Below are 130,082 nucleotides of genomic sequence, written 5' to 3'. Positions count from 1 at the left end.
TCTGAGATTAGACTAGTAATGGGCATGTATAGTTGTATTGCTTTGCTTTAAGATTGAATTCAGAGGGACTGATTGTCAGCAAGATCTCACCAGATATTAGATAGGTGTCTTAAAGGATATTAGATAGGTGTCTTAAAGGAAGTCAATAAATCCATCTAGATAGAACTTCTCTCATAAGAAAATTAGTGAGTATGCTAGCCATACCTCATATCATATAATTGAAAAACCTTAGCTATGAAGAAAATGTTAAACTCAACTCAATTCTCCATTTTTCCAGGTGACTTCAGAGAAGGGAACAATGGGAAGATCATCAGCATCCAAAAATAGAGAGGAGGCAGATGTAGTAAAGATTCCATAGAGATGCAAGTGTCCAGGCTAGGGAAAGTAGCTTAGCTGATAAAGTGCTTCCTTGAACGCTTGAGGGCCTGAGTTGGAACCCACAAAAAAAATGCCAGGTGTTGTGGCACAAACGTTTAATTCCAGCACCAGAGAGGTGGAGACAAGGGATCTGTGGGGCCCACCTGCCAGCCAATCTAGCCTAGTTGGTGAGCTCCAGGTCAATGAGAGATCCTGTCTCAAAGTAATGGATGGCTCTCCTGAGAATGACACCCAAGGTTACCCTCTGGCCTCCACATGCACATACATGCATCCCCCACATAAAAACACATATTCAAACAAAAAACAAACACAAGGTTCCAGGGGTTTTTAAGGGTTACAACTGGGAAGCCAGATTTTGTCCTTGGTTCAGCTGGTCATGAACTTTTCATTTGTTTATGTATTATCATAGTAAAACACAAGAGTTTAAGGGCATCTTGTGGCAAAGCTACCCGAGATATATAATAACTTAGGTAAGACAGTGATGTGGTTCTTGTCCAGAATCAGTTAGAGCCGGGATGAAGTTCTGTCATCCTCAGTAACTGCCATCTCTTTCCCAAAGCTCCTACACCACACACGGCACACATGCCTTCTTTGTGGGGTTATCACTCTGAGACAGAATTACTTCTAGTCACATGTATCCCGTGGGCTAGAAGCTAGTAACATAGCATTAATTGTAAGGGTGTTAAGAGACACATCTGATATTTTGGCAGCCATATGCTCCTTACAGTGTGGGAGTTCTAATTCTGTCTTTAAAGAGAGTAATGAATTTTAGTGGACTAAAGTTAGTCTGTTATAATCCTCCCCTCTGGGCTTCTGAATATAGGCACTTTTCTTCCTATACACCCACCCCATTCACTTCTTTCCTTAAAGGATGCAGTTCGAGCACATTACCTATTACTATGGCTAGTTCAAAACCCAAGATTCTCTGTCTGATGTGCAACGGCCCTTATCAGCAGGACTGTCAGTCATTTGCCCCACTGGCCCATAAATAAAAAGTATTCTGGCCTACACCTCAGGCTCAAAATAACAGCAGTAAAAATAGGGTCTCCTCAGCACCTCATCTGTCACAGAGAGGACTGAATATGTGGTAGTCATGAGCTAATGGGACTCATTCCTTGCAGGAAGCTCTGGTGACGAATTCAGGGCCGGAGTGAGACCTGGCCTCGCTGGCCATTACTCTCTATGGCTCATGCCTTTGCTTTTGTGGTCTCTTAGCCTCTTTGAACTTTGGGTTCAAACTCAGGCCCTCCATCTTTTGAGGCAAGCACATAACAGAGAACAGAGCAGCAAGAAAAGATAGCTGCAGTTAAATTTTAACTTGTGTTTATTTCTCTACAACTCTTGACATCTGAGGTGTGTGCTAGAGAGTTTCTTGCCTGGAGAAGACAACTTGTACAGATGATGGGGCAAGTTTAAAGACGCAGATCCTTCGGGATCACACTCAGCTCACACTCAGCACTCTGACCAGGTCTCTCCCTCAGATGCTACTCCAGTTTCACATGCACAGATGTGTTCTAGTCATTGGGAAGATGGACTCAAGCATGGCTCTTGCTCTTCTGAGTGCCCTCAATTTCTAGGAAGCTCTAAACAGACTCTGGGACATTGCTGCAGGAAAAAAAAATCACCCAAATATGGGAAGACACAGCCTCTCTCCCTCATTTCTGCTTTCTTCTTTTCTTGAAATTGCATGGCATGGCAGATGAACTCATAGGGAACCCCAATAGTAAAGAAGTCTTGGAAAGGTCATTGTTACAGTTCCTGTTTTTTAAGCAAGAGGAGGTTAGGTTGTGTGTTGGATTTGCAAATCACAAGGTATATAAGAGAGTAAGTACATCGCTTTGATTAGGAAGTTCACTTTATTGAGGGCTGTGGAGATGTTCTGCCAGTGACATCTTTGCATCACAAGCATGAGGAGTTGAATTCAGTACTCAGAACCCACATTCAAACAGACCAAAATACTGGATATGATGGTACTTGTAATTCTAGCACTAGGGAGGCAGTGACACATAGATCCCTGCGGCTTGTTGGCCAACTAGTATAAAATATTTGGCAAGCTCCAGGCCAAAAAACAAAGTAAGGGCTAGAGCTGTAGCTCAATAGTAGAGCTCTTGCTAGCATGCAATTCCCAGCACTGCAAAACCCAACCAAAACAAGAACTACAAGGTAGCTATCTCCTGAGAAATGACATAAGGTTGTCTTCTGATCTCCACACTCATACACACATGCATGCACACACACAAAAAAGAAAGTTTGTTACCTCACTGATACCAGATATTGAGGCTCAGTAAGTCCTATATAACTCATCTCTCTCTCTCTCTCTCTCTCTCTCTCTCTCTCTCTCTCTCTCTGTGTGTGTGTGTGTGTGTGTCTGTGTGTGTGTGAATCTGCATTCTAAATCCTGTTTGCATTCTCAAAGGGAACTTTTGTGAATGTCAATATATAGTAGTTTATGTCTTTAAGATCTCTAGCAAGGAAGTGGATGCAATACTAAAGGGTCAGTATGGACCAAAGTCAGAAAATGGGAAAGGGATTAAAGGTCCCCTATCAAGTTATCATCAGGGTTAAGGAAAATTAAGGCCTCCTGAATCTTCCTATTTGGGCAGAGCAGAAGTTGTTTGCCTCTCCTTAGTTAAGCAGCAAAACTGCAGGTTGAGTGCTTTTGTCACGATAACAGCCTCTTTAAATCCTAACCATCACTGCTGTCTCTGCTGCATCTGCAGGGGTGAATCACTACTGAGGCTATCATTAACACCCTACTCCACTTTATTTTTTTCTTTTTTAAAATTTATTTAAATTTGAAACAAGCTTGTTTTACATGTCAATCCCAGTTCCTGCATCCTCCCTTCCTTCCCTGTTCCCCCTATCAGTTCCCATCCCATCCCCTTTCTGTTCCCCAGGGAAGGTAAGGCCTTCCACAGGGAATCTTCAAAGTCTGTTATATCATTTGGAGCAGGGCCCAGGCCCTCCCCCATGTGTCTAGGCAGAGGAAGCATCCCTCTATGTGGAATGGGCTCCCAAAGTCCATTCGTATACTAGGGATAAATACTGATCCAGTACCAGAGGCCCCATAGACTGAGCAGTCCAACTAACACCCACATTTAGGGAATCTGGGTCAGTCCTATGCTGGTTTCCAAACTGTCAGACTGGGGTCCATGAGCTCCCCCTTGATCAGGTCAGCTGTTTCTGTGGGTTTCTCCAGCCTGGTCTTGACCCCTTTGCTCATCACTCCTCCCTCTCTGCAACTGGATTCCAAGGGATCAGCTCAATGTTTAGCTGTGGGTGTCTGCTTCTGCTTCCATCAGTTACTAGATGAAGGCTCTAGGATGGGTTATAAGGTAGTCATCAATCTCATTATTGGGGAAGGGCATTTAAGTTAGCAACTCCACTATTTCTTAGAATGTTAGTTGGGGTCATCCTTGTAGGTCTCTGGACATTTCCCTAGTGCCAAATTTCTCTTAAAACTTATAATGGGATTAATATTGAGGGAAAGTAGGGACCATTGATTGTTAATTCTTGTTTGTTTTAGATTTGTTGTTGATGGTGGTATTGTATATTTGCCTCGTTTTTTTTGGGGGGGGTGTTCTGGTAAAGTGGGATTATCTGTTGCCTATGTCTTTGTGAGCGTAGTTAACTGCCTTGGGTTGGAGTTTCCTTCCAGAATTTTCTATAGGGCTAGATTTGTGGATATTTATTGTGAAAATCTGGTTTTGTCATGGGATATTTTGTTTTCTTTGTATGTAGTGGTTGAGAGGTTTTCTGGGTATAGTAGCCTGGGCTGGCATCCATGGATACTAAGTATCTGTAAAACATCTATCCAGGGCCTTCTGGCTTTCAGAATTTCCATGGGAAAGTAAGGTGTAATTTTGATAGGTCTGCCTTTATATGTTACCTGGCCTTTTTCCTTTCCTGCTCTTAATATTCTTTCTTTATTCTGTATGTTTTGTGTTTTGATTATTATGTGGTAAGGAACTTTTTTTTTCAGTCTATTTGGTGTTCAGTATGCTTCTTATACTTTCATAGACATGTCTTTCTTCAGATTGGGAAAGTTTTCTTCAATGATTGTATTGAATATGTTTTCTGCACATTTGAGCTGGGCTTCTTTGCCTTCTTCTATGCCTATTATTCTTAGATTTGGTCTTTTCACAGTGTCCCACATTTCCTGGATGTTTTGTGTTAAGGATTTGTTGGATTTAAGATTTTTTCCTTGGTCAATGAATTTATTTCCTTTAGTTTATCTTTAGCGCCTGAGATTCTCTCTTCCATCTCTTGTATCTGTTGGTTATGCTTGCATCTGTAGTTCCTTATTGTTTACCCAGTTTTTCCATTTCCAGGATTCTCTCAGTTTGTGTTTTTCTTATTGTCTATATTTCAGTTTTCAGGTCTTGAACTGTTTGAATTGTTTTCTTCATCTGTTTGATTGTTTTTTCTTGGTTGTCCTTGCTTTCTTTACAAGATTTGTTCATTTTTTGCATATTTTGCTTGGTCTTTTCCTCTGTTTCTTCCAATTTTTTGTTTGTTTTTTCTTCCATTTCTTTAAGGGATTTTCTCATATTATCTTTGAGAGCCTCTATCATTTACCTGAAGTTATTCTTAGGAGACACAGACTAACAGAATGGATACAAAGACAGAATCCATCCTTCTGCTGAATACAAGAAACACATCTAAGCTTCAAAGACAGACACTACCTCAGGGTAAAGGGTTGGGAAAAGATCTTCCAATTAAATGGACCCAAGAAGCAAACAGGTGTGGCTATCCTAATATCTAACAAATTAGACTTCAAACCAAAATCAATCAAAAGAGATGAAGAAAGTCATTTTATATTCATCACAGGAAAAAACCCATCAGTACAAAGCCTCAATTCTGAACATATATGCCCCAAATAAAAGGCACTCACATTTGTAAAAGAAACATTACTAAAACTCAAATCTCATATAAAACTTCATACCCTCATAGTGGAGGACTTTACCACCCCACTCTCACCACTAGACAGGACCACCAGACAGAAACTTAACAACAAAACAAAAGAACTAACAGAAGTTATGTCCCAATTGGGTTTAACAGACATCTGTAGAACATTCCATCCAAACACAAAGGAATATAACTTCTTCTAAGGTTCACATGGAACCCTCTCTAAAATGGACCACATACTCAGCAATATAGCAAACCTCAATAGGTACAAAAAAAATAGGAATAGCCCCCTGTGTCTCATCAGACCACCATGATTTAAAGTTGGAATTCAACAACAACACAAATCGCAGAAACCCTATAAACTCATAAAAACTGAACAATGTGCAGTTGCACCATTAAAGACTTCCTAGAATTCAATGAGGATGAAGACACAACATATCTAAACTTATGGGACACTTTGAAAGCACAGCTAAGTGTAAAGTTCATTGCACTAAGTGCCCATATGAAGAAAATGGAGGATAGTCATATTAGAGAATTAACAGCACAACTGAAAGCCCTAGAACAAAAAGAAGCAAACTCACCTGGAGGAGTAGACTCCGGGATATAATCAATTTGAGAGCTGAAATCAATAAACTAGAAACTAGGAGAACAATACAAAGACTCAATGTAACAAAGAGTTGGTTCTTCAAGAAAATCAACAAGATAAACAAACCCTTATCCAGACTAAACAGAAAGCAGAAAGAGGACATGCAAATCCACAAAATCAGAAATGAAAAGGGGACATAACAATGGACACTGAGGAAATCCAGAGAATTTTCAGGGCATACTTTGAAAACCTGTACTCCACAAAATTCAAAAATTTAAAGGAAATGGACAAATTTCTGGATAACTATCACTTACCAAAATTAAATCAAGAACAGATGAGCAATTTAAATAGACCTATAACTCCTAATGAAATAGAAGTCATCAAAAGTCTCCCAACCAAAAAAAGCCCAGGACCACGTGGCTTCAATGCAGAATTCTACCAGAAATCAAAGAAGAGCTAATACCAATACTCCTCAAATTGTTCCACACAATAGAAGCAGAAGGTTCACTGCCAAACTCTTTTTATGAAACTACAATTGCCTTGGTACCCAAGCCATAAAAAGACATAAGTAAGAAAGAGAACTACAGACAAATATCCCTCATGAACACCGATGCAAAAATACTCAATAAAATACTGGCAAATGGAATCCAAGAACCTCACAAAAATCATCTACCATGACCAAGTAGGTTTCATTTCAGGGATGAAGGGATGGTTCAACATATGAAAATCCATCAATGTAATCCACCATAAAAAGAAACTAAAAAAGAAAAATCATGATCATCTCACTAGATATTGAAATAGCCTTCAACAACATCCACCACCACTCCTTCATGATAAAGGTCTTGGAGAGATACCTACACATAATAAAAGCAATATATAGCAAACCAACAGCTGACATCAAACTAAATGGAGGGAAACTTAATGTGATTCCTCTAAAATCAGGAACAAGAAAAGGCTGTCCACTCTCTCCATATCTCTTCAATATTGTACTTGAAATTCTAGCTAGAGTAATAAGACAACAAAAGGAGATCAAGGGGATACAAAACTGTAAAGGAAGAAGTCAAACTTTCACTATTTGCAGATGATATGATAGTTTACATAAGTGACCCAAAAAACTCTACTAGGGAATTGTGCAGCTGATATACACCTTCAGCAAAGTGGCAGAATACTAGATGAATTAAAAAAAATCAGTAGCTCTACTATATACAGATAATAAAGGGGCTGAGAAAGAAATCAGAGAAACATCACCCTTTACAATAGCCACAACAACATAAAATATCTTGGGGTAATGCTTACCAAACAAGTGAAAGACCTATATAGCAAGAACTTTGTGTCTTTAAAGAAATTAAAGCATATCTCCCATGGTCTTGGATAGGTAGGATCAGCATAGTAAAAATGGCAATCTTGCCAAAACAATCTACAGATTCAGTGCAATGCCCATCAAAATCCCAGCACAATTCTTCACGGACCTTGAAAGAACAATACTCAACTTTATATGGAAAAACAAAAGACCCAGGATAGGCAAAACAACCCTGTACAATAAAGGAACTTCGAGAGGCATCACCATCCCTGACTTCAAGTCTGTTATAGATTTACAGTCCTGAAACAGCCTGGTATTGGCACAAAAAGACAGGTAAACCAATGGAATAGAATAAAAAATCCTGATATTATCCCACACTCATGTCCAAAATCCATATATTAGTAAATATGAGTACATACCGTGTTTGTGTTTTTGTGACTGGGTTACTTCACTCATGATGGTTTCTTCTAGTTCCATTCTTTGCCTGAGAATTTCAAGATTCCATTGCTTTTTTCCCACTGAGTAGTACTCCATTCTGTAAATGTACCACATATTTTCCATCCATTCTTCAGTTGAGGGGCATTTAGGTTGCTTCCAGGTTCTGGCTATTACAAATAATGCTGCTCTGAACAGAGTTGAACAGATGTCCTTGTTGCATGAATGTGCATCTTTTGGGTATATGCCTAAGAGTGAAATTACTGGATCTTGAGGTAGACAGATTCCCATTTTCCTGAGGAACTACCATACTGATTTCTAAAGTGGTTGTATGAGTTTGCATTCCCACCAATAGTGGAGGAGTGTTCCCCTTTCTCCACATCCTCTCCAGCATAAACTGTCTTTGGTTTTTTTTTTTTTTTTTTTAATTTTAGCCATTCTGACAGGATTAAGATGGTATATCAGAGTTGTTTTTATTTTCATTTTCCTGATGGCTAAGGACATTGAGCACTTTCTTAAGAGTCTTTCAGTCATTTTAGATTCCTCTATTGAGAATTCTCTATTCAGTTCTGTACCCCATTTTTTAATTGGATTATGTGGTGTTTTAGTGACTAGCTTCTTGATCTCTTTTGCAGAGCAGCCCTCTGTCAGATGTAGGTTTGGTGAATATCTTTTGCCATTTTGTCCTGTTGACTGTGTCCTTTACCTTACAGAAGCTTTTCAATTTCAGGAGGTCCCATTTATTAATTGTCATTCTCAGTGTCTGTGTTACTGGTGCTTTGTTCAGGAAGTGGTCTCCTGTACCAATTTGTTCAAGGCTACCTCCCACTTTCTCTTCTAAGAGTTTCAGTGTGGCTGGATTTATGTTGAGGTCTTTGATCCATTTGGACTTGAGTTTTGTGCATGGAAATAGATATGGATTCATCTGCAGTCTTCTACACAACTACACAGCCGTTATGCCAGCATCATTTGTTGAAGATGCTTTCTTTTTTTCCATTTTATAATTTTAGATTCTTTGTCAAAAAATCAGGTGTTTGTAGGTTTGTGGGTTAATATCTTGGTTTTCAATTGATTCCATTGGTCTACTTGTCTATTTTAGTGTCAATACCTAGCTGTTTTCAGGACTATAGCTCCATACTAGAACTGAAGTAAGGGATGGTGATGCCTTCTGAAGTACCTTTATTGTACAGGGTTGTTTTGTTTATCCTGCATCTTTTTTTCCATATAAAGTTGAGTATTGTTCTTTCAAGGTCCGTGAAGAATTGCCTTGGGATTATGATGGGCATTAAATCTGTAGGTTTCTTTTGGCAAGATTGCCAATTTTACTATGCTGATGCTTCCTGTCCAAAATCACGAGAGATCTTTCCATTTCCTGGTATCTTTTGTAATTTCTTTCTTGAGAGATTCAAGCATTACCCCAAGATATTTTATGTTGTTGTGGCTATTGTAAAGGGTGATGTTTCTCTGATCTCTTTCTCAGCCTCTTTATCATCTGTATATAGTAGTGCTACTGATTTTTTTTAAGTTAATCTTGTGTCCTTCCACTTTGCTGAAGGTGTTTATCAGCTGTAGGAGTTCCCTAATAGAGTTTTTTTGGGTCACTTATGTAAACTATCATATCATCTGAAAATAGTGAAAGCTTGACTTCTTCCTTTCTGATTTGTATCTCCTTGATCTCATTTTGTTGTCTTATTGCTCTAGCTAGAACTTCCAGTACAATATTGAAGAAATATGGAGAGAGTGGGCAGCTTTGTCTTCTTCCTGATTTTAGAGGAATCACATTAAGTTTCTCTCCATTCAGTTTGATGTTGGCTGTTGGTTTGCTGTATATTGCTTTTATTATATTTAGATATGTTCCACCACTGCACTTTAAAATGAGATTCTTGCAAAATGTTCCCTATTTGTTGCTCTGACTTTGCAATACACTAAGTGGCTATGATGAAAGATAGAAAACCTTAATTTGAGTTCCTGCATTCCCTACCTTTAACATGTGATTTAGACTTAAATTTCTGGCTCACTTGTTTTTGGTTTCTCACAGGCCACATTTAAATAGTCAAAACCTATCTGATGGTCAGTACTGTGTCTTGAGAACTTCTCTTGTGACTCTTGTATGGGAAACTATATAAATCATAGGTTATGTATTACAAAAGTACTAGAATGTTTTTTAAGATTGCTGTATGTGTTTTGAGCAAGGATGAGTGTTTCTTCCCCACGAACTATTCTGGTGAAATTTTGTAAGTTGTAATTATGTGTGTCTGATCTGCCTCCTATCCTGCAACACATACAACAATATTCATCCTTTTCTTGTTTTGAGAGGCAATGTGACTTCATGGCTTGTGTTTGAAGTTTGATAAAACAGTACTGTGACCAACTCTGGGGCTCTAAAGTTATTTAGCTTCTCTGAGCTTCAGCTAGCTCACTGGCCATTACCATTGTATATTGGGGTCATTAAGTGTCTAAGTAAGATAATGTCCTTAAAGTGCTTAGCATAGGTCATGGCACATAGTAACTGTTCATTAAATGTAAACTCTTCCTTTCATTCTTAGCCACATCATACATTTTTAATCAACTGAACTTTTGTTTAAATGTTTAAAGAGTTTATTTTGGGGAAAATGACATTCATATAGGTGTACACCAATATATTAAGATGATTTTAAATATCTTATGATGAAATAATGGGAAAATTATGTCTACTATTGGTCCCAAAATTCAAGTCTACAGTTTATAATTTAACTTAGATGCGCAGAATGAGCTCTTTTGGTAAACTGTTAAATCTATTAAGTTACATGATATTTAGTTGATGACATTATGGTGATAAAAATTCATAACCCGTATGCAAGTGAACAGAGCATGGCAATGTAAAAGAGTTATTAGGCATGGGAAGAGTTTTATGCAGGAAAGGTAGCTAGGGACCTGGCTGAAATGTATGTATGCTAGCACAGATCTTTTTGTCTCTGTGCTTTTTGTCTCTTTTCCTGAAGCAACATAACAAGGAAGACCTTTCCAAAGGAGACCTAAGGATCAACTACAGAGAGGGAAATATCCATTCCCAAGGAACTTGATTTTTCCCACCAAAAAACCACAGGGATGATGCAAAAAGCCTCTTCCCAGGGTAGAGTGAAAAGAAACCCATGGTTGAGGAAGATGATAGAATCTTAAGAGCTGGGATGCACAATGACATAGATAGGCAGCCAGATATCAGATAATCAAACATTAAGAAGGATGAAGAGAGACAGAAAGAGATGACTGATTTTTGGTCCTGGAACCAAGGACCAAATCATGAGAGATTGCTTCGGATTTTTATGGGCAGAGAGAAATCATAACTTTGAGATAAAGAAGGACCTCAGGTCAAACCAGGAGTCCTGCTTTTGGAACCCAACAGAGAGGGGTCCTGTTCATAGTAAAGAGTTTAATGTGGTGAATCAGTACACATGCTGGCAGGATGAGCCACAAAGTAACAATACTAAAATTACTATGATCACCAGAGAATGGCTGAGTCCAAGGAAATCTAGTGGGAACCCAGCACAGTGCCAGCTACTTTAAAAAGAATAAGCTGTAGGGTTCAAACCTAGGACTGGGTGGTATGACCAGAATGGAAGTGTGCACTTACTTGCCTGTGTCTGGGGTCATATACCAAGTTCCTTAATGAGAAACCACATTGTGCCAGTGTGGAAACCATCCTAAGTGTTATTCACTATTGAGAGTAGGAAACAAGTATTTTCCCAAATTAAATCTTGGCAAAACCATAGTGTACTCTGGATTCCCCTCAATAAATCTCGTTAAACTCTCAATTTCCAAAATGAAGAATTCTGACTGAATGTTACTAAAGAGGAAATTGAGTGAAAACAACTAATTGACACCCAGTGATGCAGAAAACCATTTACTAGGAAAAAGAACATATTTAATTGCAATGTTAAGAAGAGTACTTGCTTTGGAACCAGGTAGAATCCAGTCTGAGATACATCTCTAGCGCTAGTTAGAGGACAGGGGCTCATTTTTAAAATTACTTGCACTATTTACTCATGGGTAGGAAAGGAAAAATGATGAATAAAAGGTTTGTGTGTATAAAAATGTCAAATGATCTTATCTATAAAATTATTTAGTAGTGTGAGTACATGTTAGTCCTTTTCTTCATAACTTTGGTATTGTCAGAATACAGATTCAGCTATTATCCTGCCAGGCATGGCCCATGGTCATGCTAGGCTAATTCAGGCTATATATATATATATATATATATATATATATATATATATATACACACATATATATATACATATATACATACATACATACATACATATATACATATATATATATATATATATATATATATATATATATAGAGAGAGAGAGAGAGAGAGAGAGAGAGCACTAAGGTCTCATGCCACGCTGCCAAGTTTCAGAACTTTTCAGTGTTATGATCTTGGAGGAGTTATTTCTTTTCTCTGTGACTCAGCTCTTTTACATATCGAAGTAGATTGTGACGCTTACTTCACAGGGTGGAATGCGTGATAATATTTCATAAAGACACTTGGGATGACATGGAGATGGTGGGACTGAGGTGAAGCCTAGGAGACAACATTCCAGGGATAAGAGCGGCTGTAGTTAGGGATTTTTCTTAGCTGGCCTCAGCTAAAGGTTATACCGAAAGGCACATATTGACTGTAAGGCTCTTCCTTACTTGAAAACAAACAAACAACAAAAAACACCTGTTTTTGAGATAGACTCTTGTTTAATTCAGTTTAGGCACCTGTGCTTGTATTAATAATCCTCTTCCTTTGGGCACCCAAGGGCTGTTACTATAGCTATGTATTACCATGTCTGGCTCCTGTAGATGATTTTAATGGTAGAGACATTGGTACAGAATTTGGGAATGGTCTTTTCTGCTCCAATATAATGGTATTTAATCTTCTAGTTCCAGTGACATTCCATCTCTAAAGTCTGAGTTTGTATGAGTAATCTTTACTTAAAACAGTTGGAATTCTCCCTTGGTCATTTTCTATTTTCTCCACTAACATGGAATTCTCTGAGAACATGAATGTGGTCTTTTCTATATTTTTAAAAATTCTTTGACAGTTCATATAGGTGTATAATGATTTTACTCATTTCCACAGTCCATTCTTCTTTCTCAACTACCCTTTCTCCTGCCCAAACCTTTTCTTTCCTACAAATATTCTTTCTACTCTCATGTATTTTTTTTTATTGCATGTGGCCCACTGATTTTATTTGGTGTTTCCTGCATGATTATGGGTGAGAAGTTATTTACTGGAGCATGGATAACTCCTCAGTGGTCACATCATGAAAGAAAGCAATCCCTTCCCTCAGACACCATTAACTGCTAATAGTCTTTCAAGGGAAGGGTAATGCCTCACGAGCCCTTTCTCGTTCTGTAATAAATGTTGATGGGAGGGACTCTGAATCTTGCACTTGCATATTCTATGGCCTGAATTAGATGTCTCTGGATATTCCACAATGTCTAGGCACTCCACTGCTGCTCATGAAAGGTTACTTCTGCAACTTGTAATGAATCCCTTTTGGTGAAAATGAGAGAAGCTCAAAATGATACAGTCTCAGTGAAAAAGGAAAGTTATTGCTTCATATAGTCAAGGCATCCAAAGGCTGGATTTGTAGTTCAAAAGAAGGTAATCAGGTTCCTGTAACACAACTTTCTTTTGTGTCAATGTTGGAAGCAGCATGAGAGAAAGGACTAGAGGAAGTGGGACTGGGCAGAGGAAGGAGGCCAGCTCTGAGAGGAACTCTAAACCCAGATAACTCCTAGAGTTGTCTGGCATGATGGGGGGTGGGGGTGGGGCGGGGTCTTTGTAAGCCCCATCCTCACATCAATTAGTCACCGGTTCACAAGGAGCAACTCAGCTAAGAGCCATCAGCTGCCAATATTTAAAGCAGGAGTAATCTAGACAAGGTGCCAGGCATGTGGCATAGTAGGATGCAATCTCAGTTAGTATCTTTCATACATCAGTAAAGATGGCAAAGCAGGTAGCTCACACAATCATGAATGTCCTCAATCTTCTCAGGTAACTTCAGGCAAAGTTCTAAGAAGGGTTCTGATTGGTTTGAGTCATGACCTCGCCACTAACATGCTCCTCTGATTATCCAAGTCTGGATTACACATTTGAAAAATAAAATACTTTGTATATATTATACACATTACTTTTTAAATTCAGGGATTATGATCAATAATAATCTTAAATATTTGAAGTGTTTTGATGATTGTATATATCTGTATAACTATCACCTAACACAGTGGTTCCTAATCTGGGGGTCACAACCCTTTGGGGGGTTGAATGATCTTCCACAGGTGTCGCTTAAGACCATTGAGAAACACAGATTTTTATATTACAGTTCACAACAGTAGCAACATCACAGTTTTGAAATAGCAATAAAAATAATTTTATAGTTGGGGGTCACCACATTACAAGGAGATGTATTAAAGGATTGCAGTATTATGAAGGTTGAGAACAACTGACCTAAAACAAGATATAAAATTATATTAATTCTTCCATAAAGTTGTTCCTTTGCTGTCAACTTGAGAGGAATATTTTCAATTTTTATCTTAAGTGTTCTTGGATTTTATAAACACATGCTCTTATGTGTCAATTTCTTTCATTTACAATTTTAGCTATATTTTATTAACAAGTATTAGCTATGCATATTCATAAGGTTCAGTGACATTTTAGTACATGTGCACTGGTTCAATCAACATGATACTTTTGTGATATGCTTCCATGCTGTAATATGATCAGTGGTTTGTTCATTTTAGTTGATAGGCAGAAATCCTTTCTTTTAATGTGGTATAATTTATAATTAGTTTGCTATTAATGAATATTCATATTGTTTCTGTTTGAATATTATAAATAAAGCTTGAGTATTCTTTCTTATTGTTGCTGTTGCTGGTAACTGTGAGACAGTCTTATACAGCTGAGACTGCCTTTGAACTTATGATCCTGCCACAGCCTCTCCAATACTGAACTTACAGGCATGCACTACCTCTGTCTTCTTTGAGTATTCCTTTAAAAAAGAGTCATTTTTTACTTATGTGTATCAGCATGTGTTTGTGTGAATGTATGCCATGTGTGTACAGATGCCCATGGAGGTCAGAAGAGGTCACGAGATACCTGGAACTGCAGGGATCTCATGCTAGCTACCAACTAGTGTTGAGAATTGGGTCCTCCGGAAGTGCAGGAAGTATTTGTAACCACTGAGCCTCTCTTTGAATATTCCTATAAAAATCCTTTTGTGGATGTATGTTTTCTTTATCCAGTAAATGCCTAGTTTTAGAATTTCTGGATCAGAGAGCTAGGCATGGTTCTAGTCTTTAATCCCAGCACTTCAGAGGCAGAAGTGGGTGGGTTTCTCTGAGTTCAATGCCAGTCTGATTTACATAGTGAATTCCAGGACAGTCAGAGGTACACATTAAAGAGACCTTGTCTCAAAACAAAAAGTAAAACAACGAAAACTCCAAACCAAAAAAAAAAAAACAACAACAACAACAAAAAAAAAAACCTAAATAAACATAAGAGAACTTCTGGATCATAAAGTAGGTGCAGGTTTAACCTTATAGAAGGATGACATTTTCCCATTTCCAGCAGCAGTGAGAGTTCTAGTTACTCCATATTCTATATTGTCAAGCGCTATCGCCTTGCCTGCAAGAACAATGCTCAACAACAGGATTCTTCTGCAGCTATGTTTATTGCACGGCTCATTACAGCAAGTTGAGGGAAGACCCCGAGGAGGAAAAAGGGCTCTGCTTATATATGCTCAGAGGAGTCGTGTCCGTTACTGACAGGTGCAGCCCGCAACGGTCGTAACGGTCACCCCATGACGCGGATCGCGCATCCACGCCTTGCTGGCTTATGGACAAGAAACTGGCACCATCTTCGGGAATGGCACCGGTGGCTCTCTACATCTCCCCCTTTTTTTGTTTTATAAACGCAACAGGCAAGGGTAGTGGTCTGATCTCCAGCAATGAGATGGACATTGTAATGACCCTGAATCCTGGTAGTCAGCCAAGTCAGTGCCATACCTGTCCAGCATCTTTTCCCTGGAGGTGGGGCCTTGGAACCAACCCACATGCAACCACACTTGCCCTGCTTGGAGCTGCTCATGGCCAGAGTCAACCCGGAGTGCAGTGCTAAGCCAAACAACCTGAGCGTGAAGAATTTATTACAGTAGGCTAAACTAAAGAAGCACCTGTCTGCGTGCAATGGGAAAAAACCCCGCAGAGCATTAGGGCTGTTTCTGGTAAAAAATGGACACCCTAATCTGGTGCAATGTCATAGAAGACTCAGGGTGCAAGGGCTGTCCTATTGGACAATTAATGTCCATTTTTAAACATGCTTAGCCACACAGTGGGAGAGGAGCCTATCTCAAGCTAGGGCTTGAGCAATAACCACTTTGTCATGTGTCTGTTGAGCATGTAGCTTACATACCAACCAGAGCAGGAGCACTATCCCACCACATAACAGCAGGCCAAACCCATTACACCCACCCACTCCTTAAAGTGGGAAAAAGCAGTGGAGATCCAGGAGAACGATCCTTCTGATAGAGAGGCGTCCACATGGGTGGAATTCACATGGATGATGGCCATTCGGAGTTGGTCCATCAGGCTATCAAATTCTCCTGTCCATTCACCTAAAAGATACTGAAAAAGTTGTTTAGAAAGGTTTGCAGCTCTTGTATAATTTTCATATTGTACACTGGTGACACATAAACTGGAATATTTCCATTGACAGCCCAGTTGGGCTAGCTGCCAGAGTGTGTCAATTTGTTCCTGCACCAAATCAATTCTCTGATTGACTACCATCAATCCTCCTTTTAATCGTGAATCAATGGAGGCCTGTGATTGGCTAAGATCATGCCATATGGCTTTCCATTCCAAATATTGCCCCATAGTGAGGCATGCTTTTGTGACAAACATCCAGTCTGCAGGGGTCATAGCCATAGCAGACAGTCTCTCTACTTGTGAGGAGGTGTAGTTAGCATTTATGCCATAAGCACGGACAGATTCAGCCAATTCCTTAACCTGCTTATGTTCCAAAGGTTGATGAGTACGATTTTCATCCTCCTCAAAAACAGGAAACATCTGAGTTAACTGCAAGGCTGCTTTGTTATTTCCTGTTGAAACAAAAACAGAAATCCTTTCCCCCAGTAACTTGTTCTTGAACTTAAATTTTGGAGTCAAAGCATTTTTAAAATATATAAATTGAATTAATCCAGCAACATTTCCTTTAACAGTTGTTTCCTTAGCAGTCAAACAATACAAAGACAATATACCGTACAGTTTCCAGATTCTCTCCATCTGTGGCTTTTTTATTATTCTGTTTCTTTTCTATTTTATTTTTTTATTTTTATTTTGATCAGTCTCTTGGGGCTCTCTCACTTTCTCTTTGCTAGCCTTTTTCTTTTTGCGCGCACCCAACTTTTCATCACGTTCTGCTTCTGACATGCTTTCCTGATAGCATGTCTATCAGAACTTACCTTATTTTGTTACCTTTGTGCCACAGTTCTGAATCCTCTCCAGTCTCCTGAAGGGTCCCCCATGTGCCGTTGATGTCAGTTTCCCGGGTCTCGGCACCACTTGTCAAGCGCTATCGCCTTGCCTGCAAGAACGACGCTCAACAACAGGATTCTTCTGCAGCTATGTTTATTGCACGGCTCATTACAGCAAGTTGAGGGGAGACCCCGAGGAGGAAAAAGGGCTCTGCTTATATATGCTCAGAGGAGTCGTGTCCGTTACTGACAGGTGCAGCCCGCAACGGTCGTAACGGTCATCCCATGACGTGTATCGCGCATCCGCGCCTTGCTGGCTTATGGACAAGAAACTGGCACCATCCTCGGGAATGGCACCGGTGGCTCTCTACACTATATAGCTAATGTGAGCTATTCTATGAGGCGTGGAATTGTATCCCTGTGAGTTTGACTTTTCATTCCTCTGATATCTGGTAGTGTTCAGCAACATTTTAGTGTCTAGTTATCATTGCAAGTCTCTTTTGTAAAATAAATTAGGTTGTCAGTCACCCCTTCTAGTGAGTGTGTGACCATGTGTGTATCATCCATGGCTGCATGTGTAAATGCCAGAGGTCAATGTCAGTGCCCTCCTATGTTGATCTCCACCTTAGTTTTTGAGGCAGGGCCTTTTACTGAAACTGGAGCTCATCATTTAAGCTAGTCTGGCTGGTTACTGAGTTCTTGGGGTTTGCCTATCTCTACTTATACCCCTCATGCCCAGTGCTTGAGTTACAAATGCACTGCCATGCCTGGTTTTCACAGGGCATTGGGAATCTGAACTCACGTCTGCATGCTTGCATAGCAAGGACTTTATCCACTGAGCCATCTCCCAGAACCTCCTTCCTTACTTTTACTTTTTTAATTATTATTATTACTATTATTATTATATTATGTGTATGTGTTTTTGCCTGCATGTATGACCTTATGTCCCATGTATGCCTGGTGCCTGGTGCCTGTGAAGGTCAGAAGAGGGTGTTGGACCTCCTGGAATTGGAGTTACAGGTATTTTGAGCTGCCATGTGACTGTTGGGACTCAAGCTTGGGTCCTTTGCAGGGGCAGCAGGTGCTGAGCCACCTCTTCAGCCAAAGGATTTTGTATGTGTGTTTGGGTGGGAGTGTTTGTTTGTTATATTGATTGTGGAATCTGAAACCCCCATGCATGATAGGCAAGCACTCTATCACTAAGCTATATTCCCTATCCTTTATTCTTTCTATAAAAACATCATGTTGATATTTTTGATTAGGATTATGTTAAATCTGTGAATAATTGTGTAAAAGAGTAGACTATCTTAAAAAGTAAGGTGTGCCTTTATATACAAGCATGGGAGATTTATATTTTCCCCTTAATTTCTTTCAATATTGTTGTTTAATTTGCAAAATTGCTTTTAAATGTTACTGTAAATTATATCTATGTATAAATTGCCAGATTTTATTTTCTAATTACTTGTTACTAGTACATAAAAATATAATTATTTTGTATGTTGATCTTGTATTTTGTGATCTTGCTAAATGTACTTTTTGTTTTGGGAGATCTAGAGTAAATGGTAATCCTATAGTGCTTGGAATACACACAGCTATGTTTTTTTTTAAAATAAAGACATTTACATTTTCCAAAACCCCACAGAAACAAAATTTCAAGAGTAGTAGTTTTGGGAGTAGTGGTGCAAAGATTTCAGTTCAGTGAGAAAGTGCAATGAGACTAACCAGGCAAAACCAGTAGTGCCTATCAACATCTGTCTGGTATAGATGGAATAGCATCCCCGGCCCCCTATCAACAACATCCGTCTGGTATAGGTTGATAGCATCCCCAGCTTCCACATTAATCTCTTAAATTTTTCACCTCCACGTTCTTAGAATGTGACCACATTTGGAGACAGAGTCTTTACAGAGGTCAAGGAGCTAAAATAAGATCATTGTGATGGGTCTTAGTCCAGCAGGACTGGTCCTTTTTCAAGGGTGGAATTTTGGGGGGCAATCAAGTAATAACGTTTGGATCCCAGCATCCTCATGACAAACTGGTGAGTGCCCCCAAACTCCTGTAACTGGCTCAGAGGACCCAGCATCTGCCAAACATACACATAAACAAACTCTTTGCTTTTTAAGGTACAGTTGGGACACAACAGTAAGCCAGGGACAATGTCAAGTAAGCATTAAAGTGGCCACCTATAAACCAGGGAGAGAGTCTAGAATAGCTGTTCCCTTCATAGCCCTCGGGAGGAACTAACTTACATTTTAATGTCTTCATAAAGACCAGAGACATTCTTTAAAAAAAAAAAAAAAAGGAAATTATCTTGGTTATTCTTGGCTGTTTTGAACATTGATCTTTCATGATCTGTTTTTCTTATGCAAATCTAAATAAAATTGAATATATTTTCTTTATTTTTTTAAAATTTTTAAAATTTATTTTATATAACAAAGTCAATTTAAATGAAAACAAACATTTATAGACAACATTTGGGAATTTGGGCATTGTTCTTTCCAAACTACTTCCTGCTAGTAAGGGGCGCTGTCATGGGGGATTTGAAGAAGATTCAGAAATCCTGGCTGTAGTCTGTAAGGCTGCTTTGTCCAGCTGTTTTGAATGAAGGATCACCTTGTACTCTGTTTCGGGCAGTCTGGCTTGATCAAACCACATTAGTCTGGAAGGAATATATTTTCAAGAGCTGAAAAGTCTAGTTTCTTTAGATGACTCTATTTTCATTAAAAAAAAAAAACTAACCTCATTCATTTCTTTCTCTAGCAAAAATTTGGAATCATTTGGAGATCTTTTTTCATCTTTTTTTTTTTTCACTACAGTGATGATGAGGATTAAAACAAATCTATAAGTTAATATCAAAATATTTTCATCTTTGGGCTCCTCCTCTATTTTATATGATGTATAAACAACCCTTCTGGTTGTTTCTATTTTGACACAAGCTGGGGGGGGGGGTGGGCTTTAACAGGTCCCTCCTTTGCTTCATGCAGGGTTACCATCTTATTTCCTTTGCATTCAAGCTGGGGGGGTGGGCTTTAACAGGTCCCTCCTTTGCTTCATGCAGGGTTACCATCTTATTTCCTTTGCATTGAAGCCCCCTCATTTCTGAAAAGGTCAATTTCTAACAACAGGATAATGCTGACCTGAGGAGACATGGATAATCAGGACAACTGTGCTCTTCCTAGGCACCAGTCACTGTTTTTCTCTACTGTAGAGACCCCAGCAACATCCATAGTTCTGAATACATTTCACATACACTTCAGCACTCTTGATCATGATGTCTCCAAAACTTTGGCCAAGTATTATTTTGACCAACAAGTAGCTCTTTGTGAGCTCTAATGTTACATGTGCACTACCAGACGGGATCCTGCTGCCTGCTCCTGTATGTTTCTTTTCCTCCTCTTACCTCCTCCCTAGAGGCTTCATTTTTGAACTTGAATCCCAAGAAGTTTTGATAGCTGCATTGTACCCATCTGTGATGGTACTTACCAGTACAACATAGAAGTTAAGCCTCCGTGGGAGAAGATATTTTTCAATGATGGCAGGAAGTATTGGATAGATGGTCCTAATAGTCACTCACACAGCTCCTAGAGAACCTACCAGCCATGTACTAGTCTACTCTTCCAGACTGTCATTTTAGAAACCAAATGAGCACTGGCTTTGTAATGTACTTCTGTCTTGGCTCTCCTTTCTTTCCTTCTCTACATTGTCCCATGCCTCCCTGGGATTGTATGGTCTAATTAAATAGTAGCTCATACTTTGTTGTTGTTGGCCTTGATTTCTTGGGAATCCAACCTAAAAATTTTGTAAAACAGTTTAATTACCCTCATAGTATTTTATTCCTGAATGAAATAGTTAAGAATTTCTTCCTGGAGCTGGAGAGATGGCTCAGAGGCTAAGAATACATACTGCTCTTACAAAGGACCCGAGTTCAGTTCCCAGCACCCATCTTGAGTGGCTAACAACTGCCTATAACTTCAATTCCAGGCAATCCAATGCTTTCTTCTCACCTTTGCAGATACCTATACATATCCACACAGACAAATGAAAAATAAAATCTATAAACATTTTTCTAAAAGTTTTTTCCAATAGGTTTTTAATTTCATGTATAATTATTTCCCCATTTAATTCATATAAAGGAAAAACTATGATACAGACACAAAAAAGCCTGATTCCACTCTGATTACATTCTCCTGTTTTTAAATCTGTTTAAAGTTACAACATACTAATTTGTAGCCACAAATTTCATGCTCATATGGATAGGTATGCAAGGGGTGAAGGGGTGTTACCTGGGAAACAGAAACCAAGAAGGTATTTCAAATAATACTGGAGTGTTTATCCTGAATGTCTCCCAGAGTCCATGTTTTTAAGGACTGGGTCCCAGACTAGTGCTATTGTGAATGATAGAACTTTTGACAGGGGACCTTTCTATGATGTTCTTGATTCTTTGGGAACATGCCTACAGGGAGTTGTGGGGCTCTGGTCCTTCCTCTTTGCTCCCTGGCTTATTGTATAAGCAGTTTTATTCTGCTCCATGCTCCATCATGATGTATTGACTCACTACAACCTCCAAGCAATAGACCTGCCCATGGACTTGAAACACTACATACTGTGTGTCAAAAATAAACCTTCTCTATAAGCTTATTATATTAAGTATTTGATTATAGTGATGACAAGCTAACTACAATGGGCATAAAAGATTTATGTGGATGTTGTGCTTGGGAGAAATAAGATGAGGAGTAAATGAATTGGTAAGGCAAACACTCAGGCCATGACACAGATCTGATGTTTATGAAACTTCAGAGCAAGGAAGCAAATTAGATATGGAATGCATTGTCTTGTCTATATTGCATTGTATATATTGCATTGTATATATTGCATTGTATATATTGTATATATTGCATTGTCTTGTCTAGCCCAACAGAATGCTCTGAAACAAGTTGCCCATTACAGCAGTCTGAAGTTGGGCAGAAATGAACATCCCTGCAGTGAACCTTATCCTTGGCAAGGACTCTGCTCAAGACAGGACTCTGCTTAACAGATGTTGTGGAGTCTAAAGGTATCAGCAGCTGAAGGATCTCAGATACCTATGCAGTTGAGTAAGAAGGCCTATCCTCTCTTCCTCTCTTCCTCTCTCCCTCCCTCCCTACCTCCCTCCCTCCCTCCTTCTCTCCTTTCCTAACTTCTCTTCATTTCTGATTGTTCAAATCTGGATGATAAAATTAAAAAATGTTCTGTTTATTTCATTTTCCTTTCAGTTTTTCGTTTCTTTCTGAAACATTTTTTTTTTAAAAAAAAAACTATTTAATTTTATATTTAAAATTTTACATTATATTCTGATCATATTCTTACCCCACCCCCAACTCCTTCCAGATCCTCCCTATTTCCCTACCTTCCCAACATCATGTTCTCTCTCTTTCTCTGGAAAAAGAAAACAAGAAAAACAAACAAAACCATAAAAATCCAAACAAACTAAAATGAAAGGAAAAGCAATAAGCACCCAAGCAAAAATCAAATAAGAAAACATGGAGTCCATTTTGTGTTGGCCAATTATTCCTGGGCATGGGGTCTACCTTGAGGTGTGGTTGATATACTTAGTGATAACTCTGTTGTAGAAAAACTGTTTTTCCCTATCCCAGCATGTATCAACTGCAAATAGCTTTTTGGTTAGGGGTAGGGCATTGTATCTACTTCCTCTTATAGGAAGGTCTCTCTTGCAGGTGAAAGTGTGCAAAGAACCTTCTACACTGGTCAGTAGGGGTGAAGCTTCTAACTGAACACTAGCTCATTTCCTCCATAGTCAGTGACTTAAGGAACTCCCCTGTCTTCAGTGAAAGGGCCTTAACATCAAGGTTATGGAGAGTAGCCTGTGATGTTTGGTTGTGGGTATCTCTGGAAACTCACTGAAATAGCATTTTTCTGTATGACTTAGTGTGGTCTCAAATCATTGTCCTCTGGCTCCAGTCTTACAAGTGTTTGAATTATAGGCTAGAATATATCTTTATTTGTAAAGTAAAATATTACTTCTTAAACTGGAGTGCACTCCTTATTGGGAAAGAAAATACGTTTAAATACAATTATAAAAAGACAGAAATTTAAAAATGAATGTTCCAAATATTAATCTCTGAAAGTTGGAAAGGAGCAATATAATAAGCCAAAGAAACTAGAAAGGAGCTAAAAATACGCATGAAAACAAAACATGAGAAGTAAAAACTATGTAGCAAACAGAAAAAATGCAGATTATAATCTAATTATTTAAAACAGTTAATAAAATTAATTGTTGGTGAGAAGGAGAACTGGTGTCACAAAAATTAAATAAAATCAGCATAACCCACATATGGTAGGTATTTTAAAAATCCTAACAGAACATTATGAAGAAGTATATGCTGTAATTATGAAAATAGATTAAATGTCAATTTTCTGGAAAAACATAGTGTACTAAAAGTAGCTCAGAAAAGAAACAGAACACCTAAGTCATGAACAGGAACAATCTACCCATTCATGGTATGAGAACAATGCACCTCTGGTTCTAAGGAGTGACCAAGAACAGAAAATGAGTGGCTGATTTCACCTGGGGACACAGGCAGGACTGCAACGGGACACGTGATTTGACCTTAACATTGCTGCCAGAGAACACACATGGAGAAGCTCTGTCTTTCTGGTAGATTTTAGAGTGGGTGAATGTTGAGCCTGCTGGATTAAAGTTCTGGTCCAGAACCAACGAGTCTCTCAAAGTAAGGATGGGCTGGCAGGTTGATATCCATTATAGGTTCAGTTGCTCCCTCTACCTCCCCAAATATATTCAAGTTCCAACCTCTATATCTGTGAATCAGGTCTTATTTGGGAAAGAAAAATGAGGTCATGAGAGCCTTTGGTTCAATTTGGTTTATGTTATTAAAAGGGAATATGTGGGCATAGATATGGTCATACAGGGAAGATGTCATATGAAGAGGCAGGACTGAATTGACAGAGGTAGATACTGTGCCTCAGACAATTATGAAATTGGGTAGAAGGCAACTCCCAAAGCTTTGATTTTGGAAATATCACTTCAGAATTATGAGATGTCAGTTTCAGTTATTCATATGTGGTATTTCATTATGGCAGTTATAGAAAACCAATAGTGTACACATGGTATTTGTTCAGAGGAGAGAACTTGTTGAAGGTGAATTCTTGCTGGTTCTGTTCTCTGTTAAACCGAGCAGTTTCCTAGGGCTCTAGGCTTAGGAGGACAGAATTGTTCAGAATGTTGTTGCCATATTGTATGGGCTTCATTAGGTAGAGATCACAGGAAGGGCACTGAATATGTGTCCACCCAGGGTTATACTTTGGTGAATGAGCTAACAGGTTTGGCTTGTGCCTAAACTTTCCTTTTCCACTCTTACATAGATCTGTGAAGCTAGAGCAGTGACTCTCAGGTGTACAACACCAGATTTTCAGAAATTCCAGGATGAACTACAGCATGTGTCTTCAAATTATATTAAGTACTTTAATTGCTTTAGGCATGGTGTCTTGTGCTCTAGGCTCTCCTCAAACTGGCTATGTAGCTAAGGATGAACTTGCACTTTTCATTTCCAACTTTTACAACCTGAGTGCTGGCATGACAGTCACATACCACCATACCTGGCTTTATGTGAACCCAGAGTTTACGCATGCTAGGAAAATACATTACCAGTACAGCCACATCCAATCCTTGACTTTTACACTTAATTTTAGCCAAAAGTTTGAGAAGTGGTAAGAATGCACTCTACACTGTAAACGTATTTTAAAAGACAATTTATTTTTATTTTATATGTATGGGTGTTTTGCCTGCATATGTGTCTGTGCACTGCATGTGTGTCCTTTGGAGGCTAGAAGACAGCACTGAATATCCTGGAACAGGAGTAGTTACAGATGGTTGTTAGCCACTCTGTGATTTAATAAATACAGTTTCTCTGGAAGAGTAGCCAGTGCTCTTAACTGAGTCATCTCTCCAGTTCTGGTAATTTTTATTTTAAAATAATTGGTGCACAGGAAATTTGCTCTGAATGTACAAAAAACAAATAGTTGGAGTTTGTGTTAGTTTGCTCAAGCTTTCATGACAGAGTAGGACAGATTATGCAGCTAAAACTACAGAAATGTGTTGACTTGCATTTTGGAGACTAGAAGTCCAAGACTACGGCAGGAGCCTTAACTGCTTAGAGTTTGTCTACTTATTTGTTGGTGACGTTTTTTCACTGAACTCCATGACATCAGATAACAGCCTGTTCTGTTCTGTGTCTGTTACATAGGTGGCCATTGTGAATGAATGTGTAGTTAGATGAACGAATTTATGATTGAGGAATGGTGGTACCAAAGACACACTGTTCCTACTTCAATATTTTCTGCTGTGTGGCAGATGGAGTAGGATGTTGAGAGTTCACACCTTGAACATCAAGCACAGGGAACAACTGGAAACGGCAGGGGTCTTTAAACTCTCAAAGCTCACCCCTAAGTGATGTAACAAGGCCACTCTTCCTAAATCTCCTCAAGCAGTACTACTGGTGGGGATCAAGTGTTCACATGCAGAAGACAAGGCAGGTCACTCTCACTCAAACCAACGCAGGTGTTAAGGGTGTTGCTTGGTTTGGCCTTTCCTGGCTGTGTGATGACTATTAATACAATGTTGGTGCTTTCACTTGATGTTAGGAATCACATGGTCTTGAAGAAAATATTTTACAGGAATGTCGTGTTGGACTTTCAAGCAAGTCTCAACATTTCACCCTAAATTAGCCAGCTGTTGACTAGCTTCTTTATATGTCTCACAAACTATCAATATCTGACATTTCTCTCTATAGGGGGGAGGAGATAATGTTTAAAACAGTACAAATAGTTTTTTTTTTTAAAGGAACTAGGCATGACTTTTTAGGTACAAGTAGAGTCTAAAGTTTAGTACCTGTGTTTTTATTAAACTTTAATTCCTTTCTTCCCATCTCCAGAGGACTGGTGTGTGTGTGTGTGTGTGTGTGTGTGTGTGTGTGTGTGTGTGTGTGTGTGTGTGTGTGTGTGTCTGCACATGGGTATGCAGGCCAGAGGCAGGACACAGGAGGTCTTTATTTCTCTTGACCTTATTGCTTTAAGACAGTATCTCACACTGAACCAGAAACTTATTATTTTGGCTAGGCTGGATGTCCAATCAGTTCTCAGGATATGCTTGTCTCTGCCCAGCAATGCTGGGATTAGAGGAAATGTACAATTATGCCTGGGCTTTTCTGTAGGCACTGGTGATTCAAACTCAGATCATCATGTTTGTGGAGCAATTATTGCTCCTTTCCACTGAGTCAGTGACCTCCCTAGCCCCTGCATGGAACTGGTCCTCTATGTTTGGGTAGTATTAAAGGATCTCAAGGTGATATTTTACATTACATTTTTGCTTATTTGTTTTGTGTGCAGTTAACCAAGGCCAGTCTTGGTCTGAAAATATAGTACAAAACAATATAATAAGGTGGTAGAAAGGAGAGAGGGTGAAGAGAGAGGGGAAAACAGAAAGGGTCACATAATTTTAGTTAAAATAAAGTTTTAATATTGTTTTATTACTATTAATTTTACCATGCCACTTTAAAAATTAATGTAGGAATGGATATTATACATGGTTTTAGGCAGTTACTGGGGTCTTGAAATGTATTCATTTTTTTCTGTTTTCTTTTTGATATGGGGGATCTTGCAGAACCTCAACTGTATTAATAAGCAGGACTCTCCAGAGAAACAGTCAACAGGACACATGTAGCCTATATGTCTATAAAGGAGAGAGAGAGAGAGAGAGAGAGAGAGAGAGAGAGAGAGAAGTCCCATACATGTGATGGCCAGGGAAGGATACATTAGTGCTATGAATCTGAGTCCCTGGTGCCCAAATCTAGGAGTACTCATTTCCCTCAGTAGAATATTAATATTCCCAATCAAGCTGAGGTCAAATCTGACCTTTTAAACCCAGTTTAGACCTTCCAGATTGGTGAGGCCAGCTACATTATCGAGACTAATCTGTGTTGCTCAGCTGGCAGGGCTAGATATATGCTAGTGACACTCAGACCAGAAACAATATTTTACCATCTATTTGAGCAGTTCTGAGGCAAATGAGTTTGACATCACAATATTTACCATCTTAGGAGCCGAAACATAAAGATCATTTCTATTCGCTTGTTTGTGCAAATTGGTCACAAAGGACTTGACTTATAGAGCCCATAGATAATCATTAAGAAAATGTCTACTTACACAAGGTGTTTAGAATATACTAAAAATAAATAAAAGGACCTCTTTTATTTTGAATAGCATATCAGAGAAAGATCACAGATCTTTCAAAAAGCCATGATAGAGTGGTCATGCTCTGCTCAGAAGTCATGAAGTCAGTCAAAGTTAGCTCCTGCAGTGCTAGTTAATTGGCTACATATGAAAGCAAGTGAGACTTACTAGTTTAAACTTCCCAAAAATTGTTAGATTGTGAGAGCCTTCTTTCACTGACTTGGACAAGTAAAGAGAAAAGCACTGTTTTCATTTAAGTGCATTCTTATTCTTTCAATGATTTTTGTTAATTATTTTATTGTGCTTTTGTTGGTATAATGAGTGTGTGAGTGTAAGGAGTAAGGTTTTTTTCTCCCACTGCCGGCCTGGTCCCGCCGCCGCCAGCCCCAATTAACGCACAGAGACTCTGTATTTGATACAATGCTATTGGCCCGGTACTAGTTTCTTATCGGCTAGGTCTGTCTTAATTATTTCCACGTGGTCTTACCAGGGAGAGGCGGCTGGTGGTCTGCCTTCTCCAGACTCTCCATCTTGACTCCTCCTTACTCCTTCATCTTTCCTCCTTGTCTCCTAGTCTCTCCTATCTTCCTTTCCTATTGGCCAACAGTGCTTTATTCATTAACCAGTATGAGAAACATATATACATAATGGCATCTCCCATCATGTGGGGACATGGTTGCACACAGGCCTATTTGTAAAAGTCAGAGGACAACTTTTTGGGAGTTGGTTTTCTCCTACCACAGATTGAGGCTCAAGTTCAAGTGGCCAGGCTTGCACAGTAAGCACTTTTATCACTGAACTAGCTTATTAATTATTTTTAAATATCTTTTCCCAGTGTAAGTTGGATGAACATGGCCATTTGGAATAACACATATTACCTAAGTACTTTCTAGTACTCACTGCTCATTCCATTACATCCTTTAAACAAAGGGGGGGGGGAATGCAAGCTCTACTGATATCACAAAGGAACTCATAGTGTTAGCAAACTATGAGCTAATTTCCTAAAGTGAACAAAATATCTCACAAATATATGGTTACAAAAATCCAAAGCAGATAGAGAAACTGGTGATTTTCTGATCACAGAGGAGAGTGAGGAATACAATGTCTGTATGAACTTTGAAGGTAACAAAAAGGCTGGCGTGTGTGTGTGTGTGTGTGTGTGTGTGTGTGTGTGTGTGTGTGTGTGTGTGTGTGTTCCTGCTGCCTTTTCAGTTGGAGCCAGGAAAAGAACAATTATCAAACGTTTTTCTATTGTATAAGGATAAGTAGTGGGACATTAGAAGTAGAAAAACAAGAGAAGATAAGATCTTAACTATGGTCATGAGAGAAGACACTTGCTTCTAACCTCAAAAGCAGGGGAAGTGGTAGAATTTCAGTGTTGCTTTCAAAAATTGAGGTTCTACCCAAGGCTGAAACAATGCATATATCTCCCAAGACCTTTGATTATAAGCAACAATTTTAACAAAAAATTTATTTAACTAAAAACAAGTCCTGTCCCCTAATACTTTAAAAAACACTGAGAAGAAAATTTCCCTAAGTCTTTTACTCCCAAAGTTCTCTGCTTCACATCTGGGGAAGGAAGCTCTAGGGATGAGATCAACACAGGAAAACAAATGTTAATAGGTGAATGTGATTTGAGAAAAGACACTATTTTGTATCTTCTACATATACTTATGAGCTATACAAATCTCATAAATTGTTGGAATAAAAGTGCACATTTGTGTTTGTCAGCTCTCTACCACTATAACAAATACATGAGATAAACACTTCATAATGAAAAAGAGTTATTTGGCTCACAGTTCTGGAGGCTTCTGTCCATGACTGTTTCATTCCAGTGCTTTGGGATTCTAGCAAGGCATTATGTCATGGTTATCATGTAGAGCAGAGCAAAGTTGCTTGCCTCAGGGCCAGGAAGTGAAAGGGATTTAGGGGAAGAGGCTGGGTTCCTAAGTGGTAGCACACCCCAAATGATTTGTAGACATCTTATTAGGTTCCACCTCCAAAAGTTCTACCATCTTCTAACAGCCTGGTGGTTGGGGCCAATCCATCAACACACCAGCCTTTGGGGGACATTCAGATCCAAACAGCAGCAGAATCTATTCACCTTTCTCAATTTCCTACTTTTTGGATCTAAATCATCATTCTACATACCTAAAGCTTTCTCTGTATATTATAACACAGCATCTTCCAGAGAGCAAAACCAGGATCAATGGGTACAAATTATAAGGATGTAAGACTATTTTTGCCATAAAAATAAACTTTGTTTATTGGTTGCTCAGTGGTTATAAATACTTGCTGCTCTTGCAGAGGATCCAGATTTAGTTCCCAGCACTCAAAGGGGACTCTCATCCATCCAAAACAGCAGTTCCAGGTGACCTAATACCCTTTCCTGGACCCTTCAGGAATCATACAAACATGTGATGCACATACTTACATATAAGCAAAACACTCACATACATAAAAATGCTATTTTTAAAGTAACGTTCTTAGAACCCCAAAAACTCCTACAATGTAGCAGACTGCATAATGCAGTGTTAATTCTAGATAAGCCAAGACTAAGTGATCATCTGTTGAGGATGTCTCGAAGGGTCTCTAGATAGAAACTACTGTAATGGCCTCCTCACAGTGTAAGACTACAGGACTAAATAAAACCATCAGTGGACTATCTTGCCACTTGTTGCTGCACTTTTGTTTTCAGATGATAACTCGCCAGCACTTATCAACAAGGCACTAATTTTCAAGTGAGAGAATACAGGGCTTGAGTGATTTATAAACTAGAGATCCCCATCATGCTGGATGGTGGGTTTTCTTAGGGTACTCTATCAGCACTTTTGAAAACTGAAGCTGGGACTGCCGCTCAGTGATAATGCAATCCTAGAATTCCTAAGTCCCCAGACTCCATCCCAACACAACAAATAAACAAACAAAAACCAATCCCACATATCACCCACTTTGTGCCCTTGGGTTCTTTTCCCATATGTTCCTATTAATGTTCTTTACTTCAAATTAACTGGTGTGTTCTGGTTAGTAATATTGCCAGTCGTACCAGATTGCAGGGTGTTTTCATGGCAGATTGATTTCCCCTGTAGATCTGAGTGAAATCACATATATAATTTCACTAACCTTTCATCTGGATAGCCCCTGCTCAGTGTATACCACAAACATTAGGATGGTCCAAAAGGGTAGGTCTCAGTGTCTTGAATGAAAAAATGCATTGCCTAAATATATTTCTTTAACTCATCATGAGTTACCTAAAAGCTAAGAGCAAAGTTTCTTCCTTAATGAAGATGTTGCAGATAACCTAGAGTTTCCCAGGATGCCCATGTTGGAGTAACAGGGGGTCTTGGCATATTCATAGCCAGTCATTGTCCTTGCACATGGCTAGGGATTACAGTCTGAAACTATTAAGCAGGACAGCTGAGGAGGTTGTCAGATCCCTTTGAATCATTTAGATGATCATTTTAGACATGATGATATACTAATTTTAATGAGTTATTTTAGATGTTCAGAAAGGACAAATGATGTAAATGGGAAAGTAAACATATGCAGAATGATATTCAGACAACTTAGTCCACTTTAGCATCACCTTAATAATAATAGAAAGAAACTTGAGATTATGAAGAAAAAGAGATTTGATTAAGAGCAAACCATGGATCTCAACATTGGAGTTTGGGGCTTGGATGATGATTTGGTTGGTGAAGTGACTGCTGAGTAATCACAAGGATCTATGTTTGGATATCAGCACCCATGTAACTGTTGGCTGGTGCCGCATGTCTATAAACTTAGGGCCGGGGAAGTGGACACAAATGATTTCCAGACAGGGCACTCAACCAGTGAGCTCCAGGTTCAGAAAGAGACTTGGCTTCAAAACTATAACGTGGAGAAAGAAACCAATGCTGACATCCCTGTCCTCCACTCATGGATGTTTGCACAGATATCCATGTCCCTATGCAAATGAGTATAGTCATCCCATACACATGGACACCCAAAATACTGATATTTGAATATGTATAAATTCTGTGTGACTTAAGTTCTTAAAGAATATAGCAGATACTCATCCCAAATGAAGTAAATACCTAGTTATGAACAGAGTATAAAAAACTTATTTTGAAAGGAAATGAAGTTGTCATGAGGGCCTGTTATATTATCTACATTTAAAGATACTATAGGATTTTTTTTAGTCCATTCTCTTTTTTTCTCCCTTTTATTATATTCCTTTCTGTTCCTGTTTAGATCCTGTTTTCCCTTTCTCTTAGTTGCTTTTATATAGCTACACAAAGATGTCTGAGACCTGGTCAAGTCTACAGGTTGAAATAGCTCAGAAATACATTTTTACAAATGATTAAAAGATGGCAATAAAAATAGAACTCTCTCCCTCTCTCAGTGTGTTCATGTGAAACCTTGTGAAAACACTTTTGTTCATCAATGTCCTCATACTTTTCTGTTTTTCTCTTATCCTTTTGACCTCATCTATCTTTTAATTTATTTGTAAAGATGTAAAAGCAAAGAATTAGTGTGTGGAATTAAATACTATTGATCCTCTAATAAAATCTGTCCCATGCCAATGTTTAAAGGTTGTCATTTTATCTGTGATGCTCCTGTGTGTGTGTGTGTGTGGATCCTGGTGAGTGGAGGGTGTTACAAGTGTTTCACTGTGTGAGCTATATCTCTTCCTCCAATGCACTTTCCTTCTCCCCAGCCCACTCTGTAAAATTCCAGTTTCTTTCCCTTTCTGATTCCCTCATACCTACCTCTCCCTTATTCCCTTCTCACGCATCACCTAATGCTCTCTTCAATTACACATAGTACTGAAGCTGACATAGGTTTTCAGCAACCAAAAAAAAAAAAAAAATCTTTTATGAAAAGACCCACTCTTTCTAGATGGATTTCAAGTATTTGATGTTTATTGCTGGGAAACACCAAATGTTGGCCTCATATCTAAATCTCTGATGGTTAAAGACTTTAAATGTGGTTCTGTAATCTAAGTAAAGATTCCCTTATCACCCTAAAAGAAATGTGGACATCAACATTTTTGAAGGCTTTGCATGGGCATCCGAGTAAGATCTGAGACAGTTCCTCCCTGTCTCTCATGCTCTGAGTTTTCATCTGTGGAAATTTGACATTATTCTTAGTTGTCAAGTGTCAGTTCCAATCACATCACTACTGAGATTCCTTCTGTCAGGCACCCATCCATCTCACAGAGGTGAGATTATTATTCATGATAGGAAAGCTAGTGAGGGTCTGAAGAAACAGGGAAGGTCTCCCCGCCCCCTTCCTGCTTTGGTACCTGGATGAATCCTGATGAAAAATACTACCTTCATAAAGTCAATATTAGAAACATACTATGTTCCACTTCTTTCTCTTTAAATCAGAACTTATTACCCTCCATTTATTGAATCATTTAGAAATCTATGGCCTTTTATTGTATATTAGATATGTAGATTATTTTATATTCAGAACATTCTTTTATGTTTTGCTTATCTTTTCTCTTACTAGGTAAAAACAATACTTTTGGACACATAATTTATTTTAAAAATACAAATCAATATGGAATCAGAACTAATATTCAAAGAACAACTTCTGTGGTCTGATTCCAGGGGACATCTGCTTGAAACTTGAAAGTCTAAACATGCACTGATTCTTTGGACTCCCACTCTATGGTAGACAGAGTCTAGATTTTTAATTTATTAGAGTTTATTCAGTATTTAGGGTGAACTGAGACATGTAAGGCATGCTATCTTTGTAAAATAAAATTTATCATTGATTTTTCAATGTTGACACTTCAAATTGCTTCCATCTATAATAAGTATCTATATCCAAGAGAGTTAGGTATTTGTAACTGAACCTGCTATTTCCTTTGCAAACTGAATGCAAGTTCTCAGAATATCTCCTCAGGGTTGAGTTCTGTCTGTTCCTACTTTGAATGACAAAGCTGCAGCCGTATCCCATCTGTTGTCACAGAGAACTGCAGGCACACGCAGTTTTTATTCCATACTTACAGTTACAATATCACTTATGTAAGTGCAGCCCTGTAAACTTGCCTTTACTGCACTGGTTTTGGTAATAATCCATCCAACCTCCGCTGAGGTATGACTGAAGTGGCTTCATGCCACTAGTAAGGCTACTATACAGGAAGTTCTTCAATACTCATATAGTGTTGTCTTTGGAGACCTCCTAAGGGGTTTTATTTGGCCTTGTATCAGGAATGCAGGTTGGTTTTATTTTTTTCCTAAACAGTTAGTGTGCTTTTAACTGATAGAATTTGTGAATTGTTTAATTAATAATGACTTTCCCATTTTTGACAAAAATCTGAGAGCTAAATCCCTGGTGAACTGAAGCAGATACATGCAAGTCATCTTACTTTCCTCTCTCGTTTTCTCACTGTATGATTCCATCATGCTCAAGTCATCTTACTTTCCTCTCTCGTTTTCTCACTGTATGATTCCATCATGCTCAAGTCATCTTACTTTCCTCTCTCGTTTTCTCACTGTATGATTCCATCATGCTCAAGTCATCTTACTTTCCTCTCTAGTTTTCTCACTGTATGGTTCATCATACTTTCTCTTTCTTACTTTCACTGGACTTTCTTTCTCACACTATTCTTTTTATTCCCTTCTGAAAGTTCTTCTGAATAAAGTCCTGAATATAAAGGCATTTGCCTCCCATCAGCTATGAACTCCTTGGGAGTAGACTAGGATTGTTTCTTTACCACTTTGCACTTAGATCTCGCAAGAATTTCATTATGTGCTTGACAAATACTGCTCAAGGAAACTAAGTAGGCTTTCTATTATATAATTGAAAGGAACCATCTGGTGATTTGAGCATTGCTACTTTTCATGGTGAGGAAAAAGAAAAGACTAAGAGTGTTAGCTATAGACAAGAAGGGAGAAGATACTCCTTATGTGTTCTCAAGAGGACTAGATAACTCAACAAAGTTCCTTATTTCTATTCCCACTGATGCTGACTGTAGTCAGCATATTTAGTGTGTGTGTGTGTGTGTGTGTGTGTGTGTGTGTGTGTGTGTGTGTGATATCTTTTTAAAGCTGAGTCACCCTAAAATGGCCTTGAACTTCTGATTCCTCCTGGGGCTATAGGCATTTGCTACCATGCAGGCCACTTTCATGGCTTATAAACCAAGGAATAAAGATTCTTATTATTTATCTATAGATTTTTGTATAATTGTTACTAGATGAATATATGTTTAAGTCTGCCTTTCTAAGTACTATGTTGAGAAACTAATTTAGAATGTTTGGCAGGGACACTCTGAAGCTGCCATTTTTCTCAGTCTAAAATTTAAAAACATGCCACTGAACTCAAAATTGCTCTCTTAAACCAAAGTGATCTGGAATGTGTGCCAGGGAATGCCAGACTGAAACACGAAAACAAGTCAGGAAGCCATTGAACTCATCAACTGAAGCCAGTGTGGTACAAAACAATATCTAACTATATGGGCAATGTCTTTCAGTGACAAGCTTCCCCTAGAACTCCCAAGTCTTGATTTACAATAGATAAGGCACTAAGATAACATACTATTTATTCCTTAAAAGCAAACAAACCAAAACAGCAAATACCACGTTCTTCTTCTTCTTCTTCTTTTTTTTTTTTTTTTTTTTTTTTTTACCATCATGGGATTACAAGAATGCAAAGTTCTACCAAGTCATTTGTGGGTATTGAAATTTAAGATAAGATAAATAAAATTTTGATAGGAAGGCCTTTTTATGACCAGTTTTTCCATTGAGTTCAGTCTGTGATTTCTTCCTTTAAAATGTCTCCCATATTCATCTCTTTTCTCTTATTTCCACTTCAATCATTGTAGAAACAAAGTCTCATGATCTCGCCCAACAATACAACACATGGACAGCCAGCCTCCCTGTTTCCATTTTTCCTATGGAGTTGACCCTGTCAGACTATCTTTCCAGTGCTGTTTCCATCCTGCCAGTTCTACCTCAGAGAATAGACAAGAATAACTTCCCCCTTTGCTCTCATAATCTCCTCTCCTCCCTCTTGGCTCCCAGCTTTGCACAGCAGGGTGCCCACTGTTGCAGTATTGGTATTCACTACTGGGGTGGGTTTTGATTGTACCTTTAAGGTATCTGAATTTGTATGCCACAGGACTTGGGGTGAAGTTTGGTTTTGGGTCAAACTAAAGCTATTTTGTTGTAAACTGAAACAATGTAACCTTGAGCCACAACCAGGGCTGCTTTTTGGTCACTTTTAGGGAAGGGGGGGTGCTGCTCATAACTAAAAAGAAGAAAGGAAGACAGGTCAATAGCAACTGGTAGTAGAAGTAAACTCGAAACATTCTCTATAATAAGAACTTATATTTGAGAGCTTAGTATATGCTAGCACTACACAAACATAGCTCATCTGCATAGTGGTCCAGGCTACTTTAGTGGTCCTAGTACTCTAGAGATTTAGGCAGGATAATTGTGAGTTTGAAGCCTGAAAATCTGTCTCAAAAACACAAACATCATCAACAAAAACTTTATTGACTATCTGAACTCTGAATAAGTACCATTATTATTCCTATTTTGTAAGTACCTTGTCCAAGATCAGATACTTATTAAGAATGAAACAATCTGGCTCCATACATGGGTTTTTAAACCACAAAATTAATAATTTGAGATGGAACCTAAAACCAATGTTCAGTCTGAATACCTAAAAATGATTGCTCTAGGACAGCAGTTCTCAACTTGTGGGTTCTGAACCCTTTGGGGGTTGAAAGACCCTTCCATGGGGGTTGTATATCAAACTAAATATCCTGCATATCAGACTTTTACATTATGATTTATAACAATAGAAAAATTACAGTTATGAAATAGCAAGAAAAATAATTTTATGATGGGGGGTCACTACAACGTCACAATATTAGGAAGGTTGAGAAACACAGCTCTAGGAAATAATCAGGACTGTCCTGGACTTATGTACAAGAAGGAATTCCCTCTATTTGAGAGAGATTTTTTTTTTCTAAACAGAATGATGTTCTAGCCTAAACATGACAAGACATATTACCTAGTTAGCTACTTCTCAATTGGTACATTTCACATAAACAAACAAACCAACCAACCTACAGGCTAATGGGGCAACATTTTATCTTATGGCAGACCATTCATTTCATCAATATCCATTTGAAAGTGTTGTAGAATTAGTGAGGAGTGGGGTATTTGCTGTGATTGTCTTGGGAATGCCTTAAACCAAACAAAGATTTCAATGATATAAAATAATGGCCCAGGACAGAAAGAGCATAAAAACAATGAATGTCTCAGCATTTAAAAGGGAAGCTTCTGATAGAAACACAACCACAATATGTAAGTAGAGGACTGACCAGAAGCTCAACAGAACACAGAAAATATCCATGCCCAGTGCTTCAAATGTAAAGCAACACTCTATCTGGCTTGTTCCGTATGTTATCTAGTATAGTAAAACCTAGTTCCACAGGCTCATGCAAGCCAATAGTAAAACCCGTGTCCTAACTGGATTCAATGGCTTCTTGGATTTGCCACAATAAGTATACATATCATGGGAATGATATCAGTCATGGGCCTTGATTTCTATACTAATGCATATTGTCCCTGCTTACTGTAGTAATGTATATTGTGACTCTTAAAATATATAGTGCTTTTAGATTTATTTAGCCACATAAAGGGAAGGATTTCTTCTATAATTAGTATCCCTAAGCTATTCTTTATAGAAATTGTTCCAAATGGACATAAAGAAGGCAAAGTGTTCTTGACAGTTAATTCTAGAAACAAGTACTGCAGCATCCTTAGCACTAAAGAAAATGGGTATCCTTGGAGCAGACCTTCAGACCCAACACTGTGGAACACAGATGTGATTATTTTAAAAGTCAATAGTGCTCTGAATACATGGGTTTAAAACACTTCAGGCAATGGTCTTTTATAACAGTTAATACTGCTTGAGATTTAATTATCTCAAATCATCAGTGATTGATTAGCTTAAGCAACAATTTCAAAATAGTCAGAATGTCTTACCATTTTCCTCTCCAAACTAAGCCTAGGGTCCTTAGGAATTAGTGTATTGTTAAGCTTTTTATTGCCATGATAACACTGAGAGGGAGGGAAATTTTGCTCTGACTTATAGTTGCAAAAGTAGCCAGCATCTTAGTGTCACTGTGTTGATTTGGGGCCTATGGTTAGGTAGCATGTCATGGTAAGGAAAGTGTGTTGGGGCACACTGTTCGTCTTGTGGGGCTAGGAAGCAGAGAGAGAGGGAGGGATAGGGGGAGGGAAAGGTGAAGGGGATAGGTAGAGATAAAGAGAGACGGGGAGAGAAAAAGTGAGAGCGAGAACTGTAATTTCTCCTTCTGGGGCATACCACCACTAACTTCCATCAGTTAGACTCCATCCCCTAATGTTTACCACCTCCCAGCAGAGCCACAGGTTCATGACCATGCTTTCAGTATATGAGCCACTGGCGGGAATTTAAGATTTGAACCTTAAAAAGCGTAATTCAGATATATAGGTAATATTAGCATATTTATGGTAGATAGCTCCTAAGATGAGTTTTAATAGCTTATATCCCCTAGTACTCATGTCCTTGTATAATTTCCCTTTGAAGTTGGACTAAACTCACCTTGAAAAAAAAGTAAAGTCATGAAAAAACAATGGATGCTGCTTCCAATATTAGTTACCTAAGAGATTTGACTTTTGGACCAGTAAGATAGCTAGCTCATAAGGTAAAGGTGCTTGCCACCAAGCCTAAAAACACAAGTTTGATTAATCCCTAGGACCCATAGTAAGAAAGAACTGACTCCCACAAGTTGTCCTCTGATATCCACACTTCTTCTGTAGCGTGCACATGATGCCTTCCAATAAATATAATTTAAAAATCAAATAAACTTAGAAAATAAGTTTGTCCGACTTGTCCTCATGCACTTTCTTGCTTGCTGCCTCCTTGTTATGCACTTTATGTCAGGTGGCAAGGAACTGAGAGACTTCCTGGCCAGACCCTCTAGAATGCACAGTGTCTAGAATGAGTATGGAAGTGATCCTTACCCAGTGGATAACAGTACAGCTGTTGGAGACACCTTGAGTTTAGAGGGTTCAGCTAAGCCATGCCTAGGAACTGACCCCCAGAAACTGAACAACACGTTTGTTTTTAGTAGTGACCTGTGGCGGCCTTTTCTTAGATATCAATATATAATGACTACTGCGTATCCAAAAACGTATTCAGAGAAGGCCAACAGTGTCTTGCCTTAGGAAGGATTAAGACACCAATGTTAAATCATGCATGAAATACAATATTAGAAAGACAGTGGCTTAATTGTGACAAAAACCTAGATCTTTCATATGATATGTAGGTGACAAAAATCTTTGAGTTTTCACTGACACTTTTAAAGTGGATGCCAACATTTTAGCTGTGGAAACTGATAATTCTATGGTCACTGCAATAGGGCCAAGTGAAAGTTATGATTTAGTTAGTGATTTCAACTGGTTTGAGATAAAAGCAACCTTCAGATTTTTGAAAACCATTGGAGGAACATTATCATTGTGACCATATAGCAGAGGAATTATGGCTAGTATAGCTAAGGGGAATCTACTAGATAGCTACAGGGTCTCTAAAACTGATGAACCAAGTAAGTAGTTAAAAACATGTGAAGCCAGCGGGTTTATTTAGGTTTTCCTTCAGTTTCAATTGCACATATTCACATATATTTTGCATATGTGGATACAGCCTAGATTTTATAACACATATTTCATAAAAACATTTCTGCAAGCAGAACTCTACATGTAGAATGGGTATTTTCTGTTCTGTTCCAAAATGGATAGAAATCCTATGAATAATAAAAGGTGACTCAGAGTTTGGAAGACACTGGCAAAGGCAGGCGTGGAGTACAGGGAGTACAGGGTGTGTATCATGAAGGAGAGTGGAGTGACAGTGTCTAGGGAACCCTGTCTGGAAAAAGATTATTCATCATCTCTTTCTTGAACAGTGTCCTCTTGGGATTACCGAGGTCTAAGGTAATGCTGAAGCCAAGGTGAGACAACACTATGAACAAAAAAAGCTCAGAAGTTAGGAAAAAAAATCAAGTTTGGATGTTATGGGGAATAGAACTCTGACCTTGTAGTAAAATCATGGAAATAATATAAAAATTGTAACTAAGAGACTGAAGAGATTTTGAAGCAAACGTTTGAGAACAATATTAGTATTATTAATTGAGAACAATTTTATGGAAGAACAGATTTTTCATGTAATAGTCAATGTAGTATTTGTATTACTATGCTATTCTTTTAAGGGGCTGGAGAGATGGCTCAGCAGTTAAAGCACTTGCTGCTCTTCTAGAGGAACAGAGTTTATTTCCCAGCCCCACAACCACGTGTAACTCTAGTTCCACAGGATCCAATGTTCTCTTCTTGCTTTCTTGGGCCTGCATGTGAACACACACAGCATATATTCACACAGGTACAAACATATAAATAAACATACACATACACAAAAATAATAAAAACAAATCCTAATTAAACACACACACACACACACACACACACACACAATAGTTGATAATCCTCAAAGAAAACCTGCACACATAGAGGAGGCTTTCTTCCGAAGGCATTGATCAAAGAAAACATATACAGTATTCAAGGCATTCGAATTGATTACAGCGATCATATACAGTATTCAAGGCATGTTTAGTGACTTTTAGCAGTAGCACCTTGACTTTTGTGTACATTACCTCATGATCTCTAGAATTCTGAGTCCCTCTATAATCTTTTGGACCAAGCTGACTTTTTTTTTTTTTTTTTTAACATTCAGCTTCTTTATTTCTTGTCTTAATTATAAATGTAGTTAACATACTTTTCTATAGTATAACCCTAGCCCAAATTTGGCAAATGTCAAAAGCTCAAAAGACAGACACAAAAGGTCAATAATATTATAACATGGAAATAATCAACTTTTTTTTTATTCAAACCTAGTCCTGAAGATTTGTTCATTCTTTTTCTCAAAGGTATAAATTGCTTATTTTCGAAAGACTTGATTTATTGCTGTCTTTTTTATTATTTTCAGAGAAGTGTATGATAGTCAAGGGGAAGAAAACTGAGTGGAATGGAGTTTTAATCCTTTGAAGTATATTTCAGAGCACATGAGTTGATCAGGGAAGTTAAAGATTAAAATGTCATGTGAGATGTATACAGCACAACAGCTTGGATAGTTTTCAGTTTTAGTCTCTTCTTCTAGAAGCATCTAAAGAGAAGGATTTGCCTCAGTCTCTCTCCCTCTGTATGTAACCCCCACTCCTAGGCATGGTAGGAAAACGGGAAAAGGTTGGGATGTCAGAATTCTGGTGAAATTCCACAGAATACTGAATGCTAAAAACAGGGTCCTTGAATATCACCTTAATTTTGTCTTGAACATCTTGATTTTAGTGTCTTGCCTTTTGTAGCAATAAAACAGGAACTGTAGCCTCTGTGTCACATTTGACTAAGACCAAAATTAGATATGAAGGTTGAGCATGGAAATGCCCAGCTTGTCCTTCCTCAGTTTCATTTTCTTGCAGTTTGAATAAAGAGAAGGTGGCTCATAATTACAGCTGCAACTGGCTGGGTGTCTGTGTGCTTTGAGCCAACTACATTTCTGTGGGAAAGCATCTAGTTCTTAAGTTTCAGTTACATAGAGGTGGCAGGCAGCTGGCGTGGATGCCTGTCTGCAGGGTATATATGTGCATGTTAACTTTGATCAACATGGCATGGTGGCAGGGTGCTTATTCAAGAAATTAATTATCTCAATTTTCTTAGACTGTATCCTACAACTTCATCTTCACCAATTAAAAATAACAAAAAAAATTTGCCAAAAGTAATGTCACCAAAATATTTTGAACTCTCTTAACCACTGCTAGAGAGGCATAATAGTAATGAAGTTAATACAATTCTAAATGGACCTTATTTACACATTTTCATTATCTATAGTTCTGTTGTTCTCTTTCTGATGCCTCCACTTAATTACACCTTAATTTTGCTCAATTTGTAGACTGTCTTGACTGCATTCCTTAATCCCCTACTGTTAAGTGTCTACAAAATCTTTCTGTATCTACTTGTAAGTCATCTGCCCTTTAGTACATTTATTTTTCCTGTCATGTACCATGTACAATATACAATGGTAAGCACAGTGCATATCGTAGGACAGACAGAATTATTGCCATTATAGTGAGCTTCAGACAAGAGGCAAGGGAATAAACAATTTCATACTAAATGTGTAAGCCATTCTTGTGAAGAAGGAATAGGGAGTCAATGGAGACAAGTCTAATTTGGGCTACTACAGAAGACTTAGTAGTTATTAATAGCTGAGTGGACATATTAAGGTTCAGAAAAACACATGAAGAAGAGTTCCTTATTTCATACAATTTTTAAATTTGTATTCCACACAGTATTTTTTTTTTTACCCAACACAACTATGAAGAAGGCTTTATATTAGACTGTAGAGTTAGAGAGACACTCTACCCTTCTCTACTGGTACTTACAGTATATATTTGTGTGTGAGATTATGAATGTTTGAATAAAAATATAAGCACAAAATATCTACTCTCTAGCTGGGGAGATACCTGGATTGGTAAAGTGCTTGTTGTACCAGCATGAGAACCTGGATTGGATCTCCAGCACCCATGTAAAAACTGGGCACAGAGACACATATCTATAGTCCCAGATCTGAATAGGCAGAAACAGGTGGAATCCTGGCACTCACTAGCTAGCCAGTCAATCTGTCACTGAGCTCCAGGTCCAATAAGAGACCCTACCTCAAAAACTAAGCTTGTGAAGAATAAAAGAGGACACCTGATGCCAATCTCTGGCACATACAACTATCATCCATCCATCCATCCATCCATCCATCCATCCATCTATCATCTACCTACCTACCCACCTATCATCTATCTTAGCTATCATTTGGGCCTTCTAAAGGATTACTTTCATTTAACATATAGTGTATTAAGGACTAAATTGTTCATAATTTTCCCACTTAAAAAGTCCAACTAGTTACAGGGGTTGGGGTGATGCCTTTGATCCCAGGACTTAGAGGAGACAGAGGTAGGTTGATCTCCAAGTTCAAGGCCAGCCTGGTCTACAGAGTTCCAAGACAGCCAGTGCTATGCAGAGAAATCTTATCTTGAAAAGCCAAGCCAAACAAAAAGCCCAATTATTAATTGCTCTGAAGTATACACTGCTGTCCTTGTTGCTGCAGGCTCTGCCTTCCAGAGTCCTGGCTAGGAAGCCATACAGATGGCCCTCCTCTCAGTACTTGCTCTCAGTACTGGCTGTCTCTCTAGACCAGTGGCTCTCAATCTTCCTAATGCTGGGACCTGTAATACAGGTCCTAATACTCTGGAGCCCCTAACCATGAAATTATTTTCATCGCTACTTCATAACTGTAACTTTTCTACTGTTATGAACTGTAATGCAAATATATGTGTTTTCCGATGGTCTTAGGCAATCCCTGTCAAAGACTTGTTCCATGCCCAAAGTGCTCTACACTACTCAATACAACCACAATGCCTTGACTCAATAACAGAGTTAATTACCGATCACACTATCAGAGGAGGACACTGTAAGTTAATAGTCTTCCCTCTGTAGTCATGGCTAAAGAACCCTATTTATACATTCAACAAGTTATGGCAGTTGTTTCTTATGGCACCCAAGACAAATTCCTATATACAGCAGTTTCACATGAGGAAGGAAGACAAGAAATAAGCATACACATTACCATCATAATCAGATGTCGACAAGGAAAATCAACTGCAATGTTTTGAAAGCATTTCCGAGATGGTAATTCCATGATATCATGCTGAAGGGAGAGGGGCATTTGGGCTGTGAACTGAAGGATGGAAGTGAGCAGAACAGACCTGTAGAAAAGGAGGCCACACCAAACACTTCCCCGGAGCCCTGTGCCCTCACACCTTTTTCTATTTTTCTTCTACTGAAATGGATGTTGTGTACTATAATATAGTCTAATATGGCTTCTCCTCCAAGTCCTCCAAGACCCTCACTACTTCTCCAGCTGAGTCCACACCCTTTCTGTCTCTTGTCAGAAAACAAGCCTGCATGTAAACAATAAAAAAGGTAAGATAAAATGAAGACAAACCAACAGGACAAAACAAACAGAAGAAAAAAGTAAAAAAGAAAAAAGCATGACACATACAGACGCTAGTGCGCGCGCGCGCGCGCACACACACACACACACTTTCATATAGTCAAGAATCTTATAAAAACAGAAAACCGAAAGCTATAATATATATATATATATATACAAAGGACCTGTAAGGTGAAAAAAAGAAAAGAAAAACCCCGACAAAAAAATTATGAGACAAAGAATCTCCAAAGAGTCCACTGGGTTCTTTTTGTGTGGGCCATCTACTGTTGGCCTTGTCCTCACAACTTCTCCTAATGTCTTCCTCAAAATGGGGCCACTCTCTCAAGACAACTCCTCCAGGCTGGCTCTGCTTCTGACAGAAGGTCTCTGGTTGGTAGGTCTGCATGAAATGAGCTTACCACCACAAGCAGGAGGAATCCCCAGCCGGAGTTCCTGCACTGTCCAGGAACTCCCTGCATCTGCATCATTACTGAACCGCAGAGCCATTGGACAAATCATTAATCCGAAATGTGTTTTCCTTTCCTGTTTAGTCACCTGTTTATCTTTCCCGTGTTGTAACCCTGAGTTCCAGGCAGGTCAGCTGACAACTTCACCAACACTTTACCTGGCAAGTCTCAGACAGGGCCCTCAGAGCACACCGGAAGCCCTGGAGCTTCCCCTCCACGCCCCCGCCCAAAGACGCCTGGATGACGTCACCGGGCGGCGGGCCCTGCGCGGGGCGTGACGTCACGGGGCGGACGGCCCCGCGGTGAGGTCAGCCGGTGGGCGGGGCCAGGCTCAAGCCCCAGTGTCGTCACGGGCAGGGGCGGGCCTCGAGCGTGTCAGCGCAGCCGAATCAAAACAAGCCCGAGACCCGCCTTTTCGCTCAGGCTCCCCGAGCGTGTCGCTCCGCTCGCGGGCCCGTTGCGCCCGCGCGGCTGCGAGCCTCGGGTGGCCGCGCGTGGCCGCGCCGGCTCCAGGAAGCCGGGGAGGGCGCGGCGGCCGGGATGGCGCGGCGCGGGCCGCACGGCGGGGCGGGCGCCTGAGCAGAGCGGCCGGCCCGCGCTCTCCGCAGCCGCCCCAGGCGCCGCGGGGAGCAGCGTCCGTGGGCGCCGGGCACCGGGACACCTTTGAGGGGGCCGGGGAGATGCCCAACCCCAAGAACAGCAAAGGCGGCCGCAAAAACAAGCGCGCCAACAGCAGCGGGGACGAGCAGGAAAATGGAGCCGGGGCCTTGGCGGCGGCGGGTGCGACAGGCGCGGCGGCCGGAGGGGCCCTGGCGGCGGCGGCGGGCTGCGGGGCGGTGTCAGCGGGCGCGGTGGGCACCGGCGGCGCGGCGGGCGCGGGAGGTGCGGCCACGGGCGCCGCCAACGCCGGCGTCGCTGCGGGGGCTGCAGCCGCGGGAGACGCCAAGAACGGTAAGACGACGGCGGCGGGGCGAGCGCCAACTTCCTCCCCGACGGGCGGGCGCGGTGGCGGGGCCCCGGGCGGCGCGGGCGGCGCGTGGACAAAGCGAGTCAGGAAGTGCTCGCCCCGCCCCTCCGCCCCGCCGTGGCTGTCCCTTCGCGGTCCCCACGCGGAGCGGCGTGGGCCGGGCTCGGGCTTAGGAGGGGCGCCCGGGGTTCTGCGGCCGAGCTGCGGTTAGTGATTGCCGCCCGCGCTGTGCTGTCTGCGCAGGCTGAGTCCCGGAGGGTCCCGGGCTAGTGCCAACAAGCCAGGAACGGTGTCCAAGTTAGAGCGGCCGGATTGAAAACTTCCTGCTCACCCCGGACCCACCCGCCTTTGCCCCCAATAAGGAAAAGCCATAATTCCCAACAGATCTAGGCCTGCTTTCTGGATTGCCACATGGGGAGAGGTCAGGGATCTTGACTGCAAGAAGTGTGTCACGCTCTCTGTCTCTGTCTCTGTCTCTCTCTCTCTCTCTCTCTCTCTCTGTGTGTGTGTGTGTGTGTGTGTGTGTGTGTGTGTGTGTCATGGGGAGTGTTCTTTTAATTCTCTGACTCGCTTGAGGAAGGAAGAGAATCTGAACTTGACTTCCGTTCCCAGACTGAAGTTAAAAAAAAAAAAATCCCCTGTATAATTGTTTCACATTTGTTTTTCGAAAGAAGCCTGATAGTCTTATGAGCACCCGAATGGTCTTGGGGGGGGGGCATGTAGGTAATAGCTAAGATGTGACAGGATTTTCGTGACCAAGTTCTTGACTTTTATTTGGACAGCTTTTAAACTTTTCCTTGTCAGGCAGAACTCCAGGGAAGAGAATGCATATTTTAACTGAGAATAGTTGTAATAGTGACATCTGTTCTTTAACGCAATTTTCAGTTGCTGATGGTCTCCTGTTGAACAGGGTATAGCGCTTAGAACTCCACAGTGCTTCCATAGGAGACTACAGGCTGTTGGAATGGAGCCCCACTTGCTGTGCCGCTGGAGTTTTGAAATAGGAAGTTTTATTTATTTATTACCAGGTTCAAACTTCCATATTTGTGAATGTTTGATAATAATAGGCTTGGCTAGCCTGTGCACGTCCTGGCTTTCCTAGCTCTGACCTTTTGATATCGATGTGGCAGAGAGGAAGGTATTTAGGCTCTGAATACTATCGATTCTGCCTTAACCATTTAGAGCTTTGACAGCCGGAGAATGGTCAGTTTTCTGAACCTCAGTTTCTTCATGAACAAACTTGATGAGAGTGGGGGAGCGCTAAACTTAGAGGGTTATTGTGAGGGAACCTTAGAGTGGCCCTTTACTATCAAGTTCCCTGTCCCTGTTATTTTAAAGGCTTATTATGTAAAGATCAGTAAAGCTCGTTGCAAATAATAGATGATTGATGAATAATAGTCATTAGTTATTCATTTAGAACTATTAATCATTTGTAGTGTTACAACTATGCGGGTTGTTACAAGTTAGGAGATGCTTAGTTCTCACGAAGCCTTTGTTCCTGTACTGGTTTACCACACTGAAAGATTTGTGTGTTTTAAAGTGGTTGTAGAAGTTTTTCTTTGGCAGGTGGTGCCTCCTGGCTTGAAAACATTAGGACAGTTATGATGCCCCTGTTACTCTTTTGAAGTAATAAAGTGGTAGATTTAGCAATACTGTGTATACCTGTGTAAAACTATGTATTTCTGATTAGGACTTTATTTTATTAGATGGAAAAATGAAATGGGCCTCCACATTGGATAATCAGAACCTCAGAAGTTGCAGATTGAAGAGCATTAAGCTGAGTTTTATGGCACACATTGTTGGTTCTGGGATGGGTGATGCCTTGGTGAATAGCTCACCTTAACTGGAAGAACCATCTCCATGCTCCTGAAGAGAGTGTTAATGGAGATTCTGAGGCATGCACAAAAATAAATAAGGAAATTGCAGATGCTTTTAAAACTTTAACACACACACACACTGGTGATACTGGTGAATTTTTATAGGAAGGGGCAATAGACATGTATGAACTATTAAGAATCAGCAAAGGTTCACTTTTTTTTTTTTTTTTTTTTTAACTTTTGTGTGTGTTCAAATAGCATACCTGTCCAGGTTAGAAAACAATTTTCTGGAGTTGATTATTTCCTTCTACCATGTGGATTTGGAGTGTTGAACTCAGGTTGTAAGGCTTAGTGGTATGCTCTTACCTGATGAACCATCTTACTGGCTCAAGGCTTAATTACTTTTTATTATTGTAGGGATTAGGGCCTCTCTCCTGTCTCTAGATTAAGGCAGTTATCCCTCCATGGGGGATATGGTCGCAAAGTCCTTTTGTGCACCAGGGATACATCCTGGCTCCACTGTCTGAGGTCCCTTAGACTGCTCAGACCTTCTGGCTGAGACCCATATTCAGGGGGCCTGAGTCAGTCCGATGCTGGCTTCCCAGCTATCAGTCTGGTGGCCCATTAGCTCCTCCTTGTTCAGGTAAGCTGTCTCTATGTGTTTCTACCGCCTGGTCTTGTCCTCCCCTTTCTCTCCTCTTCTTCGTCTCTCTTTTTTTTTTTTTTTGGTTTTTTCTTCTTCTTCCCTTATTTTTTTGTTGGGGGCCCTATTGAGGTTTTTATTTGTTTTCCCTCTCTGGGGGGGGGGGTTTTTTTGGTCCTTTACCAGGGGGTCCAAATTTTGATGGGGGGGGGGTTTTTTGTTTTCCTCTCTTTTTTTTTTTTCTTTTTTTTTTTCAAACAATATTTTTTCCCCCCTTTTTTTTCTCCCTTTCTTTTTTTTTCTTTCCCCCCTTTCCTTTCTTCTCTTCTATTCCCAGCCAGCTCCTCCTCCCCGGGCCGCATGTTTCCCCTCCCTCCCCCTTGTTTTCTTCTACTTCTCTCTCCATTCGCTGTCTCCCCCCCCACTTCCCCTGAACACTGGGGGACTTGTCCCTTCCCACTTCTGTGAGGGACTTTATATGAATCTCTTAGAATACACCTTGTATCCTAGTTCCTCTGGTGGTGTGAATTATAGGCTGGTGATCATTTGTTCTAGGTCTAAAATCCATATATGAGTGAGTACATACTGTGTTCCTCTTTTTGTGACTAGGTTACCTCACTCAGGATGGTTTCTTCAAGTGCCATCCACTTGCCTGTGAATTTCAAGATACCATTATTTTTTTTTGCAGAGTAGTATTCCATTGTGTAGATGTGCCACATTTTCATTAACCATTCTTCAATTGAGGGGCATCTAGGTTGCTTCCAGGTTTTTGCTATTACAAATAATGCTGCTATGAACATAGTTAAACAGATGTCTTTGTTGCATGGATGTGAATCCTTTGGGTATATATGCCTTAGATGGGGATTGCCAGGTCCTGTGGTAAACTAATTTCCATTTTCCTGAGTAACCGCCATACTGATCTCCAGAATGGCTGTATGAGTTTGCACTCCCACCAGCAGTGGAGGAGTGTTCCCCTTTCTCCACATCCTCTCCAACATAAGTCATCACTGGTGTTTCTAATTTTAGCCATTCTGGCAGGGGTAAGATGGTATCTCAAAGTTGTTTTGATTTGCATTTCCCTGATAGCTAAGGATGTGGAGCATTTTCTTAAGTGTCTTTCTGCCTTTTTGATTTCCTCTATTGAGAATTCTTTCTTCAGTTCTGTACACCATTTTTTAATAGGGTTATTTGGTATTTTGTTGACTAGTTTCTTGAGTTCTTTGTATATTTTGGAGATCAGCCCTTTGTTGGATATAGGATTGGTGAAAATCTTTTCCCAGTCTGTGGGCTGCCATTTGTCTTGTCCATTGTGTCCTTTGCCTTACAGAAGCTTCTAAGTTTAAAGAGGTCCCATTTATTAATTGTTGCTCTCAGTGTCTGTGCCCCTGGAGTTATGTTCAGGAAGCGGTCTCCTATACCAATTTGTTCAAGGGTACCTCCTACTTTCTCTTCTAAGAGGTTCAATGTGGCTGGATTGATGTTGAGGTCTTTGATCCATTTGGACTTGAGTTTTGTGCATGGCGACAGACATGGGTCTATCTGCAGTCTTCTTCACACCCTCATCCATTTGTGCCAGCGCCATTTGTTGAAGATGCTGTCCTCGCCCCATTTGTATAATTTTAGCTGTTTTGTCGAAAATCAGGTGTTCATAGGTGCGTGGATTAATATCAGGATTTTCAATTCGATTCCATTGGTCTACCTGTCTATTTTTATGCCAATACCAGGCTGTTTTCAGAACTATAGCTCTGTAGTAGAGCTTACAGTCAGGAATGGTGATGCCTCCTGAAGTTCTTTTATTGTATAGGGTTGTTTTGGCTATCCTGGGTCTTTTGTTTTTCCATATAAAGTTGATTATTATCCTTTCAAGGTCGGTGAAGAATTGTGGTGGGATTTTAATGGGGATTGCATTGAATCTTTAGATTGCTTTTGGCAAGATTGCCATTTTTACTATGGTTATCCTACCTATCCAAGAGCATGGGAGATCGTTCCCATTTTCTGGTATCTTCTTTAATTTCTTTCTTTAGAGTCACAAAGTTCTTATTATATAGGTCTTTTACTTGTTTGGTAAGTATTACACCAAGATACTTTATGTTGCTTGTGGCTATTGTAAAGGGTGATGTTTCTCTAATTTCTTTCTCTGTCTCTTTGTCGTCTGAAAAAAGTAGGGTGCTTATTTTTTTGAGTTTATCTTGTATCCCGCTAGTTTGCTGAAGGCGTTAATCAACTGTAGGATTTCTCTGGTAGAGTTTATTGGGTCTCTTATGTAAACTATCATATCATCTGCAAATAGAGACAGTTTGACAGTTTGACTTCTTCCTTTCCAATTTGGATGCCCTTGATCTCCTTTTGTTGTCTTGTAGCTTTAACTAGAACTTCTAGTACGATATTGACGAGATATGGAGAGAGAGAGCAGCCTTGTCTTGTTCCTGATTTTAGAGGAATTGGCTTAAGTTTCTCTCCATTCAGTTTGATGTTGGCAGTTGGTTTGCTATATATTGCTCTTACTAGGTTTAGGTATGTTCCTGTTATCCCTGACTTCTCCAAGACCTTTATCATGAAAGGGTGTTGAATTTTGTCGAAGGCTTTTTCAGCATCTAGGGACATAATCATATGGTTTTTCTTTTTCTGTTTGTTTATATGGTGGATCACGTTGATAGATTTTCCTATGTTAAACCATCCCTGCATTCCAGGTATGAAGCCTACTTGGTCATGGTGGATGATTTCTCTGATGTATTCTTGAATTCGGTTTGCCAGTATTTTATTGAGTATTTTTGCATCGATGTTCATCAGGGATATTGGTCTGTAGTTTTCTTTCTTAGTTGTGTCTTTGTGAGGTTTGGGTCAAGGTTATTGTGGTCTCATAAAAAGAGTTTGGCAATGAATCTTCTGTTTCTATCTTGTGGAACAGTTTGAGGAGTAGTGGTATTAGTTCTTCCTTGAATGTCTGGTAGAATTCTGCGCTCAATCCATCTGGCCCTGGACTTTTTTTGGTTGGAAGGCTTTTGGTGACTGCTTCTATTTCATTGCGGGTTATAGTTCTATTTAAGTTGTTTGTCTGTTCTTGATTTAATTTTGGTAAGTGACAGTTATCCAGAAACTTGTCCATTTCCTTTGAATTTTCAATTTTTGTGGAATACAGATTTTCAAAGTATGACCTGAAAATTGTCTGGATTTCCTCTGTGCCCGTTGTTATATTCCCCTTTTCGTTTCTGATTTTATTAATTTGCATGTTCTGTCTCTGCTTTTTCATAAATTTGGATAAAGGTTTGTCTATCTTGTTGATTTTTCTCAAAAAAACCAACTCTTCATTGCATTGATTCTTTCTATTGTTTTCCTGGTTTCTGTTTTGTTGATTTCAGCCCTCAAGTTGATTATTTCCTGGCATCTACTCCAAGGGGTAGGGGTGAATTCGCTTCTCTCTGTTCAAAGGCTTTCAGTTGTGCTGTTAATTCTCTTATGTGACTATCCTCTGTTTTCTTCATATGGGCACTTAGTGCAATGAACTTCTCTCGTAGCACTGCTTTCACGGTGTCGCATAAGTTTGGGTAGGTTGTGTCCTCATTCTCGTTGAATATTAGAAAGTCCTTAATTTCTTTCTTTATTTCTTCTTTGACCTAGGTGTGGTGCAATTGCACATTGTTCAGTTACCATGAGTTTGCAGGTTTTCTGCTATTTGTGTTGTTGTTGAATTCCAATTTTAAAGCATGGTGGTCCGATAAGATACAGGGGACTATTCCTATTCTCTTGTATCTGTTGAGGTTTGTTATGTCTCCTAGTATGTGGTCGATTTTAGAGAAGGTTCCATGTGGAGCAGAGAAGAAGGTATATTCTTTTGTCTTTGGATGGAATGTTCTATAAATGTCTGTTAACCCCAGTTGAGACATAACTTCTGTTAATTCTTTTGTTTCTTTGTTGAGTTTCTGATTTGTGATCCTGTCTAGTGTTGAGAGTGGTGTATTGAAGTCTCCCACTATTAAGTGTGTGTGGTTTTATATGAGCTTTGAATTTTAGAAGTGTTTCTTTTACGAATGTGGGTGACTTTGTATTAGGGGCATAGATGTTCAGAACTGAGACTTTGTGTTGATGGATTTCTCCTGCGATGAATATGAAATGACCGTCTTCATCTCTTTTGACTAATTTTGGTTTGAAGTCTAACTTGTGAGATATTAGGATAACTATGCCTGCTTGCTTCTTATTTCCATTTGATTGGAAAATCTTTTCCCAACCCTTTACCCTGAAGTAATGTCTATCTTTGAAGCTTAGATGTGTTTCTTGTATGCAGCAGAAGGATGGATTCTGTCTTTGTATCCATTCTGTTAGCCTGTGTCTTTTTATAGGTGAGTTAAGACCATTAATGTTGAGGGTGAGTAAGGTCCATTGATTGTTGATGCTTGTTTGATTTAGGTTTGTTGTTGGCAGTGGTATTGTGAATATATTAGTTCTGCTTCACCCTTGGTTTCTGGTGTAGTTGAATTATCTGTTGCCTACATTTTTGTGGGCGTAGTTACCTTCTTTGGGTTGGAGTTTTCCTTCCAATACTTTCTGTAGGGCTGGATTTGTAGATACATATTGGGAAAATCTGGTTTTGTCATTAAATATCTTGTTCTCTCCATCTGTAGTGATTGAGAGTTTTGCTGGATATAGTAGCCTGGGCTGGCATCCGTGTTCTCTTAATACTTTTAGAACATCTATCCAGGACCTTCTGTCCTTGAGGGTTTCCACGAAGAAGTCAGGTGTAATTTTGATAGGTCTGCCTTTATATGTTATCTGTCCTTTTTCCTTCACTGCTCTTAATATTCTTTCTTTATTCTGTATGCTAGATGTTTTGATTATTATATGTCGAGGGGTCTTTTTTCTTTGGTCCAGCCTATTTGGGGTTCGGTATGCTTCTTGTACTTTCATGGGCATGTCCTTCTTCAGATTTGGAAAGTTTTCCTCGATGATTTTGTTGAATATGTTTTCAGCACCTTTGAGCTGGGCTTCCTCACCTTCCTCTATGCCTATTATTCTTAGGTTTGGCCTTTTCTTGGTGTCCCACATTTCCTGGATGTTTTGTGTTAAGGATTTGTTGGATTTATGATTTTCTTTGGTCAATGAATCTATTTCTTCTAGTTTATCTTCTGTGCCTGAGATTCTCTCTTCCATCTCTTGAATTCTGTTGGTTATGCTTGTGTCCGTAGTTGCTGTTTTTTTGCCCAGCTTTTCTATTTCCAGCGTTCCTTCAGTTTGTGTTGCCTTTATTTTCTCAGTTTCAGTTTTCAAGTCTTGAACCGTTTCCTTCACCTGCTTAATTGTTTTTTCTTGGCTTTCTGTACTTTCCTTAAGGAATTTGTTCATTTCTTCCACTTTTTTGTTTGTTTTTTCCTCCATTTCTTTAAGGGATTTTCTCACATCTTCTTTGAGGGCCTCTATCATTTTTATGATGGTAATTTTTACCCCCCCCCCCTCCCCCTCCCCTCCTTTTTGTTTTGCTTCCCTTTTGGTTGGGGTGGGCTCCCCTGCTTCGGGGGGGGCCGCTTTTTTCTTTTTTTTGTTGTTTGTTCTCTTTTTTCGCCTCCTCCCCCCCCCTGCTTCTTGTTGTTGTTGGTGGTTCCCCCCCTCTCTCTATGGTACTTCCCCAATGTGCTTATGTGAGTCTGAGAGTCAATATATGTAGCTCTGTGTGGTTCAAGCTCTCTAGGAGGTTTCTCCTCAGACAGGGATCCAGGGATGGGGTCAAGGATGAGGATCCAGAAGAAGATGCCAGCAGGTACTCACAGTGGTCTTGCAGAGATAGGAGGATCTCTGGGAGGGGCCTGGGACTCCAGCAGAGGACTGGAGGTGGGGTCAGAGACCAAGCAGGTGGAAATTACGGGTGGTCCCGCGTGGATAGTCAGGTCTCATTTGTTCAGAGTTGCTCTGAGAAGTCTCCAAAGTAGGGTGGACTGTTGGCTCTACCCTCTGTCCCAGTGCTCTACCAGAGAGGCAGGACCGTGGGTAGGGTGGGGGGGTAGGCTGGCGGTGGGGATGGGTGGGGGTGTAGCAGAGCTCCAAGGGTGCTCTTGATGGGGTCCAGAGACAGGAGCAGCAGGATCAGGGGCCAACCCAGAGAGTTCGGGTGGGGGAGGGGGAAAAAGAGGTTGTAGGGTACAGGCAGCCCAGATTGGGCCCAGACTCACCTCTGGCCAATAGCTGGCAGAAGAGGACAAGGGCTGAGCTGGAACTTGAGAAGGTTTTGCAGGATAGTGGGATCTCACTGGAAACTGGAACTCTCCAGCTGAGTCCTCTTTCTTTGGCAGAGGCCCGGATTTGGGGGTCAAGGATCTTGTCCGCAGGAATTCAGAGTGGACCCGCCAAGGCTCAATTATTTTTTTATTAGTTTTTTTTTTTTTTATTTTACATGTCAATCCCAGTTCTCCCTCCCTCCCTCTCTCCCTCCCTCCCTCCCTTTTACCCTCTCTCCCTTTTACCCTCCCTCCCCTAAGGCTTAATTATTTTTAAATTTTAAAATTACATTAGTTGGACTACTTTAGTTTTTCTAAGTATATTTCAAGTTTTTACTTGTGATACTAGATTTCATTATTATAACATTTTCAAAGCAGTTACTAAATACTTGCATTCTTTTTGCTGTTGAGGCAAAATCTTAACTATATAGCTCATACTGTCCTTGAACATGTTTCATATCTATTAAAAATTTTACATGGTTTGTTCTAATTAAATCAGTTTTTAATCTATATTTGCATGTGAACTTAATGACCAGTTAAAACTAGTAGTTGTTTAAAATTTATAGAGTGGTTTTATGTCCTGTAGGTATAGGGCATTGTAGTTACCAGAGCAGGGTAATGTTATCTCTTAATTGTCCATTATAAGTATAAATAGCTCCTCACTCTATAGAGAAGATTGCTAGACTGAGGAACTTTGGGAGAAACTATAGTATGGTTGGAGTTGAGGCAATTGTATTGCTGTTAAATAAGGATCAGGATAAACAAATAGGCCGAATAGATGTTTATTTAGGGAGAAATAACTTAAAACCTAGACAGATGAACACCATCAAGTTCCACCGGATGCTCTCCTGTTCGAGTCTCGCCAGCAAGAGAGCTTTTCCTAGCTCTTTTTCAGACCTCCTTCCACAGGTCACTTTCGTCCATGGCTCCACCCCCCAACGGGCGTGGTCAGTGCCACAGAAGGACTGTCTCACTACAATTCCCCTTTTAGTCTAAAGAAAAGATTTAGGCTTAATACAAAACTATATACAAAACAGTGAATAACAAGTGTGCTCTAAGAAAAGGAAAATCGAGTACAAAATGACCTACATATCTATCCTAGAGTGAAGGTATAATGGAATTTACAATAGAGTTGTCCTAAGTTGGAAAACGTAAGTTTAGTACTTAATATATCCAACTAGGAAGAGAGAATAATAGTTGTGATAGTTTAATCTTCAACCTCATTAAGACCTGAGAAGGAAAATAATGATACTAAGGTAGACAGGAAGTGCGGATGGGCAACTTCCAAAAGGTGCAGCAAGGACAGAAACAGCAAGCTACCTGGACAGTTACCTTAGTTTTTACAGTAATGTTGGTACACCCAGTTTTGGCTAAGGCCAAGAGAACTTGACAGACCACCACAACAACAGCAGGGAGGTAGAATGGCTGTCTTACCCTGACTTGGCAAGGTCCTGCAGTCTTCTATATTTGTCTCCTGTAAGCACATAGGACTGTATGTCCAAATCAGTGGTCAAGGTGGGGGCAATTCTTTGCCCAACAGGCCATTAGTTGAGGCGAGAATGAACTCCAGCAAGAGCAACAACAGTTTCCTACATATTTTTGGGAAAGTGCACGGTGCTGTCAGGAGCAACAGTGTCTCATGTTAACGGAGTACTACTATTAAAACATTTAAATGTCATGTTTTGTATGTCTATGAAGTGATTGAAGATTAAGTATCTATAAGTGACTAATCTCAAAGGTATAGGAAACATGAGTGAAGATAATCTGTAATACTCAGGAAGTTAGCTAAAAAACTGATTAAAACTTCCCTGAGTAAAGTAGGAACAAATACTTAGACAATATAACTATATACATATACATACATATAAACCCCTAAAATAGAGGTAGAGTAGAAATGTCAAGACAAGAGATAGAACTATAAAGGGCAGCATGATAAATATTCCAAATTGTATCAATATACAAATGTCGTGAATACAAGAAAAGTATACATACATAGAATATGGTAAAAATAATGTGCATAAAACATCATAAGTGGAAAGATTTTACACAGTATAACAAAATATAAACTTAATTTTACATAGCTTACCACATATAAGAATATATAACAATGTAAGCTGTAAAATACTATCTCACTCTTACTCGAATTCACAAGAAAATAGGCTAATCTACCTATATCTCATCTAAACCATACCTTTCCCAACCATTCCCTGTTCCTGTCTAAAACCCCCCAATGGGCGTGGTCAGTGCCACAGAAGGACTATCTCACTACACAATTGAACTGGTTGCTGTTATACATTTGAACAAGAATGCAAAGGATATTGTAACCTTACATTTTAGATACTAAATATAAAGCCTTTTTCAAGGATTGTAGGAAACAGGCTAATGTGTGGAAGTGGCATCGTCTTCCTACATAGTAAACATCTGTGGGCACATTATGATTGTAGGTGGACAAGATTCATCCTTCATTATTTTTAGAATCTAGTAATTACGCAGTAGATCACAAGTGATTTCATTCTGGAATTCTGCCTCTATTAGGCCTCTTCTGTTTTTCTTCAGCTCTAAAAATGTTTGAAAACTTGACCATGGTATATTCAGTTTTCAGTGAGCCTGAATTGTACAAAATTTTATAAATTCCTGTTTCATGACTGGAAAAGGTTCACCATATAATTCCTTCTGAACACCACCTTGAGCTAACTGTACCTTAAGTCACTTGATAGCACTGTGTAGAAGTAATTAGTGTTTGCCTTGCATTTTAGCACCCATTTTAACTTAGTTCCTCAGATTTCCTTGAGCAAGTTATTTAAGTTCTCTAAGCTTTGTTTCTGTGTATGTAAAAAATGTGATTATAGAACCCACCATAAATATGAAGCAAGATATCTATTATCTATTAAATCTATATCTATATCTATTAAAGAGAGTATTTTAGAACAGTCTAAGGAATGTATAGTATTAGTTATTTGTCTTAGATTTTGGAAAACAGTCTCTTGAAAGAGATTTATGGGCAGGAGGTTTATTGTGGAGTGCTCTTCATTAGTGGGAGAGGGAAGGAGGAGGATTGAGCAGAGGGGAAAGTTGACCTGTGTTGTAGGCATACCAGAGATAGGATGGCTTTTCAGTGTATTTAAACCTTGAGCTGTGAGGACAGGGACTTGTGTCTGTTTCTGTCTGTCTGTCTGTCTGTCTGTCTGTCTGTCTGTCTGTCTGTCTGTGTCACACAAACTCTCTCTCTCTCATCTGTTATTGGTCATTTGGATTTAGGTTGCTTCCTTGGGGTTGCTTCTCTGCTGGAGAACTTAATGTGGAGAGGAACTTGGTTTTTTTTTTTGTCGTTTTCCAGGCTCTTCCTCTAGACTAGCAGTGCTGTTCACTAAGGGCAGTGTAGGATAAATAAATGTCTCACTAACTGATAAATAGGTTTCATGGGTCAGACTGAGGGATAACCACTGTATATTATTTTGATGGAATCATGTATCAGTTTACAAGTACACTTTTTTTTTTTGAGTACTACTAATTTTCTATTTACAGGATTTGTCATTTGTATTTTTTGATCAGTAAATAAATAAATAAACAAACATACCTTATAGCCAAGTCTGTAGTATACTTCTGATGGGTTTTCCCTTTTAGACATTTATTTTATTGATACATTTACAAATTACCTGTATGAATCAGAAGGAAAATAAAGGAGTTTTTCTTAAATAAGCCTGTTTTTCTTCTTCTTTTTCTTTGTTCTTTCTTAACCCCCCCAACACCACTTTTTTTTTTTTTAAGCCAGTCTTACTTGTAGCCCAGGCTTTTATCAATTATGATTCCTTTGCTTCTGCCTGCTAAGTTTCCAAGGGCATGAATAACGGGCATGAATAACAGGCATGATCACAGTACCTGGCTGGACATTGTCTTGAAGTTCACCTTTGCAGTAGGATTGATGGAAATACTGCCTCACACATCAAAGATTGCTCGTCTCTTGTTACAGGACTGGTGATTAAATTATAGAAATTAAACTTTGAGTGTCAGATTTCCTATAAGGCTAATAACAAAATATTCCTCAGAGAACTGAAGATAGATATGTGCATGCTACTAATCCCAGCACAAAGGTGAGTAGAGAATTCTAGTCAGCTTGAGCTATGCAAGAATCTGCCTCAAAACCATAACCCAAAACAAAAACCAGGAGATGAAATGTGGCAGTTATCTTGTAGCTTAGTTGTCTTATGAATTTACTTCAAGCTTTTAGTTGTGCACAGCTAATTAATTTGGTTAAAGAACATGAAGGTAACCCAAAGAATATGTTAAGATAGGGAGAAAATCTGTCCTGAGGATTATGGTGAATATTTCCCATACATTCTGAAGAGATTTATTTAAAATAGTGACTCTCAACCTTCCTAATGCTGTGACCCTTTAATGCAGTTTATTATGTGGTGACCTGCAACCATAAAATTACTTTTATTGCTATGTCATAACTGTTATGAATTATAATGTAAATATCTTACATACAGAATATCTGATACATGACCCTTGTGAAAGGGTCATTTGATCCCCCGTCCCCACAAAGGGGTTGAGACCCACAGGTTGAAAACAACTGATTTAAAATATTGTGTTAGCTTGGAGATGTAGCTCAGTGATAGAGTAGCTGCAGAAGGGCAAGTGGAGAAAGAAAGAAGAGAGCCTGGAGAGATTGCTTAATGGTTAAGTTGTTCTTGAAAAGGATCTGTCTTTGATTCTCAGCACCCACATAGGGCCCGCCACTGTCTGTGGCGGATCTGACACCCCCTTCTGGTCTCTATGGCCCATGCATACATGAGGTACACAGATGACATATAAACCAGCAAAAACATCCAATGCATAAATTAAAAATACATAAATCTAAAAAATATTAAGAAAGAAAAAAGTTGTGATATTCCAAATTCTTTTCATATTTCCAGTCAAACATATAATCCCTCCACTGAAAGATTACAAATGTTAGTATTTTAACATACCTTTCAAACAATTTTCTTTTTCATGTAGGCTTTTTCCCTAGGAAGAACTATTTAAGTTTTCTCTTAAAGATTTTTCAAAAGTCATTTTAATTCCATATCTGAGTTATAAAAAATAATAGTAGAATTAGAAGAACTAAGAAGATTAACGCAGAAATTAAATACACAAAAAAGAAAAAATACAATAATAAAAGACTCTGGTTTATGAATTCATTTTAAAAATGAGTCTGTGTTCAGCTGTAATCCTCATCCCAAGATTTGATCGTGGTTCTTTTATTAATTTAAATTTTATTTTATATACATGAGTGTTTCTTTATGTGTATGTTTGTGTACTACTTGCATGCCTAGTACCTGCAGAAGGCAAAAGAAGTCATTGAAACCCTAGGAACAGACAGTTGTGAGATGCCATGTGGGTGCTAGAAATCAAATCTGGGAGCCATCTCTCCAGCCCCCACAATTCTTTTGTTTTATTTATTTGTGAAGCAAAATATGTTTGTGATTGCATGAGATGCTTAATTCATAAGAAAATCTATTATAGGATTAAGAACTATTACAGAGTAGTTCATTAAGGTCATTAAGTTATAACACTATTGGTCAGCTACTATTCTGTTTTCTTTTGTAGTTCTCCCAAGGAAAATAATAAGTTTTACCTTCAGTAGAGTAACCCTTATAAGGAAAACAAGAGCTTTTGTGTATATAGTTTCTTTACTGTTCTTTATTTTATTCTGAAGGCCAAATTTACCCATAGTATAATTACCAAATAACTTTGTGTTGCAAAGTTGTGTGTTATTCTTCAAAGTAGTAGTATAGCCATCAGGTTCTATTCACTTGGAGCTTAGTAAAATGCCCATTTATTAACAAATATATCTTATGATATTGGCCGATGTGTAATGTCTAAGTTCTAAAAATATAATCATTGCTAATTGTAGTTGCATGTATATATGTACATACATATATATTCTTAAATACAACCTTCTTAGTATGTTAGGCATATGTTTGTTTTTAGGACTGGCCATTTGGAATTGGGTAATCAGTTAGTGTAGTCTTCCCTGGGAAAGACTATTTCTTCCACTTCAGCATTCCTTGGTTCTTATGATCAGTCCTCACCTTTCCTCTATGAACTTTGGTGTATCTCTTGTTGTTCTTGTTCAGCTTATGTTGATGACAATGCATGAGTGCAGTTCCATTGTATGTATGTATGTATGTATATGTATGTTTGTATTATTTTTCGTTATTTTACATAATTGATCCCAGTTCCCCCTCTTGTTCCTTTTCTGTTCTATGTGTGAATATCTTGGGTTCCTTCTTGTATCCTAGGTTCTCTGGTGGTGTGAATTATAGGCTGGTGATCCTTTGCTCTTTATCTAAAATCCATATATGAGTACATACCATGGTCCTCTTTTTGTAACTGGGTTACCTCACTTAGGATGGTTTCTTCAAGTTCCATCAATTTGCCTGCAAATTTCAAGATTACATTCTCCCCCCCCCCTTTCCAAGTAGTATTTCATTGTGTAAATGTACCACATCTTCTTTATCCATTCTTCAGTTAAAGACCATCTAGGTTGCTTCCAGGCTCTTGCTACATTTACAAATAATGCTGCTTTGGACATAGTTGAACAGATGTCTTTATTGCATGGATGTGGATCATTTGGGTATATGCCTAAGAGTGGAATTGCCAGGTCCTGTGGTAGACTGATTCCTATTTTCCTGAGGACAGCCATACTGATCTCCAAAATGGCTGTACAAGTTTGTACTCACACCAGCCATGGAGGAGTGTTCCCCCTTTTCCACATGCTCTCCAGCATAAGCTGTCATTAGTGTTTCTCATTTTAGCCATTCTGACAGAAGTAAGATGGTATCTCAGAGTTGTTTTGATTTGCTTTTCTCTGATGGCTAAGGATGTTGAGCACTTTCTTAAGTGTCTTTCAGCCATTTGGGATTCCTATATTGAGAATTCTCTATTCAGTTCTATACCCCACTTTTCGATAGGGTTATTTGGTGTTTGGGTGACTAGTTTCTTGATTTCTTTGTATATTTTGGAGATTAGTCCTCTGTCAGTTGTGGGGTTGGTAAAGATCGTTCCCCAGTCTGTGGTCAGCTGTGTCCTTTGCCTTACAGAAGCATCTTAGTTTCAGGAGGTCCCATTTATTGTCCATCTGTGTCTGTGCTACTGTTATTTGTTCAGGAAGCCATCTCCTATACCAGCTCGTTCAAGGCTACCTCCCACTTTTTCTTCTAAGAAAGTGTGGCTAGATTTATGTTGAGATCTTTGATCCATTTGGACCTAAGTTTTGTGCATGGCGATAGACATGGGTCTATTGCAGTCCTACCCTAACATTAACCTGAACTGGAACCCTGAACCCCAACCCTAAAAATTCCTTTTGTTGTTTTGGATATCCTGGGTCTTTTGTTTCTCCATATAAAGTTGAGTATTATCCTTTCAATGTCAGTGAAGAATTGTGCTGGGATTTTGATGGGCATTGCATTGAATCTGTAGATTGCTTTTTGGCAAGATTGCCATTTTTACTATGTTTATCCTACTTTCCACTTTCTGGTATCTTCTTTGATTTCTTTCTTTAAAGACACAAAAGTTCTTGCTATATAGGTCTTTCACTTGTTTGGTAAGCGTTACACCAAAATATTTTATGTTGTTTGTGGCTATTGTAAAGGGTGATGTTTCTGATTTTTTTCTCAGCCCCTTTATCATCTGTATATAGTAGGGTTACTGTTTTTTTTTTTTTTTTTTTTTTTTTTGAGTTAATCTTGTATCCTGCTAATTAGCTGAAGGTGTTTATGAGCTGTAGGAGTTCCCTGGTAGAGTTTTTTGGGTCACTTATGTAAACTATTATATCATCTGCAAATAGTGAAAGTTTGACTTCTTTCCAATTTGTATCCCCTTGATCTCCTTTTGTTGTCTTACTGCTCTAGCTAGAAAGAAGTTCAGGTACAATATTGAAGAGCTATGAAGAGAGTAGGCAACCTTGTTTTGTTCCTGATTTTAGAGGAATTGCCTTAAGCTTCTCTCCAACAGTTGGCTGTTGGTTTGCTGTATATTGCTTTTAATATGTTTAGGTATGTTCCTGTTATCCCTATGTCTCCAAGACTTTTTATCATGAAAGGGTGTTAGACTTTGTCAAAGTCTTTTTCAGCATCTAGTGGTCTTATGATTTTTCTTTTTCAGTTTGTTTATGTGGTGAATTACATTGATGGATTTTTGTATGTTAAACCATCCCTGCATCCCTGGGATGAAGCCTACTTGTGATGATGGATGATTTCTCTGATGTGTTCTTGGATTCCATTTGCCAGTATATTTTGAGTAGTTTTGCATCAATGTTCACAAGGGCTATTGGTCTGTAGTTCTTTCTTACTTATGTCTTTGTGTGGCGTGGGTACCAAGGTAATTGTAGCCTCGTAAAATTAACCTCTGCTTCTATTGTGTGGAACAATTTGAGGAGTATTGGTATTCATTCTTCTTTGAATTTCTGGTAGAATTCTGCACTGAAGCATCTGGCCCTGGGCATTTTTTTGGTTGGGAGGCTTCTGATGACTGCTTCTATTCATTAGGGGTTATAGATCTGTTTAAATTGTTTATCTGTTCTTGATTTAATTTTGGAAAGTGATAGCTATCTAGAAATTTCTCTATCTCCTTTGAATTTTCAAATTTTGAGGAGTACAGGATTTCAAAGTATGACCTTAGAATTCTCTGGATTTCCTCAATGTCCATTGTTATGTCCCTTTTTTCATTTCTGATTTTGTTGATTTGCATATTCTCTCTCTGTTTTTTGGTTAGTTTAGATAAAGGTTTGTCTGGCTTGTTGATTTTTCTTGAAAAATTAATTTTTTGTTATATTGATTCTTTGTGTTGTTTCTTAGTTTCTACTTTATTGATTTCCGCCCTAAACATTGATTATTTCCTGGAGTCTACTCCTTTGGATGAGCGCAGTTTCTGACATTACTAGGAAACATAATCTCAGAGCAAACTTTCTGATCCTCTGGCTCTTACAATCTTTATGCCCCCCCCCTTCTGCAGGGGTCCCTGAGCCTTAGATGTGGGACTTGTTTTGTTGATCTATCCTTTGGGTCTGGGCTCTACAACTGTATTTTGATTGGTTGTGGACTTAAGTAATTGTCTTCATCTATTACAAAGAGAACTTTCCTTGATGAGGTTAAGCATTATGCTTAAGAGTGGGTATAAGGAGAACTATTTAGAATGTGTTAGAGATTATGCTGGTTAAGTAAAGTGATGGTTGTAGGTTCTTCTCCAAGATCCATGACTTCACTAGCCCCTAGTCGTTGGCTAGGTTTCCAGTACCAGACATGATGTCATGCTTGTTGAACAAGTCTTAAGTCCAATTATAGAGCTGTTGGTTACTGCCAAGGGATGAGTGGAGTGGCACTACTGTTCCTTAAGGTTATCGTGCCATATTGGTTGTTGATGTCATTCATAGATGTCATAGCTGGGCAGAACTGTTGTTTGCTTTGTGCCTTTGGAAGCTTTTATGGTGACTTCTGGTACTAGTCCTCAGGGAAGAAGCACTCAGGTCAGTTCCAACCTGGGAGCCTCTGAGTCCTGTGCCAGAAATGCATGTTGTCTTCAGGAATAGGAACTTAACCTTCCACCTCCACGAGCAACAAATGGCAAAATCAAGTTTGTAATGTTTGGGACAATTGCTGGTCAGAGTCTGTCTGCTCTATGGATTGCTTTTTTTTTTTTTTTTTTTTTTTTTTTTAAATCGAAGCCTCCTCAAAGGGCAGAAAAGATAGAAAGGGTGCACTTACTCTGTCATTTTTCTAAGGATATTAATCCCATCTATATGGTTGGTCACCTCCTAAGAACTAGCTGGCTTCTTAATGCTAGTGCATTGGGAATTAAATTTCAACAACATCAAAAAAGTTTTAGGGGAGACCTACGTTATTAAACTACATCTCTGATTTACCCGTGGGCTTGTTATGTTACAAGATAATCGTTCCAGGTATGTTGGTGCACACCTTTAATCCCAGCACTCAGAGAGCATAGACAGGCAGATCTCTGTGGGTTTAAGGCTTGCCTAGGCTATAAAGTGAGACAGGACCTTTAAAAACAAAGTAAGCCTATTTTTAAATGAATTTTAATACACAGGTTATACCATAGTAGAGTTGTGTCAGTTTGATATTGCTCTGCACGATGCCTTTTCTTCATGGTCTTTCTATTCCCTTATTCTTAGTTTTACAACTATGCTGGAGAATTTCTCATACACCTGAAAGTCTCAACAACAGGAGAGTTCTGGATGGATTTGTTGCTGAAAACAGATGCTGTCCTGCTTAGGAGAGGTTGGGGATTCGGTAGCTCATAGGGATTCAACAAATTATGTACTAATGGCAGATAATGAATTAGTAACTGTTGATAATGAAGATGCAAGGACAGACATTGAAATTATGTCTTGCACCATTCTAATGTTAATGCTGAAGATGACTTTGGCATTATATGTATTTTTATTTAAGCAATGCTTTGACTATAAATAATCTTTCCTTGTGCCATCATTTCTCTCCAGTTTAACTGGAAACAAATCAGATGACTTGGGGAAAAAAAAAAAAAAAACAAGATGTGAAACAGTTATATCTTCCTTACACAAAAATAAATGCATTTTACTACAGTAGCAGCTGTGAAATGAAGAGCAGAAGCATGTGTAGTGTAGTATTGCTTTAACTATGGGGATTGGGGGTGAAGATGGAGAGGTGAAAGGAGCATGTGAAGTTGATGAATACTGATCTATTTAGGCAACAACCAGAGTTCATTCCATTAACATGTTCATTGTTTTGTTCATTCACCCATCTACTGGACCCTGTGTTCTAAGACTGGAAGTATACTGTTGAATTATACTTGGGATCACCATACTATTGAAGATGTTCCAACTAGGAGGAAGTGAGAAAGCCCTTGAATTTTGTTTGCTGTCATTTGATAAGGCTGTGATAGATGGGGCTGAATAGTCAATTTGGCTATTTGGTAGCTAGTGAACTACCCAGCATCTACCAAAGATTTTAGTCAGGGACAGCTGCAGAAGGATATTACCACAGGTCATTAATAAGCTTGTCAAGTAACTGTGTATTTTAACAAGATGCTTATAATTGGATATAATAGGTTGGGATTTGGAAGTCAAATCTGTCGTGGCTCTTTGTGATTTTCCAGAATGGCAGCAGACATGTGACATCCGTGTTCTCTGACCCAGGAAAGGTTAGCTAGTTGAGGTTAAGGCTGGAATTAAAGGCCAAGGGCAGAAGCTTAGGACCCAGAGGCATATGTTTTTCTGACCTTCCTCGAAGGTGGTTAAACTTCCGTGTGGTCATTTTATTTTTATTATCCTCTTATTACCTCTAAAATAGTAAACTCTGGTGAGAGGCAGTGCTACCATTTTATAAAGAGTGCGTGCGTGCGTGCGTGTGTGCGTGTACGTGTGTGTGTGTGTGTGTGTGTGTGTATTTTAACTTTATTTCAGAAGCTTTCATTTCTCAATGTTTAGTTGAATAGCAATTTGTTTTATCTCTATTATGCTTTAGCTTGAGAACTTTTTAAACTGGTAGTGTTTATAACACTTGTAAATTATGTTGTAATATATCAGATGTGGTAAGGAAAGCAAATTATTTGTACGGTTATACTTAAGAAGAGAAGACTTGAGAATAATCTAAGAAAAATATATTGAGAGGGAGCTTTAAGAAGACTTAATGAGGAAGTGTGAAATGTTAATTATATAATTGCTTAGACTGCATTTGATAATTTAGCATTGTTCTCAGATACATTCAGTAAAGTATAGTTCATGGTGAAATTGTTAGGAAGGATAATATTTCCCCTACCTTCTTAGGTTCAGGCCTTGAGGGACTGCAAACTAGATTGCCACAGAACTATGTGGAATGAAGTTTCAGATAGAATTTGAGGCTCACTTATCAATTTAATGGTAAAGGAGTAAATGGAGAAAGTCATTTATTTTGTAGAATGATAAATGGGCTTGTATAATATGTGGAAAATGTCATAGATTTGTGATGGTGTCTCTTTTGTGTGGTGTGGAGACCTCTTCTGGTAGTAAGAATCAGCTTCAGTAAGGAGATTGTTGGTAATTGAGTTATTTTGGTGGGAAAAGGGGATAACTCTGCTTCTAGGCAGATAAGAGACTTCCAAAAACTGAAAGCTTTCAACTCAAAATACTTTCATAAGGAAAAATTTTTGACCATAATGGCATATTCTGAACTTTCAAAGTATATTGGCACTCATATCAGCCTGCCAAAAAGAGCAATTATAGATAGTAAAAGATAACTCATATGTCATAATTCATAATTTTATTTCCGTCATTTGACAGTTCACTAGGCGCAGAATATCCTTAAGGTATAAGCCTGTATAAAACCAATCAGGAGGATGAATTCTGGTAAAATTTAATAGGGCATCAGATTACTATTGTAAAATCAAGGCATGCTTTAATGTGCGTTTTTCCCTAGAGGTAAGTATAGGTTTGTTTATACATTGGGTCATATCTCTTCAAGTTGTAAGAACATAGCAGGAAGGCCTTTCTGGTGTTGAGGTGGAATCACAACCTCTGACATTACTTAGTGAGCATTCCCGAGTGTGAAGTTCATTTCAACATGACATTTCATAGAATTCTATTATAATAAAACTTACTACTTGTTATGACTAACACAGTGTCTGGACAGAAATGGAAACTGGGCAATGTACAGAATTAAGTCCTAGCTGCTTTTTATTGACAGCATATGTAGCCTGTAATTTGAGAGACTGAGCCTGGGATAGTTGGCAGCAGTTGTTAATGAACAAATATGATGAGTCTAGAGCAGTGATAGCAGAAGTCATGGAGAGAGCCTGGCGTTGAAAAGTAGAAGTGTCCTTCAGTGCTTGAAGAAGAAATACACATATCTAACACATGGGGCAGCTCAAAATTGTTCTTCCAAAGGGTTTTTAGCTTTGTGTCTGTGTTCTTACCATGCAGTACTTGTGGTAAAGTGGAAGGAAATAAAGGCCCATCATGAGAATAGAATCTTGTCTTTTCTCCCCTTTCGCTACCCCTTTCTCTCCTCCATTGCTGGGGATAGAACCCAGTGCTTTCTCATACTTGCAGGGTAACCATACACCAGTGAGCTGTACCCTAGCCTGTGGAATATTTCTTTTTTTTTCATATTGTCTGGCATGAATTCTGAACACTATTTTAAAAAATTTCACTACTTTTCAACATTGACATGGAGTTCCAGTCACTTTGAGAAAGAATAGCCACCCAGAGTGGAAAGGAAGGGAAACTGATTCCTGAACACTGACAACATGACCTTGTATATGGAAAAATTCTAGTGACCACATATCAAAGATTAAAATTAGTAAATGAATCCAGTCAAGTTGCAGAACATAAAATCAACACATAGAATACTAGCATTTTTATACACTAACAGTAAATAAACTAAAAAGGAAATTAAGAAAAAAACCCATTTATAATGCCATAAAAGGATTTCAGTATTTATAAATAAGTTTCACCAAGGAGAATAAAAAAAAATATAGCCTGGAAATCACAAAACATTGCTACAAAAAAGATAATGAAGATAAGTAAATGGAAAGACAGTCAATGTTCATAGATTGGAAATTTTTAAAGATTTATTTTTATTTTATTTGCATTGGTGTTCTGACTGCATGTATGTCTGTGTGAGGGTGTCAGAACCCCTGGATCTGGGGTTACAGACAGTTTTGAGCTGCCATGTGGATGTTAGGAACTGAACCCAGGTCCTTTGGAAGAGTATCCAATGCTCTTATCTATTGAGCTATCTTTCCAGCCCTGGAAAATTTTTATCTTTGGCAGTCACGTTAATGAAAAAAATCACATCTTATTTGCATTTATAGTATCACTAATGAATGAACATATTGTCTGTATATTGGTCATTTCTCTTTTCCTGTTAGTAAAGTTTGTTTGTTTGTTTTGGTTTTTTGTTTGGTTTTTGTTAACCTCCCCCCCCCCCATAAATGCAATCCTCTGAATGCATACTCTGATTTGTTTGCTATTTTTTTTATTTAAAAGTTTTTGTGTTTTATTGATTTTTTTTTTTTACAGTCTTTGTATGTATGTTAGTTCAGGATTTTATTTTGCACCTGTTCTCTTTTACTATTTGCCTTTCAGCTTTAAGTTGGTCTATACTAGCTAGAAATGTTTTCATATGGTTATATACTATTTATATAGAGACAGAGCCTCTAGTAAAATGGGAAATTTTGAAAATTTGTGAATAGCATAAAATTAATGTACTTGAGACCTTTGGACACTTACTGGTTGCACATTAATGCTTTTAAGTTCATGGATTTCTGAATACTTTGGGTGTGTCAATGTAGTTAGCGATCTGACTTAAGTTCCTACTGCCCTTCTCTATGACTCTATTCATATGACTCTATTCATCCCCGGCCACTGCAGTTTAGTGGACAGCTGAGCTCAGTGTTCAACACCTGACTCTCAGAGTCTCTGCAGTTTTATGCCATCTAAGTATCATATTGCAGCTGGTAGATAAGTCTCCTGTTTCCTCTTCTCATGAACCGTGTTGCAAACTGAGGCCTCTTAATGCCAAATTGCCTATTCTTGGATATAAAAAACTTAAATTCATAGTCAGAGGAAAGTTTCATTTTTCTCATTCAGGCACTTGAACAGAAATGGTATGTGTATGTTAATAAAATAATAACAAGTGCTCATTTGAATCAAGGGTTTATTTATGCAGTGTGCAAGATGCTGATCCAGGCGACTCTACACCTTAAATATCAGTGATTTGGAAAAGGCTCCCAGACCCACTGAATAGTCTAAGAGTGTAAGATGGAGAGTACAGTTTAGAGTTGTACATTGGCCTTGGCATTGCAAACTTTGCAAAGATTACTGAACCTTTTCAACCCTACTTTTCTTTTTAAAAGTTGCACATGCTTCTCTATCTCTCTGTGTATATGTTTTCTGAAGTGGTGTAGTATGTTGAGCATTGTTCTATAGTACACATAGGTCAGAGGACAATTCTGGAATGGGTTCTCTCCTTGAACCTTTGTATCAGTTTCTGGGATCAAATTTAGGTCATCAGGCTTGCATTGTTGGGTGGCAGTTACCTTTATCCACTCAACCATCTCACTGGCCCTAACCTGAATTTTATATAGAGAAAAGCCCTCTGCAAACCATAAAACTGTTTGAAAAAGCAATCTGTTGTGACATGATCTGGGGTTTCAGTGCTTTCTAGATGAATTTTTCCTTCTCAGTTTGTGAAGGAGGGTGGCTGCTTTCCAACTAGTGATGAATGCATACTCTGATTTGTTGGAAGTATCCAGGACAGACCTTGGCCTTCCTCCAAGGAGTTCACAGGGAATGCTAATCTTCCAAAATTCATGCATTAGTTTTGTAGGGGGAGGGGGACCTTGTTTCTCTACAGATTTGGGTATGAGAGCCCTTTTTGTGTAGATTTCCCTAGAGAACCTTCCTTTTGGTTTCAAGAAAAACCAGGTTACTTGAGAGTCTTTCTAGAATTTCTCCAAAAGGGTTTATGCTATAATTAAATTTCTAGACTTTTTTCTAAATTAGTTTATAAATGATACTTCATTTTTTCCCTTCCAGTTTTGAAATGAATAATTTTGAGTGTTGGAAAATGGCCATAGTACCAAACTATCTGTTTCACAGAAGTCAGAACATGAATGTTTAGTAATTGTAACCTCCCTAGGTTAAACAATCACAGGGAGTCTGTAAGCTGGCACTTTTAGTTTTCCTTAGAACATTTTAGGACCTAGTCTTAAAAGGTTTATCATAGCAGGTCACATTGAATGTATATGTGTGTGGTAAACTGCTAGGCCAAGGAGACATAGTCATGACTGATTCTTTGGATGTTTTCACATTCACTGAAGTATGTATAAGACTTAGACATGCCTTCCCATTCTACAAGCCTGTTTTTTTTTTCTTTTTAAAATTTTTTATTTAATATTTTTTTCTTATTTTACATATCAATCCCAGTTCCATCTCCCTCCCACCTTACCATGCTCCCCACAGGATCCCCCCCAATCCTATCCCCTATCCACTCCCCAGGGAGGTTGAGGCCTTCAATGAGAGAGCATCAAAGTCTGTCAAATCATTTGGGGTAGGGCCTACGCCCTCCCCCGTGTCTCTAGGCTAAGGGAGTATCCCTCCATAGGGAATGGGCTCCTGAAGTCCATTCCTGCACTAGGGATACATCCTGGTTCCATTGTCAGAGGTACCATAGACTTTCCCAGGCCTCCTAAATGAGATCCAATTTCAGGAGATCTGGGTTATGTTGGTTTCTAAGCTGTCAGTCTGGGGTTCATGAGCTCCCCCTTGTTCAGGTCAGCTGTTTCTGTGGGTTTTTCCAGCCTGTTCTTGAACCCTTTGTGCATCACTCCCTCTCTGCAACTGGATTCCAGGAGTTCAGCTCAGTGTTTAGCTGTGGGTGTCTGCTTCTATTTCCATCAGCTATGGATGAAGGCTCTAGGATAGTATATAAGGAAGTCATCAATCTCATTCTCAGGGAAGGGCATTTAAGGTAGCCTCTCCACTATTGCTTAGATTGTTAGTTGGGGTCATCCTTGTAGGTCTCTGAACATTTTTCTAGTGTGAGATTTCTCTTTAAACCTATAATGGCTCCCTTTATTATGGTATCTCTTTTGTTGTTCTTTTCTGTTCTTCCTCCAACTCAATCTTCCTGCTTCCTCATGTTCTCCTCTTCTCCCCTTCTCTTTCTCCAAAATAAGTAGTAGTTAGGAGCAAGCCTTTTCTTGTTGTAACAGATTCCTTCTTCTAGTGCCACACATCAGTACACAAATTAATAAAGAGGAAGGCCACTGAGAAGCTGAATGCACTTGAGTATATGATGAAAGGGTCCTCTCTGTGTTCAGTAGTTGTTTGTAGACTCTGCATGAAAGGATCTCCTTATTTCTATTCTGTGGAACTATGTCATTTTTAAAGAAACATTAAGAAAAACGCATGGATCGTTTTCTCTATTTTGATAGACTAAAGCAGCCAAATTTTGGGTCTATATTATCCATTTGGGTCTTAACATGGCTTAAATTAGAAAAGAAAAACAGGAATTTTCCACCTTAGGGAGGTTATTAATTTGTCTTTCTTACTGGTGTCAGCACGTTGGAACTCAAGTGGGAATTTAAAAGTGGGTATTTAGTTTGAATTTGAAGCTAAGTTGACTTTTATGTTTTAATTGAATTTAAGAACAGAGTAGGCCTATATAGAAAATAGAGAGGATATACTGAGATAACGTTAAAAATCTATGATGTTAAATATAGTTGTAGATGTGCTTGGCTTCAGGCTGTTTGTTTCTGTTTATTTGGTATGAAGTTTTCATCTTTATTTCTACCAAATTGGTTGCTTTAGTAATAACCTTGTATAAATCTAGGCAAAAGTCATGATTTTCAGAACATAATTTTATATATTCATTTTGCTACCTTTGTATCAGTTCATCCTATTAAAATAGCATGAGAAGTTAAACTCAACCAGAGGCTAAGACAAATAGTTTAAGTGGTCTTATTGTAGCCCCTGAACTAATCGAAACAAATTAATAAAATATTTTTGTAAGTGCTAGTTTTCTTTATGTGTAAAGTTTAATGTTTTATTTTTAAGTGGAGAAAAAATACTCAAACTTATTTTTAAAAATTAAATCTTTTAAAGTTTTCACTTTTAAAAAGCATACCAGTTAATAAAGATATAATCCTTAAACACCCAGTAAGTTTGAGGTATTCATGGGCACCAGTGGGCTTCAATAGTGATCCAGTCATAAAACTATTTCAGTGCTACTTCATAACTGTAGTTTTACTAGTTATAAAACATAATTTAATATCTGATAGGCTAATCTCAGAGGGGTTGTGACTTGCAGGTCTAGAATCACGTTCTCTTGATCTGCTCAGGGTTCACCCATTAGTGAAAAGTCTTATTCTTGAGATGTCTTTTGAAAACAGTAATTATTTATTATTGCAGCTGCCAAAGGTGACAATAATAATAGTTGGGGCCAACAACTATTATTGAAGTCCATGAAACTTAAAAAAGAATATTTGCGGAATGAAGTGCCCTTAGGGAGTCTTGTCTCTTGTATAATCCTAAAATTCTTGAAAACCATTCTGTGGACAGAGCAGTGTTCATGCCTTGAAAATCTTTAAAATAAGGCTCCAATTCTGTGTGGCCAACCTCCAGGACCCACAGGATCTGGAAGTAAAGGCTAGAAGAGAATTTTAAATTGCTATGCCTTTTGCAGGCATGCACCAACATATGTACAAATAGCCTTCCTGCAAAGGGTATTACATTTAATTCAAGTTACCTATGGAAGTCTGTACATGTACTCACTAAATTAACTGAACAGAGAGACTTTAGTGACTGCATGAGACAAAAACCTTTACCAAAATTACATCAAGAGTATTAAACTAATCTTTATAGCAATAATAAGTAGCAATAAAAAGTCTTGGAAGAAAACGAAATCAACATTTGAATTACTACTCTAATATTATTAAGCATCCAATTAAAAAAAAAGTACAAGGCAAGCAAAAAAGGGAAATATGATTCACTATTTTTTTTCCATGCTCAACCCCTGTAACAAAGTCCACACTGGATATAAAATAGTTGTTTAAGATATCTCTTAAATTGGTGTGCATCTTCAGTAGCTGATAGGTATTAGAGTATTTTCAGAGATGTTATGTATTTTCTTTCTTCTACAGTTTGGTAGTCATTTTTTTGTCACTGTAACAAATGCTTAAGATACTCTATTTATTAAAAGGGAAGGTTGCTGGGTGTGGTAGACATGATTTTAATACCAGCACTCAGAAGACAGGCAGGCAGGTATATCTCTGAATTCGAGGCCAGCTTGGTCTGCAGAGTGAGTTGCAGTTTCAGGCTACAGAGAGAGACCCCATTTTTTAAAAAAAGTTTATTTTGGCATATGCCTTTAGAAATTGCAGTTAATTGGCCCTGTTGCTTTCAACTATACATCATCAAAACATGGTAAACCCAAACCACTCATATAATGGCTAGAAAGTGAGAAAGAGAGGAAAAATCTGGTTTCCCACTGGGACACACTTCTAGTGACCTGAAAGCCATCTATTAGGTCCCCACTTCTCAAAGTTTACCACATCCTGTTAACTAGGCTAAGCATCAAGCCTTGAACATAGGGGTCCTTGGATTCTAGATCAAAAATACAGTATACATTGAAGTATTTGAGCCTGAGATGAACCAACCCTGAGATGAACCAATTTACTACATATGACTAAAAACAAACAAAAAGTCTAATCCTAATAAATTTGGGGTCAAGCATGCATGGTGGCACACACTTGTAATCTCAGCTGTTAGGAGGCTAAGGCAGGAACGGCAAAGAGTTTGAGTTCAAGGCCAACCTGTGCTACATAGTGATATACTGTCTCAAACTGCCTTCCCCTTCTCCCCCAAAGCAGATGGAGGTAGAGTTCAGTGGTAGAGAGCACACTTAGCTGTGCATGCCCTAAGTTTCCCCAGCAAAGAAGTAAAGAAAAGGAAGCGGATGGGAAAGGAGAGAAGAAGAAAAAGAAAATGGAAAGGGGAAGTGCCGATGTTGGAATATTAGTACACATTGTCTTATCAATATTTCCAGATACTCACTTGTGTTTTTCTTTTTCTTCCATACTATTGTGCTGCAATACAAAAAAAGATAAATCTCCTAGACTGGCAGGGTTTGAAGTCATGTATCATGACAAAGGAAAGGATGCTTACTGACTTTGCATTGAGGCCAGCCAGGTGGCACCCTTCTCTGGCTGATTTTGAAAAATGAGAACTAGATGGTACCTATCAAGTACAGACTTTAATTTGTATTTGGGTAAACTGAATTACAAGTTATGAAAGCAGGTAGTGAAGAGACTTGTTGTAGTTATGCACTCCTTTTCCACAATTAATTTAAACTGGCCTTCAAAAGAATAACATAGTATAAGGTAAATAATTACAGAGAGCACTAATAATAGGGACATACTCAATAGGTAAGATAGTGTGTTTCCTAAGCCATTAGAAGAGGTAGGTTGCAAATTTAGCTTTCATGTTTCTAGCACAAAGGGGGGAGGCAAAAAGAAGTAGTAGTGTCGTGCTCTAGTCTTTATTAGATTAGAAAACAGAAACCAGTCACTTAACTGTAAGGCATTGTAAAATAGTGAACAGTGTTAAGGACAATACCTTTTTATAAGTAAACCACATTTATTTTGTCTGCTTTCATTATTATAAGCATTTTTTGTCCAAGGGATGAAACAGTGTGGCCCAGTAACCAGCTCTTAGCCATTTGGCTTGAGAGGTCTATTTTATTTTGCATAGGAGTCCTACACCCAGTGTCTGCATCCCTTTAACAAAGACCCAGGACTGGTTTATGACGACACACTATAGGGAAGACTACCTATTGGAGAACTTTGAAGGATCTTAGGCATTTATCTATGACAGACTTGTTAAAAAAGATTTAGAGCTCTCTGAAGTATTTCCTATGTGAAGTTGACAGTTTGAATCTTTAAAGTACTACGCTGGTTAGTTTTTGTGTCAACTTGGCACAAGCTTTAGAGTCATTTGGGAACAGGGAACCTCAGTTGAGAAAATGCATCTGACAGATTGGCTTGTAGGCAAGCTTGTGGGATTTTTGTTTTTGATTAGTGATTGATGTGGGAGGGTCTAGCTCAATGTGGGTGGTGCCCTCCCTGGGCAGATGGTTCTAAGTTGTGTAAGAAAGCAGGCTGAGCAAGCCTTGAATGAGCAAGCCAGTAAGCAGTGTTTCTTTACGGCCTCAGCTTCAGTTCCTGTCTTCAGGTTCTTGCCTTGAATTCTTGTCTTGACTTCCCTTAGTGATATGAATATGAACTGAGATGCGAGTCTGGGGAATTCATGTGGAGGTCAGCTTGAAAGCAGGTGTGAGTGGGTCCAACAGGAGGAATCATGGCTGCCGAAGTGTATGAGTCCATCGGAAAGTTCGGCCTAACGTTAGCGGTTGCAGGAGGCGTGGTGAACTCTGTGTTATATACTGTGGATGCTGGTCACAGAGCTGTCATCTTTGACCGATTCCGTGGAGTACAGGACATTGTGGTAGGGAAGGGACTCACTTTCTCATCCTTTGGATACAGAAACTTATTATCTTTGACTGCCGCTCATGACCATGGAATGTACCAGTCATCACTGGTAGCAAAGATCTGCAGAATGTCAACATCACACTGCATCCTCTTCCGGGTGGTGGCCAGCCAGCTTCCTCGTATCTACATCAGCATCAGTGAGAACTATGATGAGCAGGTGCTGCCATCCATCACCACAGAGATCCACAAGTTGGTGGTGGCTCAATTTGATGCTGGAGAATTGATCACCAAGCGAGAGCTGGTCTCCACGCAAGTGAGCGATGACCTCATAGAGATAGCAGCAACATTTAGGCTCATCCTGGATGGCATGTTTCTGACACATCTGACCTTCGGGAAGGAGTTCACAGAAGCAGTGGAAGCCAAACAGGTGGCTCAGCAGGAAGCAGAGAGGGTCAGATTTGTGGTGGAAAAGGCTGAGCAGCAGACGGCAGCCATCATCTCTGCCAAGGGTGACTCCAAAGCTGATCACCAGCTCCCTAGCCACCACAGGGGATGGCCTGATTGAGCTGCGTAAGCTGGAAGCTGCCGAGGACATTGCTTACCAGTCAGTGCTCATGCTCTAGCAATATCACCTACCCGCTAGCAAGGCAGTCGGTGCTTCTCCAGCTTTTCCAGTGAGGCCTCCCCTGCTTGCACCTTCTCAGGCTAACCAGGCTGTGGCCTTGATTGTTTTGAATATGCTTTCCTTCTGGCCCACCCCAGAAATCCTGAGAAATTTCATGATTGGCTTAACATGAAGGAAATAAAAGCAAAATCACTTCAGGTCTCTATCAAACGAAGCTTTTGTTGACCTCCCCCCCCCCCTTCCTTTCTTTTACCCACTTTCACATCCAGAATTGCCAAGTGATTATGCAGACTGGCTTTGAGCCTTTTGGAGCCTGGCTGTCCACCCTAGGCACTGACAATTGGCAGAAGAAAGGCAGGGCAGTGTGTGTGATGGATGGTAGCACAGCTGGCAGCCTGAGTAGACTTGTAGCCTCCATCCTGTCATATATTGAAGATTTGAGGACAGTGGTACACACAATTGAATGAGAAATGCAAGCTCTCAATTTTTCCAGCCATTTGAACCTACACAGATGCAGCTGGGGAAGGCCAGAGGAAGTGGTCTGCCTTAACTGTAAGGCCCATTCCCTCTAACTGTGACCAGTGAAAACAGGGGTGTGTGAACAGGACATGGACTGAAGAATCTGCTCATCAAGGTGGGTGGGTGTAACTTTGCTGCCCCCGCCAGAGTGCTAAAACTGGGATGGACTTGGAGTAATAGAAGAGGCCTAGACTGAGATGTTTACTTCCTTTCCACTTCCCATATTGGTCCTCTCAAATCCCCAATGGGATTCCAGCTTAAAGGATTATTGCATCCTGCCAGGGTTCAGCACACCTGCCAAGGCCATGTGCCTCTGCCTTCCCTCTCCCTCTCTAAATGATTGCCCTTCCTTCCCAAGGGCTATGGACCAGTGCTCCAAAGGAAGCAATCAAGAGAAAAAAACACAGTGTAAGCTTCTGTCAATAAATGACACCCAGACCTTCACAAAAAAGAATATGAACCGAGAGTTGTAAGCTGAAAGAAACCTTTTTTTTTCTCCTGAACTTGCTTTTGGTCATGGTGTTTTTAAATCACAGTCATAGAAACCCTAACTAAGACAAGCATTTTGGGACTATATTATGCTTTTTTCCCTTATCTCCTTGTTTTAGTTACTGTGATTATCATACCTATGAAACATGACTTAAAATTACTTTTCAGTTGAGCTTTTAGTATATACTGAACATAGTGATTATTCTGACAGGAAGCTGGTCTTATAGCTCACAATGCCAGATAATCAAACAATCACACTTTATCCATTAGACAGCCTAGGGAAGAGGTAAACGCTCTTTGCATCTTCAGCCATAGGAATTCCAGAGGTGGGGGAGCACAGGGACTCTCCCATGGTTGTTGTTCTTCAGACACCATTTGGGGACTCATCACATGGTAAGTAGGAATCTATAAAATAGAGTGCTATATTCCCAATGTGTGAAAAGAAAGTTGGTCACCTCTGTGTAGCTGTGTTACAAACTCAGTTTCTTGATTTTGTTTTTTGACTGTTCATTACCAAATTTTGACTATTTGTTACTGACTAAAGAGAATATCGACAAAGATTATCAAAACCAAGCCTGTCTTCTTAACAACATAAAGGCTTTAAAATTGGAGCATAGTACTAAAAAATGGCATGAAATCTAGGAAAATAAGATATAACATTTAACAACTGTCCAAAAAGCTCTCTGTAGATAATCCACATCTACATGCATGCATTTGCACACACACAAACACCTTAGTTTTATTTGGTTTAAAAAACTGGCTCTGCTTTTCCTTCAGAGGAGTGCTAGTAGTACATTTAGATGCTAGCATACCATGTAGTTTTCTAGTGTCCTTAAGCTCTAAATCTGAGCAGAAGAAAAAGTAGCCTGCAAATTTATTGTTTTGAACAGTTTGAACCTATTATATGTCTAACTATACAAATTTTAAATAATAACATAAATAATAATAAAAGCTTTATATTATTTTCATCATTTCAGTCAACACATTCCTCCAAATTATGCATTAAACCATCTCATATTTCTAAAGCTGGTAGACTATTGAGTTATAAAAATACTTTGCTACTCAGTGGTCCTGTTTTGTCTTAGAACTACTGAGTTTTGGCATTGCTCATATGTGAATCCTTAACCTTAATAGAATATCTTTAGAGGTCTGAATGACATTGCATTATTTTGATGTTCACTGTTACAATTTAAAATTCTATACCTTTCAAAATATTTGAGTAAATTGATATTAGTGTTCAAATCATTGTGAAAGTAACTTTGGAGGTGAAATGAGATGGAATGCAAGATACTATGATGTATCACTTTGTTAATTTATGAGATAAACTAAGAAGTAGTAGAGATAAAGCTGATAAAATTGATAAACCTATGAAAGCAATATATAATACAGTGGTTGCATAGTTCTGAGTTTTGAGCATGTTTCCCTCTTACTTGATCCCAGACTTAAGATGGTTTTGAAAATGTATAACAAAGTACTTATTTTTCCGACATTGAGAATATCTTTAAGGGGTTAAAACAAGTCAGTGAAATGTTTGAAGTACGCCATCCTGCTTTCTTTGATGTAGGGAAAAATCTACCACTACCACTTTATTGCTTAAAACACACATGAGAAGTCATGATCAATAAAGAGTTAGGTTGAGAGTAATGCAGGCAAGATAGAGGTAGTATTTTGACTGAGTATCTAATGTGGTTCTTGGAGGCTCACTGTAAAAAGAGATGGCTGGAGTCAGGAGCTTTTTTGGTCTAGGAGTTTGTGGAAGCTGAGAGGAACCAGGTGAGAAAGAAGGGAGTGTACATAAGTGTAGTGGAAGGGATAAGTGAGAAGGATTAATGTACAGTGCTTGAAGTACATGCTACACTCCCCATGTGTCTAGGCAGGCTGCCTGTGTGGAAGGAAGGTTGGTCACCTCTGTGGAGCTGTGTTACAAACTCAGTTTCTTGACTTTTTTTTAATATCAAGTATTATGAAATTAGCTTTTTAGCAGTAATTGCTTACAGTTAAATGAGTAAGTGTTATGCTCTATTTGAACTACTCCAATAACTCTTTTATTATCACTATTAGTCATAGTGACTCTTTGAGGTAGGCACTGTATTTCTACCATTTTACAGGTAAGAAAACAGTGGCATGGGGCAGTTAAGTATCTTGGCCAAGGCCTGAAAACTAATGAACTGAGAGCTGAGTATCCTAGCTACATAGGCTAACTCCCATGTCTGAAGCTTGCAAATGAAAACAGTTGTCAGAAATTTCATGCTGTGAGGGAGACTACTTTGTCATGGAGATTTTCAGAAATCCTGAAATTCATATTTGGTGTTCCTGTGTACAGAAGGCTGGGAGCATAGTTGTTTGATGAAGTGGGGTGACAAATAAAGGGCTGGGTATACCTGTTCTCTCCTTTTTGTCTCTATACGAGTACCTCAGCTGCTCCTGAGTCCTGCATCTGCTTGGTCCATTCCTTCTAGCAGCAGGACATATATTGCATAGCCACTACACTTTCCTAGTCATAGGTGTACAGGGTTGCTTACGTAAGACCTTGTCTCAACTGTAGACTTTAATGGTCTAGAAAACCTTTATAATTTCAGATGATCTTCTGACCCAGACCCACCTAGCTCCGTATCTGCTTTGGTTGCCTGAAATTGTTCTAAGAGTGGTGGAGAGAACTCAATTTTACAGCTAAAATCCTGAAAGCAGTGTAGTGCCTTATTATGGCAGTTAGTATGAATGGGAACTTTAAGGTTTTGTCAGATGGAGTTTATAAGGTAAGTAGTAAATGACTACTTTATTGTTTTAAATTTAAATTTGTTTTTATTTTTGAGAATTTCATACATGAGTACTGTATCTTTTCTACTCCAGCCTCTCTGCCCTCCAATTCCTCCTTTGTACCCCTACTCTCAAATTTGTGACCACTTTTTAAATTATTACATATATGTTACATATAGGCCCCATCTCTACAAGATACCAAGTCTTCAACTCATGAATACATGGGGAGCATCCAACCATGTCTACACTATAACAGGGTCTTTCAGTGTAGAAACTTGGAGGTAGAAAGCAGATGAGACTAACTGTGATGAGTGATAAGAATGTGTGGGTAGAGGTAAGGAGTCCCATCTATTTGTATTGAGCATTTAGTACAATTTGCTTACTTTCCCAGATTTGAGGATCTGTTGTGTAGGAGGTGCTTGATATTAAGACTTAAGTATATCTGCCGCTTTTGGAAATGATATAAATAGAATTTCCCCCTATTTGTTCACCGTAGTCCTTTTTTTTTTTTTTAATGCAAATGGGTCTCAAGGTTTACTTTCTAAATATTGTGAATGTAAAGATCAGCCACCCTCAATTCTGAGTTCATATATCTTGGTTATTACTATTACATTTCAGAGATGTGAAGAATTAATGATTAAACCAACTGATTTTGTTTGATTAACAATTTTAAAGGACATAGTCTAGGTGACTGTAGTTTACTCCATACGAGTCATTCTTGTAATTTTTTTCAGTGTGCTTTAGTATATTTGTTTTTTTTTTTTTCATATAGGATTACAGCTCTTCCTTTTATTTTTGTCATGTGTGAGTTTACATGCCAGTCTCTTTTAATGTAACTTTTTATTCAGCTCCTGATTATAAATGACCTGGGTGGGCTAGGTGGTACAGTGGTGTCTGGAGGTAGGCCTTGAAGCATAGCAGGCAGGAGGAACTAAGGGTTAGTAGATGTCATGCCCTATCTGTTTTAAGCAGCATGTGTATTTTTCATCATCAACAATCAAGGTATTGTTTTTAATCTGCATTTTTCACAGAAAAAAATCTGGCAAGAAAAGAAGTAATTTGGCTAAGGGTACCTTGCTTGTAAATCAGATGTTCTCAATTTATGGATTGCAACTCCTTTGGGGGACCAAAGGAAAACCATAAGACCAATGGAAAACACATATTTTTTTACATTATGATTCATAACTGTAGCAATGAAAATGATTTTATAGTTGGGGGTCACCACAACATGAAAAACTGTATTATAGGGACACAGCGTTAGGGAGGTTGAGAACCACTGTTAGACATGGCACTTGTATGAAGGTATTCTTATAGCAGAATTAATACTTGACTTGCTCTCCTATACAAAATAGGATTTAGACAAAGATTAAAGATTTAGACTTCTAGGAGACAGATGGAGAAACCATTAGTCAATTAGGTCTATTTGGCTGAGGCCGTATCACCCCACTTTGAAGGAGGTAATTGGAATGCAGTAGTAATACATAGCTAGTACTTACATAGACTTTAAGGGTTTGTCCACCTGTGCTGTTGGATTTGGTGGGATGTTGTATTAGTTACTCAGTGGTCAGCAATGAGGTTGTGAAAGTTTCTGAGGAAGGTAGGAGTTTTCATTGTTTGTTCCCTGGAACAGAGTCCTAAATTCCTGGATGCCCTGCTCACAGCCTTCTCTACCCTCCGTACCATTCCCAGTCTCTCTTCTTCCTTTTGTGCCTACACTCCTCAGGTTTCTAGGAGAGCTATCTGCACATAGTAACTGCCTTTTTCTTCCTTCCTTTCTTCCTTCCTTCCTTCCTTCCTTCCTTCCTTCCTTCCTTCCTTCCTTCCTTTCTTTCTTTCTTTCTTTCTTTCTTTCTTTCTTTTTAAAAATCTTGCCCACCATTTGCTCCCTATTTGCCTCTTGTGATTCCCTCATCACACCACAAGGACAGTCCTCTCAGGGGTGGAAGTGCATGAGCCTTTGGGCCTGACCTTAACCAGTAGTTCTCAACCAGCCATTTGCCCTTCAGGGAATATCTGGAAATGTCTGAAGACAGTCTGATCTTTAAAATGAGGGAAGGAATGCTGCTGATAACCCTGAGGAGGAAGGGTTATGAAGCACAGGATAGCTCCTACCTCAGGAGTTATCTGATCCCCAAATCAGTAGTGCACAGGGGGAGAAATACTGGTCTTGTTCAAGGATATACCACTAACTTCCATTCTTAAATGTGGCCGATTTGACATAATTCTGTCTTGACTTGTCTTCAGTGAATTTTGTTTCTGCTTTATTGTTCTCTGTAGTGAACATCTTGTACCATCCTTGATGCTAGTAATTACTGCTCACAATTCTCTTCTCAATCCCTTGTTTATGTTCATGTTTCATATTTTCTTTGCATGTCTCTTGGGTGTCAGTGATTTAACCCACGTCTCTGAATGTATGATTCCACCTGTACTCTGTGTTTGAACTCTCTTGAGCTCTGGTAATGTTTTTTCTCCATCACACAGGTACTTCCTGATCATCAGGTCCCAAACAGGGAAGTCAGGCTGATCATTGTTCTTCTGTGCCTCCTGCACTGACAGATATCTGACACTGCTCCATGAGTTCAGGCTTTCACATTCCTGTATGATGAGTGCATTCCTTTCCTCCCTGTCCTAAGTCTCACAGTGCCACCATGTAGATACGGAATCTAAAACAACTTTTGAGTCTCAGTGCTTCCTTAACATCTCATTTATAGAATGTGTTTTAAATGCCTGTGTAGTACTTGGAACCTTTGTAATCAAGCCCAGTGGTTCCCAGTTGGGTAGACCTAGGGGTTCAGAACACTGGTAGAGCACTTTGCTAGTGTGGATCAAGGCCTGGAATCTAGCCCCAGTAGGCCACCCCCAAATCATAGGAAGTTGAGATGGGTGGGTTTATACAGGTCGAATGTTCAGGATCCAGTGATATTAACTTCTTGTAATATACTGGACAGTCACACTCCACAAAGAATTATCTAAATGTTGTTAAACAATAGCGAATTTTGCTTTTAGTTTTACTTACTTAGGGAAGTGAAGAGAGAAATGCACACAAATGCAGACTAGAATTTAAGGGGAGTTAATGAATGATGTTGGAAATTGTAGAAGTGCAAAGAGAGCAATTGGGCCAGCCTGTTGGTCTGTCATTTGCTGTGCTGGTCTTTTCTGGGCAGATAGTCACATTTAGCCCTTGCCCACATAACTGGCAGCTGCTGGTTTGTGCCTGTAGCATCGTGTCTCCTTCTGTGGCATACCCAGAACTGCATCGACTCAGTTCCTGCCCTGCTAGGCTCTTCATTTCTGACTTTGGATACACTTTTTCCGAATTTTGCTATCTTTTGATTAGACCTTCAGCTATTACCTTAGAAAGCTTTTTTAACAAATAAAAATGTCATAAACTGTGTAGAGAGATCTCTGCTAATGATAAGGACAACATTAGTAAGCTTTATGTGGTAGGTACTGTGAATTCTAAGTATTATTTCTCACTAAAAATTATACACTATATAAATAAAAATATACACATTATACACATTTATAAAAATAAAATACCATCCTACTTTCTCAAGGCTTGTATTCCTTGGAATTGAGATTTGCCTATTCTCTTCTTCCCCCATATTAAAAACTAGATTTCTTTCTTCTTCTTCTTCTTTTTTTTTTTAGGTCAGGTTGGAACAAAATTGACAGTAGAGTAAATCTGTATGTAGTCCCTCTACCACCCCTAAACGGAGCTTCTCGTTGCTCTGTCAGCAGGTTCTGCACACAAACTGGGTCCTGAACCTCTTTTATGCATAGTAACACTCAGTTCTGTAGCTAGCCTTTAGGGTTTGCGGCTGGTGTTTATGTGCTGTGGATTTTGACAGTATGTCATACAAAGTAGCTGTACCATCCTAGAAACATTTTCATCCTTCTTTCCTCTCTCCCTGGTGACCACGGATCTTGTTGAGGGTGTCCATCACAGCTGGTCTTGATGTTTTTAAAACACATATTCTAAGCCGATATTAGGTTGTTGTTGAGAAGCTGTAAGAATCTGGTGTCTGTCAGTTTCCATGTACACATTTACCTCTTAAGAAGTGGGCCTGCTTTGTGTTATTGTTTTATTTCTGGGAACCTGTTAGCTATTTGGACCCTGTGTGGGTAATGTATAAAACTGCAGAAATACCTCTTTGTTGCTTTCTGTCTGTCTACTTTAATAAAATGGTGTTTTCTTTAACAACTGGACAGTGAAGTTTTGTGAAGGCCAACAGTTAGTTTGATCAGACTTCCTGCCATTATTATCTGATGACTCTAGGAGAAAAGTTGAGATGAGGCTGGTCTGTTTTCACAGTGCTGTTTCTGTTCAGGACAATCTAAAACCCATGATAAAGCATTCAAAGATACCACCAGAACTGGTTGGTTTAGTAGCTTCATATTAATTCCTAGTTGCCCTGCAGTGACTCATTTTTAAAGGAACTCTGGACCTGCCTATTATTACACCCACATTGTGAGAAAACTTTATACTACACTGTCATAAGGCCTGAAACACCATTGATCTATGAAGGATTTGGACTTCTTGAAACTTACAAGTATGTTTTTCAGCAGATAATTAAGAATAGAAAATAAATTTCTTTGGAACAGCATCATATTGAAAGAAAATGATGAATGTTTCTAAATCTGCCTGGTATTTGTTCCAGTGGTGGTGTAAGTGGCATGAATGGGCCAACAGGGATGGATTGCCCTCTGGAGTCCTCATACCCTGTGTACTGATTCTCTTTTATTCTTCTTTTAGAAGCTCCCTGTGCCACGCCTCTGATCTGCAGCTTTGGGAGGCCAGTGGACCTGGAGAAGGATGACTATCAGAAGGTGGTATGTAACAATGAGCACTGCCCCTGCAGCACGTGGATGCACCTGCAGTGCTTCTATGAGTGGGAGAGCAGCATCCTGGCGCAGTTCAACTGCATTGGCAGGGCCCGCAGCTGGAATGAGAAGCAGTGCCGCCAGAATATGTGGACCAAGAAGGGCTACGACCTGGCCTTTCGCTTCTGTTCCTGTCGCTGTGGGCAAGGCCACTTAAAAAAGGACACAGACTGGTACCAAGTAAAGCGGATGCAAGATGAAAAAAAGAAGAAGTCTGGGTCAGAGAAGAACACAGCAAGGCCTCCAGGGGAAGCTGGGGAGGAGGCAAAAAAATGCAGACCCCTGAACAAGCCCCAGAAAGGCCTGAACCATGACCTTCCCCGGCGGCATTCCATGGACAGGCAGAACTCCCAAGAAAAGACAGTCAATGCTGCAGCCTATGGGGCCCGCTCCCCTTGTGGCTCCCCTGGCCAGTCCCCACCCTCTGGTTACTCTATCCTCTCCCCAGCCCACTTTAGTGGTCCCCGCTCCTCCAGATACCTTGGGGAATTCTTAAAGAATGCCATTCATCTTGAGCCTCACAAAAAGGCCATGCCTGGGGGCCATGTGTTCAGAAATGCCCACTTTGAGTATAGTTCGCCTGGGCTGTCTGTACACAGGGCAGGTCACTTTGACACCCCTGTACAGTTTCTGCGGCGACTGGACCTCTCTGAACTACTCACTCACATCCCCAGGCATAAGCTGAACACTTTCCATGTTCGAATGGAAGACGACGCCCAAGTGGGCCAAGGCGAGGATCTACGGAAGTTCATTCTTGCAGCCCTCAGTGCCAGCCACAGAAATGTTGTGAACTGCGCTTTGTGCCACCGGGCACTCCCCGTGTTTGAACAGTTCCCACTAGTGGATGGAACTCTGTTCTTAAGTCCCTCAAGACATGATGAGATTGAATATGATGTTCCTTGTCACCTTCAAGGTATAGGTGTTGATTCACCTTACCTGCTTTCTGTTTGTTATAACCCAAAAAACAAGATGGAATTGCGTTTTTGTTTTTAACTTAATTGTAACTGATGTCTTTTTGTTCTAGCCAAGGGCTAGGTAACATGAATATTTCAGCTTCACCCAGTGGGCTGGTGATTTTTATACTCTGGGTATAGTTGGCCTGGTGGGTAATTCTATGTTTTTGTCCTGTGCTAATTTGAAGAAGGGATCACTGATGTTTAGCTTTTCACAACTGGGTGAAAATTTAAGAGAAGGAATTACATTATTCTCTTTGCTGTGAAATAATTAGTTTGAATCTTTTAATGTGACCAGTAGGCTATGATCCTTGTAAACAGGGAAAGCAGGAACAAGACTGTATGATTTCTTATTAATTGAATTAATTTTAAAATTGTGAAAGATGAGACTGTTGGTAACATCAAAAGGAGAATGGGGGAATGATTGAAAGTCCAGACATGACCTTGTTTGGGGGAGTGTAGTGGTCAGCTTATATGTATGGCAGACTTGGGCACATTTTAGCCATAACTTGAATGGCAAGGAGTTGGTCAGTATAGGTATGAAATTAAAACTGTTGAACTTCCAAAAGGAAGAAATACATGATATATAAATCTATAGCTTTAACAAAATGCTACAGTGTCAGATAAAAATTATTCCTGTCTTCCCACTAAACCCTGTCTCCTCCCCTAGAGCCAAGCACTTAGAAATGCTGATTTCTCAAGGATTTTGACATCACAATTTTAAATAGTTATTTTTATTCTCCAGTTTTAGGTACTATCTTTTGACTAGACTGGCATTTAAGGTAGATGACTACATTATCTCCCTCTGGGGATAAATTCCTAGTGTTTTTGCTGGGTGTTAGTAGTGGTGAACCAGGATATATAGTCCCATTATAGGAACAATCCTGTTAAGGATGCTTTTAAAATTAGAGTTCATTTCCAATTGTTGGTGTAGAATCTAAAGGTTCAGGTGCCTGAGAGAAGGGCTTTAATTTTTTGTTTTAACTTTGGAGGAAGGTTGCTCTCTCCCAGCAACTTTGTAAACCACTTTGGCACACTCAGCATAGTTTCTGAAGGTTTGTTTTTTTATTTGTTTGTTTTTTCCTTCTGTGAACACCTCTTCTGAAGATTTTCATCCCCATGCTCTATTCTGCACTGGAACACTCATGTTTCAAGTCTTGCCTCCTAAACCCATAGTTTCTCCTCTGTATTTCCCGCCTTAGACATCCTCAGAAGCTGAGACATTAGAAGTTTGAGAGAATATTCTCATTCATTTTTAAAATTTGATTGATTGTTACCTAGCTGAGTCATTTAGTCCTTTAAATTACAAATATTTTCCTTTAGAAACTTGAAGAGTGTTTCTTTACTCTCTCCTTATTACATTGTTATTGTCTTCATATCTGATATTCCCCTCATCTTTATCCCTTCTAAAGGGTTTTGTTTTTCTCCTAATATCTCTACTGTTCTGAAATCCCACCATTATGTGGTTCCTCAGCTCCTCCCCCTTCATTTACTGTGGCCTGTCTTAGATTATTAAATATATAAACTTAGATAATCACTTTGGAGAAACTCTGCTTTTGCTTTATTTCTTTGATAAATTCCTCTCTACACTTAAATACTGGCTGTACCTCTTAGATTGTCATTTCTCACTCCCATTTGATGGGAGAGAAAATCTTGTGTTAATCTGTTACTCATCTCTATTATTCTGTCATACTTTCTGGAAATGGAACATTTCCTTGGATTTATCTTCTAATATTTTTAATTTCCAGGGACTTTTTGTTTATATTTTGTTTTTTTGACACATTCCCTGTGTATATCAGGGTAACCTCACAAATGTAGATCAGGCTGTCCCCAAATGCTGGGTGTAAAGACTTTTACTACCAAACCTAGTTCCAGGGGCTTTTAATAGTACCACATTCTTGTTTCTCAGATGACGTTTCCTTTGTTAGATTTCAGAGTAAGAAAAAGGAATTGTAGTTAGGAATTGTCTTTTTTGCCTGATTCTCTGGACACCCAAATTCTAGTGGCCTTATGGGATTTAAAGCCCTCTCACTGTTCCATGGCAGGGTTGGATAGGATGGCTTTTATTACACATCCAACAGGTGACAGACTGGTTGCCTTCTGATGCCCCAGCTGGCTCTCTATTATCCATGTTCAGTTTCATCTTCCACTAGGTTAATTTGGGATTGTTTAAAAAGTTGTGTTTTAAATTGAAATACAACTGTGCATATTTATGGATTTTAGGGTGATGTTTTAATGCCTATTTATATTATGTAATGGTAAAACTAGGGTACTGAAGATAATATTCACCTCACATTTATAATCTCTGGTAAGAACATTCAAAACCCTAGTTATTTTGAAAACCACTGCATAATACTGTTGACTACAGTTGCTACAGAACAGTGAGACGTTAGAACTTTTACTTTTCCTAACTGTAAGTAGTTGTGTGTCTTTTAAGCAGCTTCTTTCCACTCACCCAATTCTCCCTCCCTTTCCTAGCCTTAGGTAACCATTGTTCTTACTCTGTATTTCCATCAGTATCTTTTTACATGCCACAACTATGTGGATCACATGGTATAGTCTTTCTGCCCCTGCCATAGTTTTTTTTATTACTTAATGCAATGATCAGGTTTATCCATTTTATGGCAGTGTGATTAAATTTCTTTTTGGATATACATACATACATACATCTATGTACACAAAAGTATTTTCTTTGTCCATTCATCATTGTGATGGACTCTTATAGTTTGATTCTATAGCTGTTGCGAGTATTGCTGCAGTGACTATGGGTGTACATGCCCTTCTGACATACACAACACTATATACCCAGTGTTGTGATTTCTGCATCATATGGTAATTTTAATAAAAAAAGGTTATCACACATCATAACATATACTGTTGTTATTATTAGGTAATTTATAATTTTGTTTATGTGTTTATTTTTGAAACACAGTCTTACTGTGTAGCTTTGGCTGGCCTGAAACTGGCTATATAGATCAGGCTAGCCTTGACCTCAGAGATTAGCTTAACTCTGCCTCCAGAGTGCTGAACTTAAAGGTGTAAGCCATTATGCCTGGCTCAATTTTTAATTTTTTTGAGGGAACTCTATTGTAGTTTTTCTGTCATGGATGTACTACATCCCATTAGTAGTGGGTGAGGATTCACCTTGAACTTATTAACTCAACTGGATGAAGCTGGAAGGCATAATTAAGTAAGCCAAGCACAGAAAGATGAAACCATTTGATCTCATTCAGCTGCCGAGCTGAAAACAACTATATTCAGAAATATAGAATGGAAAGTGCTTTACTTAAGATCAGGAAGAGTAGGGGACACCCTTCCCAGGTTAGGAAAGAGAATGGTCAGTGGCAGAAATACAGTTTGTTTGGGTATTTTCTGTTTTGTAGAGATGGAGTTTATGTTTTTGTTTCTTTTTTTAAATATATTTTTTTATTTAATTTATTATTTTACATGTCAATCCCAGTTCCCTCTCCCTCCATCTTCCCTTCTTCCTCCCTCCCTCACTTTTACCCTCTCTGCCCTCTCACATGCACCCTAACCACCCTCCCCTCCTATCCCCCCACCCCAATTCCATATGTACAGGAATGCCATCCAGTTGGTGTCATATAGATCTGACAGGTCATGTGAAGTAGGGACTAGGGCTTCTCTCCTGTCTCTAGGGTAAGGCAGTTATCCCTCCATGGGGGATGGGCTCGCAGCTCCTTTTGTGCCCCAGGGATACATCCTGGCTCCACTCTCTGAGGTCCCTTAGACTGCTCAGTCCTTCTGGCTGAGACCCATATTCAGGGGGGCCTGAGTCAGTCCCATGCTGAATTCTTAGCTATCAGTCTGGGGGCCCGTTAGCTCCTCCTTGTTCAGGTCAGCTGTCTCTATGTGTTTCTGCAGCCTGGTCTTGTCCTCTCCATCTGCATCTGGGTTCTAGTTCGACTCAGTGTTTATGATGGGTGTTTGCTCCTGTTTCCAACAGGTATTAGTTGAGGGCTCCATGGAGAAGTTAGTTGTTGATCTCACCATCCAGGAAGGGCATTTATGGTAGCCTTTCCACGGAAGCTCATATTGTTAGTGGGTGGCAGTCTTGTAGTTCCCAGACCTTTCTTTGGTTTCAATTTTCTCTTCAAACCAATATTGGCTCCCTTTTTTATGTTTTCTCTCTCTCTCTCTCTCTCTCTCTCTCTCTCTCTCTCTCTCTCTCTCTCTCTGTCTCTCTCTCCTGTCTTCTATTCCTACCAGGAATCAATCATCCTAGTCACATGTGTTTTCCTCTCCTCCCACTCACTTTGTCCTACTTCTCTCTCCATTCGCTGCCCCCCCCCCCACTTCCCCTGTGCTCTGGGGGACTTGTCCCTTCCAGGTTCTGTGAGGGACTTTATTTGAATTTCTTAGAATATACCTTGTATCCTAGTTCCTCTGGTGGTATGAATTATAGGCTGGCGATCCTTTGTTCTAGGTCTGAAATCTGTATATGAGTGAGTACATACTATGTTCCTCTTTTTGTGACTGGGTTACCTCATTCAGGATGGTTTCTTCAAGTGCCATCCACTTGCCTGCGAATTTCAAGACACCATTATTTTTTTCTGCAGAGTAGTATTCCATTGTGTAGATGTGCCACATCTGCATTATCCATTCTTCAACTGAGGGGCATCTAGGTTGCTTCTAGGTTCTTGCTATTACAAATAATGCTGCTATGAACATAGTTAAACAGATGTCTTTGTTGCATGGATGTGGATACTTTGGGTATATGCCTAAGAGAGGGATTGCCGGGTCCTGTGGTAAACTAATTCCCATTTTCCTGAGGAACCGCCATACTGATCTCCAGAATGGCTCTATGAGTTTGCACTCCCACCAGCAGTGGAGGAGTATTCCCCTTTCTCTACATCCTCTCCAGCATGAGTTGTCATTGGTGTTTCTAATTTTAGCCATTCTGGCAGGAGTAAGATGGTATCTCAAAGTTGTTTTGATTTGCATTTCCCTGATAGCTAAGGATGTTGAACACTTTCTTAAGTGTCTTTTAGCCTTTTTGATTTCCTCTATTGAGAATTGTTTCTTCGGTTCTGTATCCCATTTTTTAATAGGGTTATTTGGTATTTTGTTGACTAGTTTCTTGAGTTCTTTGTATATTTTGGAGATCAGCCCTTTGTCGGATATAGGATTGATGAAAATCTTTTCCCAGTCTGTTGTGGGCTGCCTTTTGGTCTTGTCCAATGTGTCCTTTGCCTTACAGAAGCTTCTAAGTTTAAAGAGGTCCCATTTATTAATTGTTGCTCTCAGTGTCTGTGCCCCTGGAGTTATGTTCAGGAAGCGGTCTCCTATACCAATTTGTTCAAGGGTACCTCCTACTTTCCCTTGGCTCAATGTGGCTGGATTGATGTTGAGGTCTTTCATCCATATGGACTTGAGTTTTGTGCATGGCGATAGACATGGATCTATCTGCAGTCTTCAACACACCCTCATCCAATTGTGCCAGCACCATTTGTTGAAGATGCTGTCCTCGCCCCATTTGTATAATTTTAGCTGTTTTGTCAAAAATCAGGTTTCCATAGGTGTGTGGGTTAATATCAGGATTTTCAATTTGATTCCATTGGTCTACCTGTCTATTTTTATGCCAATACCAGACTGTTTTCAGAACTATAGCTCTGTAGTAGAGCTTAAAGTCAGGGATGGTGATGTCTCCTGAAGTTCTTTTATTGTGTAGGGTTTTTTTTTTTTTTTTTTTTTTTTTTTTTTTGGCTATCCTTGTTTTTCCATATAAAGTTGATTATTATCCTTTCAAGGTTGGTGAAGAATTGTGGTGGGATTTTAATGGGGATTGCATTGAATCTGTAGATTGCTTTTGGCAAGATGCCATTTTTACTATGTTTATCCTATCTATTCAAGAGCATGGGAGATCTTTATATTTTCTGGTGTCTTCTTTAATTTCTTTCTTTAGAGCCACAAAGTTCTTATTATATAGGTCTTTTACTTGTTTGGTAAGTATTACACCAAGATATTTTATGTTGCTTGTGGCTTTTGTAAAGGGTGATGTTTCTCTGATTTCTTTCTCTGTCTCTTTGTCGTCTGAAACAAGTAGGATACTTATTTTTTTGAGTTTACCTTGTATCCTGCTACTTTGCTGAAGGCGTTTATCAGCTGTAGGAGTTCCCTGATAGAACTTATTGGGTCGCTTATGTAAACTATCAATCATCTGCAAATAGAGACAGTTTGACTTCTTCCTTTCCAATTTGGATCCCCTTGATCTCCTTTTGTTGTCTTATAGCTTTAACTAGAACTTCCAGTACGATATTGAAGAGATATGGAGAGAGAGGGCAGCCTTGTCTTGTTCCTGATTTTAGAGGAATTGGCTTAAGTTTCTCTCCATTCAGTTTGATGTTGGCCATTGGTTTGCTCTATATTGCTCCTATTATGTTTAGGTATGTTCCTGTTATCCCTGACCTCTCCAAGACCTTTATCATGAAAGGGTGTTGAATTTTGTCGAAGGCTTTTTCCGCATCTAGGGAGATAATCATATGGTTTTTCTTTTTCTGTTTGTTTATATGGTGGATCACGTTGATAGATTTTCGTATGTTAAACCATCCCTGCATTCCAGGTATGAAGCCTACTTGGTCATGGTGGATGATTTCTCTGATGTATTCTTGAATTCGGTTTGCCAGTATTTTATTGAGTATTTTTGCATCGATGTTCATCAGGGATATTGGTCTGTAGTTTTCTTTCTTAGTTGTGTCTTTGTGAGGCTTGGCTACCAATGTTATTGTGGTCTCATAAAAAAGAGTTTGGCAATGAACTTTCTGTTTCTATTTTGTGGTATTAGTGGAGTAGTGGTATTAGTTCTTCCTTGAATGTCTGGTAGAATTCTGCACTGAATCCATCTGGCCCTGGACTTTTTTTGGTTGAAAGGCTTTCGGTGACTGCTTCTATTTCATTGCGGGTTATAGTTCTATTTAAGTTGTTTGTCTGTCCTTGATTTAATTTTGGTAAGTGATAGTTACCCAGAAATTTGTTCATTCCCTTTGAATTTTCAATTTTTGTGGAATACAAATTTTCAAAGTATGACCTGAAAATTGTCTGGATTTCCTCTGTGCCCGTTGTTATATTCCCCTTTTCATTTCTGATTTTGTTAATTTGCATGTTCTCTCTCTGCTTTTTCATTAGTTTAATAAAGGTTTGTCTTTCTTGTTGATTTTCTCAAAAAACAAACTCTTCATTGCCTTGATTTTTTTTTTTTTTTTTTTTTTTTTTGTATTGTTTTCCTGGTTTCTATTTTGTTGATTTCAGCCCTCAAGTTGATTATTTCCTGGCGTCTACTCCAAGGGGTGAATTCGCTTCTCTCTGTTCAAAGGCTTTCAGTTGTGCTGTTAATTCTCTTATGTGACTATCCTCTGTTTTCTTCATATGGGCACTTAGTGCAATGAACTTCCCTCGTAGTACTGCTTTCACAGTGTCGCATAAGTTCAGGTATGTTGTGTCCTCATTCTCGTTGAATATTAGAAAGTCCTTAATTTCTTTCTTTATTTCTTCTTTGACCCAGGTGTGGTGCAATTGCACATTGTTGTTTCCATGAGTTTGCAGGTTTTCTGCTATTTGTGTTGTTGTTGAATTCCAATTTTAAAGCATGGTCTGATAAGATGCAAGGACCTATTCCTATTCTCTTGTATCTGTTGAGGTTTGTTATGTCACCTAGTATGTGGTCGATTTTAGAGAAGGTTCCATGTGGAGCAGAGAAGACGGTATATTGTTTTGTGTTTGGATGGAATGTTCTATAGATGTCTGTTAACTCCAGTTGAGACATATCTTCTGTTAGTTCTTTTGTTTCTTTATTGAGTTTCTGATTTGTGGTCCTGTCTAGTAGTGTTGAGAGTGGTGTATTGAAGTCTTCACTATAAGTGTGTGAGGTTTTATATGAGCTTTGAGTTTTAGTAGTGTTTCTTTTACGAATGTGGGTGCCTTTGTATTAGGGGCATAGGTGTTCAGAATTGAGACTTTGTGTTGATGGATTTCTCCTGCGATGAATATGAAATGACCGTCTTCATCTCTTTTGATTAATTTTGATTTTAATTCTAACTTGTTAGATATTAGGATAACTATGCCTGCTTGCTTCTTGGTTCCATTTGATTGGAAAATCTTTTCCCAAACCTTTACCCTGAGGTAATGTCTATCTTTGGAGCTAAGATGTGTTTCTTGTATGCAGCAGAAGGATGGATTCTGTCTTCGTATCCATTCTGTTAGCCTGTGTCTTTTTATAGGTGAGTTAAGACCATTAATGTTGAGGGTGAGTAAGGACCATTGATTGTTGATGCTTGTTTGATTTAGGTTTGTTGTTGGCAGTGGTATTGTGAATATATTAGTTCTGCTTCACCCTTGGTTTCTGGTGTAGTTGCATTATCTGTTGCCTACGTTTTGTGGGTGTAGTTACTTTCCTTGGGTTGGAGTTTTTCTTCCAATACTTTCTGTAGGGCTGGATTTGTAGATACATATTGGGAAAATCTGGTTTTGTCATTAAATATCTGTTTTCTCCATCTGTAGTGATTGAGAGTTTTGCTGGATATAATAGCCTAGGCTGGCATCCGTGTTCTCTTAATACTTTTAGAATATCTATCCAGGACCTTCTGGCCTTGAGGGTTTCCATGGAGAAGTCAGGTGTAATTTTGATAGGTCTGCCATTATATGTTACCTGTCCTTTTTCCTTCTCTGCTCTTAATATTCTTTCTTTATTCTGTATGCTAGGTGTTTTGATTATTATATGTCGAGGGTTTTTTTTTTTTTCCTTTGGTCCAGCCTATTTGGGGTTCAGTATGCTTCTTGTACTTTCATGGGCATGTCCTTCTTCAGATTTGGAAAGTTTTCCTCGATGATTTTGTTGAATATGTTTTTAGCACCTTTGAGCTGGGCTTCCTCACCTTCGTCTATGCCTATTATTCTTAGGTTTGGCCTTTTCATGGTGTCCCACATTTCCTGGATAGTTTGTGTTAAGGATTTGTTGGATTTATGAGTTTCTTTGGTCAATGAATCTATTTCTTCTAGTTTATCTTCTGCACCTGAGATTCTCTCTACGATGTCTTAAATTCTGTTGGTTATGCTTGCATCTGTAGTTCCTGTTTTTTTTTTTTTTGCCCAGTTTTTCTATTTCCAGCATTTCTTCGGTTTGTGTTGCCTTTATTTTCTCAATTTCAGTTTTCAAGTCTTGAACTATTTCCTTCACCTGCTTAATTGTTTTTTCTTGGCTTTCTGTACTTTTTTTTTACTTTCCTTAAGGAATTTGTTCATTTCTTCCACTTTTTTGTTTGTTTTTTTCTTCCATTTCTTTAAGGGATTTTTTTCACATCTTCTTTGAGAGCTTCTATCATTTTTATGAAGGCAGTTTTTAAGTCATTCCCTTTTGCTTCCTCTGCTTTGTTGTTTTGTTCCATTCTAGTTGGTGTAGATTCCCTAGATTCTGGTGGTGTCATGCTTGTCTTTCTGTTGTTAGGTGTTCTCTTGTATTGCCTTCTTCCCATAGCTTCTTCCAGTAGGTGTTGGTCTGGTCTCTCTCTATGGTACTTCCCTGGTGGGCTTATGTGGGTCAGAGGTTCAATGTCTATAGCTCTGGGTGGCCCAAACTCTCTAGGTGGTCTCTCTGCAGACAGGGACCTGTGGATGTGGTAAGGGATGAGGATCCAGTAGTAGATGCTCGCGGGAACTCAGAGTGGATTTGCAAATATAGACAGATCTCCAGGACAGGCCCAGGACTCCAGCAGAGGACTGGAGATGGGGATCAGAGACCAAGCATGTGGGAATTAAGGGTCGTCCTGAGTGGATAGCCAGGTCTCTTGTGTTCAGAGTTGCTCCGAGAAGTCCCCTGAAGTAGTGTGGACTTTGGCTCCACCCTCTGTCCCAGTGCCAACCAGAGAGGCCGGACAGTGGGCAGGGTAGGGCACAGGGTAAGGGGGGGCAGGCTCTATGTTTTTGTTTCCTATTTAGCATAACTGTTAGTAATTTTAGGAGGAAATGAGTAAACATACCTTTACTTCTATACCTTAAAACTTGTACCATACTTTATAGAAATGAATTAGGGTTCTTATGATGGACACATTTATTTTTATGTCCATCAAGTATTCATTTGTCTGTCAAGCTTTGCACATGTGCTAAGTGAGGTCACCAATGTAAAATATTGGTATATAAAATGCATTTTATAAAATATAACTAACTGTACTAAGCCCAAGACTGACTAATAGCATCACAACATGAAATTAGTAAATAATGTGTACACATTATATTACATTGAATATTCTGCGATCATCAAAATGGACGAAAGGGCCACTTGGATGTGGTTGTTCAGGAGGCAATATGAAGGCAATATGAAGGACAGTGGTTAAGAGAAAACCAACTAGGTTGTGATCAGGAGATGTTTGGTTGGAAATGTTGTAGAGTAGAAAATTAATTGGAGATGGGGAGAGCAGGCTGGGGCCTGGGGTGTATGTGTCTGTATTTTCAAGACATTGTAGAAACCATTTGCCATGTGATTATGAATTCAGAGATTTTATTTTCAGCATTTAAAAGCAAACAAGCATATAATAATATACCTAAAGAAGTTGCTCTAAAGGCTAGGGACCTAGAGACAGAGTTGAAGCTGTGTCACAGCTGTATGCATGACGATGAAAAACTATTTTCTCAGAATATAAAGGAGGAGACTTTTTAAAAGGGAGATTACAGATTTGGATACTCTTGACTGTAAAAATGAAGGGTCTTCTTTAGTTCACCTTGATTCCAGACCAGATAAATGATGTTTTCACAGGTAGGAGTAGGTGAGGTTTGTTTGGCAAAGGCCATGATTTCATGGGAAAAAAGGTGAGATCATTTGTATATGTTTAATTAATTTTCTGTGGAGGTTTAACAAGTACTGTTAGAAACAAGCATTTTGGGTGAGCACGTTGAAGCTTATTTTAAATCAGTGGCTAAATCTTGGCAATAAAAAAGCTCTTAAATGAAAAGAGAAGAGGAATTGGCTTTGATAGAGCTCAAAACTAAATCCTGAGGGTGTTGATCAGGGAGGGGATGGAGAAAGGGAGAAATTAGATAAGCCTGAATTACTTATAAATCTGTACTCACACTCTTTGTAAGCATACACAGATAATGGTTGTGTTCAGTGTACTCTACAGAGGTACTGACAAATAACTTCTGGTTTTAGGATCTGTGGTCAAGGGAGTTAATGAATACTAGAGAAGTCAGCAGTACCACAAATAAGGCATTATTCATGGGTCAGTGTTTCTATTGATGCACCTTAGAAGATGGGGTGATTTTATTTATAGCAAGTTCTTATTCCAACCACACTTTAAAGCATTTTCAGTTGCAACAGAATAGCCACATTCTTGGCTATGGGATTCCCTAGTTCACTGTTGATATGTTGCCGAGATGTTTGCTCTGTTCTTTGGATTGTTATTCCCTTGCTCTGCCCCTTACCCCTTCTGGCCCTCCCAGCTCTGCTTCTAGCCCCTGCTCTCTGATTCAGAAAATAGTTTGGTCTTCTTAAGGTTGGTGTAGTTAAGAAGGACTTGTTTAATTTCTTCACTACTGTGTATTATTATATGTGATTGTCCCATTAGGGCTTTGCTTATAGAATCATCTTTCCTATGGCTCATAAATTCTCTGGATAGCACATGATGGAATAGCAATGGAAAATAAGTTCAGAAACTAAGTTTGGACTCAGGCTTCCCAATAGTTTGCTTGCCTATAGGGTAAGAGTCAAGAGGTCAAGAAAGACATGAATTGGGTTTGGTCTTGGCTCCTTATTATTTTTTGCTACTCAGGCTCTTTAAGTATCTGTCCCTCCTGTTTGAAATGGGAATAACAATAATAAGTCCTGTGTAGTATTGCAGTGAGAGTTAAATGCAGTAATTGATAGAGTGCTCATGGTATAGTACAGTGAATGCTCATTGTCTTCATCATCACAGCCATTGTTACAGGCACCTTCAGTGTGTGGTGTTAACTTCTAATAGCACCGTAATGCCAGTGAACATTACAAGTAGGACCAAGGAGGAAACTGGGTGTGTCAGTTGCTCACAGGTAATTGAATTGCCTTTTGGATACCAGGCACTCAGTGTGTATATCATGTGAGACGGTGTTTTCACCATTTTAGAAAAGAGGTGGGTATATTGCAAAAAGCCCTTCTCTTCCTTGTTTTGGCCTAGAACGGCCCCCAACCCCAGTTGATAGCTGTTACCATGCTCCATCCATTCACTTAGCACACAGAGCTTTTTACATTCCTGACATTGTTCTGGACACTGAGTTGACAAAAATGAAGGAGAAATGGCTCCTGCTCTGAAGGAAAAAAGAGGTCCACGTAAGCAAATGCATTAGGTGCCTTTGCACTAGAAGCAAAGAGCTGACTTTTGTTAGAGAGCAGCAGCACATTCTGAATAAGAAATTACTGTGTAGCATTCTGGGGTGCTTTTCTCAGCGGTATTCTAGAGTGCTCCCTGTTCTCAGCAGTGTTCTAGAGTTCTCCCTCCTCTCAGTGGTGTTCTAGAGTTCTCCCTTCCCTCAGTGGTGTTCTAGAGTTCTCCCTTCCCTCAGTGGTGTTCTAGAGTTCTCCCTCCTCTAGGTGGTGTTCTCGAGTGTTTCCCTGTCCTTGACAGTGTTCTAGTGTGCTCCCTGTTCTTGACAGTGTTGCTGTTACATATTGCCCAGAAATTAGTCATTCTGTACATACTAATTATTTGAACCTTTACCCTTTCATATAATTGGATGCCCTCTTTCCTTTATAAATATTAAGTCCTTGATAAACAGTGAAGGAATGAGGTTGTGACTTTTAAAAGGCCGGTAAATAATATGTTGGACTTCTAATGCATCACAAGTAATATATAATTCTAGTTCCTAAATTAGCTGTGGTGATAGCTGAGCAGTTTTGGGAACAAGGACAGTTAACATAGTAATTATGGCTGTGGTAAAATTCTGGGATGTCAATACAAAGTCAGGCATTTTGGGATGAAATTGGCTGGGTTACAGCTCATCAGACCAGTGTTGTTGGTTCATGTTGGTATGGCACATATAGACTCTGGAGAATCTTGATGATTACAGGCTGGTTATAAGCATGTGGCTTTATTGTTTGGATTTGCATGGACAGACATTATAAGCTGGGTAGCACATTTTAGAAAAGTCAACTAAAGCAAGTGTCTATTTTGAATAAATTTGAAATTTGTCTTATTGATAGCAATCATTCACTGTTAGGATAACAGGGACAGCTTAAGGATGTATTATGGAAGCCATTTGCCTTGCTTTTCATATTAATTCAAATGATAAAATGTTTGCTTTTTGTTGTTGATAGAATTTTTATTGTCACTGGAGATTAAGGTTCTTTCCACCATAGCCACCCTCAGCCTTGTGCTTTCTGTATACAGGGAGACTCATGCATCTGTATGCAGTGTGTGTGGACTGCCTGGAAGGGGTTCACAAGATCGTCTGCATCAAGTGCAAGTCCCGGTGGGATGGCAGCTGGCACCAGCTGGGTACCATGTACACCTATGACATCCTGGCTGCCTCTCCTTGCTGTCAGGTTGGTATCAACTGAAGTGAAGTGAAGATGCAGTGGGTGACATTGGGCTTCTGTCACCAAGGTAACTTAGAGGGTTTAAGGCTGCCTTGTGATTCTCTTGAAGGGTGTTTCGAGGGATTAGAGAAGGTGCTTCTGAGGGTGAAGAATTCAGGTGCCTGTGTCATTACCTTGAGATAGAACACTATGTAGTCAAAGGAATATATACAATAATAGGCTTGGAGTATTTTCCATGTGTTATGTCAGAAAAAGATGTTACAAACCATCAGAATACCCTGCTTCCATTTGTAACTAAGCATGGAAAGCACTGCTGAGTCCTGCAGCTGATTAGGGGTCTGGGGTTAGATTTCTATGCATGGCTTCTTTAGTTTTATTTTGGTTTGCTTATAATTTTCTCATTTTGTACTGCATTTGTAGAAAAGGGTTATAATTTAAAATGAAAAGGAAACTTTTATTTTCTAGAATAGACAAAAATTTCCTCTTGCTTACTTTCTGTAAGAGTTAGCAAAACTCCAGCCTCTCATTAAGTTGTGAGAGTTTGACTAGAAAGATTTGTAATTCTTAAAGTGATAGAAGAGCAGCATTCTTCTCTGACTCTTAGGAGCACCTGAAGCTGTCAAAAGATGAGGAGGGAGGTGTTGACACAAAACCCCTTTAAATAAGAAGCTAAGAAGTTAAAAATCCCCAGGAATACCTGAATTTATTATCCCACATGCTTAAGGAAGAATTTGTTACATAATTCCTTAGTAGGCAGTCCTGGGTAGCAGAGACATTTTCTCCTTCTATTACCAATTTGTTCAGATGACCAGTTTCTGCTAAGTTCAAAGACTGATAGAGGCAGTTGTTCAGCTCTCCTCCCTCCCTTCTCCCTTCCTCCCTCCCTCCCTCCCTTCCCTCCCTCCCTCCCTCTGTCTGTCTCTCTCTCTCCTTTCTTTCTCTCACTCTTTATTGCCATTTTAGTATTTTCCAGAGGAGAAATAATGCTCATGAGAGAGGTGGACAGTGGTTTTTTTTTTTTTTTTGTCTTTTGGTTTTTTATAAGGTTGACTAGTTTTCTGCTTTTGTGGTATACTGACTACATTTCCAGATTCAGTGTTAGCTTTGAAAATGAGTTACCATAATCTTCTAGTTAATCACTATCATGTTTTATGGTTACTGCTGTGCCTCAATGTCCACTCCTAAAAGGAAAGAAACCAAGGAGGTGGCATCTTTCTCTGCACATGGGTGATGTAGCATGAACATTAGCCTTTTAATTAAGGAAATAAAGAAGTGAACAAAGGTTTGAGCCTGTTAAAACTCATAACATCTTAGTGTTGCATGGGACCTTGCACAGCCTGCTGAGTTGTTCCTTATAATAGAAAACTCAAATTTTTTTTTAATGTTTTGCTCAGGTCTATACAAATTGTGTCATGGCTATGACTAAAACCTGTGATTCCTCTTCTGGTCTTCTTTTTACTACATGTAGAAAGGCTATGGGATTTCCATATCTTCAAAGAGAAATGTACAATGGCATCCTGCCCACCAGCCCTTTAGTATACACTGCATATTTACTCTTTAAACTGATGTGTGCCAAGACTATATTTTCTGACCCCCAACTGAAATGGAAAACCTGTTTGATTACTTATTTATTATTAATCAATTGAAAGTATTCACTGTGGGGATGTAGTAGTAGAGACTACTAAGGATTTTAGGTAAGTCTGAGGTAAAAATAAGCAGTAACAGGTTAGAGAGAACTTTATACTCCAGACTCAGAGAGGGACGAAGTAGTTAAAAGGGAGTTCATTTTAGGTTGTAGAAAGATAGTCTGTGTGTTGCTGTAATGTGCAATTTAGTTTAAATCCTGACTGTTCTGCTTTCCATTTTCTTGGGCATGGTATTTATCACTGTGTGTCCCTTTTTATCATCTGAAATGTAGACAATACTCCCTCACAGGAATGCTTTGAGGACAAATTTGTTAGCACATTTTTTAGGAAGTATCTAAATTAAGATTGTTTGATCTGTAACTTCTGCCTATGTACTTCACTCCCAGATCTGTTGCTGAAGGGCTCTAGGATCATGCTGTTAGAGGCCCAGGTACAGGTGAAGGTGTCATATACTAGTGAGTTCCAGAAGTCTCAAGATAAACAAAGGACTTGAGCCTTGATTGCCAATTTTGATTGGATATTTTAGAGAGATTTTATTTTTATATCAAATAGTGTTATGTCAAATCAAATGAAAGTATATATAAGCTTTTGAAATAAACTTGGACTCTTCGGGAAAGTTTTTCATGTAGGTTTGGGTACAGGGAACCAGTTTCAGCCACTTCCTAAAATCTAGGGGATAGATGGTTGCTGTTAGGTGACTGGTGGAGATGTTCAGGTAGTACAGTTTAGAATCCTCTCATTGCTAGGCACCTCATATTAAGAGAGAACAGGGAGACTGTAATCTTTAGAAGGATAATGATGAATGCCAGAATGTGTTCCTTAGTTGTACACACTCTTATTCTGATAGAAATGGAGATGCTTTACTGAATTTCAGTCAGTTCCCAGCACTTTGATTAGATGGCTTTTGACTAGTGTTGTGAAGCCAGTGGCATTGTGGCTCATGATGTCTGTTTCCCCAGGCCCGTCTGAACTGCAAGCACTGTGGCAAGCCTGTGATCGACGTACGAATCGGGATGCAGTACTTCTCTGAGTACAGCAATGTCCAGCAGTGTCCACACTGTGGGAACCTGGACTACCATTTTGTGAAGCCATTCTCCTCCTTCAAAGTTCTCGAAGCTTATTGATGAAAGCTTTGCTTTAGTAATAGCTATTTTATTGATATTATTACTTTACTACATATCTTTTATAGGGAAACATTCTGTGACATTACTTTCTTTTCTAATTTAAAGCAGAGTTTACTTTGTATATTTGCGCCACTAAAATGAGGGCTTCCCCTTGCCCTGTCTTGATTCCCAAATGTCAGTATGTGGTTAATACTGGATCCCAAATGGGAAGTCATGCAGGTTTTGGTAGGGTTTCAGTCTCCTGCAGAATCTCTGATGCAGTTTTAGGAAGGATGGATGACATTTAGGTGTGGGTTCTGTGGTGAGACTAAAGGTGTTGTGGGAGTTGGGAGGAAGCTTTTACTTAGCTCTCTGGTAGAGATCTGCTGTCAGATGCTTGGGCCTTGGGGAAAACGAGTGACAAGTGAATGTAAGTCTGAGCCTGGAGAGCCAGTGCTGCTTAGGCTACCTGGACTCTGTTCTTCAGTTCAGGTTGAGGTGCAATTTACTCCACTGACAGGTGATTTGGGAGTAGAGCTGAGTGCTCTGTCTTTACTGTTTATAAAAGTTAACAGTTTTCATACTGGAAATAATATCCAAATTATATGACACTTGAAAACTGTTGCTGTTACAAATGTTTTAGGTGAGCTGAATATAGCAGGTCTTGTGAAGTGAAATTGGAAATGATGTTCACTGAATCATGAGGGCAGGAAGACAAAACTTGTTTATTTGAATTGTTTCTCTAGAAATCAATCAGAAAACCTACAGCAAATCTGCACATGCTGTGGTTTTGATGGGTATCATTTACAGATTGCATTGCTGAAGTAATTGTTTGATACCCAGATCTTCTCGGAAGTAAACCTCTAGCCTAACTGTGCTACAGAACTAGTCGTGCCACACTTGTCATATATCTACTGCCACATAAACCCATTTAATACTCAGTTTCCAAAACCAGAGTTGACCTGAAGAAAAAAGGGGAAATTGGTTGGAATGAAGAAGAACAGCTCTTATTCTTTTAAAAGTATGTTTCATTTTGCAACATTATGCAAAGAGCATATTTGAAAATAGATTATCCTGAAGATTCCCATGATCCCTTACTGTTTTTTTTTTGTTGTTGTTGTTAAATTATATACAGAACACCAGGTATTCCAAAACCAGCTCCTGTTCACTAGAACTTGGTGGCTTCAATGTGCTGAAGACACCCCTTATAGAATTAGAATTAGAGAATTACTTCTCATGAGGGAATTTGATAATTTCAAGTATGACACAGAAATATACATTAAAAGAATACTAAAAATAATCATTTAATGAGTAGGTAAATGTGGGATTCATGTAAATAATTTTATATCACTTACTTGGTTTATGCCATCCCCAAGGGATTTTCTTTTCATAATTGTCTAAGCATTATTGCCAATGAGTTTTAGGTTCTACAGAAGTGCTTGGTGTTTTGTTTGAAACAATAACATTAAATAACCTATGCTAAACTAAAACTCTTCTTCATCAGTTGGTTTGTTACTTCTGGTTTAGTGTTTGATGAGCTGAAAAGTTTCACATCTGCAAGAAATGCTCCAGTTGCCTAGGACAAGCAGAAATCATCATTGGTCAGATGGTGTCTAATGCAATTTCATGAGGTCTATAGGACATAATACTTGCAAATTTTTCTGTGATACACAAAGCTGTAATTATGAGTTAGCTGTTTCCTTATGAATCTACTGTACACATATGAATCTGTTGTACACAAAAGTTAAAATTTGGTAAATTTCTATTCAGATTCCATATTTGTCTTCATGTTTGTTTCCAATTTTTAAAATAAATACTAATGCTGTTCTTTAACCTATTGACATTTTCTAGTAAAATTTCATTATTGTTCTGAAGTATTCCTAGCCATTGCACCCAGTGAGTTCTTTAGATTTAGAAAAAAACAAAACAAAACAAAAAATCAAAAACACTGTGGGACTGTAAGCCACATCTTGTTCTTGCTTCTTAGATTGTTTTCTGCCCCCAAATGAAGTTTCACTGTAATTGGATAACATTTGCTGTTGATATTGTGCTGATGATAAAGTAAAAAAAGAGAAGCATGAGTCCCATATTCTAATACTTACCTTTTGCCTTTTAGTGCATTGATCTTAATTTTTACCAAACTTTGCGTGAACACATTGGTTAGAATTGGAATGTGTCAGGAAATACCACTTTTGTTGAAGTTGGGATATGAACGGGCATCAGTCATCTAGGAGACCTAACTTCTGGGGTTTTTTGTTTGTTTGTTTGTTTGTTTTTGTTTTTTGTTTTTCCCATGAGTAGTAAAGTGATTTTTATCTACTTTAACATTTTCAGTCATTTATTTTGAAAGAATTCCATACTTTGAGCAATTAAAAGTAACTGCTCCTATCTTGAAAGAAGCTAATTTCCGATTATTTTCTCTTCAGGACATCTTAGCTCTCTGCTTTCATCTGATCACTCAATCACATGGGAAGCACTTGGTAAAATTTGGCTTATACCTTAAAGGTAGACTTTATTTCATTACAAAAGAGCTTCCCCAGCATCCTTTAATTTCCAATCTTTGTAAAAGGGGTTCCCTTTCCTAAGTAAAGGAAATTTCCATACTTTTCTGGGGGAAATTAACTTATGAAGGAAGAATATTACATGTTTAAATGCTAAAACTTAACAAAGTGACCCATAACTTGCTAGACCACCTTTCTGAGTTCTTCATGTCATCTCACCACACCAGGGCTCACATTTCAGTCTGCTCTGTGCCTGTTGTCTAACCTGTTTGGTTTTTTGTTTAATTCCTTGAAGGAAGCACTTGTTGAGTAATTGTAGTTGGAAGATTGGAGAAGAGGTGAGGAGAAAGTACTTTTGTTTAGGGTCTGGTTCCCAAACAGGATGCTTCATAGCCCAATTTCATACTTTGTTGACTTAAGATTTTTCAAGGTAATTGAAAGGGAATATAATGAATGGACTCCATGAAAAGCAGCTCAAAAATATGCTGTATAAATATTTCTTGTCAAGATGTTTGCATTGCACTTTTGTTGAGGGAAGCTAGTGTAAATACTTAAAGAATGTTGAGAAAATTGAAGCATTTGGGTTTTGGAATCATGTGTGGTGTTAGAGGGTTTCTATATGTGAAAGGTATCTATTAAGAATAAAAAATTTTAGAAACAAATATTGAACTTGGCTTTAATGTGTTACGAGATTTTGGTTGGTTTTTCTTATTTGTTTGTTTGAGGAATGGGGTTGTTTGGTAAGAAAAGACATTAGAGAAGTAGGGATATTCTTAGGAGTTAAAATAATATCTAGAAAACCATTCCAAAGTTGCTGCAGCTAATCAAAACTATAAATTCTGGGCTAGTGAGATGGCTCAGCACGAAAAGGTACCTGTTAACAAATTTAACAACCTGAGTTTTATCCCCAGAACCCACATGGTGGATGGAGAGACCTACTCCAAAAGGTTGTCTTCTGACCAGAACATGTATGCTGTGGTGCGTGCACATGTGATAGATAAATGTAAAAAGGAAAAAAGAGGGGAAGAGGGTCCACAATTACAAATTCTTCACTGCTTACTAAAAGTGTATATCATATGTAAGCTTCCGTTGCAACCAATTAATGGCAAATCAGCCTTCCCCTTGTCTCATGTGGATAGTATAAACTTACTGTTTATAAAGAATTCTATGGTGTAGAGAGTGTTATAGAAAAATTGAAAGTGGTTTTGTTACAGTGCAGACCAGCCATCGTAGACATTATCTTAGTCAGTGTTCTGTTGCTGTGAAGAGACCCATGACCAAGGCAGCTTTTATAAAGGAAAGCATTTAATTGGGGCTTGTTTACAGTTTCAGAGGCCAGGAGCATGGCTACAGGCAGGCAGGCACTGGAGCAGTAGCTGAGAACTTCATATCCTGGTCTGCATGTAGCAGGTAGGGAAAAAGAGATGAGACTAGGCCTGGCCTAGGCTTGTGAAATCTCAGAGCCCACCCCTAGTAACACACTTCCTCCAACAGGGCCACACTTTCTAATCCTTCTAATTCCTTCAAACAGTTTTACTCTTTGGTGACCAGGCATTCAAATATGTGAGCCCATGGGGACCATTCTTACTCAAAACTCTACAGACATGTAGTCAAAACTTAAAGTAATCTTGGTTTTCCCTGAATGCTAGTTGTAACCACAAAACATGCTTTATGTCTGAATCAGCATGACTTGGTGAGCAAGACAGCATGACCAGCTGTCTTGAAAGAATGTGTAACAACCAGTAACACAAGAAGGCAAAAACTTTATTCTCTGTAAAAGATGCTGTGATGGCTCTGAACAGCCTTCCAACACTTCCTTTTGGAGTTTTTCTGGATTTCAGGTGCTATGATCTTTATTGTGTGGGACCAATGTCAGCAGAGTGGAGACCTCAGTTCTTACTTCAATGGAGAAAAGCTGTTCCACAGTGGTGGCAATTGAGTTAAGCAGTAGAAAACTCCTATTCTTATGATTTCCGCTTTAAATCCTGCCTACTGTTTTGATTTAAATTTGACAAATTCTACAAATAATTAGATTGCTCATTATATGGGTGGTTTAGTAAAGAGTTAAATTTTAAGGAAAAAGCTTCTGTTAAGCATTCATTCTTTTCCAGTTCTCAGCTTTTCACACGCGGGGTAGGGGAACCTGATTAATGTGAAATGTTCATAAAGACAGTACTATATAGTTGTGATATTTGAAATAATTTATTTTAATGTATACTTGTGATAATTTTATGAATTTTAACTGGTATTGCCAAGTCACGAGAATAACAAAAAAATAAATAAATAAAAAAGGGCTTTGTTTCATGTCACACTTTAACAACTGTTAATGGAATTGGGGTTTATGGCTCCTTTTTTTTATGGAACACATGTCAAGTGTTCTGATAATACTTGACTTAAAATGTTGATAACACTTGATAATACCTTAAAATCAAGTTTAGAATTATCTGATTATATTCATAACACAATTACTATTGATATGGAAAAGTCAATAGCTGTAGGGATGATAGGATTTAAGAGATGTAAGAGTTTAGAACAAGGGTTCTGCTTTTCATAATATGCACATGGTCACTGTTTATTAAATTACATTGCCTTGTTTCATTTTAGGGATATATGGAGGCCCAAAGAATTTAAAGTTGGCATATAGCTAGATGGTCTATCCAAATGATAGGGTTTCCTCTATTTTGCCTCTTGTTTTCTGTAACCACAGAACTACCTTCAGTATAGTGTTGGATTTAGACATCTGCTGCCTGACAAGAGATTGTTTAGAATGGGAGTTTTGGTTTTTTAGTTTTTTGTTTGTTTGTTTTGGTTCTGGTTTTTATTGCCTTCATTATATCTTTGTGGATTAGGTTATTTTCTGATGATAAAGGTAACAAATCTGGGACCCAGATGAATGACAGTGCCCTATTATTGTAAGGATACATCATGACCATGGCAACTTTTATAAAGGAAAGCATTTAATTGGGGCTTGCTTACAGTTTCAGAGGTCCAATGTCATGGTGGGGAGCCTGACAGCAAGCAGGAAGACTAATAGTATTGGAGAAGTTAAAAGTTCTACAATTGGATCCACAGGTAGCAGAAAGATAGATACTAGGCCTGGCTTGAGCTTTGGAATCCCCAAAGCCCAACCTCAGTGACACATTTCCTGCAACAAGGCCACACCTCTCAATATCTCTCAAGAAATGCTACATCCTGCTGATCAAGTATTTAAATACATGAGCCCATGGGAGCCATTCCTGTTCAAACCACCACATTCTGCTCCTTGGCCCCCATAGGCTTGTAGCCATTTAATAATGCAAAAATACATTCAGTTCAATTTAAGAAGTCCCCACAATCTACAACAGTCTATTTGAAAGTCCAAAGTTTCTTCTGAGACTCATGGCAATCTCTTAACTGTAATCCCCTGGAGGAAAAACAAGCAGATCACATGTTTTGAACATTCAATGGCACAGGATATGCATTGCAACTTCAAAAGGGATGAAAGGGAACATAGAAAATACTGGAACAAAGCAAGACTGAAAACAAGCTGGGGAAACTCCAAACTGAAGAAACTGAGCCTACTGTGGAAGCAGCATTAATCCTATAGGTCTTCTCTATAGGATCACCCCAGTAAGGTAAGGAGATAAAATATCTGACATAGGTTTGGGGTGATGTATTTACATAGAGCAAGCATGTTTGAAAACATTGTATATATAGTTTTAGGGAGGAAAAGAAAAAGTACTTTAAATGTGGCTTTTACCTATTTTTCATTGATAAATTATTGATATCTCTTCCCATTTGTTAAGATAGGTTACTGCTTAAGAAAAACTGAATAGAAGGTACCATTTTAACCATCTACTCTGAAAATTCCTTTTTACTCACTTTGGGATCTTTGAGCTATTTTTGAATTTATACATGCTGAGCTATCAAATTGGATATACTATTGGTAATATACCAGTTTATCAGGGTTTTGCTTTTTTGATTAACATTTCAGACAGGTTTTATATCTTATGTTCCATTTTCAATTTATCATGATCTTATCTGAAATTCTGGTATATCAGTTTGAGGGTTACTGTACTTAATCATTGTATTTGAGTCTCTTCAAGCCTTATGAGAAAAAAAAAAGTACCATTTTACATGGTTTTTAGGCAACATTTCTCATACTTTGGGGGCTGTATCAGCTGCTTTTCTGTTGCTGTGGTTAAAACACCATGGCTGAAAGAACTTAAGGAAGAAAGTTTATTTCTTGCTTATGATTCCAGAGGCCTAGCATCCATGCTGGGGAAGGCATGGAATGCTGACAAGGGCAGGAAATTAGTCATGTCCACAGACAGGAAGCAGAGAGCAATTAGGAAATAGGATGAGGGTATAAACCCTCAAAGCCTGCCCCTCCTACAGTGATGTACTTCACCCACCATGGCTGTATCCCCTGAAGGTCCTATAACTTAGCCAAATAGTTCCACCAGCTGGGGACCAAGCATTCCAATGCGTGCACCTATGGGGGACATTTCTTGCTCAAACCACTAGATAGTAATTCTTGATAGTGTTAGTAACTACAAAACTATGGGGTGGCAATCAGTGTTGTGTATCTTGTTCATCACATTAACTAGTCCCTTTGAAGCTCTGATGTTATAGCAGGTTGATTAGGGAAATAACGACAAAGGAAGGCCATGGACAAGCAATTCTTTGATGCCTCAGAACCCTGTAGTCATAAAAAGAGTAATTTGGGAAGGAGTCTGAGATGGCTGAATATTTTAGAGAGCTTAGTGGAGATGAGAAGGTTACCACAGGCCTGCACAGGATATCTGAAAGGTCATTTCATTTTGTGCAAGGATTATAGCAACTATGACTGTCTCCAGTGGTAGAGAAACACTGAGAGAAGTGTGTGCTTTTGATGGATAATATATAAGAATATAAATTATTAATAATTACCATAGTTTTGTAGACCTCTCAAAATATGAGCATGATATGTTGAGTGGGAGGGTAGTTTTGGGTGATGCCAAAGTTGACAAATGCCGTTAATATGTTCCCACTTTTTTCCAGTCCCTTTCATTTATTGAAATGTTTATCATTGTTTTTCTTACCTACCACCTTCCTCTCTCCTGTCTTTTCTCTTTCCTTTCATGTTGCATCAAGTTTCCTGATCATCAGGATACAATAAAAGCTCTCGGATAAGCTGTTGTGTGGCACTATTCCTGGAAAGACATAAGTAAGCTCCTACTCACCCCAAATAGGGAACCAGTGACAACCAAAATACAGATTACATCAAAGTCCAACTTAGCAAACCAGTGAGTTTTATTGGAGTTGCAGGAGTAGAAGTGATACAAAGCCAAAAGCCAACCCCAGGATAGGTGAGACATCTCACAAAGTCTGGAAACCTAGAACATATGGCACAATATGCAGGCAGTTCAACAGATTGGAGAGTATTCATTCCAAGTAATTCAGTTGATATGGGTCCCTTTCAGACAGCTCAGCTGCTTTCTGTTTCTTCTAGACAACTTGCTTTGTCTGAGAGTGTCTCTCAGCTGTCTTTACTTGTATTTGCTTGGGGATGGAAGGGCCTAGTGAATCTGTGTTGGAAGGTTTTGCTGACTTGTAGAGGTTGCAGTCTCCCCATGGCCTGGCAGCTTATCTCAATAGCTCAACAACATGAGGCTCCCTCTCTCCAGCAAAGCTTCCTGCCTCTACCTGCCTTTATCTGGAGACTGTCCCTGGGCCTGGAGCTACCTCTAAAGCAGATGCTTAACTTATCTTTAGCTTGAACCCTGGCATAGATTCATGCTAGAAGCCTTCTTCACGTAGTAGGAGCCTTATGATAGGAACATGCCATTTAATGTAAATTAAGGTTCGTCCCCAGGCTCCCCAATCCTATATATTCCTTATACTTTGGAATAAAGTTGAGCTGATTCATGGAAGTCTGTCTCCCAGAGGGCTGTGTCTGTTCATGCTCATGGGCCATGTGCCAAGCTTTCTGTCGCCCCTTCTACCTCTTTCCCCTCCTGACCTGGTGGCCAACAGGCCAAGAGAGAAAGAGGACCACCCCCTGCACCTCCCCAAAAAAATCCTTGTCAGCTTTAGGAACTTCCTGAAGCTTTAAAGTTTGCCTTCTCAAGGAGCTTCCTTGCAAAATGGAATGTTGATGGGAGATGTCATTCTGTAAATATGTTTCTCATACTGGTTAATGAATAAAGCACTGTTGGCCAATAGGAAAGCAAGATAGGCGGGACTAGGAGACAAGGAGAAAAGAGGAAGTAGTAAGGAGGAGTCAAGATGGAAAGACCGGGGAGAGCACAACGCCAGCCCATTCCCCGGTAAGATGAAACCACGTGGAAATACTTAGATTAACAGAATGGATTAATACTTAAGAGAGAGCTAGCCGATAAGAAACTAGTAACTGGCCAACAGCATTATATCAAATACAGAGTCTCAGTGTGTTAATTGGGGCTGGCGCCGCGGTGGGTCCAGCGGCAGGAGAAACTACTCTTACAGAATGTTTCAGCTCTCCTTAGAACAGTGGTTCTCTACCTTCCTCATGTTGTAACCCCCAACCATAAAAGTATTTAATTGCTACTTCATATCTGCAATTTTTCTACTGTTAGAAATCATTATGTAAGTATTTGATATGCAGGATAACAGCTATATGACCCCAAGGGGTCATGACAGGCTAAGAACCTTAGAATATTCTGTTGTTTAATCTCTCTGTAAATATCACATATCTTAAGGAGTTTTCATCCTTAGAACATCTTGCTGTTGGACCTCCCTTTTAAGATACTATCTTCAAATATCTTATTTCTTCACCTCCCCTTTAATATCCTTGTTCTAAGAAGCTTCTTACCAAAATGAAAGGGTTTAACACCAGAGAAAATTATTGCACAATACAAGGCTAGATATGAATTGAATAGAAAAATTTTAAAAATTAGTTGAAATTCTAAAGTAGATACATATGACTTACTCAAACTGATCAATAGAATAAGAGGGTACAAAAATATACCCACACTTACTTGCTTTGTCAGTAGGGTAATTACAGAAGCAGGAAGAGTATTAAGTAAGTATATAAAGGCTATATAACAAATTGTGGTGCAACTACTTAATATTCATATACTCCAAAATTAAAATACAATGCTGGATCCATATATCATAGTTAAAATTAAAAATAACTGAAAGTGAATCATACACAGATACAAATATAAAATCCTCAAATAAATAAAATTAGACTTTATTAAAATTAACTTCCCAAAAGATACTTCCAAGAGAATGAAGACAAACTAGAAGGGGATTTGATCTAGAATACCGAATAATTTCCAACATGTAATAATAGACAAAATGACCCATTTAAAGGTGATGGTAGAAAATATTTTTTTAAGTTTTCCAAAATGAAATCAATTATGAACATGAGGTTCTAGACATAATTAATCACCATGGAAATGCAATTTAAAGCATGGTGAGATAACTCACATACCTTGCACTCTAAAAAGTGTAAGAATACCAAGTTCAGGCAAAGATGTAAAGTTAACTGGAATGGTAGAGTACTGTTAATGATACAAGGTTTTACAGTTAGGTCTCCCTTGTGTTCTAGCTATTTTACTCATAGATTTAGTGAAGAAAAAATGGAAATATTTCTAGCAACTTTGTAATAATCTCAAGCAGAAACCACCCAAGTATTCATCTACAGAATAATGAACAAACATATAATATCGGTGACATAGAGCATCAAGCAACAAAAAGGAACACGCTCTTGGTCAACAACGTGAATGAATCCAAAAGTAGTAATACAGGAGTAAAACGAAATTGTTGAATTAAACAAGGGAGGGAAAACATTTGTCAGTAGAAATCCTAGGAATCTAGGTAGACTCTTTTTTTTATATCGTTTCTCATGTCTTGATAACTAAGCAGGAAATATTCTTAAAAAATACCTAAGGGCCATCAGAGTGCCATAACTGACAGGGCTACAGGCTGTGAAGCCTCATGACCAGAATTCAATCCTCTGACCTCCACAAACATGTCACAGCACATGTGCATACATATGTACACTCACATGAATATAAAACATTTTAAAAAAGTGTCGTAAGTGAAGATTTTGCAAGAAAGCCATTGTGGTCCTACAGGTACAGGGATCCATACATGAAAACAGTCACTGTACATCACTAATTTAAATTTAAATAGGTTTTTGTTGTTGTTTCTTTGGTTGGTTGGTTTTTCAAAACAGGGTTTCTCTGTATAATAGCTCTGTAAACCAGGTTGGCATAGAGCTTACAGATCTGCCTCCTGAGTGCTGGGATTAAAGGTGTGCACCACTAGCAAGCTAAATTTAAATGTTCATGGTAATTTACTCTATGGAGGAATTGACATATAACAATTTCCTAAGTTTTGACAGGTGCATAAATTTGTGAAACCATCACCACAGAGATAACTGTTTACAGTCAACCCCAAAAATAATTCTCCCCATTAATATCCCATCTCCAGGCAACTACTCATCTATCAGTTTTACATAAATGGAATCATGTGTTTTGCTTTATTCATTCAAAGCATTCTATTGAGTCACTAAGAGTATTTCATACTTCTCTTTCTTTGGTTATTCATTTTTTTATAAATTTCATTGTTGAAATGACAAACAACTGGCTTGTCAGCAAGTTTGTGAGCAAACATGGCAAACTGATAAAGGCTGTTATTTTCTCCAAATTGAATGAAGGAGGAGGAAGATTCTTTAAGACTTAAGAAGTAAACAAGACATGCAAGGTTCAGGAAGCTCCTGAAACTTAATAGATTGACAAATCCTTGTAAGGAGTAAAGTTTTTCCGCCCGCCACTGGTCTTGTCCCACCGCCGCGCCAGCCACAATTAACACACAGAGACTCTGTATTTGATACAATGCTGTTGGACCGGTTTCTTATCAGCTAGCTCTGTTTTAAGTATCAACCCATTTCTATGTATTTCCATGTGGTTTCACCTACCGGGGAGTGGGGCAGGCATCTCATCTCCCTGGTCTCTCCATGCTGACTCCTCCTTACTACTTCCTCTTTCCTCCTTGTCTCTTAGCCTCTCCTATCTTCCTTTCCAATTGGCCAACAGTGCTTTATTCATTAACTAGCATGAGAAACATTTACAAAATGACACCTCCCATCAAATCCTCTAGAAGGTTATGAAAAACAGTTCCCGAGAAGAGGAGATGGTATTAGGACTAGCTAAGCTACCTGCAAGTGGTACAAGGAGTTCCAAAAATGCAGCTTCAAAGATGTAGCACACATGGGTTGTCACCATGCTATCTCAGTAATGCATCTGCTTTTGAGTCACTCATATTCTCACCAGTGCTCCTGAAAGTAGCACCAGAAAACCCTCACTAGCAGACTTGAGTAGAATTGTTTCTTTGTTATATTGTTGCTACCCTATCTTAAGATGTATATTCTTGTGATGAGATATTAGCGCATATCTTCCCAGAAAGAATCATAAAATAGGCAAAATTAGATCTAATTTGCTATGAGAAATAGACCTGTGGAATTATAAAAGCACAATTTAGTTTCTCCCTTTATTTCTAATTTAATAAGTAGTATGTGGGTCAGATACCTCTGACCCTTGGGTTTAAACATACTATACTTGTCTTTTCAGTTATTTTCACATGTCACACTCAGCAATCCAAATGCTTTGCAGTTCAGCATTTCAATTCATTATGTACATACTATATGCAGCTCTAAGGTTAAAATGCACCATTATAACTTTTTTCAGAGTGATTATCATTTTCAGTGTGTTTAAAAACATTACCTGAATGTTTGTTGGAGTCTAGTCTTGACATGGATGAATTCTTTGAAAAGATTTCAAGATTCCCAGAGGTGTACAGATAAGAGCATAGTTCTTGCTGTGGGTTGCTGTGCTCATCTGTGATCTTTCTTTCTGAAAGAAAATTTCAGTTAGATTCATTAAAAAATAACCTATATGATCTGGGCGTTGGTGAAGCATGCCTTTAATCCCAGCACTCAGGAGGCAGAGGCACGCAGATCTCTGTGAGTTCAAGGTCAGCCTGGTCTACAGAGAAAGTTCCAGGACAGGCTCCTAACTAAACAATACAGAGAAACCCTGTCTCGGGAAAACAACAACAAAAAACAAACAAACAAAAAAAAAAACTATTCCAACATTTTACTTATAAGATGCATGCTTTTAGGTTAAGATGATTTTTTTTGACTGAAAGACATATTTAATTTCTAATTTCTAACATGTTTCTAAATTACCTTTGGTTGGGTTTGTTGATACATGTGTAATACTTACTGTGCAGGGAAGTAGGAGCTTTGTGAAGAGTGATATTGGAATCTCAGTTATTTTCCAGATGTCATTAATCTGGTCTTCTATGTTGGTGGAGCATGAGCTGTGAAGAGTATACAATTGTTCTTTTGAAATTGAGGTTTGGATCCTTGGCCCTGCTGGGCTCTCTGTTTGAGGTGAGTATTTGGCCAGCTCTGGTCCAACACCCCCACCCTCTCCTTGGAACTTCCTGGGTTGGCTCTGTGCATAGGGGACCCACCCCTCCAGGAAAGGCCATCCAGAGCCTGCCCTCACCTGACCCTTGGGCCCCTTTGCCCTCTGCTTAAGGTGAGTCTGGGACCAAGCTCAGGTCAAACTGCCACCCATCCTTTCCTTGGACCTTCCTGAGCCTCTCCATCTTGACCACCCTACTTCTTCTCCTTGCGTGGTCCCACCCTGGCAGGAGAAACATCCAGAGCCTGCCCTCCCCACATCCTTAGCCCTGCTGCACCCTCTGCTTGAGAGGCCTGCAGGAGAGCTCAGATCATCCATAGTTACTGACATAGAAGTCCTGACCCACCTATACCCACCAAGGAAGGAGAAGATAGATAGATAGATAGATAGATAGATAGAGAGAGAGAGAGAGAGAGAGAGAGAGAGAGAGAGAGAGAGAGACCTGGACCCACTAGAAGAAGGGATGGGAAAACAGCAGTAAAAGAAAAACATTTAACAATACAAAGACCAATATGACACCATCAGAATCTAGGGACCTACACCAACTATACCTGAACACAACAAAGCAGATGAAGCAGAAGAAAATGACCTAAACAACAACTTCATGAAAATGATAGAGGCACTCAAAGATGATATGAGAAAATCCCTTGAATGGAAGAAAAAAACAAAAAAATTGGACTAAATAGGAAAAGATGAACCAAAGAATGCAAGAAATCATCAGGTCTCGCAAAGAAAGCAAAGAAAGCCAAGAAAAAGAAACAGATGAAGAAAACAATCCAAACAGTTCAAGACCTCAAAACTGAAATAGGGACAATAAAGAAAACACAAACTGAGGGAAAGCTGGGTAAATGATCAGGAACTACAGATGCAAGTGTAACAAACAGAATACAAGAGATAAAAGAGAGAATCTCAGGCACTGAAGATAAACTAGAGGAAATAGATTCATCCACCAAAGAAAATCTTAAATCCAATAAATCCTTAACACACAACATCCAGGAAATGGGAAATGTGGGACACCATGAATAGATCAATCCTGAGAATAATAGCTATAGAAGAAGGCAGAGAATCCCAGCTCAAAAGTTCAGAAAACATATTCAATAAAATCATTTAAGAAAACTTTCCCAACCTAAAGAAGGACATGCCTACAAAAGTACAAGAAGTGTACCAAACACCAAATAGACTGGGGGAAAAATGCCCCCTTGCCACATAATAGTCAAAACACCAAACATACAGAATAAAGAAAAAATATTAAGAGCAGTGAAGGAAAAAGGCCAAGTAACATATAAAGTCAGACCTATCAGAATTATACCTGAAATCCAGAAGGTCCTGGATAGATGTTCCACAAACACTAAGAGACCATGGATGCCAGCCCAGACTACTATACCCAGAAAAACTCTCAATCACTATAGAAGGAGAAAATAAGATATTCCATGATATACCATCGCCAACAACAAATCCAAAACAAAAAGAATTAAAAGCCAATAGTCCTTGATTTCCCTCAATATTAATGGTCTTAATTCGCCTATAAAAAGGACACAGGTTAACAGAATGGATGTGAAGACAGACCTAGCCTTCTGCCTTGTACAAGAAACACACTTCAGCTGCAAAGACAGACACTACCTCAGAGTGTCAAATATACCTATGAAGTAAGCAGGTGTAGCTATCCTAAAATCTAAAAAATTAGACTTCAAACTAAAACCAATGAAAAGAGTAGAAGAAAGTCATTTCATATTCATCAGAGGAAAATCCATCAGTACAAAGTCTTAGTTCTGAGTATCTATGCCCCAAATACAAAGGTACCCATATTCATATAAAAGAAACATTACTAAAACTCAAATCTCACATAAAACCTCACACACTTTTAGTGGGAGACTTCAATACCACTCTCTGACCACTAGAGAGGACCACCAGACAGAAACAATGGAACTAACAGAAGTTATGCCCCAATTTGGTTTAATAAAGATCTATAAAACATTTCATCCAAACACAAAAGAATAAACCTTCTTCTAAGCTCCACATGGAACTTTCTCTAAAATGAACCATATACTCGGCAACATAGCAAACCTCCAAGAATACCCCCCTGTACCTTATCAGACCACCACACTTTATAAAGTTGGAATTCAACAACAACACAAATTGCCGAAACCCTACAAACTCATGGAAACTGAATAATGCATACTTGCGCCATTCCTGGGTCAAGGAAGAAATAGAGAGAAAAATTAAAAACTTCCCAGAAGTCAATGAAAATGAAGACACAACATACCCAAATTTATGGGACACTTTGAAAACAGTGCTACGAGAAAAGTTCATTACACTAAGTATAAGTACCCATATGAAGAATAGTCACATTAGAGAACTAACAACACAACTGAAAGCTCTATAACAAAAAAGAAGCAAATTCACCCTGGAATAGTTGCCAGGAAATAATCACTTTGAGGGCTGAGAGCTATAAGCTAGGTGAACAATACAAAGAATCAATGAAGAGTTGGTTCTTCGAGAAAATCAACAAGACAGACAAATCCTTATCCAAACCAAACAAAAAGCAGAGAGAGGACATGCAAATCAACAAAATCAGAAATAAAAGGGGAACATAAAAAATGGACACTGAGGAAATCCAGAGACTCTCCAGGTCATACTTTGAAAACCTGTAGTTCACAGAATTTGAAAATTCAAAGGAAATGGATAAATTTCTGGGTAGCTATTACAAAACTAAATAAAAAACAGATAATTAAAATAGACCTATAACCCCTAATGAAATAGAAGCAGTCATCAAAAGCCTTCCAACCAAAAAAAAAAAAAAAAAAAAAAAAAAAGCCTAGGGCCATATGGCTTCAGTGCAGAGTTCTGCCAGAAATTCAAAGAGCTATTACCAGTACTCCTCAAGTTGTTCCACACAATTAGAAGCAGAAAGTTCACTGCCAAACTCTTTTTACCAGGCTACAATTACCTGGTATCAAAGCCACACAAAGACACAACCAAGAAAGAGAACTACAAACCAATAGCCCTCATGAACTCGATGCAAAAATACTCAGTAAAATACTGGCAAATTGAATCCACCAAGAATTCACAGAGACATCATCCACCATGACTAAGTAGGCTTCATTTCAGGAATGCAGAGATGGTTCAACATACAAAAATCTATCAATGTAATCCACCTTATAAACAAACTGAAAAAGAAAATTCATATCATTTCCATAGTTCTGAAAAAGCCTGTGACAAAACCCAACACCCCTTCATGATAAGTGTCTTGGAGAAATCAGGGATAATAGGAACATAACATAAAAAAGCAATATACAGCAAACAAACAGCCAACATCAAACGAAATGGAGAGAAACTCAATGTGATTCCTCTAAAATCAGAAAGAAGAAAACATTGTCCACTCTCTCCATATCTTTTCAACATTGTACTTGAAGTTCTAGCTAGAGCAATAAGACAACAAAAGGAGATCAAGGGAATACAGATTGGAAAGGAAGAAGTCAAGCTTTCACTATTTGCAGATGATATGATAGTTTACATAAGTGACCCAAAAACTCTACCAGAGAACTCCTATAGCTCATAAACACCTTCTGCAAAGTTGCTGGATGCAAGATAAACTCAAAAAAAAAAAAAAAAAAAAAAGTAGCCAGACAGAGGGTGGAGCCAACAGTCCACCCTACTTCAGAGACATCTCGGAGCAACTCCGAACAAAGGAGACCTGACTATCCACGTGGGACCACCTGTAATTTCCACCACCTTGGTCTCTGACCCCGCCTCCAGTCCTCTGCTGGAGTCCCGGGCCCCTCCCAGAGATCCACCTATCTCTGCGGGTCCACTCAGAGTTCCTGCTGGCAAGATCCTTGACCCCCAAATCCGGGCACCTGCCAAAGAATTAGGTCTCAGCAGGAGAGCGCCAATTACCAGTGAGATCCCACTACCCTGCAAAACCTTCTCAAGTTCAAGCTCAGCCCTCATCCTCTTCTGCCGGTTATTGGCCAGAGCTATTGGCCAGAGGACCACTGTGAGTACCTGCTGGCATCTTCTTCTGGATCCTCATCCTTGACCCCATCCCTGGATCCCTGTCTGTGGAGAAACATCCTAGAGAGCTTGGACCACACAGAGCTACAGATATTGAATCTCAGATCCACATAAGACCATCGGGGAAGGACCATAGAGAGAGGGAAGAGACACCACCAACACCTACTGGACAGGACCACAAATCAGAAACTCAATAAAGAAACAAAAGAACTAACAGAAGTTATGTCTCAACTGGAGTTAACAGACATTTATAGAACATTCCATCCAAAGACAAAAGAATATACCTTCTTCTCTGCTCCACATGGAACCTTCTCTAAAATCGACCACATACTAGGAGACATAACAAACCTCAACAGATACAAGAGAATAGGAATAGTCCCCTGTATCTTATCGGACCACCATGCTTTAAAATTGGAATTCAACAACAACACAAATAGCAGAAAACCTGCAAACTCATGGAAACTGAACAATGTGCAATTGCACCACTCCTGGGTCAAAGAAGAAATAAAGAAAGAAATTAAAGACTTTCTAATGTTCAACGAGAATGAGGATACAACATACCCGAACTTATGGGACACCTTGAAAGCAGTGCTACGAGGGAAGTTCATTGCACTAAGTGCCCATATGAAGAAAACAGAGGATAGTCACATAAGAGAATTAACAGCCCAACTAAAAACCTTAGAACAGAGAGAAGTGAATTCACCCCGTAGGATTAGACGCCAGGAAATAATCAACTTGAGGGCTGAAATCAATAAATAGAAACCAGGAAATCAATACAAAAAATCAATGCAACAAAGAGTTGGTTTTTTGAGAAAATCAACAAGATAGACAAACCTTTATCCAAATTAACGAAAAAGCAGAGACAGAACATGCAAATTAACAAAATCACAAACGAAAAGGGGAATATAACAACAGACACAGAGGAAATCCAGACAATTTTCAGGTCATACTTTGAAAATCTGTATTCCACAAAAATTGAAAATTCAAAGGAAATGGACAAGTTTCTGGATAACTATCACTTACCAAAATTAAATCAAGAACAGACAAACAACTTAAATAGACCTATAACCCGCAATGAAATAGAAGCAGTCATCGAAAGCCTTCCAACGAAAAAAAAGTCCAGGGCCAGATGGATTCAGTGCAGAATTCTACCAGACATTCAAGGAAGAACTAATACCACTACTCCTCAAACTGTTCCACAAGAAAGAAACAGAAGGTTTATTGCCAAACTCTTTTTTATGAGGCCACAATAACTTTGGTACCCAAACCTCACAAAGACACAACTAAGAAAGAAAACTACAGACCAATATCCCTGATGAACATCGATGCAAAAATACTCAATAAAATACTGGCAAACCGAATTCAAGAATACATCAGAGAAATCATCCACCATGATCAAGTAGGCTTCATACCTGGATTGCAGGGATGGTTTAACATACGAAAATCTATCAACGTGATCCACTATATAAACAAACAGAAAAAGAAAAACCATACGATTATGCAGAAAAAGCCTTCGACAAAATTCAACACCCTTTCATGATAAAGGTCTTGGAGAGGTCAGGGATAACAGGAACATACCTAAACATAATAAGAGCAATATACAGCAAACCAACTGCCAACATCAAACTGAATGAAGAGAAACTTAAGCCAATTCCTCTAAAATCAGGAACAAGAAAAGGATGACCTCTCTCTCCATATCTCTTCAATATCATACTAGAAGTTCTAGCTAATGCTATAAGACAACAAAAGGAGATCAAGGGCATCCAAATTGGAAAGGAAGAAGTCAAACTGTCTCTATTTGCAGATGATATAATAGTTTACATAAGTGACCCAATAAAATCTACCAGGGAACTCCTACAGCTGATAAACACCTTCAGCAAACTAGCAGGATACAAGATAAACTCAAAAAAATCAGTAGCCCTATTTTTTTCAGACGACAAAGAGGCAGAGAAAGAAATCAGAGAAACATCACCCTTTACAATAGCCACAAGCAACATAAAGTATCTTGGTGTAACGCTTACCAAAGAAGTAAGAGACCTATATAATAAGAACTTCGTGACTCTAAAGAAAGAAATTAAAGAAGATACCAGAAAATGGGAACGATCTCCCATGCTCTTGGTTAGGTAGGATAAACATAGTAAAAATGGCAATCTTACCAAAAGCAATCTACAGATTCAATGCAATCCCCATTAAAATCCCACCACAAATCTTCACCGACCTTGAAAGGATAATAATCAACTTTATATGGAAAAACAAAAGACCCAGGATAGCCAAAACAACCCTATACAATAAAAGAACTTCAGGAGGCATCACCATTCCTGACTTTAAGCTCTACTACAGAGCTATAGTTCTGAAAACAGCCTGGTATTGGCTTAAAAATAGACAGGTAGACCAATGGAATCGAATTGAAAATCCTGATATTAACCCACACACCTATGAACACCTGATTTTCGACAAAACAGCTAAAATTATACAATGGGGCAAAGACAGCATCTTCAACAAATGGTGCTGGCACAATTGGATGAAGGTGTGTAGAAGACTGCAGATAGACCCATGTCTGTCGCCATGCACAAAACTCAAGTCCAAATGGATGAAAGACCTCAACATCAATCCAGCCACATTGAACCTCTTAGAAGAGAAAGTAGGAGGTACCCTTGAACAAATTGGTATAGGAGACAGCTTCTTGAACATAACTCCAGGGGCACAGACACTGAAAGAAACAATTAATAAATGGGACCTCTTCAAACTTAGAAGCTTCTGTAAGGTAAAGGACACAGTTGACAAGACCAAACGGCAGCCCACTGACTGGGAAAAGATTTTCACTAATCCTATATCCAACAAAGGGCTGATCTCCAAAATATACAAAGAACTCAAGAAACTAGTCAACAAAACACCAAATAACCCTATTAAAAAATGGGGTACAGAACTGAAGAAAGAATTCTCAATGGAGGAAATAAAAAAGGCTGAAAGACACTTAAGAAAATGCTCCACATCCTTAGCTATCAGGGAAATGCAAATCAAAACAACTTTGAGATACCATCTTACCCCTGCCAGAATGGCTAAAATTAGAAACACCAGTGATGACTTATGTTGGAGAGGATGTGGAGAAAGTGGAACACTCCTCCACTGCTGGTGGGCGTGCAAACTCATACAGCCATTTTGGAGATCAGTATGGCGGTTCCTCAGGAAAATGGGAATTAGTTTACCACAGGACCCGGCAATCCCCCTCTTAGGCATATACCCAAAGGATTCACATCAATGCAACAAAGACATCTGTTCAACTATGTTCAGAGCAGCACTATTTGTAATAGCAAGAACCTGGAAGCAACCTAGATGCCCCTCAATTGAAGAATGGTTAATGAAGATGTGGCACATCTACACAATGGAATACTACTCTGCAGAAAAAAATAATGGTATCTTGAAATTTGCAGGCAAGTGGATGGCAATTGAAGAAACCATCCTGAATGAGGTAACCCAGTCACAAAAAAGAGGAACACAGTGTGTACTCACTCATATATGGATTTTAGAACTAGATCAAATGATCACCAACCTATAATTCACATCACCAGAGGAACTAGGATACAAGTTGTATTCTAAGAGATTCATATAAAGTCCCTCACAGAATTGGGAAGGGACAAGTCCCCCAGAGCTCAGGTAAAGTGGGGGAGGACAGCGAATGGAGAGAGAAGTAGGAGAAAATGAGGGGGAGGAGAGGAAGGCATGTGCGACCTGGAGGATTGAGCCTGGTTAGGAATGGAAAATAGGAAAGAGAGAGAGAGAGCAGAGACAGAGAGAGAGAACATAAAAGAGGGAGCCAATATTGGTTTGAAGATAAAGTTGAACACAAAGAAAAGTTGAGGGAACTACAAGACTGCTCCCAACTAACAATCTCAGCTTCCGTGGAAAGGCTATCATAAATGCCCTTCCCGGAGAGTGAGATCAACAACTAACTTCTCCATGGAGCCCTCAACTAATGCCTGTTGAAAATAGGAGCAAACACCCATACATAAACACTGAGTCGAACTAGAACCCAGAAGCAGATGGAGAGGACAAGATCATGAGGTAGAAGTACATAGAGACAGCTTACCTGAACAAGGAGGAGCTAAGGGCCACTAGACTGATAGTTGGGAAGCCAGCAGGGGACTGACTCGGACCCCCCTGAATATGGGTCTCAGCCAGAAGGTCTGAGCAGTCTAAGAGACCTCAGACAGTGGAGCCAGGATGTATCCCTGGTGCACAAAAGGACCTTGCGAACACATCCCCCATGGAGGGATAACTGCCTTAACCTAGAGACAGGAGAGAGGCCCTAGTCCCTACTTCACAGGACCTGTCAGATCTACATGACCCCAACTGGATCGCATTCCCCTACATATGGTATTGTGGTGGGGGGTTGGGAGGGGAGGGCGTTTAGAGTGCATGTGAGAGGGCAGAGAGGGTAAAATGAGGGAAGGAGGGAGGGAGGGCTGGAGGGGAGGGAGGGAGAGAGGGAGAGAGAACTGGGATCGACATGTAAAATAATAAATTAAAAAAAAAACAAAAAAACGCTTTGACTCCAAAATTTAAGTTGAAGAACAAGTTACTGGGGAAAAGTATTTCTATTTTTGTTTCCACAGAAAATGAAAAGATGTGGATTCCTTCCAGACTAATGTGGTTTGATCACGCCAGACTGCCTGAAACAGAGTACAAGCTGATCCTACATTCCAAACAGCTGGACAAAACAGCCCTACAGACTACAGCTAGGATATCTGAATCTTCTTCGAATCCCCCAAAATAGCGCCCCTTATCAGCAGGAAGTAGTCTGGAAAGAACGACGCCCAAATTCCCAAATATTGTGTATAAATGTTTGTTTTCATTTCATTGGACTTTGTTATATAAAATTAAATAAAAAAATTATATATATACATATATATATATATAAAAGTAGGATATAGGGGCTGAGGAAGAAATCAGAGAAACATCAACATTTACCATAGCCACAAACATCATAAAATATCTTGGGGTAATTCTTACCAAACATGTAAATGACCTGTATAGCAAGAATTTTGAATCTCTTAAGAAAGAAATTAAAGAAAATACCCAAAAATGGAAAATCTCTCATGCTCATGGATAGGCAGGATCATCAACATAGTAAAAATGGAAATCTTGCCAAAAGCAATCTACAGATTCAATGCAAGTGCCCATTAAAATACCAGCACAATTCTTCATAGTCTGAAAGAGCAACACTCAACTTTATATGGAAAAACAAAAGACCCAGGGTAGCCAAAACAACCCTGTACAATAAAGGAAGTTCTGGAGGCATCAATCTCCCTGACTTCAAGCTCTACTATAGAGGTATAGTCCTGAAAACAGCTTGGTATTGGCACAAAAATAGACAATGAAATTGAATTGAAAATCCTGATATTAACTCACACACCTATGAACACCTGATTTTTGACAAGGAGGCTAAAATTACACAGTGGAAAAAAAGAATGCATCTTCAACAAATGGTGCTGGCACAACTGGATGCTGATGTGTAGAAGACTTCAGATAGATCCATATCTATCTTCATGCACAAAACTTAAGCCCAAATGTATCAAAGACCTCAATATAAATTTAACCACACTAAGTTTCTTAGAAGAGTAAGTGGAAGATACCCTTAAATGAATTGGTACAGGAGACCTCTTCCTGAATATAACACCAGTAGTACAGACACTAAGATTGACAATTAATAAATGGGACCTCCTGAAACTGTGAGGCTTCTGTAAGGCAGAAGACACAGTCAAGAAAACAAAACAGCTATGCACAGAATGGGAAAAGATTTTCACCAACCCCACATCTCTCAGAGGGTTGATATTTATACATAGAGCTCAAGAAGCTAGTCACTGAAACACCAAATAATCCAATTTAAAAAGTGGGGTACAGAACTAAATAGAGAAGTCTCAATAGAGGAATCTAAAATGGCTGAAAGATACTTAAGAAAGTGCTTAACATCCTTAGCCATCAGGGAAATGCAAATCAAAACAACTCAGATTCCATCTTACTCTTATCAGAATGGTTAAAATCAAAAACACCAGAGACAGTTTATGCTGAAAAGGCTGTGGAGAAAGGGGAACACTTCTCTACTGCTGATGGGAGTGCAAACTCATACAGCCACTTTGGAAATCATTATGGCAGTCCCTTAGGAAAATGGGAATCAGTCTACCACAGGACCTGAAAATTCCACTCTTAAGCATATACCAAAAGATGCACATTCATGCAACAAAGACATCTGTTCAACTATGTTCATGGCCAGAAACTGAAAGCAACATAGATGTCCCTGAACTGGAGAATGAATAAAGAAAATGTGGTACATCTACACAATGGAGTATTACTCGGCAGAAAAACAAAGCAAAACAAAAAAAAAAAAAAAAAAAAAAAAAAAAAACCAATGGAATCTTGAAATTCTCAGGCAAAGAATGGAACTAGAAGAAACCATCCTGAATGAGGCAACCTGGTCATAAAAAAACTAACATGGTATGTACTCACTCATATATGGATCTTAGACCTAGAGCAAAGGATTACCAGCCCGTAATCCACAACGTCAGAGAAGTTAGGAAACAAGCAGGACCCTAAGAGAGACATACATGGTCTTTCACAGAAGGGGAAAGGGACAAGATCTCCTGAGCAAATTGGCAGCAGGCGGGGTTGGAGGAGAAAAGTTAGGAGAAAGAGAAGGAGAGAAGAGGAGGGGAGAGGAAAACATGAGGGAGCAGTAAAATTGAGGTGAAGAATAGAAAAAAAGAAAAGAGATACCATAATAGAGGGAGTCTTTATATGTTTAAAGAGAATTCTCACACTAGGGAAATGTCCAGAGATCTACAAGGATGACCCCAACTGACAATTTAAGCAATAATGGAGAGGCTACCTAGAATGCCCTTCCCTGACAATGAGATTGATGACTACCTTATATACCATCCTAGAGCTCTTACCCAGTAGCTGATGGAAGCAGAAGCAGACACCCACAGCTGAACACTGAGCTGAACTCCTGGAATCCAGCTGCAGAAAAGGAGAAGTGATGAGCAAAGGGGTCAAGACCAGGCTGGAGAAGTTCATTGAAATATCTGACCTGAACAAGGGGGAGCTCATGGACCCCAGACTGATAGCTGGGAAACCAGCATAGGACTGACCCAGATCCCCTGAACATGGGTTTCAGGTAGAAGGCCTGGACAGTCTAAAGGACCTCTGACAGTGGAACTAGGTGCAGGAAAGGACTTTGGGAGCACATTCCCCTTGGAGGGATACTCCCTTAGCCTAGAGACATGGAGGAAGGCTAAGCCCTACCCCAAATGATTTGACAAGACTTTGATGATCCCTTATTGAAGGCCTCACCCTGCCTGGGGAGTGGATGGGGGCATCTGTGTTGGGCATGGGAGGATGGGAGGTAGAGGGAACTGGGAGTGATATGGAAAATAAGAAAAAATATTTAAAAAGTTCTGAAAATGAAAAAAAGATATTGAGGTTTAAACATTAAGCATTCATATGATATTTCATGTAAGAAATATTAATGTTTTACTGTAGGTTTCACAGTGAAAATGTTGCAGTGGAGGTGGTAGGCATATTATGTTGCTGAAAACTATGGTCTGTTTTATTTTATTTTCATGTTTAGTCTGAGGCAGAGTCTGGAGCTCTCATTGCTTTATTAGACTCATTAGGGATACTTGCTTTTTTTAATCATTTAAATTTGAAACAAAGTTGTTTTACATGTTAATTCCAGTTCACTCACCCTCCCATCGTCCCCTATCACCCCCTCCAAACCCCAACCTATCCCCTTCTGTTCCTCAGGGAGGGTGAGGCCTTCCATGGGGAGTCTTCAAAGTCTGTCATATCATTTGGGGCAGCGCCTAGGCCCTCTCCCATGTGTCTAGGCTGAGAAAGTAACCCCCTAAGTAGAATGGGCTCCCAAAGTCCATTATGATCTATTTTAAACCTGATACTTTTAATGCTGTGCATTTATGTTGGATTGATTAAAAATAAATATAACTAGGAAGTCATCTTACTCTGAGTAAGAATGTATATTCAAAACTGCTTGGTATCAAAATTCAGAAGTCACTGTTTTTCTCTTAGAAGAAGAATTGTTAAAATAGTCAAATTGATTTTTTTTTATTATCATTGCTTCTATTTTAAAGTTGGAGCAAGTACTTTAGCAGCAAGTTTTGGTTTATATACAATTTTTAAATAACAAAATCTAAAGGTTTCAGAACTATTAGACAGCAAGGAAAGAAAATCAGAAAGGTCTTGAAATAAATGTAATTCTCAGCTTGTTTAGATTTGCCTCTTGAAAATAACAGCTTTCCAGATCAGATTTCTCTTTGGCTCAAAGAAGTATATTTCACCTCTTCCAAGACAACAAAATCATCCCTTTGTATTGTACGGCATTGATTCCAGACCTCTGTGGATACCCAAAACCACAGATACACCTTACAAAACCATATAGTATATGCCTGTGATCTTCATGCTCCTTCTGCATGCTTTGCATATGTATTTTATTATTTAAATTATGTGTATGAGTATGCACTGTGTTTAGCATGACTTGGACTGGGGTAATGAAGAAAGGATAGATACATAGGCATGTATAGAAAAGCTGGGATTGAGTGGACTTTTCATCTTCTTGTGTAGACATGCCAGCATGAAACCTGGAAACTCAGCATGTTCGTTCTAAACATGCAAGAAGTTAGCTAGATTCAGTAGGAAGTCTGTGAGGAACAATTTTCAGTTGCACTCATCCTGGAGGAAGAATCTGTAATCGCTAGCTTTTGTATATGCTGCCAATATTCACACACTGACTACAGGAAGCTTTGTCAATTCTCTGAGCCTGACCCAGGAAGTCTTTTCCAATACCCATGGGTCTGAGGAATTGGGGTCCTTGTCAGTAATACACATTTGCTCAGGGCTTCGGTTTCCTGTCAAGGCCAGAAAATGGCATAAGGTCCTATGGAGCTGGAGTCTTGGGGGATTGTGAGCATCTGGTGTGGGTTCTGGGAACTCCGGTCCTCTGCAGTAACCATAGGAACTCTACTGCTGAGCAGTCTCTTCCCCTTCTTTCTCCATACTTTAAACCATTTCTTATTTACTTACAATGCACAGTACAAGTGCTGTGAAAATAGAAGTCATTGTTTATTACTGAAGTAATAATAAGTAATAACAAGTGGAAAATATATACTAGTTCAGTACAGACACATTTTTTCCTGAATATTCTCAATATGTAGTTGGTTGAATCTATGTATGTACAATTATGGGTATAGATGGCTAACTGTAGTCTTTCAATTTTTGTGGGCATGAGGCCACTTAAATGTAGTGCACAGGAAAGTTGTTATACTGCTGCATCTAAATTCATTCATTCTTGTGAACTCTTTCAGTCTGGCAGTGATAGGCCTGTATTCACCCTGTCACCTTGAGAGTTACCTGAGGCCTAGATGGTTGTCTGCTGATCCACCAGGAAACTTAGCAGCCCCAGTCTTCAACCACAGCCATCACTAGAGCACAAGGTCCATTCTTCCTTCAGGAGGTGGGCACCCTTTCTTAGAGCATTTTGACTCTTTCTGGAGGAGAAGAGCTTCACTAAGGGTAGTTCTTTTCCACTTCCTGATCTCTCACAGCTGTGGCAATCAGCTCCTTTAGAATCTCCTTTGGGAATTTCTTTTAGAAAATCTGATGCCAAAATGCTCACTAACAGGAAAGAAAATACCTGACTCATAAGACCTAACTACTATTCTTGGAGATTGGTAAAGATCCTTTCATCTCTTACCCAGTTAAAAATAGGTGATTATCTTGGTATTAAACAACAGTTTTAGGTATAAGAGTGCTTGTCTGTATGTATGTATGTGCACTATGCACATATGAGGTGTTCATGAAGCCCAGAAGACAGCATCAGAATCCCTGTAACTGGAGTTACAAACATTTGTGCACTGCCATGTGGATGCTGGGAACTGAACGTAGTTCTTCTGGAATAATAGTAATGCTTTTAACTGCTGTTTTTTAACTGCTGAGCCCTCTCTCTAGTCCTAGATTGTGTGATTTATAAACCAAAGTTATTGCTCATATTCTAGAGCTGAAATATAGGATCAAGCTGCCCTCAGATGTGATATCTGGTAGGGACCAGTCCTTCATAGATGGCAGGAGTGCACAAGTTCCCATGGACCTCATTATGAAGGCCCAAATTCCACTCATGAAGGTTCTGCCTCTGTTTTCTAATAATAACCTGAAGGTCTCTTAATGCCATCACCATTGAGATTAGGTTACAGAGTATGAATCTGAAGAGCACACAAACATCTAGATTATGTATAGGATTATCTTAGTTAAGATTAAAGGAACTACAGAATATCAAAAAACACCTTTAAGATAGCTTTGTCAGTCCTCTTACTATAACGTATAGAAAGGAAACAAACAGATCATGGTTGTCCTAGAACACTTATGAAGGTGTCCAGTTGTTTCAGACACTAATAACCCTAAGTGTGCAATCATAATACTACATTTTTCTTAAAGAATGGGGAAAGGCTTAATTTGGTCCTTATCTACCTTATGAGAAATTCAAAGTTAATTCAAACCTATACAAAGCAAAAGTAACTCCCTCATGCTTTAGTATTTTAAACATAACTGCTCAATCTGTCCTCTTCTACAAAGGTTTGAGCATACTGTTGATCCAGATTTTAATAATATTGTTGTGTTTTTAAAGTTGTCCTTTTTTACCATTGAACTTAATCCAAGGTCAGTTTTCTTGTTGAGTGGTTCTGATAGATTACAATGCTAATTGGAACATTCTCAATATTACAATAAAATAAATGAAGACTGACTTGGTTTTTACTTCTTATTTATCTAACTAGAATCTGGGGAAGCCTCTACAGTTGAGAGGTATCTCTAATTGTATAGTGTCAATAAGTCTCATGGGTGCTGGGGTTTAAAGGCATAGTAACCTGTGTGTGTGAGAGAGCTATTCTGTCTTTTATGTTACTTCAGAATACTTCATCTAGCTCTTTGCCAGGACCACCCTACCCCATCTTTTTTTTTTTTTTTTTTTTTTTTTTTTTTGAGGCCATCTTTTGTCATACTTGACTAAGCTTTTGTTTCAGGGAGGTCCAAACTTTCTTTACAAAGTAAACAAACCCTATCCCTATATGATTTGATTCTGGGAGGCAACAGGCTCAGCAAAATACCACAGAGGGGAAGCCATTTTTTTGATTTCTCTTGCAGCTCTGGGAAGCTAATACATGCAGTACTACTGTACAGCTCCTTAAAGGGGTTCCTCAACTGGAAGGTCTCCCTTTGGGATTTTCCCTTTGCTCCTTTGTCCTAGAATAAGATTTGGATAGCATGGGCTCCAGAGGTCATCCTGAAATGAGAGATGGCCGTAGGTAAGGAAATGATGCATAGCAGCGGCATCTCAGTACTGGGGTGCTTACCTCTAGACTTGCTATAATGTGAACTAAACAATCCATGGCATTCATTCTTTTCCTTTTGTGCTTCTCTCCTGAAGATCCACTCTCGTCCTCTCTTTCATGACCTATATCCTAGGCTTGCTATCTAGCATCCGGTTTGATTTGACAAAATGAGGCGCCTGATGGGGGATCTGTGGGACGAGAATGATTATTCCCCCACTTCCTCTGATTGCATTATGTCTGTCGGGCCTTTCTGAAGCCCTGTTCGTCTAGTGGCTACAATACCTGCCCAGAGACTCCTTCTCTAAGTCTTCAGGCCAAGATGGGTTCCAGTAAAGCTATCTTTATGTCCCTTCAACCTGGGTAGGAGAGGCAATGGCTTCCTGCTGGTCAGCCCCAGGGAGCTTCACCACTCTGCCTTGCTTTCTTTAGCATCGTCTACATCTATAAATAATGTCTTCTAACTTTGTTCTGGTTAAACCCCCATGAATGCATCATAAATTTCATGCTGGGATCCCCTACCGATAGAGCTTTGTATTTAGGTTCTCTGTGCTGTGTGCTAAATTTAATCTTAACTGTGACAGACTACAGGAGCCATATTTAGACTTTAGATTTACACATAGTTCACAGAATGATCACTTTTTGAGTCTGATCTTTGCCTTAATTTTTTTCTCTGCAAACTAAATGGCAAAAAACAAAACAAAAC

The 130,082-nt window shown here is 39.1% G+C and overlaps 1 protein-coding gene and 1 pseudogene across 1 annotated transcript; both read left to right on the top strand.

The window, feature by feature from the left end:
* Positions 1-44,514: 44,514 nt before the first annotated feature.
* On the top strand, positions 44,515-104,183 carry Heca (hdc homolog, cell cycle regulator). The gene is made up of 4 exons (XM_051175327.1): positions 44,515-44,855; positions 83,687-84,727; positions 98,132-98,286; positions 100,886-104,183. The coding sequence occupies exons 1-4, from the start codon at positions 44,585-44,587 to the stop codon at positions 101,048-101,050; spliced, it is 1,632 nt and encodes a 543-aa protein (XP_051031284.1). The 5' UTR covers positions 44,515-44,584; the 3' UTR covers positions 101,051-104,183.
* LOC127215031 (prohibitin 1-like) lies at positions 74,347-75,218 on the top strand (annotated as a pseudogene).
* Positions 104,184-130,082: the final 25,899 nt, after the last annotated feature.

The sequence above is a fragment of the Phodopus roborovskii genome, unplaced genomic scaffold, assembly GCF_943737965.1.
Source record: "Phodopus roborovskii unplaced genomic scaffold, PHOROB, whole genome shotgun sequence".
NCBI classification, from domain to species: domain Eukaryota; kingdom Metazoa; phylum Chordata; class Mammalia; order Rodentia; family Cricetidae; genus Phodopus; species Phodopus roborovskii.
Note: the sequence above shows the minus strand (reverse complement) of the source record. Positions and strands in the feature narration are given on the sequence as shown.

What these genes read in the sequence shown, in the direction of transcription:
- Heca (XM_051175327.1), top strand. Translation starts at nt 44,585, where the DNA reads ATGCCCAACCCCAAGAACAGCAAAGGCGGCCGCAAAAACAAGCGCGCC. An exon ending in CGCGGGAGACGCCAAGAACG is followed by an intron (nt 44,856 to 83,686) that starts GTAAGACGACGG and finishes TTCTTCTTTTAG; the next exon opens with AAGCTCCCTGTGCCACGCCT. An exon ending in TGTTCCTTGTCACCTTCAAG is followed by an intron (nt 84,728 to 98,131) that starts GTATAGGTGTTG and finishes TTCTGTATACAG; the next exon opens with GGAGACTCATGCATCTGTAT.